The 118683-nt window shown below is 39.2% G+C and overlaps 12 protein-coding genes, 3 long non-coding RNA genes and 1 pseudogene across 36 annotated transcripts in view; 7 read left to right on the top strand and 9 right to left on the bottom strand.

Moving 5' to 3' along the window:
• LOC116213119 (uncharacterized membrane protein At1g16860-like) overlaps nt 1-3170 on the top strand; it is a 4781-nt gene extending 1611 nt beyond the window's left edge. For 3 of the 4 annotated variants that reach the window (XM_031547944.1, XM_031547953.1, XM_031547961.1), the window contains exons 2-5: nt 210-1167; nt 1253-1408; nt 1777-1988; nt 2294-3170. In XM_031547944.1, coding sequence (XP_031403804.1) covers nt 283-1167; nt 1253-1408; nt 1777-1988; nt 2294-2486 — 1446 coding nt within the window. In that variant the 5' untranslated portion in view covers nt 210-282 and the 3' untranslated portion in view covers nt 2487-3170. The remainder of the gene's footprint in view (nt 1-209; nt 1168-1252; nt 1409-1776; nt 1989-2293) is intronic. The other variant, XM_031547969.1, reaches the window with a different exon arrangement.
• Nucleotides 3171-4969: 1799 nt separating this feature from the next.
• Nucleotides 4970-8648, top strand: LOC116193015 (kelch repeat-containing protein At3g27220-like). The gene is made up of 7 exons (XM_031521740.1): nt 4970-5500; nt 5890-6072; nt 6358-6587; nt 7007-7177; nt 7288-7393; nt 7683-7889; nt 8388-8648. Exons 1-7 carry the CDS (start codon nt 5318-5320, stop codon nt 8550-8552), a joined length of 1245 nt encoding a protein of 414 aa, XP_031377600.1. The 5' UTR covers nt 4970-5317; the 3' UTR covers nt 8553-8648.
• A 273-nt stretch (nt 8649-8921) lies between these two features.
• On the bottom strand, nt 8922-12228 carry LOC116193014 (F-box/kelch-repeat protein At1g51550). The gene is made up of 2 exons (XM_031521739.1): nt 11389-12228; nt 8922-10208 (listed from the first exon to the last, which is right to left on the bottom strand). The coding sequence occupies exons 1-2, from the start codon at nt 11930-11932 to the stop codon at nt 9229-9231; spliced, it is 1524 nt and encodes a 507-aa protein (XP_031377599.1). The 5' UTR covers nt 11933-12228; the 3' UTR covers nt 8922-9228.
• A 1788-nt stretch (nt 12229-14016) lies between these two features.
• LOC116193016 lies at nt 14017-14705 on the bottom strand. 2 transcript variants are annotated; one of them, XR_004154183.1, is made up of 2 exons: nt 14568-14705; nt 14017-14458 (listed from the first exon to the last, which is right to left on the bottom strand). It is a non-coding gene; the product is annotated as an uncharacterized LOC116193016 (long non-coding RNA). The 2 variants fall into 2 exon arrangements; XR_004154184.1 differs by having other exon boundaries at nt 14550-14705.
• A 29-nt stretch (nt 14706-14734) lies between these two features.
• LOC116192958 lies at nt 14735-17854 on the bottom strand (annotated as a pseudogene).
• A 10556-nt stretch (nt 17855-28410) lies between these two features.
• LOC116207421 (calcium-transporting ATPase 9, plasma membrane-type-like) lies at nt 28411-39138 on the top strand. 8 transcript variants are annotated; one of them, XM_031540382.1, is made up of 34 exons: nt 28411-28569; nt 28917-29167; nt 30357-30473; nt 30572-30611; nt 31080-31189; nt 31275-31406; nt 31508-31597; nt 31715-31784; nt 32290-32360; nt 32448-32531; nt 32618-32695; nt 32768-32839; nt 33305-33388; nt 33470-33552; nt 33637-33745; nt 33819-33874; nt 34003-34045; nt 34148-34231; nt 34384-34521; nt 34613-34678; nt 34799-34897; nt 35066-35176; nt 35306-35473; nt 35634-35693; nt 35890-36054; nt 36124-36240; nt 36449-36547; nt 36849-36986; nt 37336-37436; nt 37816-37861; nt 37965-38099; nt 38203-38310; nt 38403-38494; nt 38693-39138. In XM_031540382.1, exons 2-34 carry the CDS (start codon nt 28994-28996, stop codon nt 38796-38798), a joined length of 3246 nt encoding a protein of 1081 aa, XP_031396242.1. In that variant the 5' UTR covers nt 28411-28569; nt 28917-28993; the 3' UTR covers nt 38799-39138. The 8 variants fall into 8 exon arrangements, with proteins under 8 accessions (XP_031396242.1, XP_031396249.1, XP_031396209.1 ...); XM_031540389.1 differs by having other exon boundaries at nt 35069-35176; XM_031540349.1 differs by having other exon boundaries at nt 34003-34231.
• A 9634-nt stretch (nt 39139-48772) lies between these two features.
• Nucleotides 48773-52809, bottom strand: LOC116192571 (protein MANNAN SYNTHESIS-RELATED 2-like). 2 transcript variants are annotated; one of them, XM_031521152.1, is made up of 6 exons: nt 52319-52809; nt 51382-51514; nt 51092-51165; nt 50750-50835; nt 49843-50410; nt 48773-49350 (listed from the first exon to the last, which is right to left on the bottom strand). In XM_031521152.1, exons 1-6 carry the CDS (start codon nt 52418-52420, stop codon nt 49072-49074), a joined length of 1242 nt encoding a protein of 413 aa, XP_031377012.1. In that variant the 5' UTR covers nt 52421-52809; the 3' UTR covers nt 48773-49071. The 2 variants fall into 2 exon arrangements, with proteins under 2 accessions (XP_031377012.1, XP_031377014.1); XM_031521154.1 differs by having other exon boundaries at nt 51092-51162; nt 52319-52807.
• Nucleotides 52810-62114: 9305 nt separating this feature from the next.
• Nucleotides 62115-64140, bottom strand: LOC116194161. 2 transcript variants are annotated; one of them, XR_004154364.1, is made up of 3 exons: nt 63670-64139; nt 63164-63331; nt 62115-63076 (listed from the first exon to the last, which is right to left on the bottom strand). It is a non-coding gene; the product is annotated as an uncharacterized LOC116194161 (long non-coding RNA). The 2 variants fall into 2 exon arrangements; XR_004154359.1 differs by having other exon boundaries at nt 62115-63331; nt 63670-64140.
• A 5418-nt stretch (nt 64141-69558) lies between these two features.
• Nucleotides 69559-71670, bottom strand: LOC116201008. Of its 2 annotated transcripts, none has more exons than XM_031532065.1 (2): nt 70699-71665; nt 69559-70012 (listed from the first exon to the last, which is right to left on the bottom strand). In XM_031532065.1, exons 1-2 carry the CDS (start codon nt 71476-71478, stop codon nt 69752-69754), a joined length of 1041 nt encoding a protein of 346 aa, XP_031387925.1. In that variant the 5' UTR covers nt 71479-71665; the 3' UTR covers nt 69559-69751. The 2 variants fall into 2 exon arrangements, with proteins under 2 accessions (XP_031387925.1, XP_031387934.1); XM_031532074.1 differs by having other exon boundaries at nt 69858-70029; nt 70699-71670.
• Nucleotides 71671-71926: 256 nt separating this feature from the next.
• On the bottom strand, nt 71927-77873 carry LOC116200995 (far upstream element-binding protein 2-like). 2 transcript variants are annotated; one of them, XM_031532055.1, is made up of 7 exons: nt 77369-77873; nt 76581-76933; nt 76117-76302; nt 75916-76017; nt 75760-75831; nt 75503-75619; nt 71927-73343 (listed from the first exon to the last, which is right to left on the bottom strand). In XM_031532055.1, the coding sequence occupies exons 1-7, from the start codon at nt 77562-77564 to the stop codon at nt 72201-72203; spliced, it is 2169 nt and encodes a 722-aa protein (XP_031387915.1). In that variant the 5' UTR covers nt 77565-77873; the 3' UTR covers nt 71927-72200. The 2 variants fall into 2 exon arrangements, with proteins under 2 accessions (XP_031387915.1, XP_031387907.1); XM_031532047.1 differs by having other exon boundaries at nt 77363-77873.
• A 4678-nt stretch (nt 77874-82551) lies between these two features.
• Nucleotides 82552-84666, top strand: LOC116187100. 2 transcript variants are annotated; one of them, XR_004151975.1, is made up of 2 exons: nt 82552-84109; nt 84294-84666. It is a non-coding gene; the product is annotated as an uncharacterized LOC116187100 (long non-coding RNA). The 2 variants fall into 2 exon arrangements; XR_004151984.1 differs by having other exon boundaries at nt 82553-84109; nt 84318-84666.
• Nucleotides 84667-85700: 1034 nt separating this feature from the next.
• LOC116187090 (probable WRKY transcription factor 39) lies at nt 85701-88431 on the bottom strand. The gene is made up of 4 exons (XM_031515688.1): nt 88213-88431; nt 87233-88110; nt 87027-87152; nt 85701-86225 (listed from the first exon to the last, which is right to left on the bottom strand). Exons 2-4 carry the CDS (start codon nt 88006-88008, stop codon nt 86081-86083), a joined length of 1047 nt encoding a protein of 348 aa, XP_031371548.1. The 5' UTR covers nt 88009-88110; nt 88213-88431; the 3' UTR covers nt 85701-86080.
• Nucleotides 88432-91675: 3244 nt separating this feature from the next.
• On the top strand, nt 91676-93383 carry LOC116200031 (coatomer subunit beta-1-like). Its single transcript, XM_031530691.1, has 3 exons — nt 91676-92296; nt 92519-92604; nt 92886-93383. Exons 1-3 carry the CDS (start codon nt 91787-91789, stop codon nt 93091-93093), a joined length of 804 nt encoding a protein of 267 aa, XP_031386551.1. The 5' UTR covers nt 91676-91786; the 3' UTR covers nt 93094-93383.
• A 1586-nt stretch (nt 93384-94969) lies between these two features.
• On the top strand, nt 94970-98955 carry LOC116192069 (glutamate receptor 2.8-like). The gene is made up of 5 exons (XM_031520485.1): nt 94970-95359; nt 95636-96972; nt 97084-97396; nt 97492-97883; nt 98014-98955. Exons 1-5 carry the CDS (start codon nt 95098-95100, stop codon nt 98575-98577), a joined length of 2868 nt encoding a protein of 955 aa, XP_031376345.1. The 5' UTR covers nt 94970-95097; the 3' UTR covers nt 98578-98955.
• Nucleotides 98956-98992: 37 nt separating this feature from the next.
• On the bottom strand, nt 98993-108547 carry LOC116192070 (cell wall integrity protein scw1-like). 6 transcript variants are annotated; one of them, XM_031520490.1, is made up of 10 exons: nt 108406-108547; nt 107966-108145; nt 107794-107863; nt 107293-107423; nt 106205-106249; nt 101636-101686; nt 101371-101488; nt 101043-101134; nt 100829-100898; nt 100618-100706 (listed from the first exon to the last, which is right to left on the bottom strand). In XM_031520490.1, exons 2-7 carry the CDS (start codon nt 108023-108025, stop codon nt 101456-101458), a joined length of 390 nt encoding a protein of 129 aa, XP_031376350.1. In that variant the 5' UTR covers nt 108026-108145; nt 108406-108547; the 3' UTR covers nt 100618-100706; nt 100829-100898; nt 101043-101134; nt 101371-101455. The 6 variants fall into 6 exon arrangements, with proteins under 6 accessions (XP_031376348.1, XP_031376346.1, XP_031376347.1 ...); XM_031520491.1 differs by having other exon boundaries at nt 107966-108111; nt 108402-108542; XM_031520489.1 differs by having other exon boundaries at nt 108402-108539.
• Nucleotides 108548-110066: 1519 nt separating this feature from the next.
• On the top strand, nt 110067-115547 carry LOC116212875 (U1 small nuclear ribonucleoprotein A). The gene is made up of 9 exons (XM_031547604.1): nt 110067-110491; nt 111384-111563; nt 111678-111753; nt 112173-112302; nt 112433-112556; nt 112782-112873; nt 113020-113089; nt 113212-113294; nt 114053-115547. The coding sequence occupies exons 1-9, from the start codon at nt 110327-110329 to the stop codon at nt 114147-114149; spliced, it is 1017 nt and encodes a 338-aa protein (XP_031403464.1). The 5' UTR covers nt 110067-110326; the 3' UTR covers nt 114150-115547.
• Nucleotides 115548-118683: the final 3136 nt, after the last annotated feature.

Genomic DNA, 118683 nt, shown 5'->3' on the forward strand with positions numbered 1-118683 from the left:
CTTCATCAAACTCTCTTGCCTGTTCTCAAATTGCTGTGTAATTTTGTTTGCAATTTGAGATTCCAGCTTCTCGTCGGTGTCCTGGTGAGGTATCAAGTTCAAGTTTTGTCTAATATGTATAAATAGTGTGCCTGAATGGCTGCTAGATATTGTGCTTACTTTGACGTCTAAGCATGCCTATTGACATGTTCAATTTCTTTCGGTTTCAGTATTAAGGTGACCCGCCACTTTTCCATCAGTAGTTGTGTTCTGGTTTCTCTTTGAGCTCTTTGAGTAGGCGTGATGGGTTCGAGATTCCCATCCCATCAGCTAAGCAATGGGCTGTACGTATCTGGTCGGCCTGAGCAGCCAAAAGAAAGGACTCCAACCATGAGCTCTGTTGCAATGCCCTACACAGGTGGTGACATCAAGAAGTCTGGAGAATTGGGTAAAATGTTCGACATTCCAATGGATGGTTCTAAATCCCGGAAATCTGGGCCTATTGCTGGTGCTCCTACGAGGACTGGCTCTTTTGGAGGCGCTGCTTCTCATTCTGGGCCAATCATGCCAAATGCTGCAGCTCGCTCAAGTTATACCACATCAGGTCCTGTGAGTTCTGGTGGGATGTCTGGTTCTGCTTCAATGAAAAAGACAAATTCTGGCCCGCTGAGTAAACATGGAGAACCAGTAAAGAAGTCATCGGGTCCTCAATCTGGTGGAGTGACACGCCAAAATTCTGGCCCAATCCCAGTTCTTCCTACCACTGGTCTTATAACATCGGGGCCTATTTCTTCAGGTCCGCTTAATTCATCTGGAGCTCCAAGAAAGGTGTCCGGTCCACTAGAGTCTATGGGATCTATGAAAATCCCTAGCTCTATGGCAAACAATCAGGCAGTAACTACTCTTAGCCATGATGATGATTATTCATTCAAGCGGAACCTCCCAAAGTCAATATTATGGTCAGTGATACTCATATTTGTGATGGGGTTCATCGCTGGTGGGTTCATTCTGGGTGCTGTCCACAATGCCATTCTTCTCATTGTTGTGGTGATTCTCTTTGGCTTGGTGGCTGCATTGTTCACCTGGAATACTTGCTGGGGTCGAAAAGCTATCACAGGCTACATCGCTCGATATCCTGATACTGATTTGAGAACTGCGAAAAATGGGCAGTATGTGAAAGTTTCCGGGGTATGTAATTTCTATAACGCTTTGCAGAAAATTTTGTGCTCATCTACTTCTTATTGCTGATAGTTGTTGAGATCCTTTGTTACAGGTGATCACATGCGGTAACGTGCCCCTTGAATCATCATTCCGCAAGATACCCAGATGTGTCTACACATCAACGAGTCTATATGAATATCGAGGATGGGATTCCAAAGCAGCCAATCCCACACATCGCCGTTTTACATGGGGCCTTAGGTCATCGGAGGTAGTTGAATGTCAACTTATTTGTCCTTAGTAGGCATTCTTACCTGTCGATTTTGCCCGACAGTAGATAGTAAAGTTTTTTTTTTTCCTTTTCTTTTTTTTTTTTGGGTTAAATGGTGATAACTTCATTGATACCAAACCATATATACATCAGATGTCCACTTACCCAAGTACAAACCAGCTAAAACTGAAAACAGTGTATAGTAAAGTTAGTTCTACTTGATCCAGGGTTCTCTATCGTTCTCTGTAGCATGTTAGGAAGCATGCCATATGGTGTTCGATGTTTACAATCATTATGCTGCGTATTTCTGTTTAGTGTTTAAACCTTCATATCATTTACCATCTATCTTGTATTTCTGTTTAAAACAGAGGCATGTTGTCGACTTCTACATCTCTGATTTTCAGTCTGGGTTGAGGGCCTTGGTCAAGACTGGCTATGTTGCTAGGGTGACTCCTTATGTTGATGACTCCATTGTCATAGATGTTAATCCTGCAAACAAGGACATGTCTCCTGAGTTCGTCAGATGGTTGGGGGAGAGGAATCTTTCAATCGATGATCGTGTCATGCGACTTAAAGAAGGGTAATTTGAATGGCTTAGTTCGTTGACCTCAAACTAAAATTGGTTAGGTGCACATTTTGAGGCATCCTTACTGGTTAAATTTGATTCGCATCTCATATGCTGTTATACATGGTCACTATTGACTTTTTGAAATTCTTAAAGAATGAATTTGTGTCTGTAAATATACAGCTATGCTTTGCCCCTTAAAATGCCCTCCTTGTTTGTAGATTGATCTCTCCTGAGCCGATACTGTCATTTTAAAGAGTTAATGGCTCGTGATAAGTGGGCACTTATCAAGTACTAAGCTTGTGTCGGTGTCTAAACAGGTATATCAAGGAAGGTAGCACGGTGAGTGTGATGGGTGTTGTCCAGAGGAACGACAATGTGCTTATGATTGTTCCACCGCCCGAGCCATTGACTACAGGCTGCCAGTGGGGTCAGTGCATCTTCCCAGTAAGTCTGGATGGAATTGTCTTGAGATGTGAAGATACCTCAAAAATTGACGTAATACCCGTGTGACCTGTGTCTTGTCTTGAGCAAGGACTTTGTTTGTCTTAAGCCTCTTTTCCGTCAGGCAAAAGTTATTTTGTTGGCGCTATTGGTATTCAATGGTGGTGGTGGTGTTTGTCAAGTGATATGTTGAATGAGTCTGTGGGATGGTTTTTTTTTTTTTTTTTTTTTGTGAATAGCTTTCAAGAGATTCTTTCTTTGCTATCAAACCTTATTTTTACTAGGGGAGTCTTAAAACTTTTGTAGTGGGAGGCGGGGTTGGGTGGGCTTTTCCATGTAATTTGGGAGAATTTGAAGGATGGGTCCGGGGGGTAAATTTTTATGTGGTTTGGAGGCAACAGCACTTTGTGTTTTATGTTATTAAGGTCGGGGTTGGGGTTGGGGGTGGGGGAACGGAGTGGAAAGTTATGGAGAAACCTGTCATTGAGCTTTAATATCAGGAAGTATATCCTTTTTGGTGTTTTCGGTTTGTTCATCTTTCCAGAGTTTTGCACCTATCTCGGTTCTGAATGTTTTATTTTGATGCTAAGGTCCCTTCGATTCACATACAATACAAAGTTGTAGTAGCACGAAGATCCCAGTGGTTTTGTTTTGGCACTGTGTAATATATCATTTGGCCTTTTTTCTCTTTTTCTTTTTTTCCTGGTCATCAGTATGTAGCCTGTATATTCACTTTCTGCAAATTTAGTTCTATCTGTTGGAAGCAACTAAACTGATCTCTCTGCCTCCCTCGACCTCGATTGAATGTGAAAAATGCACTTAACCATGTGAAACCTTGTGAAGGAAGAGAGAATGGCGAATGAATTCTGGAAGTGAACATTACTGGCTGAAACTTGAAAGCCGTCATGAATAATTTCTCTAGATAATAGATTCAATGGTATATGCACGGCAGTTGGTGTTAAATGTGGCTGCACAATGCAGAAGGAAAAGAAGACTGAAATAACCAACTAAAACAATCAACTTCCTGGAATACATATATACACCATATAAAAATGAAATATTAATGCATACATAATATATATTTGGTAAAGAAATAATTTATTTATTTTTCTTTTGCTTTTTTTGGCAATATTAATAATTTAGACCAATATTCTAACCCGTGTATTGGACGGATTTGTTTTTAATAATAATAATTCATAATTTTCAATAATAATTGTAATACTAATAGTGGCAATTTTTTTTTACTAATTCTCTTATTTAAAGTGCATTAATTTTAGTTATTTAATTATTTCACATTATCAGATTTACAACAGGTATTAATTTCAAGTGTAGAAACTTCATTTTGTTTTTTTAAATAATAATAATATTTCGTTATATCCTTATTTTCATTTATTAATATTTTTCACTTTTTATGTGGTCTTAATTCATTGAATTAGAGTCTTATGCTCTCTTTTCTTTAAAAAAAAATCCCGTACATAGGTAACCAATTATTTTGCTCTTTTTTTTAAACAGCGCTTTGCAAAATCCTTGTTTTCACACTTGAATTCTATTTTTTTAATATGTTCGTAAATCTATATAATCAGTGGATTGTGATAGTTTATATGTGGTTAATTAATTATTTTAGAGCATAGATTATTTTAATATGCATTTTCATATTTGTTTAATAAATTATCCGTTGTTTTTGAAAAAAAAACTTTTAAGTATAAGCGCTACATACATTGATAGCATTTAATTCAAAAGGTAGTGGATGTGTATTATTTACCAGCTTGTTGTTTATAACAAGTGAAAATCATCAACTAATCTAATCTTATTGAAATGAATTATTATGTATCACCATATATAAAGATAATCATAAGATTATAAAATTTGAAAATCTATATTGCTGTGCATTGATACGTTTAGCAATTAAAGAAATTGAAGGAACATATAATATTAAGAAATAAAAAAAAATCATGAATTTTGAGTATTTCAAGGTCCTCCATGTCATACTTTGTTAGTTGTTACTTTCATTTTTCTTTTCAAATCCATAATAATTTCTTGTCATTTTATAACATTTTCAACCCGGATGCAACTAATTATATGAACCCGATTTTATTTAACTTTTTAAGTATATCTAATAATCATTTTTTGTAATTATTTTTCCTTTTAATATTTTATTTCAATTATAATTTAAAGTATCCAATTGTAAAAAATTTAATAACAGCCGTCATTAATTTTGGGAACCAATTCTTATTCATTTTGCCAGATTACAATACTTTTAAATTATCCTTTATTTGATTTGAATTTCCTTTTAATTACAATTATTAAGAAATATAGCTATATTTAATTACATTTACTTCATTCAACTTTATTTTATTATATATAGATATAAATATAAATACCTAATCCAATAAGATTGATCTGACGGTTAAAAGGGTGTGACGATCAATGAAAAGTTTCAAATTTAAATCACGTCCCGAACGTCATACAAGAAAATACTTCATATTGAACCACATCCGTAATAGGACTTATCTGTCACGTTGGCTTGCAGGTTGCAGTGTCCGCCTGGACTAGACTGGATCTAGAGGGGGAACTTGGGAAGGGGAAAGGAGAGTGGGGAGAGAGAGAGAGAGGAGCTGGAAGAAAAAGAAAAAAGAAAACAAATAAATTGGCTTTCGGCACCCTCACATCATCACTGCTTTCTCCCATCCCCTCATCGTTACCATTAGATCTCACCGTCACCGTCGCCGGGGACTCGAATCGTCGATCTCTTGCGGTCGCTGTTAAAAATCCGTAAAATTTCAGATGTCGGCGTAGCATCCATCCATCCATCATCTCTTCCACTCCTTCAAAGGGAATTGAAGGCTGAAGGCTCGTATATTATATTATATATGTGTGTGTATCTTATGTATGTATGAAGGATGGTGAGGCCAGTTGGGAAGCACAAATCTGCGAAATTTGTGCTAATGCTAGTTTTCCTGCTCGGATTCGTCCTCTTCTATAACTTCTTCTGGGCTTCTTCTCCTTACTTGGCATATGTTCGTCCCAAGACCGCTGCCAACGTAATCGTCCCCATCAACCCCGAAACCAACAAGTCTCAAAAGGTACCAGTAAAACCAGCTCTTTGTCTTTGGTTGGTCGGTCGCTCTGTCTGTCGGAGTTTATGTACATATATATATATATATATATTGGTGACAGCCATCGACAAAGAGTAGACTAACAAAGTAATTGCAGCTTTCCCTAGTGTAGCTAGCTTTCCCATCACTTCTTTTTGGTTTCTTTTTGTTGGTGGTGTTGTTGTTGCTGCTGCTGCTGCTTCCAATCCAATCGTCTCGGTGAAATGTTGGGTAGGTTCGGTTCCAGCTGCAGGTTAACTTCATGAATGACCGAAAACAAACGATGTTCTTTTATTTATTTTTCTTTGCGGCCTGCCTCTCCAGTCTAGTCTGACCTCATGCTTCATCTGTTGATTATTATTGTCGCTAACCTGTAGGGAGAAACCACCAAGAAAGGTAATCTTCACGAGAGAGTCTTGGCAGCAACTTTTGCTGATTTGCCTGCCCCCGAACTGAAATGGGAGAAGATGGCATCTGCACCCGTGCCTAGACTAGATGGGGCCGCCATTCAGATAAAGAATCTTCTGTATGTGTTTGCTGGATATGGCACCATCGATTATGTGAGAACCTTGGCCTCATATCCCACTATATGCTTTGCTTGAAGCTAGATTTTTATTGTCTTAGAGGGTTATGATGATGAGTTTTCTGACCACCCACTGGAGATGAACACTTCTCATGACATACTACTGCTGATGCTTAACCGAACCGAAGAAGTCTTTTGGCATTGCTGTCTCATATTCAAAAAGTTGGTTTGCGCGGCAGAATAGCTGATTATTTTGCTTTTCATGTCTGAGTAGATCACATATTCCATTCTCATTCTAAAATTTTGATTTTCTGTTCTGCAGGTGCATTCTCATGTCGATATATATAACTTTACAGACAATACTTGGGGAGGAAGATTCAACATGCCAAAAGAGATGGCCCATTCGCATTTAGGAATGGTAACTGATGGAAGATATATATACATAGTTACCGGGCAATACGGGCCCCAGTGCAGGGGGCCAACTGCCCATACTTTTGTGTTGGACACCGAGACAAAGCAGTGGCATGATATGCCTCCCTTACCTGTACCAAGGTATGTCAGTCATTTTTATTTTTATTTTTATTTTTGTGGTCCGCAGCCCCATTCTAACCTTTTGTTTTAATATAGAGTGTCAACTGTAATTAATATCATACTTCTGATGAGAAATATCTGGTCCTTTCATAACTGAAGTCCATCATAGCTGGTGCTTGATGATGATGTGCTCTTAGTTGTCATATTCTACTATGGCTAGTTCTTGGAAGTAATTTTGGTAGTTTATCGAATTTGATTTACATGGAATTTCGTGCAACTTTTTATGCTGGATGTTTTGACTTTTAGAGGATCATGTTTTGGTGTTGCTTTAATGCTACGATGGCATAATCTTCTGGCACTTTCTTCTCTATGTTGATATTGGTTTTGTTTCTTGATTATTAAACTTATGTCCCTATCGGCATTCTGGGGTATAATTCCAGATATGCACCAGCAACCCAATTTTGGAGAGGCCGACTTCACGTGATGGGAGGCAGCAAGGAGAATAGGCATACTCCTGGGCTAGAACACTGGAGTATTGCTGTAAAGGATGGCAAAGTATTAGAGAAGGAGTGGAGACCAGAAATACCCATACCTCGCGGAGGACCTCATAGGTCAGTGACCCGTGTCTGGACTAATATTCTTTAAAATTTGCGTTTTTTATATCCTTCTGTGAAATTTAGTCATCAAAAATTAATTTGATGTCTTTATTACTTTCATGCAGGGCTTGTGTTGTTGTCAATGATTGTCTAATTGTTATTGGTGGTCAAGAAGGTGATTTTATGGCTAAGCCTGGATCACCTATATTCAAATGCTCCCGTAGAAATGAGGTAGCAATATAAGCATCCTCATGTTAATCACATCCTTGTGAACTAATGAAATTTCTACTTTGAAATTGAAGAAAATGCTATGAGCCACGGTGCTTTATTGTGGATCGCTTCTACGAATATGAAATAATTTGAGGGAAGACCCAAACTTATTTTTCCCCTTATGAAAATATTATCCTGACAATAAAATGTTGAATTTTTATTACTATCGAGCATGTTTAGATAATATGATATTCTGTGCCTCGGATATTAGTTGTCATTCATTATGGAATTTACTTCTTGGTTGTTTCAGGTTGTTTATGGTGATGTTTATATGCTAGATGATGATATGAAGTGGAAAGTATTGCCTTCAATGCCAAAACCAGATTCTCATATTGAGTTTGCCTGGGCCATTGTCAACAATTCAATTGTCATTGCTGGAGGCACGACAGAGAAGCATCCAGAGACCAAAAAGATGGTGCTAAATGGAGAATTGTTCCAGTTCAATTTAGATACAATGGTAATAATCTTTTCCTTTGACATAGATATTTAGATTTTTTTTTTCTTGACACTTTTATTTTTTTATCTTTGAGGATTCCAAAATACGCTCTACCGCATGCATATATGGTTTTATCTCTGCATTCATATGGAATTTCAAGAAGAGATATGGTCTTGGTTTAAGCCATTAAAAATTCTATCCATGGAAGTTGGCAAATCTCTCGTTAGTGTTCACTTTAAATGAGCTGGAAATGTCGAGTAATCGTCAGAGAAATTAGCAAATCTCTCGGAGGGGGTTGGCAATTTCTAGATGGATTTGAGGCAGATGGAAATGAATATACAGAAACCATGACTGGTTCTTGGTATCCCTATCTGGACTCCGAAATCCAAGAAACCATGATTGATCTGTTTTCTCTGAGTTTGCTTCATGGGCTACTTTTATCAGTTTGTCCGTATGATACCCTGCATTGCTTTTATCCCATTGACTTATTTCGGTTATTGAATTTTGAATTGTTGGCAGAAATGGTCAATCATTGGAAAACTTCCATTCAGGGTGAAGACTACCCTGGTCGGGTTGTGGGATGGATATATATACTTTACATCTGGACAGCGAGACAAAGGGCCAGAGGATCCATCTCCAAAGAAGGTTATTGGAGACATGTGGAGGACTAAATTGAAGTTGTAAATTTTGTTTGCTTTAACCAAAATGCCAATTCTTTGCCTCGATAGTGTTTCACGGAACTTTGAGTTGCCAAATATATGCAACAGCTTAACAGTGAAAGAGTAGTCCTAATGGGGAGGGGAGGGGAGGGAAGGGAAGGGAAGGGAAGGGGAGGGGTGGTTCAATAGTGAAAAGATAATGTTAAACTGATGAGATCGTGTTCCAATTCAATGATATGCCACTCGTTACGAACATTGCATCTCAAGGATTTGGGCAATCAATTTACTCATTCTTTCCGGGGAAGTTTTTTCATAATTGTGTCATCCACAGCTTATCCTTAACTTAATGGATCTCCTCACTCTGTATATCCCAGCGCGTACTTTGGAAGCAGAGTGACTGCAAATACCCCAAAAGCATGGCCACATTTGAGCTCTATCTGGGTGCTTCATTTATTCAAATGCCATACTACCGGCAGCAAGCAGCTGATCCCAGTCATTTCCATCCAAGAAAACATGGAGAAACTGTTCTCTCTCAGCAGCACAGAAACATATATAGTCATTATGATTCCTTCCTCATCACTACTGCAAAGGATACTTACAGGCCATACGCATTTTAATACAATACAGCACAGGAATACCCAACTGGACTCCTAAGAAACTACAATACGGAATCTAGGTTTTCCGTAGATTCACTCTCATCTTTACAACTGAGAATGCAGTAATTCCACAAGAAAGAGCTCCCCATCGAACCTCAGCCCAGAGGAGGCAGCAGGATGTAGCAGACCATCTACCATCCCACCGAACACATACACATACCTCCCCAGGTGATCTGCACATGCCCGATGGAAGGATCTACAGCTTGGCTTATACCCTTTTGAGTTCAGCCTTCTCCACGAACTTGCCAGAAGACCCTTGGTGTTGGAGTTCACTTTATTCCCTTGCATTCCCTGCGACCTAATCCCTTTAGTATCCAACACCCAAAAGTCGTCTTTACGGTGCCTGAGTGAATCCTCGCCCCCGTATATTAGCAGCCGACCTCCCAGAATGAGTGTAGCAGAGTGACCCACGCGAGGAAGAGAAACTCCTTCTGGAATATCACGTATCTCATACAATAGTTGCACCCACTTCGTGTTACCTCCAGAAATATCTAAAAGCCATACATCGTTGAGCACTTCATAGCCCAGACCCCTTCCTCCAAATAATATCGTCTGAGTCCCCCCAATACAAGTCAAGGAGTGGCCCGAACGAGCTGGAGGAGAAGGGTTAGTCATGATCTCGTGCCACATCCCGAAACACAAGTTCTCGGACAGTTCCAGGACCCAAGTGTCACCCAACCGAAGGCCATATAACCCAATTCCTCCGTGGACAACCATCTTTCTATTGTCGATGCAACAAGCTGCATGGGCTCCTCGGGCAGGGGGGACAATCGACCCAACTTCGAGTAACCTCCACACTAAACTGATACCTAAGGTCTCATGGAATCCTACTTGCCCGACCCAGGTATCATTTTGACGATTGCCGTGGTCATTGATTCCACCAAACAGGATAAGGAAATCGCCTACTGCAACACAGGTGTGCCCGAATCTCCCGCTTGGGAATCCTGAATTCACCCTCTGCCACAATAGCTTCCTCCTAAACTCTCTACCAATGTAGGCCACCCACGTATCATCGAGATGTCGCCCTGGAGAAGGAAAGAAAATGATTGGATAACAAAAGGATGCCGTTCCTGCTAACAGTCTGGGGTGACAACTCATTCAATTCTATAAGCCGACCAAGACAAATTTGTTTAAGGTAAGCTGTAAAATACTTGGAACATAAAGCAGGCCATGTGGTGAAAGAACACATTTGTGAGACACAGTAGGTAGTTATTTGGGATGAGCTGAAACCAATTAGACAGATCACTGTCTCACAACTGCTTCAGAGAGAGATCTGAGCGAGTTTCATGGTAGAAGTTAGACAATACAATAGGGAACAAATTGGAGCTAACAAATTCTGTATTTAAGAACCCCGGATTCTCAAGCTGACAACACATGGAATAATATAATAGAAGATGCTGCAGTGAAAGCAAACTTTAAATCCAACCCAACCCCTTTCCTAAGTAGGAAAGCTGTCAGTGATAGATAAATCTGCCTCCCTTATTGTTCACCTATGCTAACTTCCATCATGATAACAGACAGACAGACAGACAGATAGACACAGTGAGACAGCACTGGCTTAAATTGAAAAATTGGATTATTAAATTAATTACGAAACGTAATTTTTGTTTGAATTGAATCAATACTTCCACTTCCAATTAAATAAGTATGAATAAAAAATCCATGGATAAAGATAGAAAAGTTTATTTCTAATCGTAACTAACAATCCGTTTGGTTTCGCAATTGAATTTTAAGATTTTAATTCTAACTTTTAACTCTACCCACTGTACAACAAAAACCAACTCTTCAAAATAAAAAAGGTGGACCACGTACATAAATCTACATGCATTTTCATTATACTCAATTTAATTTTTAATATTAAATTCTCTCAATTATTCATTACTTTACACATTTTCTCATAATTCAACGACACAATCATTACAACCCAATTAAAATTAAAACTCGACTCAACTTTAAAACCAAACACTATAAATCTTCAATTTTTGGTTTATATAGTAAAGATTGATGCAAAATAGCTATTAAAGGACGTCTTTAGTCTGATCCAAATCCAAATCCAAATCCAAATCCAATCCAAAAGGTGGCAGGGCAGAAGTAAAAGGGGGCAGGCAAAGCAGTTTTCAACAAGCAAAAAGAAGTACGGTGTCAAGCTCAAACTACAAGAAAGACCAAAGCCAACGGAAGCAAGCAAAAAGGAAAGAATTTTACCTCCCTCGCAACCACCACCAAACAAGACCAAGCAATCAGAGACAAAGTTGAGGGAGTGAGATGCCCTCGGGGCGGGGACTGGAAGCGCAGCAGCCTCTTCTTCTTCTTCTTCTTCTTCTTCACCGAGATCAGACAGATTGTAGCAAGTGACGGAGTCCAGGCGAGAGACTTGACGGTATATGTTAATCCAATTGGAAGGGGAAGTTCTATGATGGCCCTGAGACTGGCCGGGGTGATGATGATGGGAGAAAGATGATCTGAGGGCATCAACAGAGGTGAGACCCCACTCTCTCCGACATATGGACTCCCAGAGGGAGTCGGAGCAAGCCAAGGACCTGAATTTCTTGCAGGTGGAGGAGAAAGAAAGGACGGATTCAACAGGCAAGAGGAGCAAGATTGTGAACAGATGGTCCTGGGCGATTCTGCTTATTGGGGATCCATCGCTGATGCTGATGCTGATGCTGCTGGTGCTGCTACAACTAGTACTAGTAGTAGTACTAGTACCACTACCACCCGTACAAGCCTCAGCCCGTGCTTCTGCCATGGAATAACAAGATGATTGTGCAGTGTAGCGGATCCTCTTCTGCTAGTGCTAAGTAAGTTTTTGTATGGGGTTACAGGTGAGGAAGGGGAAGGGGGGGGGGAATGGACGAACTGGGGACGGATTGGAGTGTGAGTGTGTGTGCGTGTGCGTGTGTGCGTGTGCGCGCGTGTGTACGCAATCAACGATCTTGAGGAGGTAATGCTCTTTCTTTACTTTACTTTTACTTTGGCTCTGTCTGTATGAGTAATTGACTCCTCTAATCCGTGACTCTGGGAAAAAAACCACCTGTAACCATTGTTATCAGAACCGGACCGGACCGGCCGGTTCGACCGGTCGGACCGGGAACCGGCACCAAGTCCGGTCCGGTTCGCCTAAAAACCGAAATGGCAGCTTTGAACCGCCGGACCCATTGAACCGGCCGATTTTAAGTAAAATTTCATTAAACCGGCCGGTTCTATGGGTTTTTATGGGTTTCCTATTTAATGTAAAAATTGGTTGGTTGTGTAAGGATTTGAACTCATGACCTCTTGCTTTTCATATTAGCATACTACCAACCAAGCCACCACCACTCTTTTGTTCTTTTAACTCTACTTTTAAGTACTTATTAAATAAAATATTTATTTTGAAGTAAGAAATATTAAATATAGATACTTTCTTATACTATTGTTATATTTCTTTAAAATCATCATACTTTTATCTTAATTATCATAATTTTTTTAATAATATGAATATTTATTTTATTTTAAATAAACGAGCGGTCCGATCCATCGAACCCCGGTTGGACCCATAAACCCATGACCCCGTACCCCTTCCGGTTCATCATCCGGTCCGGTTCTGATAACACTGCCTGTAACTGTAAGTAGGCTTGGGTTGGAATTTCGTTCATTTTAGTTCTAAATTTAATTTTTCTTTTATTATTCTGCTAGTTCTCAATCTATCTATCTATCTATCTTTCTTTCTTTCTTTCTTTCTTTTTATTTTTTCCCCCTGTCATTGAAGTCCCGTCTCCACTTTTTCCATTAAAATTCTTTTTTCTTATATATTTAATTATAATTTTTCAAAATTTAAAAATAAAAATACAAATGGACAGAAAAGTTTAAAATAAATAAATAAACTTGAGATGGATGGATGGTGAGGAGTGAGGAGTGAGCAGTGGTGTGTGGGGAAATGGAAGGTTGTAGTTCCCTCCCCTCCCCTCCCCTCTGCAGTGTCTTCTCTGTTTCTGTCCGTTTGTTTGTTTCCGTTCTTTCTCGTCTTTTTGTGATTCATAATATAATATAATATAATATAATATACGGAACTGCCACTGAGTTTTGCTTTATCCTTTTTTAACTTACCACTACTATTTAAAAAGATTCTACTAATCATCCACTTCACAATGGCATTGTGTCAACTGCAATGAACATACATTTTAATTTTATTAATGAGCCTCCATAACATTTATCAATGTTGTCGGTTATTCTTCTTCTCTTTCATTTATCACACATTCCCCGAAGGGAACATCCTTATTAATTTATGTCATGTCCAAACCAAACCGGGTGGGTGGGTGGGTGTGTATCTAATCAAATAGAATTAGCAAGTCTCTTCCTCAAATTCCAAGGCTAAGCCGCCGCTGACTAGATAAACCGAAGCAAAATCCACATTAATAAATATAATGCTTGATCGTCCCGCTCCAGAAGAATAGAATAGAATGGCATGGCATGGCATGGAACGCAAGACCATTTTACAAAAAGGAAAGAAAGAAGGGAAAGGCGGCACTGAAATTAATTTAAGTTTTGAAAGAGGTGAAAAAGCTCTCGCCAGCTTCAACAACATCATAAGACTATGCTCAGCACGCATCTCCCAGCCAAGGGAGAGACGCCTCTGCCGAGAGACGGAGTCAACTAGGTCTCTCGGAGAGACCCAACAACAATGAGCTCTACACGACTTCAGCTTTGCTCTTTTCAGCTTTACTCCTGGCCATTGGGGGTTGTTAGATTTGTGGCTGTGAGATCCACAGCCTTTTTTTTTTCTTTTTTAATATGTATGTGAGCTCCAATGAAGACATTTAAAATAGAGATGATTATTAGGATGGTGAGTCTCTCTTTTTGTTGAATGTATCTTGAAATGATGTGACAATTATGTAACAGTGATGGATGGGCCCACTTCAAAGACTCGAATTAGAGACGGTGGATGGATAGTCTAATTTAAATGTATTTATCTTCTAACTACCTACCTACCTCTGATGCAGCAGCAGCATCATCATCCTACGCACTTTCTTCAGGACACCACCCTGATACTTCCATCATCCTAATGTTACATCCCTAGCACTCTGTTGACTCTCCTCGGTGTCATCTGCCAAGAGGAGAGGGGATCCAAGAGACCCCAACAAAACATAGCAATTATCACTATGGACTCCAAAACTCCACTACTGCGAATTTTGTGCCCAAGCTTTACCAATTAACTTTGAAATCCCAGCTTTAGCATCCTCTAATGTTTCAACTGAATGCCCCGCCCTTCATCAAAAGATATCCTCTGAATATTGAACTGCATATTTATCAAAATGAAAATATAGTTAGCATATTTTAGAGTAGCATAAGACCAAGAATGACCTTCGTATTGTCGTTTAACATTGTACTTGTGCACCCTGACGGACCCGAATATCAGTTCCCTTGCTATCTATTGATATAAAAGCAGCATCATCCACCTCGCTTTCTCTGGATAGGAGCTCTTTCAGGGGCTTCGAGAACATTGCATTCAGCTCCTGCTGAGAGAATAAAAGGTAATAATACCCCCCCCCCCCCCCCCCCCCCCCCCCCCCCTCATAGATACAAGTAGAGTGCCATTCTTTAGTATTGCCAGTTAGTAAACTCGAGATGAGTGATGCATGCATGGAGAGACATGTACTCAACTGCTAACAAATCAAGTAAGCACGACAATGATTAAAATTAAATTAATAAGAGACAACCTTTAAATTTTGGTCGCCTCCATCGATTGCGATCTTATCAGGTTCCAGGGCCTCATACTCTTTCACATCAATCCAAGCAACAGTCCCCCAAGCCTCCAATGAAGTATATGTCACTAGGACAAAAAGCATCCAAGTCATGATAAGAACTCGTTCCCTAAAAGATATTTCAATATGTGGCGACAGCAACACACGAATAAATCACCTGCAACTCATGATTCCCGATTTCTGCACTACATAAACACATTAACCTATAGTATTAGTAGCCACACTGGAGGAAATAAGAAGGCTTTCTCTCAGGTTCATGGAAACTCTCCTACATTTTTTATTTGCATCCTCTTGGTGCTTCACTGAAAATGAGAGCTTCTTATTTACCATTCAAAAAGAATAAAAAAGAAAGCAACGCTCTTCTAGCTGATCTACTTGGCAGATTTGGACTCCATACATGTCAATTGAGAGGCTATTCCCACTCTTATTTATGTATGAACTTCTCAATATCAATAAGAGCATCCTCAGGGTCTTCCTTCACGTCCAATTACGTGACACACTAACACCTCAAACCATTAGTGCTGTGGAATGACTTTCACCCAAAAGACAACAACATATAAAACTCTAGCAGCTTCACGAACTAGGTTAGAAATGGCACGCCTTAATAGGGTACTTCAATCCAACAATAATTGTTTTCTTAAATTGAAAGACAGATACAAACCTTATATTCATCATTCTGAAGTAATAGAAGTTCCCCCACTGTTGTGAAGGCCCTTGTTGATGTTTCGCTATATATTGCTTATGAGCCCATTCCTGGCAAACAGAATAAAGGTAAAGTCACAAGAAACTGCACAACCGCTGGAAACAGATTATAGAACTAAAAGAAGATAAACTAAAGTGGAATGCATCTGGAATACTTTTTTTCCCCTCAGAAGAAAAGAAAGATACATGAGAAGATCCGAAAGAAATTGAAATGGATACCACATCGAGCTGAGGACTGATGCTGATACCTAACGAACACATATTTATACATGTGGGACAAGGAAGTTACCTGTTGGGATTCTGGGAGCGGATAGACATCACCAAAAATAGTCACCCTTGCATTCCATAAACCACTCCATCCAGGAATCTATCGATTCTGACGGTCAGTAAACCATGAAGAAGGTACAAAAACAAAACCAGGTAACCAGGTATATGCGATCAAATAAAAGAGATGGAGGGTACACTACATAAAAGCAAACTTACCTGCAGGACTAAGGTACATCTTGGATCAGCCAACAAATTTCGCGTGTGGATTGCCAAAGGTGAAAATGAAAATACAGGATCTAGACATCACGGCCAACAACACAGCCAAATTATTATTGTTTTGACAACAGATGATGAATTTACGCAATGCTAAAACAAAATGTGTGTCGAAGCTTCTTATACATATTTCACTCATATGACTCCACAAAACCTGGTAAGACACAAATCATTGGCGTCCCTTGCCTACCAGATACACAAATGGGTACCCCTCTCTGCGATGGTGTATTTGTGACATCACAGTGCAAAGATGAGCAAATCTGGCCTAATCACAGAGGAAAAAGGAGAACATTAGAGGATTTCAGTAACAAAAATGGAAGACATCGGAAGGGCATATCTTTTTAAGAAAACCAACACTTACCTGTTCCATCAAATTGCGGACGGCCAATGCTGGTGGAGGTAGACCATGAGCAGGGGTTGCACTCTGGACCCCGCCAGAAATTGGTGTTCTAAACAGCCCAGCCCTCGTTCCCCCAGCTGCTCCACTTCCATATGGTACTGAAAGAGGCCTTCCCCTTTCAAATCTGTCATTGACGCTCCTGACAATGCTCTGTTGATGGTCCAAGTCATCCTTTAGACAAGAAAAACACTTTGGTCATGGTTTGAAGGGCCCTTAAGAACATAACGAAGGCTTAGCAGAAGTAGCGACTTGATACATCCGGCCAGGCTCTATAACGTAGAAGTGAACGTCTAGACTTTCATCAGAATATGCAGAAATCTACTAAAACTTCAGCTTGCATTTTACACATTGCTGAAGTATTGGAAGCTAGAAATATTCAATACAACAAAGAAGGTTTGGGATCCTGCATAATAATTATATATGATCCTGAAAGGTTCCGCTTCTCTTGTTGATGCTGGGCACTTCAAAGCTTCCTTTTTTCTTCTTCTTTTTTTCCGCTTTTTTATCCAGATCTTTCCCATAGTACAGAACAGAGTTCAAGTTGTGATTCATTTTTTTCCTTAAATAAATAAATAAATAATAACCTACGAATGCCAACAACATCACAAACTCAAAGGGCAAAAATTTGCGGATCAAACAATTCAGTGAGAATGAGTAGGTACAACCTACATGCCAGTCACCTATTGCGAGAGGGTGCAAACACCGTACAGATATTTGAGCGGAGCGCAACAAGTCTAAACTTCCGGTGCATAGCTACCGTAGGTATCTATTTTCAAACAAGAACGCCCTTTGCACAGAACAACAGCCATAAGAAAAGGAAGGAAAAACAACCTGAAGCAGGTATCTATTATCAAGCATTTCAAATCGAGAAAGCTACCCGCTCGCCAAGGAGCCTTTTCTGTCCCTCGAAAGAAGAAGAAGAAGGCAGGGACAAAAAAAAAAGATTTTCAATGCAATAGGACGCGTAAAAAATGTGATTATTTGAGCAAAGAGATGTAAAAAGATTACAAACCTGCGAAGAGGAAAAGGAATTTTCGGGGACTGCACCGAGACCGAACCCATTAGGAGGAGGAAGACCATCTGCGGGCGGCCTCTTCTCCTCATCTGGGGCGCCACCCCCGGTATAATCGCGCTTTGAGGCGAGAGTGCGGAGACAAATAGTGGGGGAGGATTTCGGCACTTTGAGGGAAGAGAGCTTATGGAGACTGGATGCGCTTATTGAAGGAATCGGGGTATGCTTCTTCTCGGGAAAGTTGGACGCGGAGACGGAGCACGACAGGGTTCCCATGGAAAGCTAAGCTGCAGTTTCAGTTCAGTTATTGAGGAGGGATTGGACGAGGAGGAGGAGAAGGCATGATTTTGGCCTAGGAGGAGGCAACGGCACGATTGATTGACTTGAGGTGAGCGTTTTAAAGGTTTTTATATATAATTATATTCCAATAGATAGAGAAAGCACGTGGGGAAAGTAGCAGCATAATTTTTCGGTACTGTTAGGCTATCTTCAGCCTTTATGGGAGGCCCCCTCCATTGCGTGGCAATGGGGAGACGCGCGCGCCCATCTCTATCGGTCGCGGACATCTCTGTGCAGAGGTATGTGGCAGCCCGGCTGCTGCTGCAGCAAAGCAGGTTTTTTTTTTTTTGCCCTTTTAAAAGAATGGTGTTTTTAATTAGGGATAATTCAACTGATGATCCAAAAAATTTTATAAATATTATAATATGGTACAAAAAGTTTTTTTTACTACTTAATAGTACACAATCTTTTAAAATTATTTCAGTATAATACATACCATCATCTCTCGATTGACACCATTAAGCCGACGCTGACGTGGCTCGCTACATGTCAGCACCTTTCTAACGTGGCCGAAACAATAAACTATCGTTCCTCTCTCTCTCTCTCTCTCTCTCATACTTCTCCCCCTCTCTCTCTTCTCTCTCTCCCCTCTCTCTCATTGGAGATCTTGATTCATCGAAGCTATCTCTCAATCTCCATCTCTGCTGTTGATTTTTGTGCAAATGATGATGGTCTGTGATGGTTAGCTATTCATAGAGGGAGGAAAAGAGAAGAAAAAAAGATCAAGATTGTGCAGATCAAAAGGAGGGAATGGCTGTGATGAGAGGATGGCAGAGTGGTAATGAGGATCCGCAGATGATCCGGCTGCTTGTTAAGGTCATGGAGCAGGAGATGGTGTCACGGAGGAGAAAGAGTTGTAGGGTATGGTCGAAGGATGGGATGAATGGATGTTGCGGGAGCTACAGTTTGTAAGAAGCAGAGAAGGAATGGAAGCAGCGGGATGGGTGCAGCAGAAGCTTCATTCGTGTACTTAAAAAACTTTTTGAACCAAGCAATAACATTTTTAAAACTTTTTAGACTATAGGTATAATTAATCCTTAAAAAAATACATTCTCTAATCTATCTCTCACTTTTTCTTTTCTCTCTTGCTTCCCTTGCTGAATCCCCGCACTGTGATTGACCCCAAGGTCCGTCAGGTCAGTTTCTTCGCCCCGTCCAACCGCTCCCAGTCTGGCCCCCTGCCCGACCCTATCTCCGCTGCTTCTGTCGTCCACGCCTCCTCCTTCTCTTCCTCTGGCAACTCCCTTTCCCTGGTGGTCATGATCTACCCTCACCCTCCCCTCGCCCGATCTCTCACCCTGTCGTTCCCTTTAGCTACACCGCCACTTCGTAATGGGGGACATCGAATGGGCTTCTCGTCGTCAGTTTCATTCTCTCGTTTCCGTTTTCAAAGCAAGGTCTACAGATCAATCACTACCCTCTCTCTCCCTTTCTCAGTTATTTTTTTTAAGTTGGGAATTCGAAATTAAATAGGATAAATGTGCATTATATCAGTTTCAATCCTTTCCATTTTCCTTGTGAGTGATCGAATGAATCTAGCGCTGATATGATTGAATTCGAGTATTTAATGTTTAGAATTTGAAAATTCAGCTTGGAGAAAAAGAAGAAGAATCGAAGAAGAGGAGATCTTGATTCACCGGAGCTATCTCTTGATCTCCATCTCCGCTGTTGATTTTTGTTGCGTTTTATTGGGTCTTATTGTTTCTTACTTTAAGTAAAGATTGAGACGAGAGACAGAGAGAGGGGAGGGAGAGACGAAAGAGAGATATAGGAGAAGGGGGAGAAGTATGAGAGAGAGATAGTTTATTGTTTCGACCACGTTAGAAAGGTGCTGACACGTAGTAAGCCACGTCGGCGTCGGCTTGATGGCGTCAATCATGAGAAGACGGTATGTACTACACTGAAATAACTTTGAAATATTGTGTACCATTAAGTAGCAAAAAAAATATTTATACCATATTGTAACATTTGTAAAACTTTTTGGACCACCAGTGTAATTACCCTTTTTAATTACTAAAAAAAAGGTGTGGATCCACAATAGAGACTCAATAAAGAGACGATTATTGGAGTTTGGAATCTCATTTTTTTTTTCAGGGATGTCTTTCATCTATGCGACAACATAGGACTAGTTCAGAGACACTATTAAGAGAGACTCATTAAAGATAGTCTTAGACTATGTTCAATAGGGGTGGGGAGACTGTCTCCCAAACCCATGTGGCAGGTAGCGCGCGTAAGCGATGACGCGTCCGTCTGGTTGTAGAGACGCTGAAGCCTTTATACCCAAACCAATGATAGGCTGCTGCATGGCAACTATGGCCCACGGCAGCCCAACAACCCATTAATTCTTTTTTTTTTAAGAAATTGTTGGTGACAACGGTCAATAATTGTTAGACCAACTAATGACCTAGAGGGCATCGACCTCAACGAAGACGACGTTCAAGCTCAAGACCCTGTGGGTCGCACTAAATGACAATGGGCAGAGGATAATCTATTTATCAGTGGGTGGCTACTACATGTGAAGATTCCGTGGTCGGCGACGATCAAATCAGTAATCAATTATGGGACAAAATCCACGAGTTTCTCTACGAACACAACACTACAGTCTTCAGGAAGAAAACCGTAAAATCCTTGAAGCAACATTGGTATAAGATTAACAAGGACGTCGCGAACTTCAACTGTTTTTACGAGTCTGTTGATCGCCAATATCAAAGCGAAGCAAATCAAGACATCGTAATGGAGATGGTGTATACACTATATAAAGATAAGCACAGTTCTAAATTCACTATAGAGTTGGCATGGAATATACTCCGGAATGAACTAAAATGGAGAACACTTCATTATATGGAAAAAAAAGCTCATCGAAGTGCACGAAGACAAATGCTTTCAAGGGTACTCGACATCATCCAACCCCGATGAGGATATACGGGACCCTCTACCTCGTCCAAAAGGTAGAGGTGCTGCCAAGAGAAGAAGAAATCCTCATTAAAAGGTAAAGAGGTTCTTGCTCCCGAGCTCGATGAGGCGGCGGCAAATCTCACAACCCGATGTGATTCGAGAGCGTCTAGGTATGAGGAAATGAGGAGTATGAAGGCATGGGAGTTTGAAATGAGGAAGGAGGAGTTGAAAAGCCAAGAAAGAGTGTCTATTGCAGTAAAGCAAAGGCTAATCAAAGTGGAGGATGGGAAATTGTTGATGCAACTTCTTAGCACGTACACGCCTACCATAACTGAGACCGCACGTGAGAGATTAGGAGTTTAGTTTCGGATATTTGTACTACTCTTGAACTCCTTTTGGATTGATTATATTTATAGATCCCTAGGTTGAATAACTCCCTAGCTCATGATTTAGGTCAATATGGCTCGTTGTCAAATTTTCAATCGTTATGCACTTTTGAGGGATATCCTGACTTTAATCTAGGAATCGATGTAAACACTATCGCTTATTAATAAATTATATTATTTAGCAAAAAAAAAAAAAGACTGAGGCCGCACGTGCCATTCATGAGTCGTTGGTATAAGACGTTGTGGCAAAGTTGTTTCCATCTAGTCAACTCTGTTTTTTTTTTAACGTCATGTATTTTTCTTTTAATGCCATGTAATTTGATTTTATTGTAATGTTTAAATTAATTTTCTATTATCGATTTAAATAATTTAAATAAATAAATAATTATGTTTATTCATTTAATTAATTAAAACTATTATTAATATATAGTAATTGCATATCATAGTAGTTATATCAATTTCATTAATATAAGAGACTTTGGATAAGAGATTTGTATTGGAGCGAGGTGTCTCCTTTTTAATTAAGTTTGTCTCTGTCTAACGTAGTGCTTATGTGGTAGTGTAGAATCCAATTTAGAGACTTAAGCAAATAGCCACCATTGCACACAGTCTTAGGCCCGTTTGGTGTGGAACCCATAATCGAAAAGGAAAAAGGAAACCACAATCCAAATGAGACGGAATGATGTAGAATTGGAAATGGAGTGACTATTGAGAATTTTTATTTAGTTTAGCACGGAATTGAAGTTTGATCCTTTGTTGGTGTTTGGTTTGATATTTATCTGGAATGAACTTCCATATTAGGTTATTATTCATAATAATCTCTCTGTCGATGAATAACCACCAGCAAAGTAGGGCAGGTGAAGCTTGGTACTGATGAGGCATAAAATGACAATTGGGTGAGACAAATTTAGAAGTCTTGACAATATTATGCATAAAATGTTCTTAAAAAATTGTTTTTTTAATTTCGATGTAATTTTGCTTATACATAGTACATATTTATATATAGTATTTATAAGTATATATATTACTATATATGATATATATGTTTGTAATATGGAATTTATGATGAACCGATTGGGCAAAACGAAAAAGGAAAATAAAAATACACGAGACTCTTTAGGGGAGTCGTTTTCAGAATTTAAGGAAATCGAATTCTGCTTCCTTCGAAACAAATAGTCACAATCTAAAAGAGGCATGCCAATTCCAATGCTTTTTTTTTTTTTTAATAACCAAATCGGCCCTCAGTGCAAGTAAATTTCTCTTTTCTTTATTATTTTCATTTCAAGGAAAAGGAATTAAGACAGAGGGGGAGGTTGCAAAAGCAGCGTGCGTGGTAAGCCCAAAGAGAAAGCCCATGGGGTTCGCTCATGAATGTCAAAATGATGCATTCGGAAGACCAGCTCCTCAAGTTCTTTTTTTTTTTCTTCGGTGAACATCCGTTAAACGCGGCCTTAGTTGCAGCCATTTGGCTTCTTTGATCAGATCTACGAGCCATCGAGCCATTGCTGATCCCTTCTCTCTCTCAAGTCTCCACCATCTTCATACTTATGAAATTCTATCCTATTCTATTTCATGTTAGTCCTCACTAAACATTTTAACTAAAAAAACAACCACCGTGTTTTTTTTTCCTCAACCATTAAATCCCATTAGATAAGATTCGGACCGTACGCATGTCTAGAATCATTTTACCCGAAAATTCACCAATCACTACACATCTTCTCAACAACGCTCGGTCGCATTCGGGAACGAGTCGAATCCGGTTCGATATTAAACTTAATCAAATCGACTGGTTCAATAATTAAATAATAATTTTGAAATTATCAGGCAAAAATAAAAGAAAAAATAAATAAATAACCAACCACCCATTGTCTTTGCTCGACTCTTCCCTCCCGGGAGTTCTCCATGCAAATTTGCAATTGAAATCAACCCTAGCCCCAGAAGACTGCTCACAACAATTGGAATGGAGAGAGCAATGACTGCATCTCTTCATCGCCTATAACAAATTAATTATATTTCTTGATTTGATTGACAGGTCTTATGTGTTCTTGGGTTAGAGTTGATTCCAGTTGTAATTTTGCAAAGGAGAACTCCAGAGAGTGTAACTTGCAAAGGAAGTATTGTTGTTGGCAACGGGGAGTCTTTAGCTGTTTCTCATATTGGAACCGGGGTTATTGGAGATAAATCGTGCCCTTTACCACTCAACAACGTTCTTGTAATACCCGGTATCATAATGAATCTTTTATCTGTGGCCCGGCTTACAGAAGATTATCCATGTTATTTCATATTTTACCCGTTCTGGCTTTTGTATAAAGGACTCGAGGACCCACAAGGTGCTGATGATAGGGCCAATTGATCGGGGACTCTACCCTGTTGGCAACCAGCCGGATCAAGTTCTATTTTCCTCGAGACAGACTACAGTGGACAGTATAATCTGGCATCATCGGCTTGGTCATCCGAATGGGTGCCTTCTCCAGTATCTCCGAAGAAGAAATTTAATTTCAGTAAATTAAGGCAACATATGATATGTGTGGCAGTTGCCATATGAGCAAGAGCGCCAAACTTCCCTATCAATTATCAGAAACTCGGTCTATGTTTCCTCTTGATAAGATCCACTGCGTTTTGTGGGGACCTGCTCCAATTCAAACTATGCAGCATTTTTGGTATTATGCGATTCTTGTTGATGATTATTTGCATTATTCGTGGCTCTGTCCTTTACAAAATAAGTAAGATTTTCTGCTATATTTCTTTTTTCGGTTACAATAGAAGCTCATGACCTATTACAAGGAAATGGAAAGGAAATCTAAATAAAGAGGTACGGGTAGTCCCACTAATACTCCATTTCTCATTTTCTGCTATATTTTTATCATTCCAAAAATTGGTAGAAAATCAAAGTATTCCACTCTGATGGAGGGGGCGAATTTGTCAACATAAGTCTCACTGATCATTTCATTAATTGCGAGATACATCACCAAATTTCTTGTCCTGGAACACCGGAGCAGAAAGGAATAGCAGAGCGAAAACATCACTAAATCGTTGAGTTTGGGTTAGCATCTCTCTTCGAAGCATCCATGCCACTTTCCTATTGGGTTGAAGCCTTCACTACGGTTAATTATTCGGTGAATCAGCTTCCCTCTAGTGTGCTTAATGTGAAAAGTCCTTATTCGGTTCTTTACAAAAGGCAGCCACAATATTCTTCAGTGCGGGTATTCGGTTGTCTATGCTACCCCTATCTTCTGCAATCATATGGCACAAAAGTTCGATAAAAGATCTTTGCCCTGTGTCTTCTTGGGGCATAGCGATAAGCGCAAAGGCTACCGGTGCCTTCATCGACCAACTGGACATGTTTTCATCTCGAGGCATGTTGTTTTTGCTGAGGATATGTTTCCGTTCTCTCAGGATAAAACCCGCACATCTGGTTCATCTGCAGGAGCTGATTGGATGCATCCTCTCTCAGGACAAGAAGGTGCTCGACTATTCTATGAGCCAGGTCCAGTCGAGGCTCAAGCAACTGCACCTCCTCAGGACCATACGCCCACCTCAGAGTCTTGCTCAGATGCTGCATCTCCTCAATACGAGAAAATTTTAAATGATCATACTTTATACTAACGTGACGAGGAAGAACCAATAAGAATTTTTTAACGAAAAATAATTGTGGCAATTATCCGTGTGATTAGCACAAATTCCTTTATTTCATGCAATTTAATTGGTGCTTCCTCACGTCACGTGACGAGGTAGGATCATTCGATAACTTCTCCCTCAATACACAGAACAGCTTCAGAATCTGATCCAGCTGAGAATGATATGGGCGGTCTTCTTGGTGCCGATGGGCCTCAACAGATCAATGAGCCCGCCATTACTACTCTTGAGGGGGACAATAGAATTCAACCCTCAGCACCGAGACATAGCTCTGCATCGAGCATTCTGCCGCCTCCACTGGACACTGCAGTTTCGGCTCCAATTGCACCGGATGAACCTGCAAGCCGACCGGTTAATCGCCATCCAATGATAACACGGTCCAAGTCTGGTGTCCGCATGCCAAATCCCAAATATGCTTATATCGCAGTAGACTCAATTCCTGGAGAGCCCCACAACGCTAATTCTGCACTTGCACACCCAGGTTGGAAGAAAGCAATGGATGAAGAGATGAATGCTCTGGCTGCAAACAATACTTGGCAGCTTGTCCCATGAGAACCTGACATGAATGTCGTTGGGTCGAAGTGGGTCTTCAAAACATAGCTATGATCGGATGGGACTCTTGACACCCTTAAAGCCCGTCTTGTGGCGAAGGGTTTTCATCAGGTAGAAGGCGTGGATTTTATAGAAACATTTAGTCCGTTAGTGAAACCGGGAACAACACGAGCTGTGCTAAACGTGGTTGTGGTTCAGAATTGGGGAATTCGGCAACTTGATGTAAAAAAAGCATTTCTTAATGGAGACTTGGACGTCCCTGTCTATATGGAGCAACCACTGGGGTTCCGTGATAGTGACCATCCCGATCATGTATGCCTTCTTCGGAGAGCATTATACGGCTTGAAGCAAGCCCCATGAGTATGGTTTGACGAGTTCTCTGAATTCCTCACAGCATTTGGGTTTTTCTGAAGCACGGTCAATCCCTCATTTGTCTATCGACCTCATACATAAGCTTGGCACGGCTTTCTCTATAAGGATCTAGGCATATTGCATTATTTTCTTGGAATTGAAGTTACAAAGATAAGTGATGGTCTTCTACTGTCACAGAGAAAGTATGCAGCAAAGCTACTAGATCGGGCTATGATGAGCAACTGTAAGCCAATTGCCACGCCCATGGCTGTCAAGTCTCCATGCATAAAAAATGGAGATGAACTGTTTAGCGACCCATCTTTCTTTCGGAGCGTGGTTGGTGCTCTATAGGACCTAACGCTTCCACGGCTGGATATATCCTTTGCTGTGAATTCTGTGTGCCAGCGGATGCAACTCCCTACTAATATTGACTTATATGCATTCACCGACGCTGATTGGGCTGGTTGCAAGCTTACGAGACGATCAACTTCGGGTTTCTGTACATTCCTTGGGGCTAATTGTGTCTCTTGGAGTGCGAAAAAGCAGTCTACAGTTGATCGCTCAACTGCTGAGCCCGAATGTTGAGCTTTAGCATTGACGGCAGCTGAGTTAACGGGGATTTCTTTTATTCTTCAGGATATTGGCATTAAACAACCGAAGCCTTCTTTGTTATTTTCAGATAACATGTCGGTTCTTCATCCAACCCGGTATTCCATTCCATGCTCGGACAAAACATATTGAAATTGACTATCATTTTATACGGGAAAAGGTCGCCCTTTGTTCAATTATCACATGATATGTTCCCTCGTGCTCTCAGCTTACTGAAGCGCTACCCAGGGATGTGTTCGTGGCATTTCGCTGCAAACTCGGTCTCTGACAACTGCCTCAGACCGGTTTGAGGGGGGACTATTAAGGAAATAAATGAGGACAATCCAGCCATGGTTAAGGAGATAAAGTCCAGGTATTGATCAGGAGGAAAATCCAGTACTGATTCACTCGGATTCCTCGACACTGGATGTTAACAAGGAAAGCACGTGAAGGAAATAAGTGCTATCCATATTTGTAGGGATATTAGATTATATGTCCATTATTGATTTCCTTCTACTGATTCACCCAGTCCTATTCATTGTATATAAATGTAAATATATATATATATATATATATTAGTTGTAATCAGATCATTTTGAAGTCAAGGAAATATTCACTCTCTCCCTCTGTCGTTCAATTTCTATTCTTCTAGTGAAACACCTCGCTTCTTCCTTGTCTTGCTAGAACCTCGAGGTCCTCAACCTCTCGCACAACAACTTCTCCGAAAGCTTCTCGAGGTTCGATTTCACGGTTAATCAATTTTGGTGACTGAAGGCGTATTCTCATTCTCACCATATCATGTGTACAGGGGTAGGTATATATATCCGCAGGAAAAAAAGAAAAATGAAAGTAATAAATTGGTAATATGGAACGTATATGCACTGTCATTAATGAAGATTACGTGGAGGAGTTTGCGGTGATGATGCTCGACAAATCAGGAGTTCCTTGGCTAATACGGGATTTGAGAACCTCACCGCACCTGAACTCGAGGTCGTCGGCGACCTTGCCGGAGTGGTGGGTCGTCGGCAGGTCCGCCCCTGCCACCCTGCTTCCCTGATGTTTGCTTTGATTTATTCTTCTTTTTTACTTTTTTCATTATTATTATTATTATTATTTATTTTTTTAAAACATTTTTTTATTACAAACCGTCAGTTTTGGATTAAAAAAAGAAACAGTAGGACCAAGCAGAATAAAAAGCATACCGTTCAGGACGAAATTGAACACAAAAAAAAAAAAGAGTTACGGCGAAAATGAAAAAGTAATGGAAGGTTAGGGAGCAAAAATGACTTTTTGCCAAAACCAAAAGAAATGGCATTTCCTAAAAAAAAAAAGAGCATTCATCTGACTCTGACAAGTGACAAGTGAGGAGAACATTATTTTAGAGTGAATTGGCAAATTGGTTCTTTAAATATGCATGTTACATCAAATTCGACTTCAAGAAATTTTTATATTAAATTGAACCTTGAGAGATCAAGTGTACATCAAATCTAACCTCAAGAATTTTTTTACATCAAATTGAACATTGAGAGATTAAAATGTATACCAAATCCGACCTAAAGAAATTTTTTAATCAAATTGGTTATTGAGAGATTAAGTATACATCAAATTGAATCTTGAGAGATTAAGTGTATATCAAATCCACTTCCGATTGAAAAATGAAGGATCTGTAAGAAATACTTTTTAAAACCAGACATAAATGTGGAATAATAAAAAAAATAGAAGAAAACAATCACGTCAGCTGTTGAATGTCAAATTAGATTTTTTCTTTCATTTTCGATGGTATTATGACGGAAGGTCGGATTTGATGTATACTTAATCTCTCAAGGTTCAATTTGATGTATACTTAATCTCTCAAGATTCAATTTGATATAAAATTTTTTTTGAGATTTAATTTGATGTATACTTAATCTCTCAAGTTTCAATTTGATATAAAAAAAATTTTAAGGTCGGATTTGATGTAACATGCATCTATTGAGGATCAATTTGTCAATTTACCCTTACTTTACTTTGACAAAGAAAAAGAAAAAAGAATAGAAGATGGAACTTTGTGGCGCGAAGCTTCCGCGAAGTTTCTCTTTGATTGGATTCCCCCTATCAATGGCTGCCTCCTCGGTTGTTGCTCTCTGTCCTCATCATGGAGTAGGAGTAGGAGATGGTGGTGATGATAGATCTGCCACTGCGCCATCTCTTTTCCCTCGCCGCCGCTTGACGGGGTGTTCGCGGTTTTTTTCGCCTCCATTTCAGGTGATCTCCCGTCTCTCTCTCTCTCTCTCACACACTGTCTTACTCGGAGCTGTGGCTGTAACGGACTGTTCTGAACCTCCTGCAATCCAAATCCAAACGCCACTTGTAAGCCTGTTTCGAAATCCTCAGCGATTCCTGCTCCTGAAGCTCCGCTAGTGTCAGCGACCGAAACGAAAGTTCTCCGATGTCTTTAGATTTGCCATGTTTAGATATCCATTCAGTTGGGAGGAGAGGGGCTTGATCGCTCGCTCGCTCTGTGCATTTTGCTGTTCCTTCCTTCTCACATTTCTCTAGTTGTTCTTCAACTGATTCTAAAGTTTCCTTTCTCTCCTTTTTCTCTGAACGAGGTGCTGGTGGTACTCCCGTATGAGGTGATTACTGGGATTTGTTTCGTGCGGGCTTGCCATCTCCCCTCGCGACATTCATGAGCAGCTCATCATCCAACGCGCTGTTGCCACCGGCCTCGATGGCCAGCCGTACCCTCAATATCGAGGCGGGCCCTGCCTTAGACAACAAGGAGGAGGAGCTCGAGGAGGACGACCCGTTCGATATCACCAATACCAAGAATGCGTCGGTCGAGACCCTTAAAAGATGGAGAGTATGTACTACAGTTTATGCCTGCTGCCACTTATACTTGTGTGTGTTCGTGTGCTTTTCTAATTTATTTAGATTAGATTAGATTATATATACCTTGTATCCCTGCCTCTTTTTCTGTATGCTTTTATTATTGAATGAATTTGAATTTCAATGTGGGCTTTCGCTGTTTTTGGTTGATTATGAGCCACTGGTTGGTGCTGAATCTATGAAGTAGAAATGCCCGTGTCATTCTTTTGGCAATGCGTGTCGCTGTGGTGGCCATATGACTTGCAATTCCAAATGAGTGAGCACACTGGATTTATTGTGTGGATTACCCTCTGCTGTGGCGGAATAAGTTTCCTGCACTCGAGCTCCGTGAGATGATAATCTTCCTTGATCTCTGATGAACCTGTATTGTCATTCCTCTTTTGCTCCAAGTGATGCTGAGGAGAATGGATGGTTATCTTTGCTGCGAGGTGGTCTTAGATTCACCAAGAATAAGCGACTAGTCCACAAGTTGGAAGAAGCAATCATTTGTGCTGAGAAAAAGTTCTTCCCATTGTGAAATCTTTTGATAGAAACATTTGACAGAAACTAGGCAATAGGAAGATTCCAACTATAGATAATAGAAGGTGACTGGCAGCTTCAATAAAAGGAAGTAATTGGACCAGATACTTGAAGAGACTGGAATATTCTGCGGATTATCAACAGACAAGTTTTGCTGAGTTTGAGAGGGTGTACTTTTTGACAGCAATTCGGGCATGCTTTCAACGTGTTATTATGGTTTTCTGGATTAACAGGATGGCGATGGATTACAAAATCCAGCAATACAAGATAATCTTAAGAATATTGATCATTGGAATATCACCAACGTGTGTGATCATTTGATAGGTCAGTGCACAGATACTGAAGAGCGTAGAAGCGGCATATAGTGACCAGTTCTCTCCTAAAATCAAAAGATTTCATGTATTATTAGAAGGAACTTGAGAATTATTATCTCCATGATTTTCCACAGTATGAGGTGTCCCTGATTCTTTAAGTTCATGACATGAGCACTGCTGAGGTTTTATTTTTGACTTGATACCAAATACATTAATTCAACATATCTTGTCAGTAGCTCCCTTTACTGCATGGTAGCTGCCACTTTCATGTTTGAAAGAGTACAGCAAATATGAGTGACTTCGGACTAAAAAACTTTTTTTCCTTCACAGCAAGCAGCCCTTGTGCTGAATGCTTCACGACGCTTTCGATATACATTGGATTTGAAAAAGGAAGAAGAGAAAGAACAAAGGAGAAGGATGATTAGAGCCCACGCGCAAGTCATAAGAGTACTTTTTTTTTGCTTTGTCATTTTCTTTTTCTTCTGTCATAACATTCTCAATCCAAAGAAGGTTCTCTAACTTTACTCCCTGCACATTGGCATTAGGCAGCATTGCTTTTCAAATTGGCGGGCAAAAAACAAATAGGTAAATAATGTCTTGTTCATGAATTTGGTCATTGCTTTTCTGTTCTTACTAGATCAAATACAAAGTGGATAAGGCCTCAATCTGCACAATTTTAGTTAAAGTGAGATTGTGATCCTAAGAAGGTCCAGCAATATGATGTTTGGGATCACAAAGCGAGTGATATTTTTGTTTAGATCATACTTTATTGTATGCATCATGAGTTTATCTTCAGATTTTGGTTATGATCCTATCTTGATTTAAAATTCTAGCAAGATCATGTAAAAGCCTTTATCTGAAAGAATGATATAAATTTTAGTAAGGTTGCGATCCTGAGGAGGGAACTCAGCAGTCCAGGAGATCATCTGATCCCATTTCCAACATTGTGATGTTTTGATCATATTTCGTAATTTGTATATGAGCTTCTTTTCCTTCAATGAGTTCTGTTTTGACCTTGTTTTGATTTAAAATTCATGGCTTAAATTGGGTCAGGGGCAACAGTCAAACCTCCTACTCCAACCGGCGAGTATGCAATTGGTCTGGAGCAGCTTGTTTCCATGTCCAGGGATCATAATAGTTCTGCTCTACAACAATATGGAGGGGCGAGTTGACTATGTCCTTGTTTCTCCTTCACTATAGGAGGTTGTAGTTTCACTTCATTGACACAATTCAGTAACCACTTGATAGGTCAAAGGTCTATCAGATATGTTGAGAACAAACTTGGAAAAAGGCATACTTGGAGATGAGGATGATATACTCAAGCGTAGGAATGCCTTTGGATCGAATACATATCCTAGAAAGAAAGCAAGGAGCTTCCTGGTACCTTTTGATATCTCTGCCCTAAAGTTTTTTGACTTATGTCATTTTAAAGATGTGCACACAGCTTAAATATGACATTTTATCTTTGCTTTATCATTTAGCGGTTTCTCTGGGAAGCCTGGCAAGATTTAACTCTCATTATCCTAATAATAGCTGCCGCAGCATCATTGGCACTTGGAATGAAGACTGAGGTGAGATTAAGTGTTCCAATTAGCTCATTTTCTTTACCATTTGGTGATCTGTCAATATTTATGGCTTTCTGACGGTTAGTTCATATTTTTTATTGTCGTGTTATACATAATGGACAGGGCATAAAAGAAGGCTGGTACGATGGAGGAAGCATAGCTTTTGCTGTTTTTCTTGTTATTATTGTGACAGGTACTGGATCTTGTTGTTTAGATATTTGTTTCTTGCTTATGATTATTCATCTGAGGGAAACTCCATTTGCTGGTGAGAAGACAGGAATTTCTGGTTTATTATTTCACTTCGATTTCTCAATTCTTTTGGTATTTGGTTGAATCAAGTTTCTTTAGATTTGGTAGATTGGTCTCTGTTTCTGTCTTACCTCTTGGATTACTGTTGTGACAAATTTCAAGATTGCCGTGAATTGTGGCTTTTGTATGTCTTGAGCACGGACATGTATCTCATAGAGGTTTGATCAACATTGGTCCGGGTTTACTCTGCCAAAACAGGCTTTCATCTTATAGAAGAATTATGTGGGAACAAAATTAAGCAACAATTCAGTGCCATATATTATCACATGTTATAACACAACTTATATTCTAGAAAATGCTCCCCCTGAATTCTCTACTGGACATGTTGATTGAGATGAGATTGTTTTCGAGATGGTTCAACTTTGACGGTTTTTTCTGTATCTTATCAGCCATTAGTGATTATCGGCAGTCACTACAGTTTCAAAATTTAAACGAGGAAAAACGGAATATTCAGATAGAGGTATGCGTTGGTGGCTTGTGACCTTCATTATCATGTTCTTTGCTTTCACCTTTTGTTGATAACTTTATCTTTTTAAAAAATATTCAGGTCATGAGAGGGGGTAGAATGGTGAAGATTTCAATATTTGACATTGTTGTTGGTGATGTGGTACCTCTCAGAATAGGTGATCAGGTTAGCTAAAAAATGTGCATCTATTCTCTTTTGCATTTAAAAGGTTGCCAAAGAAGTGCAATTCACGTCACTCCTGGTTTCTTTAGGTCCCTGCTGATGGAATCTTAATTAGCGGCCATTCCCTTGCAACAGATGAATCCAGCATGACTGGTGAAAGCAAGATTGTGAGCTTCTATACCTTCATGGAGTTACTATGTCCATTTGGGATCCATTTTCTAAATTTGATGCTTTTGCAGGTTCATAAAGATCAAAAAGCACCTTTTTTGATGTCGGGTTGCAAAGTTGCTGATGGTGTTGGTACTATGCTGGTAAAGTAATTATGTTTATGATCTCCTTCCAATGTGAATGTGCTTTCATGTGCCGCAGCTACTTCATGCAGTGTTTTATTTCCATGTATATGTATTTGATATATATAGTCTGGAGGCAACTGTAAACTGCCAATGATTCTGGTTGCATTTCAGATTATCTGTCCATTTTAACATGGTATAGCAAATTGGACAGCCTCCCTAAAAAGAGAAAAAAAGATATTATCTATTTGAATTGTTTTTGCTACCGATTTAGATCAAATTCAAAAGAAGAGGTGGTTCATGTGTGCTGAAAAGATGAGGCATGCCGTATGCTTGAGTCTTCTGTATTTTGCTTTTTCAATCTTCAGTTAGATTTTACACTAAGGTTGACAATCTAACTTGTTGGGCTTTACAATCTCTTTCTGTGGAATAGCTTAATGCATATCTCCTTCCAACCTTTCATATATTACTCGAACATGTTTTCAGGTGACTGGTGTTGGCATTAACACTGAATGGGGCTTATTAATGGCAAGCATCTCTGAGGATACTGGCGAAGAGACCCCATTGCAGGTACTTAGAAATCCTCCTATTTAACATTTCCTCATTTCTGGGAACCTCATGCTTATATTTTCTTTCTACGCATTGCAACAGGTTCGCCTGAATGGTGTTGCAACATTTATAGGTATTGTAGGTCTTGTAGTAGCATTTTCAGTACTAGCTGTCCTTTTGGCGAGGTTAGTTATTATTCATCCAGTCTGTATCCTCTCAAGGTAATTTATACTGTCATTACCAAGTTGAAATGTCATTTTATACCCTAGGTACTTTACTGGAAATACACGAAATTCAAATGGAACAGTCCAATTTCATAAGGGCGAGACTAGCATTAGTCAAATTGTAGACGATATTATAAAAATCGTGACGATTGCGGTAAGTTTATCATCATTTTCTTTGGTTCAGTCGGGCATTCAGTGCTTAGTTGATTGAATAATTAATTATTCAGGTCACAATTGTTGTTGTTGCCGTGCCTGAAGGACTTCCCTTGGCTGTTACCTTGACGTAAGTGCGCCTTGTTGCTTGTGTAATGGACAGACAATGAGGCAGTTATTAATTATTGACAAATATTCTTGTTGCTTTTCTTCTTTTTGTTGGCTAATCCTATACCTCTTTTATAAATAACATCGCAGACTGGCTTATTCAATGAGGAAAATGATGGCAGACAAAGCCCTGGCAAGTCCTGCTTATTCTCTGAAAAGCCTACTATACTTTTGCAATTATATCAGATATAAAGTGTTGCTTTCTAAGAACAAATCCATCAAAACATTTGATCAGGTTCGAAGGCTTTCGGCTTGTGAAACTATGGGCTCTGCAACTACAATTTGCAGTGATAAGACTGGAACTCTGACGTTAAATCAGGTCATATATATATATATATGTATATTCCTTCCTCTACCGGCTATTTTTATCTTATTTTGTTTTATTTTTAAAGGTTTGTCAGCTGTGATTTTGTTTCCCAGTTCACTAGTAACTGAGATCATGTGGCTGATGGATAAATATCTGGATGGCAGATGACTGTCGTTGAGGCTTACATTGGTCGACAGAGACTGGATCCACCAGATGACTCCTCCAAATTGCACACCAGGATCTCTTCTCTTCTCTTTACTGGCATTGCACAGAATACACAAGGCAATGTCTTTGAGCCCAAGGTAGGTCTTTCTTGAATCGGTTGATCATCTTAGTTTTCGTAGCTATCCATTATATTGAGTTGTTTAATTTCTGTTTTCTTTGGTTTCATAGGATGGTGGAGCTGTTGAGATTTCTGGTTCACCAACTGAAAAGGCCATCCTTTCATGGGCAGTCAAGGTACCAACAATTATTGTTCACTCTCTTTCAGTAAATGCTTTTTCCTTCATACCAAACCACAGCCTGCCAACCACCCCCCCAGTTTTTGGGCTTTGTTCTTCATATATATCATTGGTGCAGTTGGGAATGAAGTTTGAGGCTATGAAATCAGAGTCCACAGTGCTTCAGGTTTTCCCATTTAATTCAGAGAAAAAACGGGGTGGTGTTGCTTTGAAAGTGGTAATTATTTAATTGACCTTTCTTTTAGAGGTTCATGTTTCGTAGTATTTTTCATCTGTCTTTCCAAATGCATGATTGTCTTATTCATATCTGGTCTTTTATTTGGAGGTCATCAAATGTTTTGTTCTATTCTAGTTATTCTCCTCAGATGGATCCTACTTTCTCTAGCAGGACTCAGAAGCTTATATACACTGGAAGGGAGCAGCAGAGATACTATTAGCATCATGCACCAAATATATGGACTTGAATGGTCAATTGCAATCCATTGATGGAGAAAAGGTAGATACATCTTTTGCAGTATATTTTAAGTGATTAAGATGTCTGCTTCTGAACAGGGAACTAAAATTCTTGTATGATTTTGTTATTATTGAGGGTTAAAGAACTTTCATATCTTCTGGTGTAAACTAGGAATTCTGTAAGGAAGCCATTGATGACATGGCTGCGAGAAGCTTGAGGTGTGTAGCCATTGCTTATAGACCATTTGATGTCGAAAAGATTCCTGCTGACACTGAAAGTCTTGACAAGTGGGTGCTACCTGAAGATGACCTTGTTTTGATTGGTATTGTTGGTATCAAGGTATATATAAACAGCCTCCCTCTTTTAGACGAAAATGCCCTTTTACTTTTGTTGTTTGTTAAAAAGCAGTAACAACTGTAAGGAATATAAATATATTGCATGAATTGCTGTAATTAAGTTTCACGAGTTCATACTTGGGCTAATAATAGTATATTTTCAGGATCCTTGCCGTCCAGGTGTCAAAGATGCTGTAAAAGTATGCATAGAAGCTGGGGTGAAGGTTAGTATCTTATTATTGTTCGTTGCACTCGTAATAAATTTCCGTGATGGATTGCTTGTTGGTTGTTGAAATACTGTAGAACAGATGTGCACACATATCTCCCTGTTTTATGTACAAAGTATATGCTATTGCTTGTATTCATAGTGAACTAGTGGAGTCAAAAAGCAATTCTAACTCAACGCCTGTAATTTGATAGGTACGAATGGTCACTGGAGATAATATTCAGACAGCGAAGGCTATAGCTCTTGAGTGCGGAATACTCAGCTCCGATGCAGATGCTTCTGAGTCCAATATTATCGAAGGGAAGGTGTTCCGTGCACTATCTGAGGGAGAGCGGGAACAAGTAGCAAAGAGAATTACAGTGAGTGTCATCATATTTCAAGTTCCTATTCCAAAGAAACGCATTCTTGCCTGACATGGTCCTGCACAGGTGATGGGGAGGTCTTCACCAAGTGACAAATTGTTACTTGTGCAAGCATTGCGCAAAGGCGGGGATGTTGTTGCTGTGACAGGCGATGGAACCAATGATGCTCCTGCACTCCATGAGGTTTGATATTGTAATCATCAGTACTATCGAAATAAACATAATAAATGAATCTCTGAAGCTGCATGTATATATCCTGTAGAACCGGTGTTAAGAAGTCACATTTTTCCTGTTGACTCATCATATTTTAATCAGAGTAACGTTTCCACATGTTTCTATGGGGCTTAGCATTATCTTAGTTGATTCCAGTTTTATTGTTTTTATTTTTTAGGCAGATATAGGTCTTGCTATGGGCATTCAAGGCACAGAAGTTGCTAAAGAGAGCTCTGATATAATTATTTTGGATGATAACTTCGCCTCTGTTGTAAAGGTTAGCTGTTGCCTCATTCTTTTTGCATAACATTCACAAAGTAGTTGTCCATTCAGCAGAACAGTTCAGCATATTCTGTTGTTAGGGAGATTTTCGCCCCTTACGCTTCCAATTAAATGATGCATTTGAATATTGTCACTGTCGATCTGAGAGGCTAATTTCATTTAGCTGAAAGGATTAGATTTCCATATTTAGAATTGATGATTTCCTAATTCATCTGCCTCGGGTACAGTGCTACTCAAGTTTGTAGCGGCTGTTTTAAGTAAAGTGCATAAATCTTGCCTTCATCTCCTTCACGCAGGTTGTAAGATGGGGCCGTTCTGTCTATGCAAACATTCAGAAATTCATCCAATTCCAGCTTACAGTTAATGTGGCAGCCCTCATAATCAATGTTGTGGCAGCAGTATCTTCTGGCGATGTTCCCCTAAATGCAGTGCAGGTTTGTGGTTTTCTTTGCCTTTAGTAGCATCCCGCCCCCTGGCCCACCCATCCGCCCTGCCCTGGGATAGCTGCTGTAATGCCTTCACCTCACCCAACCCAACCACAACCCCACCCCCCCCCCCCCCCCCCCCCCCCCCCCCCCCCCCCCCCCCCCCCCCCTGCCTGGGTTTGTCATGGTTGGTTTATAGTCTTTGCTTAACAAAGTGCAATATGCCAGTGCACATATATGGGAAACTAATCTCTGTTAATTACTTTAACGATCCAAGTAGATTATGTCTCTTACTACTAATCTGCGATTACCAAACACTTTTTCAACCTCTATTGACGGTTGGTTCTTCTAAGTGCAGCTCCTGTGGGTTAACCTTATTATGGATACACTTGGCGCGCTTGCATTGGCTACTGAACCACCAACAGATCATCTTATGCATAGAACTCCGGTTGGCCGAAGGTTTGCATTCTGTGGCCTGTCATGCTAAAAAAATTCATTATCTATTTGTCTTTATGCCACTTAGGACATCAGGAAAGACTGTTATCATTGCTAAGGGTACGCGTCTTGACTTCAATTTTCTTGTAATAAGTTACCTGTGCCCTTATGGTTTGTCCTCATCCATCCGCTGTTCTCGTGAAACCTGGAACTCTTTACTGAAGCAGTTGATGATGCTTTGGTTTTTCCTTGTATTACCTTTACCTAGGAAAGGTTATCATTTATCTGCATTAATCAGGATAACTTCAATGTCGCAGTTAGATGTCTCCCTTATTGGAGTCTTTCGTGGGAATTGCTGCTTTATTTATACTCTTGCATATTGATTTCTACTTTTCCTTCTCAGGGAACCTCTTATAACTAATATTATGTGGAGGAACTTAATTGTGCAGGTACTTTTCATATCTGTTGATTACTCTTGTTTGGATGCAGCTGTGCATCTGATAATGGTCTTCTTCAAAATTTATCCAATTTACTAAATCCAATAAATTTCAGGCTTTATATCAAGTGGGTGTCCTTCTGGTGCTCAATTTCGCGGGCCGAACTATTCTTGGGTTGAATGACGAAACGAGGGAACGTGCTAATGAAGTGAAGAATACCGTGATATTCAACACATTTGTGTTTTGCCAGGTCAGAATACAGCACTCAATCAGATGATGGAGGAATGGAATCTCATCCTTGCTTCCAAGTCCTTTAGAATTCATCATTCAACCAATTATTAATCAACATGCAGATCTTCAATGAGTTCAACGCCCGGAAGCCTGATGAAATGAATGTCTTCACTGGAGTGACCAAAAACTACCTGTTTATGGGTATCATTGGAATAACCCTGGTTCTTCAGGTGAGTTTCCAGAATATTAATCGCTTCAACTTCATTAGTTGACCAAGGTAGGCCATGCATTGACCCAGCGTCCTCATTAAAATTCATCTCAGGTAATAATCATTCAGTTCCTCGGGAAGTTCACTTCGACGGTGAGGTTGAGTTGGGAGCTATGGCTCGTATCTATTGCAATAGGCCTCATCAGGTCAGTTTCGTAAAAAAGTCTATATGATGGTTAGAACTTCAGTTTCCTGTTTAGTTAGATGAAGCACACTGGGACAGGTTAACTTGGTTAGTGTCTGATTGAGAATCAGTTGCTGTGAGAATATTTATAGTGCACCGTCTTCTGAAACTCGATTTAACAAGCACTCATGCATTTGTATTGCTGTTGTCGAAATTGCAGCTGGCCTCTTGCAGTGGTAGGAAAGCTGATTCCAGTTCCGGAGACTCCACTTGCCAAGTATTTCATTAGGCCATTTCAGCGCCTGAGAACTGCTCGAAGCGCATAAAACCTGTCTAGCACTTAGAATGCAGGCGTGGTTTCGGTCCAGTGAAGGTTTTTCCTTTATAGAAAGGACAAAGCTGGTTATATTGTCAGCCTCGTAGCCCATAGACCTCTCACCTACTCTTCAGTTTCTACATACAGCTGGGATATTAGAAACCAATAATTTTTCAAAAAGTTGTGTACATTAACTCTTCAACTGGCTTGGCTTAGCTTAGCTTAGCTTAGCTTAGCTTAGCTGAACGCTCGGTGGCTTTTTATCCATAACGGGAGTTGACCACCTCAATTATTCTGCCTATTCATATTTTTGTTGTTGGTTGGTTGCCCTACGGCACTGCTTGCAGAGAGTTCCATTATTTTCGATCGAAGATCAGTAGATGCTCTTCTTATTCAAACTCTTTGCAACTTTAGTACAAGAATCCACATCTGCTAGGCTTAACAGACTGGGAAAACAAGCCCAAATAAAATGAGCTCGAAGGCCCTGGCATGGCACACAGGCCCAATTAAAGCAGGCACACATGCCCTAGAGAAGTTGAAGCCCAAGCAGATTAGCAGATCGAAAAAGACACAGAAGGATTAGAAACTCTCGTATGCACATCCTTAACACCAAGATTCCTTCCCCTAACAGAGCTCAAAATCTCATTCGACACTCTATACTTCCAAACAAAATACAAAAAAAGAGCATGCCATGAAAGCTCAAGAATAAGAGTTTCCATAGCTTTTACCTTTTCGAATGATTTGAAGCCCAGCTCAACTCAAAATTCCAATCTCCAATACTTCTATTGATCCCATAATTTTTTAAGAATTGTGCTCCAGATATGCTTGCACAAAATGACAGAGGAAGAAAAGATGATTTCGGGATTCCAACAAAGTTGACAGGTTGTGTTCACTGTTGTATTCCACCTCTCAACCTTATCCATAGCAGCAAGCCTATCATTAAATAATAATAATAATAATCCAGCTGATAAAACTGGGTCTAGGTATTCATCAAGTGAACCAGACAAGCTTATACCAACCAACTTTCTCCCTCTTCGTTCTAAAGCACATTCCAAGCACCAGAAATAGTGAACCTGTTGGGCTATCCCTCCAATTTGGAGAAAGTTGGGCTCAAATTGTATTGGGCTTTTATCGGGCTTTAATAGGCCCAAGAACCCAGTTTTGTTAGGGTTTATATTTCAGCATATATATATATATATGGCAGCAGAGAACAGCAGAAGAACGGAGCTGCAGATTTGAAGAGGCGGCAGAACAGCAGCAACAAAGGCGGCAGCACAGCAGCAGCAAAGGGGCAGCGCGCAGCTGGAGATCAAACCTCGATCGGTATATCAAACGAACTCCGATTGGGACAAAATTTTGACAGCAGCTTCACAACACGTGGGGCTAACTTCTGAACGGTCAGAATTTCTATTCGAGCTCTGTAGGTGCTGTTTCAGCTGATTTTGTGAACCACCCGGTGTGGGTGACGAATTTAGTATTTGGGTGATCCAAGAGAGTGTTTCTCTTGAGTTTGGTGATCCAAGGGTTTACCCTTGATGAAAGACATTGTATAACCTTCATAGTGGATCGTTGATTCGGAGTTGGTCCCGTGGTTTTTCCCCACATTGGGGTTTTCCACGTAAAATTCTTGGTGTTGTTTTACTTTACTGCTTGTTGGTTGATTTGATTAGTTCCTATCTCGATTACACTAGAAGGGGAGGAAGATTAATCGCTGCGTTATTGTTTGGTTGAGTACATCCCTATTCCCAACAAGTGGTATCAGAGCTTCGGGTTAGAGAAGTTTGAGTTTTTTTTCGGTGTTTTCGAGATGGAGGAGTCTACAGGATCCATGTTCAAGTTGAATGCAACCAACTACTCTATATGGAAGTCTCGGATGGAGGATCTTCTATTTTGCAGGGATTTGTACGATCCCATTGAAGGGGATTCCGCGAAACCCAAAGATAAGGATGACAAGGCTTGGGAACGCACAAATCGGAAGACTATTGGTTTGATTCGGCAGTGGATAGACAATAGTATTTATCATCATGTTGCTCAGGAGACAAATGCAAAAGCTTTGTGGGATAAATTGACAAATCTCTATGCGAGGAAGACACCACAAAATAAGGCATTCCTCGTGAAGAAGCTGGTTCATCTTCGTTTCCAGGATGGAGGTGATATGGCTGCGCACATGAGTAATTTCCAGGATATTATTAACCAGTTGACGAACCTGGAGATAATATTACCCGATGAGTTGCAGGCCTGTCTACTTTTAGGGACTCTACCGGATAATTGGGACACACTTGTGGTTGCATTAAGCAATTCTGCGCCAAACGGGAAGCTATCGTTGGCTACGGTGACAGACAGTTTATTTAATGAGGAGACTAGAAGGAAAGGCACGGGAATTTCCATTCAGTCTGAAGCTTTGGTTACTGAACAACGGGGGAGAAGTCAAAGCAGAAATTTCTCTTCCAAGCATAGTAACTCACGTGGCAAATCGAGGGGCAGATCAAAGTCGAAGACGAGGAAAGTGGTCACTTGCTATCACTGTGGAAAAGAGGGACACTACAAAAGGGAGTGTAGAGCTCTGAAGAAAAATCAGAATGGCAACGGTGAGAGCAAGAAGGAAGAAGGCACTACAGCAGTGGCATGTGATGGAGAGACCTACATCATTTGTGATGAAGCTTATGTGAATTTCACATGTCAGGACTCTACCTGGGTTGCAGATACAGGTGCCTCGTTTCATGTCACTCCTCATCGGGATTTCTTTTCATCTTACACTACCGGGGACTATGGTTATGTGAGAATGGGGAATGGACAATCATGCAAGATTGTCGGTATTGGTGATGTCTGTCTAGAGACCGAGCTTGGCTGCAAGTTGTTTTTGAAGAAGGTGAGGCATGTTCCAGAAATTCGCCTTAACCTAATCTCGACGGGTCAACTTGATGATGAAGGCTACAGTAATGAATTCAGCAATGGGAGATGGAAGCTCTCCAAGGGTTCGTTGATTGTGACACGGGGTCAGAAGACCGACACTCTCTACAGGCTGCGTGCCAAACACAATTCCGGTCAGGTTAATGTTGCTGAGGATTATCCTATCGAGCTATGGCACAGGAGACTCGGACATATCAGCGAGAAAGGTATTCAAATTCTTGCTAGAAAGCAGTCTTTGCCCGTTAAAGGTATGCACTTGAGCACTTGTGATCACTGTTTAGCTGGTAAGCAGAGGAGAGTTTCTTTTGTTAGAAGTCGTCCCTCTAGATGCCATCATATACTTGATCTTGTGCATACAGATGTTTGCTTTATGTCGGATAGATCTCTTGGTGGTGCTCTCTATTTTGTGACATTTATAGATGATCACACCAGGAAAGTTTGGGCTTACCCTATGAGAACTAAAGATCAGGTGACTGAGATTTTCAAGAACTTCCATGTAGCAGTGGAAAGAGAAACAGGCATGAAGCTGAAATGTGTCAGAGCTGATAATGGTGGTGAGTATAGAGGTCCTTTCGAGAACTATTGCAGGACTCACGGTATCAAACTTGAGAAGACGGTACCGAAGACACCACAACAGAACGGGCTTGCAGAGAGGATGAACCGCACAATTGTTGAGAGAGTTCGTTGTATGCTTTCTCAAGCGAAACTGTCTAAGCCTTTCTGGGGCGAGGCAATGAGGTCAGCGGTTGATCTTATTAATCTTACACCGTCAGTTGCACTTGATGGAGATGTACCCCAGCAGGTGTGGACCGGCAAGAAAGTATCATACAAGCATCTCAGAGTATTCGGGTGCAGGGCATCTGTTCACATTCCTCGAGATGAAAGATCAAAACTTGATGCTAAGGCAAAACAGTGCATCTTCTTGGGTTATGCACATGAAGAGTTCGGGTACAGGCTTTGGGACCCTGATAGCAAGAAGATCATCAGGAGCAGGGATGTTGTCTTCTTTGAGGACCAGACAATCGAGGATTTGCAAAAGTTAGAGAAGGCCAGTGTAGGCAATCCTCACGAGATCTCTATTCCTGTACCGGTTGATGTAGAGCATCCAATGGAAGAGGTACCTGGTGAATATGAAGAAACCACGACTGGGGGTGAGATTCCTCAGGTAGATGATGATGTGACTACAGATGATACAGGCTCGCAGTTACAGTTAGAGCCTGCAGATCTACCTAGACAATCTGATAGAATAAAACGATCATCTACAAGATATCCGCCTCATGAATATGTGCTACTGACTGACGGGGGAGAACCTGAGTGCTATGATGAAGCTGTGGCACATGAGTACAAGGAGCACTGGTTGAAGGCGATGAATGAGGAAATGAACTCCTTGTCTGAAAATCACACGTATGACCTAGTGAAGCTACCGCAAGGTAAGAGAGCATTGAAGAACAAATGGGTCTACAGGTTGAAGACAGAGAACTCACGACCTCGATACAAAGCTCGACTGGTAGTGAAAGGTTTCAACCAGAAGAAAGGAGTTGACTTCGAGGAGATCTTCTCGCCTGTTGTCAAGATGTCATCGATCCGAGTTGTTCTCGCACTGGCAGCTAGTCTAAATTTGGAGATCGAGCAGCTCGATGTAAAAACAGCTTTCCTACATGGTGACTTGGAGGAAGAAATATATATGGAGCAGCCTGAAGGATTCCGAGTTAAAGGTAAGGAGCATTTGGTGTGCAGGCTGAGGAAGAGCTTGTATGGGCTTAAGCAAGCACCTCGGCAGTGGTATAAAAAGTTTGACTCTTTCATGTTGAGCCATGGCTACACACGGACAACTTCAGATCATTGTGTGTTCGTGAAACAATTCTCGAATGGTGATTTTATCATTTTACTGTTATATGTGGATGATATGCTACTTGTTGGTCATGATATGAGCAAGATTACAGAGTTGAAGAAGGAGCTCAACAAGTCCTTTGCCATGAAGGATTTGGGACCGGCAAAGCAGATTCTTGGGATGCATATTTCTCGTGACAGATCAAGTGGAAAACTTTGGCTTTCTCAAGAGAAGTACATCGAGAAGATTTTGGATCGGTTCAACATGGGTAATGCTAAACCAGTTTCATCACCACTTGCTTCTCATTTCAAACTTAGCTCGAAGCAATGTCCTACAAGTGAGAAGGAGAAAGAAGAGATGAAGAAAGTTCCTTACTCATCAGCTGTAGGAAGTTTGATGTATGCCATGGTCTGTACAAGACCAGATATCGCTCATTCTGTTGGTGTGGTTAGTCGTTTTCTCTCCAATCCGGGGAAAGAGCATTGGAATGCAGTTAAGTGGATTCTGAGGTATCTCAGAGGAACATCCAAGGTGTGTTTACACTTTGGCACTGGTAAGCCGGAGTTAGTGGGCTATACGGATGCGGATATGGCAGGAGATATTGATTCCCGGAAATCCACTTCGGGATACTTGATGACTTTTGCAGGGGGAGCTATCTCATGGCAGTCAAGACTTCAAAAGTGCATCGCTTTGTCTACAACGGAAGCCGAATACATTGCGGTGACCGAAGGTTGCAAGGAGATGTTGTGGTTGCAAAAGTTTTTGCAGGAGTTGAGCTTGAAACAAGAAAGGTATGTTCTACACTGTGATAGTCAAAGCGCCATTCATCTTTGCAAGAATCCCACTTTCCATTCGAGGTCGAAGCATATCGATATCAAGTTTCATTGGATTAGAGATGTGTTGGAGTCCAAGCTGGTGAAGCTAGACAAAGTGCACACTGATGAGAATGGAGCTGATATGATGACAAAACCTCTCGCTAGGGAGAAACTTCATGTTTGCCGAAGTATAGCCGGTATGCTTGAAGCCTCCAAATAGTCGGGAGGGGGAGTTTGTTGGGCTATCCCTCCAATTTGGAGAAAGTTGGGCTCAAATTGTATTGGGCTTTTATCGGGCTTTAATAGGCCCAAGAACCCAGTTTTGTTAGGGTTTATATTTCAGCATATATATATATATATGGCAGCAGAGAACAGCAGAAGAACGGAGCTGCAGATTTGAAGAGGCGGCAGAACAGCAGCAGCAAAGGCGGCAGCACAGCAGCAGCAAAGGGGCAGCGCGCAGCTGGAGATCAAACCTCGATCGGTATATCAAACGAACTCCGATTGGGACGAAATTTTGACAGCAGCTTCACAACACGTGGGGCTAACTTCTGAACGGTCAGAATTTCTATTCGAGCTCTGTAGGTGCTGTTTCAGCTGATTTTGTGAACCACCCGGTGTGGGTGACGAATTTAGTATTTGGGTGATCCAAGAGAGTGTTTCTCTTGAGTTTGGTGATCCAAGGGTTTACCCTTGATGAAAGACATTGTATAACCTTCATAGTGGATCGTTGATTCGGAGTTGGTCCCGTGGTTTTTCCCCACATTGGGGTTTTCCACGTAAAATTCTTGGTGTTGTTTTACTTTACTGCTTGTTGGTTGATTTGATTAGTTCCTATCTCGATTACACTAGAAGGGGAGGAAGATTAATCGCTGCGTTATTGTTTGGTTGAGTACATCCCTATCCCCAACAGAACCTCCTTTTCTTACCAGCCTCCCAGATGATAACATCTTCCTTGCAAGGATCCGGATAGACATAAGACACAAGCCGTTGCAACTCTACTTCCTGCCCCTCTACAAATTCTAGAGATCCAGGTAACATTGAGTACAACGGCTACATAGGCTTGAGAAGGAACGCCATATAAGCAGCCATTTCCAATCAGAGGACTCATACTACTCCGGTCATCATACCATTTCTGGACTGTCCATTACCAAGTTTGTGCCTTATAAACGGGTAATTTCCTCCAAGCATAGGAACAACAGTTAGGGGTAGTAAGGCTCCAGAAACTCCTGGCTTTTATAAGATGACCATTCACCTAGGCGATCCGCACGGAACCAGCTTTTTGAAGGAGCAACCAAATCAGCTTTAAGTTGCAACCAGAATCTCATATCTGAATATCCTTCACACCCAAACCTCCTTCCTTTCTAGGCCTACACACCATTTCCCCATTTAACCTTCGCGCCTCTTCCATCCCCATCTCGACCTTTCCAAGGAAAAGCCTTACTTTTTTGCTCCACAGACTTCTGCACCTTCTTCGGTAAAAATAAAAGCACTGCACCAAAAATTTACAAGTGAATGAGTGACAGAGTTAACAAGCTGCAACCTGCCGGCATAAGATAATTTTTGGCAGCCTAACCTTCAATTCTACTTGTAATTTTATTAATGCGCGGCTTGTAGTCCCTATCAGTCAATCTACCAGCTACCAAAGGCACCCCCAAGTAACGAACATGAAGATTGCCTCTCTTAAAGCCACTTAAACTCAACATCTCCTTAACAGTAGCCTCATCCATTCCGGCACAGAAAACTTCATTTTTTGCAGGATTCAGCTTCATACCGGACATTACATAGAAGCTATCAAAAATGTACAAGAGAGCTTTAAGAGAATTGACATCACCTCTAAGGAATATCATAAGATCGTCAGCAAAACCCAGATGGGTAAAGCTTGGTTTTCTTGCAACATGGGTGATACAGAATGTGCCCGTCCTCAGCTGATTTGTCAAGTAAATTGGAAAGCACTTCTATGGCCATAACAAAAAGATATGAGATTAAGGGGTCCCCTGTCTCATCCCCTTAAGTCCCTTGAAGTAACCCTCCATGCCTCCATTAATGGAAACTGAAAAACGAGGTCCTGTAATGCACTCAAATATCCACCAAGTGAAAGTTTCAGGAGCACCTATGGCTTTGTAAATATTCCTCAAAAACAACCAATTAACAGAATCAAATGCTTTCATCACATCGCCTTAATAGTACATCGGGGACTCACATCTCATGAGCTAGAAGAATATTATCCCCTATATTCCTTCCATTAACAAAAGCACACTGATTTGGGGAGATAAAACTAGGAAGGACCCCTTTCAACCTATTAGCAAGAATTTTTGTAATATAGTTATAGGTAACATTACAACAGGAAATAGGTCTATACTCAGTCATCGTCGAAGGATTAGGCACTTTGGGTACACGAGTAATGCATGTTACTATTGACTTCTTTCAATAATCTACCACTAGAGAAAAAATTCATAATGGCAGAAGTAAACTCCTTACCCACAGTATCCCTTGAAGTTTTGAAGAAGTGTGCACTATATCCATCAGACCCAGGAGCTCGATCTCTATCCATATTCCAAAGTGCTTCTTTTATTTCTTCCATATTGACAGGCTGAGAAAGACAAAGGCTCTGTCCATCAAAGAATCTGAAATGAAGAATAACCTGAAGAGTATAGACATCACCACCAGTTACAAGAGGGTCTTCAGTACCCAAGAGTTCCATTATTATTTAACACGTATCCTCAAATTTACATTTCGTTTCATTCATTTATCGTATGAGAACTGATAAGCAACTTACTCTCTTTCAATAAGGTGATACATTCGTGATAGGTTTTATGGGAAATTTCGATAGCGGATATTTTCATGTGTTGATCAGTCGAACATATTATGGAGAAATTCATTCAAGCACTTAATGAGGAAATAGATTCTTTCTAATAATTTCCAAATGCAGTGAGGGAGGCTGGATGATGATGATGAGTTGGGGCATGGATCAAGAAGGAAGATGAAATTCTGCGGGTGGTTTTGTTTACTTCTTAATCATTTCTTATCTTCTTATATTACTGAATGTGAATAGATGGGGGGATCAATTGGAGTTTTATGGATGCTCGAGTCGTGTTGATGAGAAGTGCATGAAGAACAATAATATGAAAGGCGAACTTGCAAACTTCTATGCATAGGAGTTGGGCTGGTGGTTTTGGTTTGACCATGAGCTCGGGGCAGCTTGCAGGTGTGGTTAGAGGGGTGATGTATAGAGGGCAATCAGTCCCTTAATCTTCACCAGCTCACTCTGAGTCTGATTAATCTCCTGCTGGAGTTGATGGATTAAACCGACATATCCATAGACTACTGGGTCTTGAACCCGAGAGAATGCCTCATATGACATGCATTCTGCCGCGTCTCCCTGTAAATTCTCGGGCAGTTGCTGTGCATCCCAAAACAGGGTGGAATTAGGGTAGGGCCCCGAGATTAATCGAAACACAATAATAAGTTTTTATGGCATTGAAAAAACTATGTATACCACAGGTATCAGTAACAATTAATTACTCAATTAATTCATGGAGTTAGTGTATATATATGCATACAAACTAGTAGGCGGAGCTATTAGTTCAAATCCTATATGTATGTGTACGTACGTACATACACATACATACGTACGTACGCTAGGGAAAAAAAAGTGAAAATAAAAATTGTGGCTAAGTCTAACCCTAGCTAAGTAGCTGGGTGGGAAGGGAACCTGAAGCATTTTGGTAAGATTGCTGGCTCCAAAGATCTTTGTGGATATGACAGATGCGAATCACTGCAGATTTGTGGAAGGGAAATGTGGAGCCAAAATGCAATCTTCGGGGCATTTTCTGCGCAAAGATTTGCAAGCAGCACATCTCCCGCCACTACTTGCAGTAGTATTACATGTTATAGAACAAGAAGAAAAAAGGAAGACGACGACGAAAACGTCATTTTATTCGATTCGATTCTCTCTCTGCTTGGGTAGCTGTTCTGTTCTTAGATATTATATATATCTCCTCCTCTTCTGTTAGGATCTAGAGAAGAGATGTATTTAGGAAGGCAAGCAGCAATCCGAGGTTCCATTGCAGGAAACTGTCAACTGCTAGTTTTTGAACATTTCCCTCGTTACATTTACATATATTTGTAAGGGAAGAACTCTGCTCAATGAAAAAGGAAAAAATATATATATAAATAAATAAAACAGTGAAGCAAAAGCAAAGTTTTCATTCCCGTTCCTCCTTCCTAGTTCCTTCCTGCTTATCTAATTAATGGCCGTTCTGCCTTCGTATTCCACGCCGACCATTTTTAATGGCCTAACTCCAAACTTCTCCATTTCGTGATGCACCAACTGATAATCATTATTGCCCTTCTCGTAATGAATGAAGCTTAAAGTTTAATATGTCCAGGAGAAATATGAAAGCAGAGGTATTCTTTAGAGCTCACTAGATATAATGCAGAACTATCTCAGAGCAACTTTTTAAAATTATAATCTTTGATACAAAGAATCAAGATCATGACAAGTCGAGCACAGTGTAGTTTCTTTTGTCGCAAAATAACAGCTTGCACACTTTTCCCAATGCTAATAATTAATGGAGAACGTAGCGTATCGGACAAATTCACCTTGTGAATGAGAGAGAGAACAAGTCCATGATTCCAAGCTTCCCTTTCACCTGTGGCCTTTGATCAAAGATGAATGAAATTCAAGAAAACCAGCCTTGTAGGGTCTTCGCACAGCCTTTGATTTAGCAAAAGCATGAGTGGGCAAGATGGTTCTTCTTTACCACATATGAGGACAGATGGTCAGTAGGTGATGCGGAGGGACTTTCTATAATGGCTGGAACCAGTATTTGGGTTCTCCCAGAAGCTATTCTTTTGCCTGCAACATTGGAGTAGAAAAGACCAGAGATGGCCGGGACAAAAACGTCACTCTCCGAACATATGTAGTAGTCAATAACCTTTTCAAACTCCGAATCTTCTGCATTGAGGAACTTCGCCTTCTTAACGACTGGCATTATGCTTTCCTGCAAAAAATTTCTTAAGGTAAGGGTGTTTTCACTTCTCAGAACCCATGGCTGGATCATAAAGGAAAAAAATGGAGAAGGAAGAGGTAGTCGTTAACTCATGGAATATTCTTTAATTTTTCAGTCAAAACTCTGCTTCTTTTTAGTGTTTACTGAATCGAGAGACATGAATTATGGATAAAGGAGTCATGGAACTATTTAAGTTGCCAAAAAGACGGCATGGAAAATGATGCACCAAGCTTCTCTAACATGGACAATTGGAAATCAATTTCAGATATTATAACACTAAGGAAAATGAGAACTCTTTAGCAGTCCATAAGCAAATGCGTTCACTGCCGGCACCATCCGAAAGTGTTAAAGAGAAGTTTCAGCCTGAAGCTGATATTAACTAAGAACTAACCAAAGAATGCTTTTAGGTACATATAACGAGGTAAGCACTTGCTTTATTAGACAAATCCGAGTATCCCCAAGAACAGGATGGAAGATTCTGACCTTGGTGTAAGTTTTAGGGAAGACCTCCTTCAGAGCATCAAGGCTGCTATCCCACCTTGACTGGGTCAAGTAGATAGTGGTATCTTTTTTGTAACCAATCTTCTGCAGAAACTCTGCAATTTCCTGGGCATTGAAACATTTCTTTGACCCTTGACAGTTCTTCCTCTCCAGCATGCCCACCCTCAGATCTACTGCTAGAAATCGTCCATCGGACTTCCTACTCAATGTCCTCAGCCTCTCAACCATCGAGTCAACAACTTCACGAACCTCAGGCTGCAGTTCCAAGGTCCCAAACATTGCCAAACACATCACTGCATCCAGCTCACTTTTTTGAGTCTTCTTCTTCCTCATATTGACGGATGGGAAATATGTAGCAAGCCTTATGTTGCTCTTGGTCCGAAATACTGGTTCCACATGGTCAGCAATATAGTCTTCCGTGATTTTACTTGGGACCTTGACTACGGCAACATCTTGTGCTGATATTTCAGAGGGTTGCTCTTTCATAACATTGACAACTCCATCTAGGCTTTGCATGAACTTATCGACATCATATATATCTTCAAAACTCCTGAAGAATATAAATTCATAAGTTACAAGTTGAACCAATATTCTTTCCTTTTTGTTTATCAAGCTTTACCGAACAGGGCATTCAATATTGTTGCTCACCATTCAACGAGTATCAACAGGAGACTGATTCTTTTATCCATGACATAGTGCAGTATTGGCTTGCGAGTTTTTAGGACTCAATATCAACCACAGGTGGAAAATAATGTTTCAATAGGAATAACAGTGCCTTGATTTGATCCTTTTTTTTTTTGGCTGAAAGACTTGATTTGATTTAAATAATGAAAAATTCACCAGATCTGGAAGGGATTATATACACACTAAGGATCCTTTCATCACAAACCTCTTGTCACCAGGGGTGGTTCCTCTGATATCAGGGATTACAAGTGTGGCACCCAAATATTTTGCAACAACCACTGCAGCTGAAATCTGCAATTTTCACACATATCAGACAGAGTAACTGAAAATAACATAATATATACATATTTTGTATTTCGACTTGTTGAACAAAATACCTATCCAAAAAGTATTTGTTGAACCGTAACTCAACAGAAAAGCCACATTATAGCAAAACCCAATGTTTGGTGCTGCTTTAAAGTGTAAAATGAGTTGATGGGTTAAGTCATGGAAGTTGGTCAGACAATAAATAGTCATCTCAAGTCCAAAGTGAGAATGAGTAAGCTACCTGAGAGACATGGTATTCAGGACCATTGATCAATGAAAATGTAATGGAGCCTTTTGGATCGCCTAGAGCTTCTGCTGGCCAAATGAGTGAAGTAAGCAAAACAAAACAAGAATCAGTCACAGTACTCATAATATGTTTCATATGTATTTGCAGAAGGTTATCGAGTATGTCAAGTTGTTTCTGACTGGTTCCTGTTTTTGTAACTAAAACAGTTACTTGTAGCCGAGACTACTGGGAACCTGGGGATGAAGCTGTGGTAAGGCCAAGCAGTGCAGGGCGAATCAAAATACCTGACTCAGGCTTCTCCCAACATGGTTTAAGCTCTCCACCAGAGTCCTCCTTCCGAGGACCACTCGTTTTAGACACTGAGACGATCCCTTGTTCCGAATAATGGGCATCTTCTGTCACTCCAGGGAGTTTTTCCTTTTAACAGAATGTTAAATAAATTAGTAAACAAGCATGTTTATCTGTAGATCAAGATATTGTTGTACTCAAAGAGAAATCAAAGCCACTAGCTTGTGACAGAAATATGTCCTGGGGTATCAAAATATCAGCAATTCTGTAAAGCTGAGGATAAAAAAAATAAATAGAAGAAAAGAAAGACTTGAAAAAAACTCTGGTTCGTTATCTTCCGTTGCAGCTGACTGGACTGGAACTAGCTTTTCATTTATTTATTTTTTTGTTCCCTTCTTTTTCCTGAAGAAAGGAGGACAGACTTTTTGGGTGTTATGTTATCCTTCATATCCTTCATTATAATTTCCGAGCTCGAATTTTCCCTTGTAGGACTAGTAGGACCCTGAACACAGCCACCCAATATACACACTAAACTCGGCCAAGAAATCAAATCAAATCAAGAGAACTCCATACGCAGACCAGAGGTTATACATCATCCCAGTTTTTTTTTTTTTTTTTTTTAAAAAAAAGGAAGAAAAAGATAGCTTCTTGAAATAGATCAAACAGAATGCGGGTAAAATGGAGATTAGGCTCAATTCAATGGGCTTCTTTGAAACAAAACAGAGAAAATGGATCAAGACGAGTGTGATTGGAAACTCAAGAAGGGAGGGTAGCGGGATATGAAATGGAGACCTGACCACCAAATGCAATGCAGCAGAAAGAAAGAAAGAGAGTGCATGAGGAGGTTGAGCAGAAACACAAGTAAAGTGGATAAAGATTGAAGTTAAAAACAGGAAAATGCGAGTGAGAGAGGTTCATTAGTTAGGGACTTACATGAACAGAATCGAAGTGCTCTCTCTTGATCATATTACCAAGCATCACAAACATTGTTATGGTCAAAATGCCGGCCACCACTTGTCTCAAATCCACACCCATCTCTGCTTCTGCTTCTATTCTCCTCCTCTCTGTCTCTCGAGATCTAGCCTCTCTCTCTCTCTCTCTCTCTCTCTCTCTCTCTCGCTCTGTGTCTAGTCCAGATTACAATAGTATTACGGAGGCTCGGTCTCTCTCAAAACCACTCACCGGCTCTTTCAAATCCAGGTGTGAAAAGCTAATGGGGATGAGCTCTAGAGTGGGGTCGGGGCAATGACTGACTCAATGGAGTATGAAAGAAGAGGAAGGAGAAGAAGCGGAGAAGTCAGTCAGCTGAAGAGCAGTTGAGCGACAGAGAGAGAGAGAGAGAGAGAGAGAGAGAGAGAGAGACGGAAAGTTCAAATCAAACGACAGACAGTGATTAGTAAACTACACTCACAGTCACGGTCAGAGTCACAGCCGCAGACAGGGAAACGCCTCCTCTCAATTGCTTTTCAATTTTCCGTCAATTAATAATAATTATGGGGTTGGGTTGAGTTTCTTCCCCCACCGACACTCTCCTCAGAATCAGAAAATGATGCTTTCTTTCTTTGCCTGCTCCTTTCGTTTCCCTCTTCAGATAATGGCACTTTGCACCCTCTACTTTAGGGCACTTTTGGTTTCGTACCCTACCTTTTCAAAAATTTACTCATTGCCCCCTCGATCTATTTGAAGAATAAGCATTTCGCCCCCATCCAATCACTTCATTTTTTCCCGCTAAAATGAGTCACCTACGTATAACTAGTCATTAACTAAAGATGTCATTAAATTAGAAATTTAAGGGGGAAAATACCACAAACCCCCGTCACTTGCCAAGGGTAGGTTATCCCTGACAATGTTAACCTCACCTGCACCTGCCACAGTGAGGATGAGGCCGTCGACACCACCTTAAATGACTAGCAGTTATCTTGAACAGTGGTGGCTTCGCTGACGACCACTACCCATGAGATAGCAGAGAAAACCTCATTTGTTTAATCTTTAAACACACACACACACAAACATATTGTTCTCTTCGAGAATGGTGGACGAGAGAAAGATCACAATTTGACAATTGTTCCTTAGTGGGCTGACCACTCAAATTTGGATTTGTTATGCCAATTGGACAAAGGCTTCATTTGGTTCGAAAATAATAATTCTACTCTATTTCACTCTATTATATTCATCCCTCAATTCAACAATATAATTATTATATTTTATCGTTTTCTTCAATTTAATAATAAATTATATCACATATTTTTTCTAATCATTGTTACAAGTAATTTTTAATATTAGATTCTCCAAACTATTTTTTTTTCTTTTTTAAAAAAATTTATAATAAATTCTCTCACATATTTTTTCTTGACCAATAATATAACTATTTTTTAATAATAAATTTCCCCAAACTATTTTGTCTCTATTTGATGGAGTGGTGTAGATTTATAACTCTACTCCGAAACCAAACGCACACTTAATGATTCATACTCGGAAGAAGGAAAAAGAAAAAAAAATGTCTCTAGCACCCTTTTTCTTTTATTTGTTCTCAATGGCCTCATCAAGTGTTGAAGAATTCAAAGTAACCATTTCTCACGTCGACTCGACTCGACTCGACTCAATTTGACTCAACTATGTATCTATAAGACAAGACTTGCATTCTTTTATATATATTGTCAGTTCTATTTTGATCACAACAATCGAACTCTTAGGGCCAACGAGCCTTAGGTAGAAACTCAAATAGAAAGATATATGAAAAAGTTTACTTCAAAATCTAATGTAGTACTCTGATTGATTATCCAATTGAGCCTTGTTGCATTAATTTGTACCGTTCAATTTTAACCATCAGCCAGATTGAGCATTTCTACCCATTCATAAGCTTTTTTTGGCTGGCTGTCTTAACGGAATCTCGGGTCACTAGTCCCAGCTAACTATCAATTGATCCCATGGACTCAAAACTGAAAATATAAAGATTAAGAGGGGCAAGTTACTAATCTTACAATTATGATGTAATTAAGTCGAGGCCAAGTTGATCTAAGGAAGATTGCAATGATTAGGTGGCGGGGTGTTTTACTTAGTTACTAGTATTCTATTCCGTGCGTTGTACGGATTCATTATCGTATACCTATTAATATTTTTTATGAGAACTATTCACATTTTTAGCAATAACTTTTCTTATTAGTAAAAATAAATGATTAATTTGAAATTCAAAACAATAATATTCAAAATATTAGACTAAATATAAATGATTAAATAAAAAAATTTATAACTAAATTTCTTGTACTATATGAATTATATATCGATTAATTATCAATATATTGATTTATCACAAATATTCAATTCATATTTTTACTAAGTCACAAATTTATTTTTGTTCTAAAAAAATATTGTTTTGTGAGATTCTAATTTTCAAACGTTAGTTTTTTTAATGAATCATTAATTTATAGAATTTGTGATAAACTTTAATTTTTCAAATAACCTTAATTCCATTAATTAGTGGTTTGTGATAATCTTTATATTTTTTGAAAATTACATAAATAAAAATTAATTGTTTCTTTTAGTGTCCTATCTTTGTTATCATAAAGTTATATGATTTATTTAGATTTTTTAAAATAAAAACTTTCTTTAAAGTCATTTATTTAATTAATTAAATATCCCGTTGATAATCTGAACGATTTAAATTTGAATTTATATATATATATATATGAAATTATTTATTTGTCATTTATACTGACCATTTCTAATGAATATATATATATATAATCTACATAGATTTTTACATTTATTATTATTGCTTGTAAAATAATTTTCTAAATTATACTACTCCGAGGAACTTTCTCATATGTATTCTACTATATAGATAAATTGATATATGAGTACTATAATTGAATATTTTATAATTACATAAATAATATCAAATTATATCGTATCTTCTACCATAATCGAAAAAAAGTAAAATGTCTAAAACAATGGAAATATATATATATTTGTATTTATTTTTCAAATTTAATAAGAATAAAAGAATTCTATAAAAATTAATTGATAAATAAAGCAAATTGATATTGCTAACCTAAATATAGTCTTATTAATTGCTTATAGGAGTCAATTTTACTATATATATAGATAGTGAAAAGAAAAAAAAAAGAACGGAAGAAGAGAAAAACAGAGAAAGAGAATAGTCTTAAAAAGCAAAAAAGTAATTGAGTAAATTTATTATTATTATTATTATTATTATTTGGTTCTTTATGGTGGGTGGAGCGGGTGGAGAAAAAGATGATGTAGTGAATAAGAGCACGTCCTCGCTTGTTGACATAGAGATAGTATGTTTGATATTTAGAGAAACTACTTCTACTCATTTATTAGCTATTTAAGATTTTTCTTTTATTGTACTAGATTTTGGGTCTCATTTGTAATAAAAAAGAGCTTAAGCCAAAGCAAGGCAAACGTTAATAATGAACCGTACTCATAATCAATCATAAAGGAATCATCATAATCATTAGAAAACTAAACTCAAAACTCAAAGTTAGCGAGATGATGGACTCAGCTTAGCTAATATTATATACAAGAAGTGATCCTTGTTCCCATTCTGCGACCAGGGCCAAGTAGGGAGGATTTCCCCACTTGCCACTTCTTCTTTTTACAAAAACAAATCAATTCATTTTTTAATTTTTTTTCCTTCTATTTTCTTATTTCGATGTTGTTTAGACTCGATTGACAAGATATCTGATAATCCGATTAACCTCTCGGTCCAAATAACTATTATGATTGGACAATTTATTTCAAGGAACATTTAATTCTACCTTTTATTAAAAAAAAAATTCCTCTTTTCCACAGTATTTGTATATCTAACTTGGACAATATAGCTAATAACCTGATTAACCTCTCACCTAAATGAATGTTCGTTGTGGTCAGACCGGTATATTTTTTTCTTGAACTTTTAGGTAAAAAAATTTTATAAAAAATTCGAAAATGTTATGTATACAAATTAGCTTAAATATAATATATTTTCCTTTTCAAAATTTAGATCTATATTTAAACTCGCATGTCCTTTTTTTAATTCAATTAGAACGATTAATTTTGAATTTTTTTAGTGTATTTCTGAAATCCTAATGCATAAGGCAATATAGCTCTACTATTTTCAAACTCAGGTCAAATCACTAAATGGTAAATCTCTAAAGATAGTAGACTTTTTCTATATATTCACATGACTAAAATTTGAGATCTTACTTAAAGAAAAGAGATATCGAATATCAATTTTAAAATTTATATAAGAAGAAACTCTTGATCTCCAACTTTCTTTTCCTTCCACGGTTTCATTTTTTTATTTGGCCAGAACCTAGGCTCACCAACAACCTATTTAATAAATTCTTTTGGACGTTCTTTATTCACATGACTAAAGCTTGAGACTTACTTAAGGATAAGAGACGTTGAATATTAATTTTGAAATTTATATAAGAAAAACTCTTGGCTCCCCTTTCCCTTTTTCTTTCACGATTTCTTTTTTTTTTGGGCGGTGGGGTGCCGAAGGCCACCACCGTTTTCATAGGGTCGGCAACAACCTATTTAAAAGAATCTTTTGAGCTCACTTAGGTTAGCTTCGGTGAACCACGTGGAACCGTTATATGCCACATTGGCAAACCACTGGAATTAAAAGTGAAATTGATTTCATGCTCAACACGATACAAAATCAAAAGTTCGCATATTCCAAATTAATATAAAATTTGACGCCGTGCTAAAATTGTTATCAAATAGAAAGTTTGTACATTTTTAGGTTAAGAAAAAAAGTTCGTACTACAATTGTTGAAGTGTAAGAAGTTTGTGATTTTTTATTATTAACTCGTAATATTATATTATATTGTTTTAATGTCCAATTAATTCCACATCTGATGATCTCATTGATCCCAAAATTTCCATCCATGTCTTCCTTCCAATCCGCACAAACCATGCGATGCGATGCGATCCATTTATGTCTAATAGAATGCACCTCAAACCATGCGATGCTAATCTACACAAAATAATTATTATTTCACACCAATCCTATCAATTGGTGACTGTGAATTCATCGGCATGCAGTGATCTATGATATTCTGCGCTGGTTTGGTGGGCCTGCCTTTACCTATTCCTTTAATATTGCTTAGCTCTGACGGGATTAGTCTAGATTCGACCCTATCATTTTTGCGGCACGTGCGCTCTCTCTCTTTCTCTTTCTCGCCGATATTCATCTATCTAGTATAGTACATCAAATGATATTATTATATATTTGGAAAAAAAAAGTATAATGCCTATAAAAATAATAATTATATATACTGAAAAAATAATAATAAAAGATAATTAATTATACTTTGTCTCCGTGGCTCTCTTCGGATCTGGGGCAGAAGAGAGGAGACGACCAAATTGCCTTCTGTCCTGTCTACTTTTGATCTAGTCGAGAGCCAATTGCCAGTCGGCCTAGTCCCACTATATTATCAATAAAAAAATATTTATCATTAAAAAATGTTAACTGCTTGGGGGCACGAGGGAGCTTGGTTGTGTTTGATTTTAGAGTTGAGTTGAGTTGAGTTGAATTTTGATTTTAATTGATTTACAATAATTGTGTTGTTGAATTATGAGAAAAAAGTGTGAAAATAGATAGTTGAGAGAGAGTAATGATTGTGTTGTTGAATTGTGTAAAAAGTAATGAATAGTTGATAGAATTTAATATTAAAACTTGAATTGAATGGTTAAAAGATTGAAAAAAAATGGAAAAGTAATAATTACGTAATTGAATATAAATGAAGTTAAAGTGGAGTAGAGTTAAAAAAATTTCTTTAACCAAACATGCCCACGTATCCCTATTTCAAGTTCAAAACCTCTTGAAACTGCCTTCCATGGTTTTCGCCCGGTTTACCTTATCCTATGCTCTTATGGTGGATGGGCGCAGGTCCGTGAGGATTAGTTGGGCTGCGTCATAAAAAAATATTAAATCCTCCTAAGTTGTATATTTAAAAATTCTCCCAATTCAAATTTTCACTCACATTTACTGGATAATCCTTTATTATATAAATTATAATTTAAGTCATTGTATGTGAAATTTCAAATTAAAAATACTTTTAATCTGATTATTAAAATTTAAATGATATAATAAAACTCATTATTAATATACCTCCCCTGCCATGGAATCATCAAGTTTGACTTGGGTACTCCTCAATTGGACCTAATCTATCACGGCCTTCTATAATTGTCCCTTTTTCTTCTTATTAATAGAAGAGCGACATGCGTTGCAAGTGCTATGCATATCTTGAGTTCTCTATGTGCGTCCTATGTCTTATATTTATTATATTATTAGGGTGACAACAATATGTATGCCATTAACCACCATAAATAGAATTCATAAGTCGAAAACCGGGAAACGGAAAATATATTGACCAAAAGAAGCTATAATACAAAAGTTTTATAAAATTGAAACCATAGAGTGCAAAAATAATGACTAAAGCTAATAGATTGAAAATTGAGACATAGAATTGAAAAAAAGGGGGAAATGACCGATATTTAAACGTAGAAAGCGATACTCTCAAACTGTATAAATGAATTTGGAGGAAGCTACAGATTGAAAATTGAAACCATAGGGTGCAGACTTCAAAAGTAAGTTCACAATATGTTGAGAGGCGAACACTTGGAGAAGTAGTGTCTAAAAGGACTATAGCTCAAGCACACCTATTGTTTATGACCCCAATACTTGTAATAAGATAATTCTAACCAACAAGTGGGAAAAAATAGTATTACAAGCCTAAGAATAGTATTAAATGGATGTATATTTATGCAAATTCGAGGTCTTCATTGTCGCATTAATTGTTACTTACATGGACCTTCATTGAACATAACGGAAATTTGAACTGGTTGGCCGACAGAGATCGAGAAAGTAATGAATAAGTGCGTACTTTTGGATTAGTTGATAAACCTAACACGACTCCCTAACTCAACCTAATTAAATCAATAAAAGGGAAGGGAAAAAAAGAAGTGATAGAACATTAAAAAAAGTAATATGATCTAATGTGATTTAGTTCAAGTGATTCGGTATTTGTCTTCCTCAAATAAAGTCTCGGATAAACTCTTCTAAATAGATAAAATTCATGATAAAGAGAGTTTTAGGACATGTTTACTTTTAGAGAATTGATTCTTCATTTTTATCTTTATTTTCCTGCTCCATTTTCTCCATCGAAAAGTATAAAAACATATTTACTAATATTAAATTAAAAAATTCTTTGCTTTGAGATAATCTTAACGGTGCGTTTGGTTTCAGAGTTAAAGTAATTTTGATTTTGATTGTGGAAAAGGACAAATGTTATGTAGTATGTTGAGTTAAAGTTAAAGTTAAAATATTTGACTTGGGAAATGTGTATTTTTATTGTGTAATGGGTTGAGTTAAAGTTAAAAGTAAAAGTAAAATTTTTGTGATTTTAACCCTGAAAACAAACGGGCCATCATTATTCATGAAAATTTTGAATTAAATTTATAAATAAATAAAAAATAAAAAAATTCCTAAATTAGAAGATAGAAATGGAAACAATTAGTTAAAGGAAGAGTGACGAATTCATAAACAATTTGAATTGTGAAAAAGAAAATCTTCCTAGAATTTTTTTAAATTTCTACATAAGTAAACATATTTTTTACTATTCTCAACTTTTTAAAAAAATTTCTAACAAAAATGAACAATTCTCCGGAAGTAAATATGCCCATATTTCTTATTAGTCGACCATGCCTAAATTAAATTAGTCAGGGCTTATTGGATTTCCGGATATTAGTGTGGACCCAAAAAAATGATATAACAAGTCTCTACTGATTGGAACACATTTTAACAACATAAATATTTTAAAAGGATCAGAAGCAGTCTACCAGGAAAAAATAAAAGATCACAAGCAAATTCCAGTGCACAACTTTCTTTTTTCAAAAGTCCATATATAGAACTTTCAGTTCATGTGAACAACATTTATGTAAGATTGATAGTAGTCCTTTGATAGTGTTTGCAACACACACTTTGAATTCTTGAAGAACGGCTTGAAAACATCTATATTATAGAGGGGAAAATAAACTCCACGTGCTTTCTTATGTAAATAAGAGAAGAACCTTAAAAATTAACTTAAAACCTTTACCTTTTTTTTGTAGAGGTTAGGATGCGTTTGGCAACGGAATTGAATTGAGTTGAGTTATGTTTCTTATTTTAATGTTTTTATAAAAGGACCCTAGTTTTATTTCTTTTTTGCACAATTGCCCAACTCTGTCTCTCCCCCCTTCTCCATTGTCTCTCTCTAGGGCAACTCTCTCCCCCTCCCAATCAACCTCTCTTTCTCTTCATCTCAATGCCTCAACCGAGCCTGAAATCATCATCAAGGGTGAAGCTCAACTTCACGACTCCCTCGGAGCCTAGATTGAGGCCCTGCATGCTCCACTTCATGTGCGACTCCTACTTTGGCTGCGACTAGGAGTACAAGTTCTCTCTCGATGTTGGGGAGACCATAGACGTCGATGATGCCAACAACGATGATAGTGGACGGGAGGATGGCCTAGGTTGCCGCTCCCAATGAGGTTGTCCCAGTGATTGAGGGTCCAATAGAGGAGGGGAAAGGAGATCTTGGCTCTCTCCTGATTTTAGGGTTTCGTCAAAGTGAAATATGAGGTAAATTTTGGTTTGATTTCTTGGTGCGGGTTCGTCAAATTGAAATCTTAAAGTCATCGTGGCTTGAGAACTATTGCCATGAGTTGTAATTGGCTTGTCGTGGGTGGGACAACCATGGAAGTGAAGTAATCAATTAGAGAAGGGAGAAGAAGGGCATGAAGATGAAGAAGACGATGAACAGTGCTCGGTGGGGCAAAATTGAAAAAATTTCAAATTTTTGGGTCATTTTGAATTTTTGAAAAGTTTGTAGTAGAGTGAAGTGGGGTTGAGTCAAAACATAATTCTAAAACCAAACAGTCTCGTACTATTGCTTTGATCAAGAAATATCAATATATCCTTGAGCAAAGATGCTCGCAATGATTCATCTCACAATCTACAATGTCACAGTCGATGGGAGACAACATAGGGATGATATCTCGCTCGAAAAACTTAAGAACTAGTTTCTACATGGAGAAATGCGATAATTTCAATCAAATGATGATATGCAGAAAGAAAGTAAATACATAATTGATAAGTTCGAAGATTGTTCCAACAGAGAATTATATTGAAAAATCTAGTTTTATAGGATCAAAAAATCGAGTTCCACACTTTTTTTTTCAAATAAATAAAAGTTGTCGTCACACATCACATCATATAAAGATATTTTTAGAAGGTTTTTTTTTGCTGAATTATCTTTAGAAGGTTAGTTTATAGGTATTCACTAAAAATTTAGTCCTACCAAGTTGACGGCTAAAGCAAATGCATACATTTTTTTATTTCGAGTTCTTTCTTTTCATTTTCTTTTAATTTACAACGTGATTCCTAAAAATTTCAAAACATATAGAAGTCCTCTTGAAGTATTAGGTACAATAGAAATCATCCACCATTCTAACCTCTGACCACCGATACAATGAAGTTACACAACACATTATGTGTAGTGACTAATACAAGGTCATTGTAACCCTGAATTACAGAAAAATGCCACTTGCAAGAAAAGTGGTAACCTGAAGTACGATTCCTAGGGGTAATGTTGTATTTGGAAGTCCATTCGGGGCCGCGCAATCTGTATGGACCATAACAAATGAAGTTCACTTGAAAAGGAAATGCTAATTTGAGTTCTAGGGAACAGACATGTTGATTGATTGCTTCCAATTTCTCAAAGAACACTGCAAACAATTTGATTACATCTAAGTGAAAAAAATCTATAGTAAATTTTTCTCAGCCAAAACCAGCATTTAGGCTTATATTATATATAGCTAAAGCATCAAAGGTTCCAACGTTTCTATGATGAGAACATAATTGTTCTTGTCTTGAGAATGTGAGGAGAACATAAATGTTCTTGTCTTGAGGATATATATCAAGTGAGATACCGCTCTGCCGTTTGGAATTGATCACAAGGTGAGTCAAGGTATCAGTCCATCTATGAAAACTATAGCCATAACTTGACTACATCGTAGGCTGTAAATTCAACGACCGCCAAAGAAACAACCTACACAATAAAAATTATCAAGAAATCAACTTGTACAGCTCCTTGTATGCAACATATGTTCCCTGATATAATTGATGGTCAAGCCCACGTAGAGTTGCCTCCATCCTTGGTCACGAGCGATAGAAGTTAATTAGCGCCTACATGGTGCTGTTATACCAAAATTCTCATGCACCTTATTCTTGACCCAGATAAATCAAACATAAGATGGTAAGACCGTAGATCAGCTCGAATTTCACATTAGTTTTTCATGCAAAGTATATTTGATATCCTGTAGCGTCCAGCTTATTTTCTAGGCAGTGGGCTCACCAGCTAATATAAGCACGCTTTTCTTCAATTGGGTGAATCGCTAGGTCCAAGGATGAGATGAACCAAAGATTGAGAAAATTAGGTTGAGATTAATATCATGATGACTTGTAGCATGCATCCGCATCTCTCTTCGGATCACATCCAAGGAGGACGTGAAGGTTTGCCCGACAACCCGGCCACATCTCCAATCCTTCTAGTCCTTGGAGACCTGTTGCTTGAGCTTTTCATGCACATATTATTTCTGGCCAGTTACATATTGGGAGGATCCCGACAAACGTGGGACCTGAATATAGTATTAAATAGAAAATTGCACCAAATTTGCAAAAACCAAAAGAAGGATGAAGCAAAAAAATCCTCAAACTAAACATACCTTATTATGCGCCAAAGCCTGGATAAAAAGCATGTATTCCGCCTTTTTCTGTGAATTTAGTCGAACACATCTAGTAGCCTCTAATGCCGAGATTGAGAATGCCGCTTTCATACGGCGTAACGGCAGCTATGCTGTTGAGCCCCAACTTGTAATGCACAATTGATCAGTCTATCATAGAAATAAGATTAGCCTAGAGAAGCGAATGTCCTTATGGCTTCTTGGAAATTATAGTTCCACCTAAATTTTTTCCGAATCCCCATATAAATATTAGCCCTAATACAAGACAGTGATTTTGATGAAAACCAAAGTAATGTTCAAGTGTATTGGAAAAGACTCAGCCAATTTCAATCATGTGCGATAACTGGGCCATTCCATCAAACATGCAGTATGCACAACGATAATTGACAATTTGCAAATACATTATCCAAAAAGAATAAAGGCTAGGTTTGACAACAAGCCATTAGAAAAAAAAAATTATAAATTCAAAAGGAAGAAGAAAGAATTACTTGACCGGGGGTGTGTGGACGCAAATCAATAAAATATCGAGGCTGGAGCAAACTCTAAATTCATCTTGTGAGAAGACGTTGAACTGATGAGTGGAGGAAGAGGAGCTAGGTCGGACAATGTGCGGATCGGCAAAGGAGGAAAGTAGAGGCAAGATTAAGCCTGTGGCGTCCGACTGTGTATGGGATCAGAAGATATTGTACTGTTGCCAAAGGCTAGGCAGCGTCCGATAGCGTTTATTACGGTGAAGAAGAGCATCAGTTTATTGTGGAAGCACCATTTGGCATCCTACCCGTAGAAAGAAACAGCCAATACTTTATGGATCTGCCAGAGCGATAGAGTAAACAGATTTTTTTTTTTTGTGAGAGTCTACAAGTAGCCTATGGGAGAGGCAAACTGGTGATATTTGAGAGAAAAACAGTTATACGTTCCCTAAGAAGACGTGGCTGGACTAGAGTCCCTAAAGTGAAAAGCGGTTACAAGGTATATATAGAATTTCAAAAAATCATAGGGGCATTTTAGGAAGTGAGATATGGAGAAATAAAATTGAGGCCCGTACTTTCCCGGTCGATTCGGGGTCGGGGCCGGTAATCGGCGACCCTGACCCCTCTACCGAGGGCGTCGGCACCCACAGAGGACGCCGGCGCCCTCGGTGAATCGGCGACCCCGACCCCCTCCCCCTTCGATTTTTCTTTATAGGACTAAAATGAAACAAAATAGAAAGTTGAAGATATGAATGATAAAAGAAAAAGATTTATGATCAAAATTATTAAAAGGCTAAAGATTGAGGACTGAAAATAAAAAAAATTAATGTTGTAACCCCCTATGTCTAACGGAACAAATGTCTAATTATCCCAAACAAAAAAACAAAGTGCGATTTGTCTCGATCCCAAATCACAATGGGATTTTTGTCTTTTTCCCATAAATTTTTTCTTTCCTCTTTTTCTTTTTTTTTTCAATGTAAAAACATCATATGGCATTTCAATTGAGTATTATTATTATTATTATTAATTCAGGGATGAAGCCAGGTTTCAAACTACCGTCATCAAAATTTTAAAAGCCTTCTCATGTCGCCATGTCAATATTTTAAATTTTTTAAATTTTTTAAAAAACTTTTATAATATAATTTCAATATATAGTTTCTTATTAAATAGAGTTTCTATTATCATTATATGTGATATATTTTTTACACTATATAAAATGTGCTATATATATATATATAAATATATAATATCTAACCGATAAATACTCATATACGTAAACCCATTTATGAATATGAATATTAATATATAGCTGCTTACATGAACCCAATTCACGAAATCCAAATTGTCTTCAACATAAATAAAAAAAATTACAAACTCTAAGACGGTTAAGAGAAAAATCACCTCGCGAGAAATCAAGATTGAAATCCAAGCAAAACCCAGCTTAATGACAGACGAACTGGGAAGGAAACCCCTGAATGTCGTAATTCGTCAAACTGGAATCACATCACATCCCTAGCCCCAAAAAAAAAAAATGGTATCACATCAAAACCCAACTCATAGACAGACGAACAGGGCAATATAAACCCTAAATTTGTTGTTTAATTGCGTCTCCCTCCCACTTAAAACGGGCTTTAATGAAGAATCTCAGGGGCTAACAAGAACGAAATTTACCAAAATTTCTCCAGCAGAAGAAAAAAATCCTAACTTTATCAGTGCTAAAAGAAGTCGTGGTCGCCGGCCTGGGCGCCCCTTTCCCCAATTTAGTCGAGTTATTAATTAAAAAGAAAATTACAAGGAGAAGAAGAAGGAGAGAGAGCGCTCTGATGAGCTTCTGACAGGAGCTTCCGATGATGACCGAAGACACCCACGACCAATCACGGGGATAGTAGGGGTAAGAGGAGAGGGAAGAGAGGAATTTTTTTTAATAATTTAATTTATTTTAATTAAAAGATAAAATTTCTGTTATAGTATATGAGCCACATCAGATGTCCTTTGCCACGTCAAGCGACACATAATGAAAAACTCATGACATCAATGAAAATTATGGGAATGCAGTTAATTGTAACATTTAAAAAAATTTTGTACCAAATTATTATAAAAAAAAAATTTTGTACCAAATTATTATAAAAAAAAAATTTTGTACCAACCGTGTAACTTTTTACAAGGTTAGTTTTTAAAAATATATAGATACGATTTGTGGAATTATCTTTTATTTTCTCGATAATTTTAGCTTTCTATAAAAAAATATTTTTTAATATTTTAATTCTTTAAAAGATATAAATATATATTTGTGAGACCGATCATCATTTTCTAGGATTTTTTAAGTTTTTTTTAAAGGAATTTTTAAAAATGTGCCTATCTTGTTGCATGTTCCGCCTGGCATTAGGTACTTCCCTCGATAATAGAAGAATATGAGAAAGGATCAAAATCAAGAGGTATATCTACTGTTGATGTTGTGCTTGGGAATCTGAACACGAAGATACAGGAAAATAGTTTGGGAGGAGGATCGGCCGAAGCATGAATTGAATTGAGTGATTGCCCGGATAAAACAGCTAGAGGAACTTTGTGCGCTGTATGTTGCATGGAACGCCGGTAATTAATTAAGGCGCTAAACTTGAAGTTGAAGGAGGGAAAGGAGGAGGAGTAGGAGCAGGAGGGGAGCTACCGTAGGAAGGCCCCGAGCTAAGCTAGAGGCTGTTCGAGTTTTATCTCGATTGGGGTGTGCGTCATTGTCTCGGACCTACATCCACGCTGCTCAAAACCCTAAAAGGTGCACCAGCAGCTAGCCCAAGGTCTTGTTAATTGATTTTACGATAAGTAAAATATGAGATCGTTGGCAGCATATATATATATGTGTGTGTATGTAAATGTTTATAAGCCGAATATGAGATCGTCGGCAGACAATTCCTCTGTAAGCTGTATCTATATGATCTATTTCTCCTATCTGATTCTGATCCGATCCTATACGAATTACGAAGCCAAAAAACCAGGTGTGGTATTAATTTGCGGATCATATAGATGAAGTAGATTCATAAAGTAATTCAATTTCAGCCTTGCAATTGCAGAGATTAAAATTTAGAAAAATAAAAATAAAAAAGATATTCTCCATGAAATAACAAAGCAAATTGAGGGTGCTCTATGCTATTTGCTGATCGATATAAAATATATTCGCGTTTCTTCCTTCCTTCCTTCCTTCCTTCCTACTGGATTAAAAATGTCTAGCTTAGTATCCCCGAGCTAGCTAGCACCCCTTGGCCAGGGGAGAACTCGATCCGTCTGGAGGGGAGAGGAATAGGATGGAGGTCCGACACCATATCGACGAGCACCCCTTGACTCAGTATGATCTGGATTAGGAGAGACTCACCTGCTGCGATTGTGACACTCCCTTCCAACTCCCCGAATATTATTGCCCCAATTGCAAGTACTGGCACGCAGTTTACTGCCCCGGATGTGGAGAAATCATCCAAGGCGAAACTTGTGTCTACCCTGAATCGATCCGAATGCTGCTTCTTCGTCCGCAGATCTTGCACTGATAAATGGTCGCAGCAGATAAAAGCATCCCTTTCACCCACTCCACCCTCTGAACATTTACTATAGGAGAACGGATTCGGAGTATATACGAAAATATACCTGCAGCGCTTGCCATAAAGTCACCTGGTGCTCCGTGTATCATTGTGGAGAGTGCTCGTTCAGCCTCTGCCTTGAATTAATGTGTTTCGATGAATCCCGCCACAAAGATCGAAGATGGAAACTAAATCCTCTATCCTTACGAGAACACGACCTTTAGACAGCGCTGTAGCGTGCGTCTGCAATGAGAAGGACCGGCAAACTTTCGTCTTCTTCTGCATGGTTCCCACGAGTGGTTACGCTGTTCATGTCCATTTTGCATGCGCTCCGCTTTCTTTTCCTGAAACTGTGAAGCATCTATACCATCATCACAGGCTTGTTCTCATTAAGCCCAAGGCTGATCGAGACGACAGAGAAGACAACCCCGAGCCCGAATTTGAAGGAGAATATGACTCTGATGAGTACTACTACTGTGGTGTGCGAGCTGAGAAGGAGCTGAGAAGGAACGCAGGAAATCCAGTTTACTACTGCAAAGAATGCGAGTTTTCTGCTCATGTTGGGTGCAGCATCGCCAAGGTACGTAGAGCTTTCGTTTTAGGAATATGATGATTCTCTTCCTTTTTAATTACCTCATTTCATGAATTATATTCCTACTTAAGTGATCGAATATGTAATGCAATTGTTCATACTCCTCTGACCTATTAGATTTCTGGAAATCTTTTAGCGGTTATATATATATATATGTTTCCTTCTCAAGGCACCAAGAAAGTGCCAGTGAGCAAAGACGAACCCCATAAAAACACGAGAGTGAGTTTAGGAAATAACAAGAGTCGGTTCTTTGTCCTGAAACCTTTTTTTTTTTCCTCTCTTTTTTTTTGAAATGTAGTTCGAGGGGGCGAGAAAGTTTATATGTAATGCATCGTGCATGATGATTTTTTTTTTATCTCTCTTTCTCTAAAACTAAGTGATGAGAAGCTGACATATGTTTTTTGGAGCTAGCAAAAGAGTGACTGAAGGTTTGCCGGAAATATCTCGCGAGTACCGCTCCCTGTTCTTAAGTTTATGAGTTCAATGAATGTCATATATATGTTCACAGAATTTGTTGAGACATGTTGTCTCACGTGGAAAAATTGAGAAATAAACCACAAGCTTATATGAGATTTGGGTCCAGCAACCTATTAACTTAAGCTTTTGGGTTGCAGATAGACTCAAGTTTGTATAGGTTCAAGTATGAATTTTTACATAATTGAAGGTTTTGATGGGACATCCTTGAATGAATATTGTTATATTGTATCATGTGTTACCTTCTCTAGTTGCCAAATACGAGAGCCACTTGAGGTCCAAGGGACGTGACATTTCAGACCCTTATCTTGAAAAGATAGATAGCGAGCTCTCGGTCAGAATTTCGTAGAAAGTAGGAGGACGAAGTAAGAGCAAAACTCGAGGCCTTGTCACCAAAACTGAAGGAACTTGACAATGAGCGTTCTTGATATCTCGCATCTGCAGTGCTGAGCGTGGAGAAGCCACAAGCTGCCTGAATTTACATTCTTCTCTCTCTCTCTCTCTCTGGTTTGTTGCTTTAGTCGATATGCAGATGAGATGAACAGCTCAGCTTCTCAAAGTTAACTGAACTGATATATCCTGCAATTGAAAATCAGTGGGTGTACCTGCTGGAGGCCTGGACTTGAAACTCCGTTCTCTTGATTGATGTTACTTAAGATATTGTCTGGCTTGGCTTGGAAATGTTTATGGCGAAACCCTTGCTCTTCCATTTTTGTTATCGAAATGAAATGGAAACAATCAAATGTATTCCCCATTCACGCATGATAAGAGGAACAGTTAATAAGATGAAGTGGCTTAGAATATGCTGCTTTTATGGAAACAGAGACACCATGCTATGCTATTGCTACATGTTTATTAACAGACATGAGAATTAATGGATATTGTTCACTCATTATAATTAAAAAACACACGGCATGCAGTAGCACTTTTAGTTCCGGAGAGGAAAGGAAATGCCTCCAGCTAGTGCTACACTGGTAATCCTACATTGTTTTCTACTGATCAATCGGCCAGCCGGCCGCAAGTGCAACTGGTAGAGCTGTACGTTGTTCAGTCAGCCATTTCTTAATGTAATACAACCACTTGTACCTATTCATAATTAGCCAGCATCTGCCATCCCAACTGAACTGTCTAAATTAATTGCTGCTTTAGGGCTGGGGACTATGCAGGGAAAATTTTTTCTCATGAGCTGAGGGCCGATAGAGAACTTTCTCATGTAAAGCGAAGGTCGAAATTCTCTTCAGATCTCGAAGGGGAGATCACCTCCTATACGATATAATGGAAGGTCAAGACTGAGCCAGCTGCTGATGGCCAGGTTAAGATAAAGGAAGAACTTTTAAGTCTGTTTCACTTTGCACAAATTATTATATTGCCTGGAAGGATAAAACATAAAGATGAAAAATAAGATCCCCATCCCCGAGAAGATCACAACTCCAACTCATACTACACTTGCAATGTAATTTTTGAGCTCAGGTCAAATAGTAACTTGTTGCAGGCCTAGCGGATCAAATGAGTACTTGTTTTCAAACCTATGCCTTGAACATGATATATATTCGGACCGTTCACTCTCGAGTGTCCCCAAATTCGACCTCACCGCTCCTAATTTTGATCTTAGCTCAGCTTCTTTTCCTGACAGCATTTCAATCTCTTCGTCAAGCTTCGCTAGCCATGGATATACAAATACACCTTTGGCCTTGGCCTCAGTCTCATACTCCTCGATCAGAGTGGGCAGCACCTGAACGAGAAACATTCCTGACATAAACTTCAATTACTTTGAAAGTGATGGAATGTTTGTGCATTAATTTATTAGTACTTGCTCATCATGTAAAACAGTAAGTATAGTAACACTAAATCTCTCTCTTATGGGATGGAACCAAAACGTTATTTTATTTTATTTTAATGATGGTGGACAACAGTAATGGCAACATTGTTGCTCCCCACTACGCAATGTTCGAGCTCTCGTGTTTAACCGCAAACATATCAAACGAACTGAACAACCAGCACAAGCACTGGTCCTTCAGTGTAGCACACCCAGAGACCTAGTATAGTTCACAAAAATCGGAGATGAACTTGGACCCAAGCCAAAGAGCCCACCCCTACATATTGTCCTCGGGAATTTGAACTCTACGCCTGGGATCTTCAACTCACATGAGAGTGAGCTTAAAATCACTAGGCCTTCACCCCCGATAGTGAACCAAAATGTAATTTGTGTGGGAAATGAAAAGACAATAAACGGCAAAGATCGAGATAAAAGATTGCAAAATCTTCTCCATGTTTGTTACCAAGTAATCTCAGCATATAAGCACTATGTAACCGGAATTCCGGTGCACGGACATCACACACACACATAAACACGCACTAGATATATACATATATATATGTGTCTAAATGGATGGAAACTCGGTTTTTTTTTTTTTTTACCTCGGAGAGGACGCAGCCAACGTGAGCAGCAAAGTGACAGTCTGCACAGTGATACACGGGATGTGCTGGATCTCTCGTCTGCTCGCAGGCATCGCAGTAATACGCAGTCCAACCCTCTTCCTTCACAAACTCGGTCAGGGTAACGGCATGAAAGTGGCTGTCGTTCTTGATCTTTTCGGGGAAACGACTGCAAAGGTTGCTGCAGGTCAAATGAACCGCGTAGCCGCATTTCGGGACGGTACAGATAAAGATGGAGGTGTGGCGGTCTGTCCGGTCGCAAACTGTACATTTCTTCTCGAAGGTGGTGTTCTCGAAGAGGAACAGCTGGTGCTTTCCATCAGTGAGGGTTAATGGGGGGTCCTGGTTCAACGGGGCACAGCGGAGGCAGATCCTGAAGTCGCAGCCGCGGGAGCACTGGTACACGAAGCGGCGGGTCCACCGGCTGCAGCAGTCACACTTGAACTCACTGACGTCCTTGTGGGTGCTCTTGAGGTGGCGGGAGAGAGGGTGGATCGGGTGCAGGGGGTGGCGGATCTCCGCGGGCCACTTGTCGAGACAGGATTGGTGGAGGAAGAAGTGGCACTCCCTGCTGCAGGTGTAGATGGGCCCCGCTATTGGCTCGTCGCAGCCGAGGCAGAAGGTGATTAAGGTGTACCTACAGCTGCTGCACCGGAGGTCGGGAAGCTCCAGAGGGTTCCTGCAGTGGCAGCAGGGGAGGACGCCGGTGTTCAAATCATACAGAACGATGGAGTGCTTGTGGATGGGATGTTGAAGTTCCATTATTATCTCTCGATCTGACTACAAATCTATCTATCTATCTATCTATCTATCAATCTATCTGAACAAGACCAAGACCAACCTTTTTATGAGCAAAAAAAAAAAAAAAAGAGGACCAAGACCAAGAACCGAAGGGAGGGTGGAGGTGAGCGAGTTTATGTTTATGCTTTGGTTGGAGATTCTTTTATTGTCAATCGAAAGAAATTATGGGAATTGATAATGCTCGTAGTTTGTTTCAGTCAGCTAAAACGGCGAGGACAGAATGAGGAGTTGACTTTTTTCCATTTGTCTTTTCGTCAAATTCCAGCGTTCCACTTCCCATTATTGGGCATTAACTGTTATAGTTGACGTTGAAGCCCACAGCCACAGAACAGGATTGGATTGGAGTAAATTGCGAACGAAGCAAAGCCCACCAAGCCCCTCCCTCACCTCATCTCAAATAATTAGTTAATTAATGCCAACAAAAAAGAAACAAGTTTTGATTACCAAAGAGTTGTAATAGGAATAGCAACAGAGAAATCGAAATTGGCTGGGGTAAAGAGATAAAGATGAGATCCCAAAATCACCAACATTCTAGCCTTCCAAGAAAGAAAGAAAGGAAAAAAAAAAATTTGCTTGCTATGTAAGGATTTTTTGATACATTGGACTAACAGATATAACTAATACCAACTTTCTTTTTAAGTAGAGACTAGAGATTCCACAATTTCCATCTGATCACTCACTCCTCAACGGGCAGCAGGCGGCCCACCATAAGCCTGTTGGGTGGTGGAGTCATACTGAGAAGGATAGGAGGTGGCCTGTGCTGCTGGTGGAGGCTGTTGAGTGAATCCCGCCTGCTGTTGTTGATGCTGCTGCTGCTGCGGCAGCTGCGTATAGGATGCTGCTGCGGCGGCTACAGCACCTGGATCTTGAGGAGTTGCTGCTGCTTGATGATGATACGCCGTTGCTTGCTGCTCAGTAGTAGGATATCCTGCTGCTTGTTGCACGGACGAAGGGTACGAGCCATAGCCAGCAGCCCCACCTTGCCCTTGCCCGTCAGTTGGATACATAGGATAACTAGTCTGCTGCTGCTGCTGTTGCATTGGAGGCTGCTCAGTCACTGCAGGGTACGATGATGGGTAAACCTGTTGTTGGGATCCATATAACTGATTCGAGGAGCCCAGATGATAGCCTGTCATTGCATCTCCTCCTGGTTGATTGCCCCTAGGGTTTCCATACGACTGAGGAGGATGATTGGGATTCATACCATAAGATGCTGCTACTGGTGGTTTACCATACTGTTGTTGAGTGTAATACCCAGATTGTGGGGCAGCCTGTGAGTAAACTGGTTGAGAGCTTCCATAACTATGTGATGGGGGAGCACTCTCATACTTGGCTTCATATCCCGAATGCCCATAACTCTGGTGAGTCGGTACAGGCTGTGATGAATATGGGGCTGAATGCCCATACTCTGGTGGACCTTGGGTCGATGGTCCATAATTGTAATTCGCCTGTGGTTGCGGTGGGCCTGCAGCATGCCCATGAATTGGAGGACCAGAATGAGAGCCAAGCGCCTGAGCATTTGGCCCATGCCCTCCATAGAAATCATAGTTATTCCCACCATGAGGAGGTGGCCTTTGGTCCCAGCCAAAGCCAAAGCCACTCTGTCGAGGACCCAATTGTGGGGGTGCTGGGGGGTTATAGGATGGAGGATACTGTGGATTCTGAGAGGGATATGGCCCTCCTCGCTGCTGCTGATAATCATATCCCATCATCGGCTGAGAGGGATAAGGAGGACCACGTGGTGGACCCCACTGCGCTGGCGGTCCGCCACGTGATTGATAAGCCTGTTGACGATAACTGCCAGAGAGATGCGACGGTTTTGGAAGCTACAATTATGCGGAACAATCAGAAAACATGTAGTCAGCGTATATAAGCAGAGAGGGCAAAAACAGCAAAGGCATGAGTCACAAGGAAATTAATGATATAATCAGTCGTAGACATATATGTACATCCCAATCGTTAAAAGCGCATACATAAGAGCATTGCAAGTGAAGAGATATGTAAGAGTTATCAGATAAAAAAGCTCATAACAAAAACACCAGACAGTCAGGTAGCTTGCACACAACACAAACTACCACAAGGAAAACCATAAGATAAACGTCAGAAAATAAGGGAAACAAAAACGTAATTTACTTGAGATGATGCTCGAAAAAAATATGCGCAGGCACAGAATTATAGAAAGTAGGAGCTAAAACACCAAAAACATGATGGTAATTCTATCACTATCAATCACTTCACTCGGACAAGACAGTATTCATTTCAAGTCAATCCAAGTGCAGAAACGCATGGTCTTATGAAACAATTCGAGTTCCTAAACGGCATCTTCAGTTTTACTACATGATGCACAGACATGAGAATCTTAACTCTAGAAACTTCTTGCAATTCTATGGCTCAAGCAAGTGAGTAGTTTTGTAGGCAGGGAGCAGCAGAAGCACTCAAATTTATGATTCTTCAGGAGTCCTTTTCTTGTAAAAGGAGGAACAATTTCTTTCCCTAATCATTACCAATAAAAGAGAAGCAGAGCGTACATCTCAATCTTCCCCCTAATTTACCAATCAGAGAGAAACAAGAGAGTTGTAAACACATATCAAGAGAAACAATCCTTACTCGACATATTAATTTAACCCAAATCACCAATTTTCAACCACATAAGAATCCACACATCTTGACATTATCTAATGATCATTATGCTACTAGCATATTTGCTGAACTTCAACCACAAGGGCATAAACCACTTCTGCCATTATAACAGATAACATCGTGGAGGAGTTCACAAAGTAATGGGCCATCAAATTAAAAAAAAAACCACATTCATCAGGTCATAACTTTCCACATGCCGCATGTAGAGAATCCAAGAGTCACTAAGGAGGACTAGGGCTATGCAATGTAGCCTTACTGCATGATCTTTATTTTTAAGTCTCGAAGCAATCTTACCAACTATTAACATCCTGCCATTGCGAGGTTTAATGCTTGATACCTCTCTGCTGTGGTGAGAGAATAGGGTGGTTGTCTATTGCTACACCAACAACCAATGCGGACACCACGGGGGTAGGAATAGCCAAATCTGCATTTTATAAGCCAACCAGTTCTAAATCGGCACTTTCAACAAAGGAAAATTATGGCATGTGGCAACCGAGAGAGATCTTGGACTGTATGTATCATCTTTCTTATAATCATGAAGTTGCCTCGACATTGATTATCAATCACCCAGAAACATGACAGGCCTCCTAGTTTCATAGCAAGACCACACAACTCCATTTGCTTAGTGTTCTCTCTCACCCCCTCCGCCCCCCCCCCCAAAAAAAAAAAAAAAGATGTCTCTCAGAAGTCAACAAAGGTAGCCACATGACAGACAACAGCAGTTGCTCTATGAATCTTTTCAGAGTTGTAGATAGGTTCATATGCAGCAAGCAGTTGGGAGGTACATATCAACACTTCACTGTCAGAGAAGCACAAATTCATGCAGAGCCAAAGAAAAATCACATCAACTAGCACTTTACACTTCAATTATGCACTTGGTCTAACCTGCAAGTAACTGAAAGAACTTTCAACCTAAAAAAAGCAATTATAATTAGTACTACTCAAGTGAATGGCCATAAGCAAAGTAAATGGTCATAGGCAAAGTAACATGTGCTACCCCAAGCACCAACGAAAAGTATATAGTAAATCAGATCCAACGCGCAAAGAATAAGGTATAATTGTCATGTCATCCCATAATTGTGAGGAAGCACAGCAAAAACATAAACCCCCAAACAGCAGAAAATTTTGATCAATAGCACTTGAATCCTTATATGAACAAAAATTTTCGAAGTGAAACCCTTATAAAAACCATGATTTCCAAAAGACCAAATTGAACAAAATCACAAAAGCCAGATATATAGTTACACAAAATACCAATAGGAAATACAAAGCAAGCACAAAACAAAGAATGGATAGTGGAATCAAATAATAATTTACTTCAACGATGCAAGGTCAGCTTACAAACCTGTTTCATAACATCCTTTATCATCTCTATAGCAATATCAATTTGCCTCTTATAGCCCGTCACCCTTACGGTTCTTTCCTTGGATTCATCTCCTCCAGTAGGTTGTTGAGGTATCAACTAGAAAAGAGAGGAAGAAAATGAGCAAGTTAGAATGGAGCAATACCTAAAATCTTCAAATAAATAATACATATATCATTTGCCCCTTAAAAAAAAAATCCACTACTTCTTCGACAGAAAGTACATATCATTTCAACTACCTGGATGCGGGCCCCAGATTTGGTCTGCAGACCTTTGATTGTATCACCGCCTCGCCCAATGATTAAACCAACCTGAAGTGGGACAGTTTCAGCTCAGAATTCTTAGAACATTGTGCATTCAACGGTCCATGTGTGCATGGTTTTTGAGCGTATAACCTTTTCATTTGGCACTTTCATCTCGAATTGCTCAGCAGCACCTGCATTCTGTCCGCTGCCAAAGCCTCTGGCTACCAGAGAAGGGGAACCACCAGCATCTGCCTGCAGTGAGCTCAGACGGAATATGTGTCAAGCGTGATAGTGGAGAAAATAGAGGTGCAGAAAAAGAGACACAAGAGAGACATAGGAGAGAGTGAAGACCTCAGCTATGACATCTCTTATGAGTTTCTCAGCTTTGCTAATACTTTCCAAACTTCCAATCAGTTCAACAGGCCTCATCGAGCATGCCATATCAGCATCTGCATCCCTCACTATCTGAATTTTTGCCCCTGAATTAGACTGCAGCGAGCGCACAGTCTCTCCACCCTTGCCGATAAGAACCCCAACCTGCATCACAAGAAGCACTCAGTCAACAATCAACTTATTGTGTCCCGACCAAATAATGCAAACAATGAGCTCCCTCACCAGATAAAGTCAAACATCAATACCACTGATATTTTAATCTTAAAACAACAAACGTACAAGCACTCAAAGAGGAATTTGCAATTAGATTTGAAGAGTTGCTCATTTTGGATAACGACTCATATGCTCCTTGCCATGGAAAAAAAGCAATGTAGATCGATTTAAAACAACCTTTTGAAAGGAAATATGTGCATGAGACAGACCTTATCATTTGGGACTTCAATTTTACGTGAAATTGTTCCAGAATCGGTGATAGGTTCATGGTCCTGCTGCTGAAGCATAGAAGCATTAGCTTGTTGCAAAACATTATCAGAAGCAGGTTCCGCTTCTTCCAGGGGAGGTTCTTCAGTGTTGTCCGTTTGGGAACCTATAATGGCAGAAGGTTCAAAGTCACCAACATCATTATTGTCGGCAGCTGGCACTCCATCATCTGAAGCATCTTTACTATCTCTGGGATTTGAATCAGCATCCTCAGCCCCGCTGTTTTCTACATTTTCTTGCTCGCCGTTAGAAGACTCGTCCGCCTTCTTATCTTGATGTCCGTTCTCACTAGCCACTGCCCTCAAAAGGAATCAGGAAGCAAGTCAAGGGAGATTTTGATAATTCTCTTAGACAACAATAACGACAGACCACATTTCAAAGGGCATTTTTCGAGAGAGGAAGAGAGAGAGAAGACCCCGCCAACAGAAGCGCACATCACGAATAACGGTCGCAAAGAAGACCCGGTTAAACAAATGGCAGTATCATTTTGTTTATCAAGATTCAAGACAAGACTAGACTAGATGAAGTCAAAAGGCATCTCCTTTCCTTCTTCCCGCATACAAAAGTAAGTTTATAAGGAGGGGGAGGAGTAGTAGTAGTAGTAGTAGTTGCAGCTTAAATCCATGGTGGTGGCACTGAAAAATGCAGCTTTGAAGAGAATTGACGGTGTTCGACGTGGTTTATATATATATATATATATATAAATCTCAGTGAAAAAGATTACCATTACCTGAAGCATCGTCAAGGCGAGGCCGCTTCACATCGGGAGAAGATGGAGGCTCCGCCACCAATGCAGTGTCTTGGTGGGCATCACTAGGTTCCTCGGGCATCGGAGAGGTGGGTGGCTGGGGAGCTTCGGGCTCGAGATCTTCAAGCTTCCGCTTGTGGTCGGAATGTGGAGGCGCCACAATATCTTCCTCCGCCATTGGGTTGAATCAGATTTGGCACTTGAGAAGCGGAGAGGATCGAAAGATGAGTAAAAGGTTACTAGAGGGGAAGAACAGACATCACTAATCGGCCGTGTTAAGAAAGCTTCCCATTGGCTGGCGTTGTGAATGAAGGCTTTGTACCGTCCAGAGGAGCTGCAACTGCACCTGCACCCGCACCCCAGCAATCGAGAGAGAAACCCTAATAAAAGCTCCAACTCCACTCGTCTATAGGTTGTGCGTTGTGTTGTATTGCATCGTCTGTAGAGAGAGAGAGAGAGAGGACTTGGACTTGGACTTGGACTTGGACAGCAGAGGTAACAAAGGGCAGCCAGCCCAGGCCCCTTTTATCGTCTCGTCGAGGTTTTGGCCCTCCCCCCTTAACTTTACTTTCTTTTCAGTTTCATCCATTGAACTTTTTTCCTTTTTTTTCTTTAAGCAAAACCGGCCACTTCACCCGCGCATTGCACATAAATGTCAAGAATATTTACAACTTATAGAATCTTTAAAAATATTGATTAGTTTATAATTATACAATTAACTCTTTGATAATCTTCAAAATAATGATGAATAAAGAATGTTAAAATCATCGTATTGCATTTGCTCTATTAAATACTTTATTTAGATTAAAAACATTTATGGTTCTCACTTAAACAGCCTTAATTTATATATTTTATAAATCAGATTAGTAAATCACATGAATAAAATTATTTAATTAGAGTAATTAATTAATCCCTTTTAGTTAAAAAAACCCTTAATTTTCACTATCATAATTGTATTTAAGTAAATTTAATAAAAATAGAGACTAAATTTATTCCATTTATTTAATGAAATTTTTAAATAAATAAATTCTTTTAGCAACATTTTAAATTTCGAAGTATATGTAATATTAACATAGTACTTGTAATAGTTTTTTAATATTCCAAACCTCCATACAATTTCAATTATGTAAGTAATTACTTATGTGATAAATTTTAAAAAACTTTCCCTATACTTTTTTTAACTGAAAAACCCTATTATAGTTTCAAGAATATAAATCAGCATTTGTAGAATTGGAAAATAAAATAATTTTAATTAGTCAAATTTTTCAAAATATATATTTATTACTAAATTGTACGAACTTTTAGATCTATGCACTTGTATTATTTTTTTTATATTTAATATTGGTATATAAAAGTACATAGATATTCTAATAAACATAATTTTACATGTTAAATCAAGAATTAACAAATGGAAATAATTTTAGTAATTTGAATTGATATAAATATATTATCCTATAAAACAATTTATTTACTTGTGCATTAATTACTAATGCATTAAATAGAACATAGAAGATTAATGAAATTTGAGTAAATAGAAAGCTGAAAGCTTGACACATAGTATCACCTTGTTAATCCTAGAATGACACATGACACAATCTCGTTAAACATGCTTTTTCGTTTCGCTATTATATATTATATAAGTCGTGAAGTCCATGCGTTGCTTGAGATAGTTTTATCAATTTTAAAAAGTTATAATAAAATATTAAAAGAAAATTTTCTTGGAGAATAAAAAATGAAACAAAAATAATAAAATAAATAAATAACATTCGCATTTAATAGTAGAAGAACTTAATTTCTGAGAGCTTATGTATAGGGGTAGCAAGCTATATATTATATAGTAGAATAACATGCTTTTTCACATTTAATATAGTAGAAGAACTTACTTTGTGAGAACTTGTGTATAGAGGTAGCAACCTTTCAAGAGATAAAATTCACATCACTAATCTTGAAAAAGAATGTAAAAAAAACAAAAAATTAGAGAAAAATAAAACAATGAAAAATTTCGGTAAAGATAAGAGAAAAATCAAAGCATAAATTTAATAAACTCACTTGCATCTAGAGAGAGACATGATTTTGAGAGCTCGCGTCTAGTTGCAGACGTATTCTTTGTGAGCTAAATAGACTCTTATTTATGTATGCGATAATTCAGATTTATAATAATCATACAAAATATGGATAAAATATAATATGATTTGTTTTCTCTTTTCGGTGAACAAATATGATTTATTTTTTGAAACGAAAAATATAATTTTTATATATCTATAAATATTATCTAATTTATTTTTAAAAATAGATATCTGCAAAAACATATAATTTATATACACTTTTTCTCTCTATATATACTAAAGGTTGTCCACATAACCATATATTAATATATTTTATATTATTTATGAATATATATATACTTATTTTGAAGTTAATATTTATTTATGAAATATGAATTTTTATTTTTTAAAAATTGAGATTATTAAATAACATCTATAAATATAATAAAATATTCTCATTTATTTCAAATACATTACGTTATCTAGGATACAAAAATTAAAGAAATCAAGAATCAGATTTTATGATGAAATATCTTTAATAAATAAATTTTTTATTAAAAATAATTCCGAAAATAAAAAATTCAACAAATCTAGAAAATTCCATATATATTTATAAAATGTTATCTAATCTATTTTTTTTAAAAAAATAGATATCTATAAAATGATGTAATTCATATATACTTTTTCTTATTATATATATTAAAATTTGCCCACATAACCATATAATAATATGTACTTATTTTTATGTTAATATTTATGCAATGAAATATTATTTTTATTTTAAAAAAATCAAGATTATTAAATAATATATAGACTATAAAAAATAAAAAAATCAAGAAATTGTATTTTATGATGAGATATCATTTAAAAAATAATTTTTATTAAAAATAATTTCCAAAATTTAAAAAATTTTGGAAAACCTAGAAAGTTCCATTTAAAAAATTCATATTGTATTCAACGGAGATCATAGTATTATCCAAAAGATTCTATAGTATTTTCGATTTTATTAAATGCAATATTATTTTAGAAGATTTGTTGCTAATTTTATAATTGAGTATAATTTAAAATTTTCAAAAACTCAAAAAATCAAAAGAATTCATTTTAGAAATGGAGCATTCTAAGATAATCTGGGACGAAATATTAACTTTCATATTAAATAATTCAAGATTATTAAAATATATAAAAATTATAAAAATTAAAGAAATCAAGAAAATGAATTTTATGATGAGGTTTTTTTTAAAAAAATATTTTTATTAAAATTAATTCCGAAAATGAAAATACCTAGAAAGTCCATTTAGAAAATACACATTGCATTTAATTGGAGATCATCATAGTATCCCAAAAATTTTATGATATTTTCAATTTTTTTAAATGAAATATTATTTTAGAAGATTTTGTTGCTAATTTTATAATCAAATATAATTTAAAATTTTAAAAACTCAAATTATTGAGAAAATTTCATTCAAAGACGGAGCGTTATGAGATCATCTGGCCAGTTCACTCGTCCCTTGCTTATATATATATAGATTGCTTTGTTTCCCTTCCTCTTATTGATGTTTTCTGAAATATCTGATGATTGAGGATTTCAACAAGGAGAAGGAAATGGAGAATGACTACGCGATTCCTATGGCGGAACCTAGACTCCACAACAACGAGTGGTTCTTGCAGCAGTGGTAGAAACAATTGTGCCTAAGTACATTTAATTGTTAAATTTCAATTTCGCAATGCAATTTCAAATTTTATACTGTAATGTTGTTGTTAATCAATTAATATAATATTTTAATTCAAATCAAATTAGTTACAAATTTTTTAATTTAACTTTTTTTTAAACCTGATTTTTTCAAAAAATAATTTTTGGGAAAAATAAGTCCAAAAAATAAAAAAAATTTCTTATCCAAAATTAAATTGCATAATTAAAAATAATTAAAAATTTTATTTAATAAATATGTAAATAATTTTTTTTGAAATAAATAAACATGTGGGGTCACAAAATGGGCCTTCCCTTATGAAAGAGAGGAACAACTTTTTCTTCAATCCATTTTGAGTGACGTGATGCCATGTGGGGCCCTCGAAATGGAAAATGAATCACTTAAACGAGTCTCTCATTCCAAGTGCTTCTAGACTTCATGGGGAAATATTTTGATGCAACATCAAGGACTGCTGTCTTCTTGTTCCATTTGGGCCGAATGGTGAGTTCATTTGCATCACGTTGAGTGAAGAATAAGGGTTAAAAGAACAAACTTAATTATTGAGATCGAGGACGCACATACACATACTTTGAAGGTTTCAAAGCATATCCCATGCCTCTTACAAATAGGCCATTTTTGTCTCTTAGACAGACTAATCAAGAAACAAATTATAGTCCAAAGACAGAGCGATGGTGGAGTTGACATGTTGAGCAGCGTTGTTGTGATGCGTGGCCGCTAGAGAAGAAGGTAGTGCATGATAGAGTTCAAACAAAGTAAGAATCAACCTTACATTCGACTGTGAAAATAGAAGAACAGCGGCGGCAGGTGAGTTCCGATCATAATGGCTAATGTGTGCCATGCCGTGCCGGTGGGTACAGGGTTGGATGGATCTCTAAAGTTTTGGCCCAAGTTGCCTGGAAGAGATTTAGGCTTTCGGTAGGTAGGAAAATCATCTACATCAGCGAGTGTAAATCTTTCGTTTCCCCCGTGGAAAGCTCTGCCATTTTTATTTTTAGTGCAAGCTGTCCGGTTTGTTTTGGGATCTCTTATTTACAATACAGACAGTCAAGGGTCCGGTTCGGCTAATTCCTTTTTTTTTTATATTATTATTATATTTATTCGTCCTCATCATAACTGTCGAGCAGATCTATGAGAAAAGGAAAATGCAAGATGCGTCATCTTACAAATAATAATATGCGTGATTTGCTACCTAAGGAGAAGGATAAGTCCCTTTTAGACAGACATCCATTCGGATGTTTTATTTTATGAGATATGCTTCCATAAGCTCCGAACAGTTAGATGATTGTTTGACTTCCTTGGATGACAATTTTGCAGATCGAGTCGTTATTTTGCTTACATTTGGCTTGGCTTGGCTTGGCTTGGGATAAATAAAAAAAATAGAAAGGTTATTGGAAAAGACAGAGATGAACATCCTTCACTCCTTTCACCCATGGCATGATATTTCCCCATCTTCGCACTCCGATAGAATCTGCAACTATTGTTTATTACTAACACCAGGAAACAGACATTTCAATTTTCAGCCCACCACTTTATAAGGGCCTCAGCAGCATCAGGGGTATGAGAAAGCAGACGGATAGGAGAAATGGTATTGATCTAATTGATCAATCTGTTACTTCTGCAGCTTGATCAAGAGCTCCTTCATCTTCAAATACTTGTTGGATTGGCTGTCTTTCTCTCTCTCTCTCTCTCTCTCTCTCTCTCTCTCTAGTTCTGCCTCTCCTTCTCTGCACCTAGACTAGAGTGAAGATCTGACACATCCTGGTCTTTGAATTTATTGAAAAAGGTGTCTATAAAAAAAAAAAAAAAGAATCATCTTGCTAAAATCCTTTCATTAGCGAAGGCAACACCTGAAATCCAATAAAAGAACCTCATAGATGCCAAGTCTATTCCCATAAACATAGCAGGAAATTGAAGTAGGATCAATTAACCTTAACACTTCTCTCTCTCTCTCTCTCTCTCTCTCTCTCTCTCTGTTTTCTAAAAAAATTTATTTTTGTTGGTATACCGGCGGATGAACTATTTATTACCCCTGAGATGCCACAACTAACATGAGCAGCAAAATTGCATTCCTCGCAGTAATCTATAAACAGGAAAGTTGGGGTTTCATGGTTCCTCACACGCATAGCAGCAGTACCCATCTGGATACCCTCCCTCAAGCACTACCTTTGTGTAGACAAGATCATGATAGTTATGGTTCTCATGCCTGAGTTTTTTTCTGGTAAAAGTGAGTGGATCAGAGCACAGTGCAAATGGAGAGCATGGAGACATCCAGGAATTCAAGCACAGATAAAAAGTTCAGTGAGTAGCTCTCAGTGCCACCAAAATCGTCCGCGCCAGACGCTTGGTAAATTCTGAGAATTCCACCTTCTCCAGGAGAAAGAGGAGATAATCGGGATCCGGAGGAATGCACAATCTAAATTGAGGATAAGATCACACTCCTCACATCGGTATAGGGGCTGTCGAGACATCTTCTGACAGCAGGAGCAATGGTATTCTATCCTCAAACTCACCCCACGGAAACGCTCTTTGAAGTCAAATATTAAAGGGTGAGGAGGGTGGAGGCGGCTTTGGATTTCTAGGGGTTCTAGGGGTAGCATAACTCGGCTCATGATTTGGGGAGGTTGCTGCAATCGCTGCAGGCATAGATCGGGCCCCCACGGGACTGGAGGCACCCTTGGCAAGTGAACTTTTCAGGACAAACATATGATTGGACTAATGGGTGCTTGGGAGTGAGACCTTCAAATGCATGTTACCTGCCTACACTCAATATTTTACCATATCAATTGTGTTCAAATTTGATTTGCGCCAAACTGACGAACATTTATATAACCACCGTCCCCTTACATTCATGGCAAGGTAGTACGTTACTGCGACACCTGAGAAACAGGGTTGGATCCCGGGTTTCCTATATATGCTGTACTGGATCTGAAAGTGAGTTCACTTCTCATCTGGCTTGTGCGCTATCTGAGGTAGGCATCTGATCCAAGCAGAGCCGCATAGCCGCCACAGTTTATTATTCCAAGTCTTATTACTGTTTTGTGTATTTTTGAGGAAGAAATGGATTGGTTCGTGGGCTGTATGTCAGCTTGATTTTGCAATCTCATGAAAGTGCTTTTTGATGTTTTTCTAATGCTGGTGTTGTGTTGGGCTCAGTTACTACCTTACTTGATTGAGTAGGGGGAGACTAATTCCAAAGCACAAAGTGGAACTGGAGATCGATGTTGTCAACACGGACCTCGAGCCCAATCAATCAATCAAACAAAGAGATACGAATAGAGGAGCTGCGTCAAAAGTAAAAAGATCTGAGCTTACGGCTGGAAGTTATAATAGATGCATTGAACAAAGCGGAGGACAAGTACGCCCAGGTATGCTGCATCTGCAATGGAAAGTGCAAGGAATTGAGTTCCCAATTACCAAGTGATGGAGTGGTAGTAGACAATCTAGAGATTGTGTTCTCTTCTCGTGTTTGTTGATGAGTTTCAGTGACTAAACTATGTCAATGTAAACATGGTATAAGTTCGCTACTCGATCTCATGTAGCATGCCGGTGATCACAGCAGGCCCCTACTTTAAATTTTTGGGGACGACCCATAATTGATTTCATCAAAATATTGATTATTACAACAATATATAAATTTCATTAAAGTGTCCAAATTTTTTGGGGGGTCGATCCATCACTACTTGGCAGTTGGCCCCTGTAAGAAGTTACTCTTTTATGCACGGCTTCATCAGGTGAAGGTAACACTAGGGATCCCAGTCAAAGAGACGATTATATAAGATAGCCAAGTCAAACCCTCTTGAAAATGGCTCGCTCCATCCACGACGACCCAAGCTGAGACCTTGTTGAGGCAGGCGAATGTCAAGTCAAAATCCTCCGAGTCGCCCTTCCCCTGCTGACTCGAGAATCTCCGCAAAAGCACGTAGAAGAGTCCCTCAACTTTCCAAGAAACTGAACTGGAGAAAATCTCAAAATCCAAGCTCAATAATAAGGGACACGAGATTGTACTAGGGAATCCAGTAATGGAGATCAATGCTTTCTTCCTAACGTCCATCGCATGTTGATCCCAGCTCTCACATGAGTGCCCGTGTAGACCAGTAATTAGGGCTGCCTGGCTTGTGGATGATGGGGAAAAGGAGAGATGGAATTCTCTCACCCTACCAAAAGAGAAATCTAATCCGGTTTTCCTAGCTAGAGATGAAACTACTCGGACTAAAATTTTGACACACTTTTCCTCCATATAATCGAGAAGGAAAATATTCAATGAGTATTAATGAATGAGTAAAAACCAATCAAAATATTTGTAAATGAAAATTTGTGAGTCCATAATGGGTACTCTTGTGAAACTATGTCAGGATTTTGGAATCTGATCCACTACTAAATAAATCAGAAGGGAGCGTCCGTCATCTCCTATGTGGAAAGCTCCAAGAATTCCATGGCCTTTTCAACTTTCACTTGTAATTTTACTGGAAGGGGAAATATACACCGACTTGTGTGAAGAAGGGCGTGCGGACGGCCATCCGGCATTTTGAGACGAAGGGTCCTAGAAAAACACTCCTCACAGGAAGCAAAAAGAACTAACCAGACCCTTCAACTGACTATAGCATTTGATAATTTAGTTTTACACAAAACAGGGGCTCCATATAAAACAAAAGATTAGATAGCTTTTACAACATTAGAACAAAAGTAACCCCTGACTCCTATTTCGAGTACTGTGAAGTCAGGCCGCAGCGTTAAGCTAACCCGACCGATGGTAAAGTCGGCCCCGCGCCATTTCTTGGGGCCTGTGAACTATTCAATGCTCTATCATTGACATGCCATGGCTGAAATCACAACAAAATAAAATATGTACAGGAGCAATTGCAAACGGATCACCACCATCATCACGATGATTTACAGGTAAAGCTCTTTTCCTTTCTTCCTCGTTACCATTCCTTTCTGGCTCAGTTATCAACAGATTGGGAAAGCACTCGCAGGTGGTTATGTTCACCTTCGTAAGTGACTATGAGCATTGAAGGGTCTTCCAAGCACCTCTCGACATGCTTCCTCGCAGGACATCCTCTCATGCTGCTACATTTGTAGTATCCCCTGCATCAAGTAGTTCAAAGAGAGTATGACACCCATTATTCAAGCTTTTACAGATGATAGTTGCTGTCTTCACATTATGATGGAGATATTTAGGGCATGTCTGGCATAAAACTTGTACGTGGAACATTAGTCGAGTATTTAAAAGCCTCAAGAATCTTGTAAAATGAATTGAAAAAAGGGAAAAGGAAAAGCTATATATGTCTGAACATTATCATCTTTTTCTTTTTACTTTAACCCCCTCTCTTTTCTTTTTCTTTTTTCTTTTTTCATCATTTTTTGAGAATTAAAGCCTTTTACTTTAACCCCTTTTTCTAGGCCAAAAAGTGTAAGTTGTCAATTGATGAAAAAGAAACCAAGACTTAGTACAGGCTGGACCAAAATGAAATATTAGTCCATAATAGCGACGGAAGCAAGTTCTGGAATTTCGAAGCAGGAATTTATCAAGGCATAGCTGGTTAAATCTAGACTATGACCTCCAAAAAATGGCTCAGTCTTCATAGCTAATGTACAAATCAAAACTGACACTAGTTCATTTGTATGATGTTCAGACTAAACCTGGTAAGAAAGAACAGAAAGCACTTAGAAAGGAATACGAAGATGATTTCTCATTTGATATGTCAGCGCATCGGCATTTAGAGAAATCAACTAAATGGCAAGAACAAGATAAATCGCATGGCATGGCACACAAAAGTTATGAAACAGTAATTTTCCAGTATGCAGCTGGAAAAATTTAGGCTCCACCATCCATCAAACTGGCTACATATACAGCCTAAGCAGAAAGAAAATATGAAACTAGAATACCTAGGGTGAGGAGAGCCCTTAATGGGCTTTTGCCCGTATTTCCTCCATGAATAATCATCGGGGGGGATATCAGCGAGCTTGTTGCTAACAGCAGGCACCTTAATTGATCTCTTCACCCTATGTTTCCTATCCATAAGACAAGAACCCGGCTGAGGAACAATCAAACCAAGCTATTCTAGGTATAGCATTATAACAACAAAACCAACCTTTTCTTGGAGCAATGGCACCTACTGTTGCTGCTGCACTTAACACTCCCGTCCTCTCCCCTGCCAGAACACTTCCTCTTGTGGTGCGAGTTCTGGTCAGAGGTTCGAGCAGCCCCAATCAAATGGAAGGAACTCGCGTCCATATTAGCAACACTTGCATCCATACTGAGGGACGAGATGAAGGATCTGGTGGAGGACATGGGGGGGGTGGGGGTGGGGGTGGGAGTACAGCTAGAGCTGTCGAAATTCAAGCTTATGCCGCTGTTGCTGCTTCCGTACATGTGCTGAAGTTTCTGCTGCTGGAGGAAGTGGAGTTGTGCCGGTGATGGTCCTGGGTGCAGCTGGCCAAACTGGAGAGGGCTTTTCCCACCTGGGCCGTTGGAGCTCAACTCCAGAGTCGGGAAAAACGACCCTTTGGGGTGGGAACGGAGTTCTTGGAGTGAGCTTCCAGCGGGGTAGCTCACGGGGTAAGTGGAAGAAGGTAATAAGAAATGGAGATTATTCAATCGCGAAGGGTCAGTGCTTGTAAGAGAGCTGTCTAACAGGATGCTTAGGGGCAACGGGGGGTGGTGAAGTCTGTTCAACTTCCTAATTCTGGGATGACCGAGGCCTTTGTTGAGAAGGGAGATCACTCTCTTGAACCTAAACACACCTTCTCCAGTCTCCACCATCAAGTTTCTCCACTGAGACTGAGACTGAGTCTGATCGGACAGGAGGTTGAGCACTCTGTGGCAGCTCTTCACAGCTGCCCTGTTCGCTTCTTCAACCTCCTCCATCTTAGGCACAACCTCCCAAAACCAAAGAAGGAAGCCCCAATCCCCTAGACCCAGAAGTAAACATACCAGATGTTCTTCGCAGCTGTAAGACTCTCCTGCGATCTTTAAGATGAGAAGCAAGACAAACCATCAGCTCAAGATTCCAGACCAAAATTTGATATGAACTTAAAACAGAAATTCAGAAAGCCCGTGTCAGATACATGCCTAGCTGCGGATCGTAGAGGCTATTAAGAGTGGAGAAGAGAGAATCAAAGAAAGCACCGAAACCCTAGATTCTTGCAGCAGCAGCGGCGGCGGCGGCGGCGGCAGCATAGTTTCGGAAGAATTGGAGGGAGGGAAAGGTGCGGAAGGGGAAGACTTTCTCTCCCTCACAACAATCGAATTCACGCACTTACCCCCACCCCTACCCCCATCCTCATAAGAATACAAAGCTTCCTTCCCCTTTTCAACGTTCTTTTTTTTTTTTAACAATTTTAAAAAAATTGATTTTTAGTTTTTATTGAGAATAAGGAAATGGCTTTACCAATTGTTACAACCACAAACCACCAAGGTGAAAGCTCCGCTGGTAACGAATTTTGTCTTCTAAAGGGGAAATCAATGGGTTAAAACTCGACTCAAACATGAAAGAGTTTGCGTTGATAGATCATTGTCTTCCCTATGGAAACTGTTTCGGTTCACTGTGCTCTTTGGTGTGGTCATTGTGACTTAGGTGGGTTATGTCTAATCGAGCTCTTTACTCATTTGACGACTGTGAAGCCCCTCTGATCTCTAGAGGGGTTGCTACACTGATTTCACTCTCCCGACCTATTGAGCAAAAAAAATTTGTTACAACCACAACAGCATCAACAAACGGTAAGTAAGACTAGAGGAGGAAGGATGAATACAGTTAGTTTCTTTCTTTCTTTCTTTCTTTCTTTATTATTATTTTTCTCCTTTTCTGTCGAATACAAAAAGAGAGAGAGAGAGAGAGAGAGAGAGAGATCGCACTAAAGCTCAAGTATAGTATGGGACTTGAACTGGAGGCTGGACTGGAGATTAATAAGGAAGGAGATTAGGTTGGGGGTGGGGGTGAGGAGAAACCAAAACCGGGTAGGGGAGGAGTTCATGGGCTGGTAACTTTTGTTTGGTTTCTGAACTAACCGGAACCAAATCAAAGTTTGATTTTTTTTTTTCAAACGGCTTTTACGGAACTGAGACGGGTCACTTTTGTTTGGTTTCTGAACTAACCGGAACCAAATCAAAGTTTGATTTTTTTTTTTCAAACGGCTTTTACGGAACTGAGACGGGTCGCTTGTAGCAAGGGAAAGGGAAATAGAATGAGATAGATAGATAGATGCCTTGGAACCCGGTTCAGTTCGGTTCACCGCAGGTTTTAGTTTTATTAGGATTTATAAAATAAAATAAAAAAGTTGGGATCAGAAGTGAACAGGACCAAATGGTATTAATTAGAAGACCGAGTGAGTTACCAAACCAGTTTATTCATTCAGAAACCAAAACAAGAAACTATATTCATTTGGTTTTGAGACGGTTCACCATGGGATCAATCATTGGGATGCGAAGAAGTGGGGGCCGGAGTGAAGAAGACCATTGCTTTGCTGTGCCCTTTTTTTTATTTTTCATTTTCCTCTCTTTTTTGTTATTCATGTTACTACTTTTTCTTTTCCCTTTACATTTTTTTTTTCTTTCGTTATTACTAGTCATTCGGCCTGCGTGCCTTACTTATCACTTTTCATATGTTCCTTCGCAATGTAATGGATCTCCTCTTCGGACTTTTAACCGATTCCGTCCATCGGTGAGATTAAGGGAAAAATAATAATAATAATAATAATAATAATAAAATAGAAGGGGAAGAGAAGAGAATGGGCCAAGAAACACTTGCAGAGGACATGGCATGGCTTGCTTGAAATTCAATTCAATTCAAGAAAATTATTACTCACTCCATCATCTTTGCCATATTTCGTTGGATCGTTTGTTGCTCAGCTTCTCTTGGCCCCATACAACATTCATACATTAGCAAGGGTAATATACGAGTCACATTTTGAGTCTCATCGCCTCTTTTCCTTGACCAAACAAACCATTCATTTCATTGCCACAGCAGCCAGTAATAATTAACTAAGTGGAAATCGTGTTGTGCCGGATGTCTTCCAGTTCATTATCCATTACAAAGACCAAATCCAATCGATAATCTTGCGGTCATTCCTGTTGAGGTTTGAGCAAGAAATTGGATTACAAGACAAGCAATGAAAATCTGATCAAACACAGTTTCTTTCTTTCTTTCTTTCTTTCTTTCTAATTTATATATGTGCGCGTGTGTGTGGTGATGCGATCAACAATTTCACTGAGCCTGCTGACAAAGATGACACTCAAAGATCACTTAGATTGGGAAGGGAAGCATGAGTTTTAACCTAAGGCAAATAGACAGGATGTTTGGAACCAGCTTGCAGATGAGCTGAAAATACAAGCGAGCTCGTAAGGAAAGAAAGAAGCTTGCCTTGCGCCCATTCAGATAAATTGGGCCAGGGACATTTCAACCATCGTCAATCAGCCAACAACTTAGATACTTCATAGAGAACTCTCGTTCTTCTTCAATTGCCTTGATTTTCTGCCGTATCTCCTTTAATTCGGTTTCTCTTCTCTCCTTCTCCCACTGCAACCTTGGCAACTTGTCTTGATAATAGTGAAGCAATGCATCTAATGGAGGCACCTCTCTGTAAACACTCGCTCTCAAATGCTTCAATTAGAGAAGGTAACTCCTGAAACCCATTCAAAGAAACATCAACTCGTGACATGTTAGTCAATTTCCCTCCAGGCACACCTGCCAAAGTCATGAAACGTAACCGGGAAACAGAAATCATAACGGCTCCACTGATCACCAGCGTTTTCGTCTGTGTTCATATCTGCATATATATGTAGGTGAGTGAACTCGAATTTGAAAAGAAAGAGAGCAATGAATATGTATATATATGATGAACTGACTGATAGTCATCACGACAAGGTTCGTTCATCGTGTAAGCAGCTAGTGAGGAGCCGGGAATCAGGGCTGACCTTGGAAATGCCACAGAAGACGTTAGAAGCAAAAATGCATTCCTTGCAGTAATAGACCGGAAACTTAGGATTTCTTTTTCCCTCACAGGCATCACAGTAGTAACCATCCCAATGCCCTCCTTCATCCACTGATTTCGCATACACGAGGTCGTGGAAATTGTGATTCTCGTACCTGACTGTGTCTGGTAAAGTGATCAGGGCACAGTGCAAATGAAGAGCATGAACACAATGAAGGGATCGCGCAAACAGAAATGGGTGAATTGATCTAGGAATCAGTGCCACCAAAATCATCGCCGTAGACACTGCACCTAGAATCTCCGGAGAATCCTACCTTGTCAAAGAGGAAAAGGAGGTGGCTGGGATCCCGAGGCTTCAAGGTTGGAACAAGGACTGGGCATTCTAGATCCAGGTCGTAGTCGCACTCGCTGCAATGGTACGAGAAGTGCGTGTACTCCTGTTGACAGCAAGAATAATGGTATTATTAGAATATATTTTGGCATTCATTGTTTTCCATGGATAATATTCTTACCATGTGTATACACTATGTATTGGGACACCTCCATGTATCAATGTGAGAATATATATACAGGATACTGACTCAAATTGGGTCAAGGCTTTCAATATTCAATATATACATGATACTGACCCAAATTGCCACTAAATTATTATTATTATTTTTTGAGTCTGTTTATGTAACATAGATGTTCATTATGAAATGCCTTTTCACTAGGGTATGAGCCAGCTTGAATTAGAAGATGAGATCCAGGGTGATCTGAAACGAACCACAGGAGAGTTCACAAAGGATGGAGACGATGCGAATAAACTCAATCGCATTCTTCAGCTGACTGGATTCAGCAATCCTGTGTATGCCGAAGCATATGTGACTGTTCACCACCATGATGTCGTGTTAGATGTCACCATCATTAATCGCACAATGCACACACTCCAGAATTTGTGCTTGGAGCTCGCAACCATGGGTGATCTCAAGCTTGTGGAACGCCCACAAAATTATACTCTTGCTCCGGAGTCGAGCAAGCAGATAAAAGCAAATATTAAGGTTTCGTCCACTGAGACAGGAGTTATATTTGGCAATATTGTGTATGAGACTTCTTCCAATGCAGTTGAGAAGGCAGTTGTCGTTCTCAATGAAATCCATATTGACATAATGGATTACATTTCTCCAGCATCATCTGCTGACATTGCTTTCAGAACCATGTGGGCTGAGATTGAGTGGGAAAATGAGGTACATCTCTCCAGCAACCTCCCTTAGCACCCTGTTGCTCATCCCTGAGTATGTTGGATCCAAATAATTTAATTCAAATTCATCCATATAACGTTGTGCCCTTCATTTTTCTTGGGGGCTATTTGGTTTATGGTTTTGTAATAGTATCCAGCAAATGCTTGTGAAAATACGTGATTCGTGGGGGCTGGGTGATATTTGCGGACCCTTTGCTGTTTGTTGTAGGTTGCTGTCAATACTAATATCCAAGACGAGAAGGAATTTTTGAATCATATCATGAAGTCAACCAATATGAAATGCCTGACGCCACCGTAAGTTTCCAACTCTATTCAATAAAGATATTATTTTCTATAGACTATGAGTGAAGGTATATATGGAGTTGAAACTGGGGTAGATATGGACGTTGAAGTGCCACGAGAGATTCATCCTTTTTTTTTTTTTTTTTTTAATGTCTCGTCTTTGGTGGCATGACCTTGTTTCTGTCTATGACTGCTGATTCCTGCTGGCTTTTTTGCTTGCTGATATTGTTGGATGATTTTCTTCCTGCTGGTTTTGAACCTTTTTTTTTTTCCCTTTTTTCCCTTTTTTCCAGTTCTGCTCTAGAAGGGGAGTGTGGATTCCTTGCCGCTAATTTGTACGCAAAGTCCATCTTTGAAGAGGAAGCTTTGGTGAATGTGAGTATTGAGAAACAAACCGATGGTAAGCTTAGTGGTTACATCAGGATAAGAAGCAAAACACAAGGGATGGCCCTCAGTCTCACGGACAAGATCACGCTGAAGCAGAAAGGAGGCTCTTCTTGACTCACTCAGTGCCTCGGCTCTATGTAGGAGATCCTGAGCTGAGCGAGCCAAGCTCCTTAATCTTCCTTCGCCTTTCCTTTTCTTGTTATTATATCTATATTGTCATCGAATTCTTTTTGTTTGTTTGTTTGTTTATAATTTTTTTTTTAAAGTTAAATTCTTTGGTGGTGTTGAAAAGAAGCTGCTGGCCTCGATGTTTCCAACATATTATATCGGTGGATATTGTTTGCTACATTGCGCAAACAAAGAGGGATGCCTATAGTTAGTATTATATTTGTTGATGAGCAACGGACACGAAAAGCTTTGTCGACCAATTCCTTCTACTAATAGAAACATTTCAGAGTTTCAATTTGATTGATTGGATTGCATTTAGCATGTTTTTTTGATGTTATTATTAGTCGATCAGATACCTCAGCAATTTGCAGCATGGAGCTCTTAATTGATTTCTTTGCTTCCTACTAAAAACTTGTTGGGGTTTATGTTCATCCGCAAGAAAAGAAGGGGCTGCTGGCGGTCGGAGAGACTTGTCAGGAAAGTGAATAAGAAGAGGTCTGTCCATGGAAGTTTAGATTGATCGGTTCGGTTCGGTTCGGATCGGATCGGATGGGGTTCTGTCTGACATTCTCTTCTTCTCGAGACATTGGACTTTGGACTTGGCCAACCCCAAATAATAATAATAATAATAATCAAAAATCAAAATTTAAGAAGCGGTGTCGTGTCCACCTTCCCTTCCCCTGTATATTCCCACAGCCGCTGCCCAGTCCACCACCACGCGGTATATGGGGCAGTCAAACTCAGACGGACACCTTTCTTTGATCATAAAATGGGGTGTTAATCAACCCGTAAATAGGGTGTTAATTGTCATAATCGTCCGTAATTGCAGCCACATCATATTGGAGTGGGATCATTTAAGGATTTTCTTGAATAGTACATATTAATTGATTGATGATTTAGCACATCCTTCCTTCAAAAACCACAAGAAAAATAAATAGATAAACAAATAAAAAAAAAACTTTTAGGAATTATTGCAAATTGACAGGAATGCAGGCTTTTATCACGCGGATCCTTTATTTGACCCGTCCTGTGAATTTCAAATCGGTATTTTCACTTGTTTGTCGTCCTATTTTTTTTTGGGTCCCCTTAAAAACGATATCTTTTAAATTAAAATTCTTCTATTAAGTATCATATGGCACAAATTAGTCTTTGGTAATCCCACATGTCCTCTCTCTCTCACGTCTATTTCTAGAGCGCCAAAATGATAATAACGAAGAATTAATACCCAAGTGTGAGTCAGCGCGATACCCAAAATAGCCATATTAATCATCTGTCCTTACGTGCTATTTGATAAATTAAGTATTTAATTAGTTAAAGAAAAAAATGTACGGGAAGAACGAATAGATAATAAGGATGTGAAAAATATCTTGTGAGGAGAAATGAGCACGAATAAGTAAAAAATAATTTATTTCATTAAGTGATTTTTTATTAAATGATTAAATAGATGGGATCATTATTTTTCATTTTTCTCTTTCTCTCATGTTCATTTTCTCATGTAACTAATTTATAATTAATTTTTAAGCATCTATGTAACTAATTTGTAAAAAAACACAACCTTACTCTTGGACTAGTCTTCATCCCATTCTATTGGGAAACTATTGACCTTGACTTTTACGCGTTAATAAGATATTATATATATGTACATACATACATATATATATATATATATATATGGATGTTTTTAATGGGAGAAGTCAACCATTCCCAAACAGCCAAAAGACATGAATCATCCGAGAAACAAACAATTTCGACATCCCTTTTTTTAAATATATATATATATATATATATATATATATTTGTTTGAAATTTCAAGAGGCCTACCTTCTCATCCACGGAAAAATATATCTCCTCCCCTTATGTGCGCGCGCGTATATATATTCTCCAAGATTATTACATTATTGTTACAATACAAGAGCTACTACAACTAGCTCTCAAATTACAAACCTTGAAATGCATTCAGGAACCCCCCTTCAGCTCTCTGTTCTGCTCCTGTTGGTAATGCAATGCTCTTCTCAACCAAGTGGTCAGAATGGACTGGGAAATGTTGATATCGGAGTAATTCTCGATCTCGACTCCTATGTGGGGAGGATGAGCAAGACAAGCCTTGAGATGGCGGTCAAGGATTTCTATGGAACTCACCAGAACTATACCACAAGGTTGGTGCTTCACTCCAGAGATTCTGGGAGCGGTGTCGTGGAGGCTGCCTCTGCAGGTAATTAGTCAAGCCCATACCCCATAATATATACGGGGAATGCATGCTTTTTGTTTATACTAGCTATGTCATGACGAGAACGACTAAACATGTTTTTTATTCCGCCACTATCATCTGTTCCATCAAATTATGTTTTTATCTTGGCTTTCCTTCAACTTACAATTGGTAGAATTGAAGTATGCATGAGCCGATCGCCGAGTCTATGCGGTCAATTCTTATGCATGCATCGTGTCCGAGATTCTATTTGTTCCTAAATTTATTTATATATATGTGCAGCCATAGAACTTCTAAAGAACAAGAAGGTTAAAGCAATCCTAGGTCCTCAAAAATCAAGCCAGGCAGACTTCATCTCCGAAATTGGGAACAAGACCCAGGTCCCTATAATCTCTTTCACCGCCACGCTGCCTTTAGTTTCACACATCGAAACGCCCTACTTCATTCGAGTGGCTCGATCAGACACCTATCAGCTACAAGCCATCACTTCCATTGTGAAATCGTTCCATTGGCATCAAGTGGTACCCATCTATGATGCGACCAATTACGGCAGTGGAGTCATTACTTATCTTTCCGATGCCTTGCAAAAGGTTGGCGTGACCGTCCCCCACGGGTGTGGGATCTCTCCTTCAGCCACTGATGATCAGATCCTTAAGGAGCTGTATAAATTGATGACGATGCAGACTCGGGTTTTTGTGGTTCACATGCTTCCTTCTCTCGCTTCCCGAGTCTTCTTGAAGGCGAATGAAGCAGGCATGATGAGCAAAGGATATGCATGGATTGTTACGGACGGGATCACAAGCCTCTTGGAGACTATGGACAACCCTGTGATCGATTCCATGCAAGGAGTGATCGGGTTGAAGCCATATATTGAGAATTCTACAGAGTTGGTGCAGTTCACTGAGAGATGGAAGCAAAAGTTTTCACAGCAGAATCCCAACATCGATCGGATTCAATTAAGTGCTTTTGGTTTGTGGGCGTATGATACTATTTATGCTCTAGCACGGGCTGTGGAAAGTGTTAACAATATAGCAGATTCGAGATTTACACAATCGGTTGCAGAAAATAATCTTACTGACCTTGCCTCAATCGGGATCTTTCAATCAGGACCCAAACTGCTTTGGTCTATGCTGAACACAGAATTCAAGGGGTTGAGCGGTGAGTTTCGCCTGATAAACGGGCAGTTACCTGTTTCTTCCTTTCAGATAGTCAATTCGGTAGGAAATACATCAAAAGAAATCGGGTTCTGGACAGAAAATGGCGGCATCACAAAGCAGCTTAACCCAGACACTCGGACTTCAGATAACAGTGGTCTTAGGACAGTTATCTGGTCAGGGGGATCGGTCGAGATACCTAAGGGCTGGGAGATTCCAACGAATGGGAGAAAGTTAAAGGTTGGACTGCCAGTGAAGAGCGGGTTTTACCAGTTCATCAATGTGGAGAGAGATAACTTCACGAATGCTCCCATAGTTACGGGGTACTGCAGGGACATCTTCGAAGCGGTGATGAAAGCCCTGCCCTTCGGGGTCCCATTTGAGTATGTTCCATTCGAGACCTCCGAAGGAAGTGGTGAGAGTAAAGGAAACTATGATGATCTCGTCCATGAAGTCTCTAGAGAGGTAACTAACGGTTCCATGGTTTGATGGAAAACTTTAGTATTTTAGGCATTTTTTTTATTCATCGTGATAGAAGCTCACAGAACTTAAGGATCTCCCAATATATTCTTTCAGGCGTATGACATTGTCGTGGGGGACATTACTATCTTGTTGAATAGGTCGCTCTATGCAGAATTCACGCTCCCTTATACAGAGTCGGGTGTTTCGATGATTGTCCGGGTCAAAGGGGATGCTAAGAAAAATGCATGGATCTTCACCAAGCCTCTGAAGATGGAGCTCTGGATAACTATTGGGGCGTTCTTCGTGTACACAGGAATCATTATTTGGGTTCTCGAGCACCGTGTGAACACGGAGTTCCGAGGGACCCCAGGGAAGCAGATTGGGATGATTCTCTGGTTCTCCTTCTCCACGCTGGTCTTCGCACACAGTAAGTTTCCTGAAAAGTTCGATGTTGCTCAAAGTAAAAGAACAAACACGCACATTTACGGGAACACAGCTAAGTAGCTATCTTTTTGCCTGCAGGAGAAAGGGTGATGAGCAACCTGACGAGATTCGTCCTGATAGTATGGGTCTTTGTGGTTCTTGTGTTGAGCTCAAGTTACACAGCAAGTTTAACCTCGCTCCTAACGGTACAGCAGCTCCAACCCACATTCACGGACATTGACAATCTCATAAGGAATGGTGGGTCCATAGGATACCAGGAAGGCTCTTTTCTCTACGGGGTTCTCAAGGAATCCATCGACGAATCTAAGCTCCAAGTCTTGAGGACTGCGGAGGATTATAACGAGGCTCTATCTAATGGATCAGTGTCTGCCATTGTGGATGAGCTCCCTTATCTTAGGTTCGTCCTATCACAGTACTGTTCCAAGTTCAGGATGGTCGGTCCAACCAACAGGACTGCCGGTTTTGGATTCGTAAGTCCTCCTGTCCTTCTCCATTGTATCTAATTCTCTAAACCCAGCAGAGCCGCCAAGAGGAATCTCGCATTAGATTCACCTGACGTTGATTTCCTCATTCTGTTCTTTTCATCGTTATTACTCACAGGCATTTCCTAAGGGCTCTCCACTAGTTCCTGAGATCTCAAGGGCGATCCTGAAGGTGACCGAGTCGAAGGAAATGAATGACATCACGGCATTTTGGTTCAAGAGCAAGTCAGAATGCTCGGAGCAAGATGAGACAACCGTTGTGTCAAACAGCCTGAGCCTAAACAGTTTTAAAGGCCTGTTCTTAATTGCCTGGGTCTCATCAACCACGGCCCTGGCGATTTTCTTGGTGAATTTCTTGTACGAGAACAGGGAGATCCTAACCTCGCGAGCCCCCATACCACAGAAACTCACAGCCATAGCAAAGACCTTCAATGAGAAGAAGGAAGATGCAGAAGAGGCCAAGAAGAAGGAGAAAGAACAGCAGGAAACCGAGATGAGCGACATCAATGATGTTCCTCAAGGTTTCATGTATGATCCTACTAGTCTGAGCCCCCGGGCTATCAGCCTAGCCCAGCACGAAGAAGGAATGTTTTCACCAGATGAAGGTCTGTCGTCCACGGAACCAGGGACTCCATACCATGAAATAGCCGTTACAAGGGCTTCCGAAGAAGATAGACAGTAACTGACTGAAGTTGAGCTCTCACACTCGCCCACTGATAATGCTTTGCACGGGGCGGTTCGGTGCAAGTAGGGAAAATATTTTCGGGGATCCGAAGTGGTCGGGTTTTTCATTTTAAAAACATCCCCAAGAACCGAATCCGAAATCAAGACGGGAACCGACCCTCCATGGTCAGGTTTTTCGGGGTTGATTCTCGGATAACTCGAATGCAACAAATATTTAAAGGGAATATTTGGCACCCGGTTCGGTTCTAGGGTCGAACAACCCGGTCGGTTCAAGGTTCAACATTTGTTCACTCAACTAACAATTTATGGTACATTCCTACTATTCATTAAAAAAAATTGTATATTCCTACTACACGAATTCAGATAGATTTGGCTAGTTTTCCTTGTAAGTTGTAGACTATGTCAATAATAACTTCTTCATACAAATTATATTTATACATATTTTATTATCTGAGTGAAGCCAGGCCAACCAAAATGTTCATTCTTGTTGCAGTCAACGGCGGTAATATTAACCGCAAAAATGGCGCAATATAATTTTTTTCCCCTCTCCCAAACAACATCAGTAAAATGAATGAAAAAAAAAAAAAAGCATTCCAGACCAGAAATAGAAAAATTACGCATCCACTGAAGCACCTGCAATTTTTATTCGTCCAAAGTTCATCACGGGAGCCAGCCCATCATCGAATTATCCCACACCGCAAAAGCTGGACTTGTAACACACTCTTTCGGACCCATAACGTTGCCAATCACAAAAATCAAGGCATTCTCGAAACTGGATGAATGTGAAAAATTCCCACCAATCACCGGGAAAACAGTAGTCCAGCATACTTTTCTTCCTCGACATATGAAAGCTTTTCCTGTTTCTCACAGAGAAAACTCCGGCACACAATCAGGCAAGCAAGAGCAACACACAATACCCCAACATTCGTTGTAAATGTCATGCTTCCAACACCCTATATAGTAAAGCAGCATGATGGCAGTAACTTCTATGCTTCATCTAATTGATCCGATCCCATGAAGATACCCACAAGGCCGAAAAACTAGCCCTCATAATGCCAAAAAAAATATGGTAAACCATCAGTTCCATGCAATGTAATCTTCAGCACATACTGCCTCAGCATGACATGTTCAACTATTAGAGTCTGGCATAAAAATAATCCATGGGACAATGATATGTCCCTTCATGTAATGCCATCTGTTATGCAGACAAAGATCGTGATCAATTAATCCCTCCAACATCAACAAGACACGGCATCAATTGAAATCTTCGAAGTCCGCAACCTCACCGCATGGAAATGGCATGCTCAGTCACTAGAACCCCATAGCAAAAAATAAGAAGCCATGGGAGATATCAGCTCAATGCATTTCCTTATGTCAACAAACTATGGGACTATTTAGTAGGTAAAGCACTGATGTGAGTCGTGACAGCGAGCAAAATAACCACCACGAGACAACCTTCAAACCCAACCTATTTTTCACCATAAGCTGAGCAAAATAAAAGCTGACAGAGAACAGATGCCAAATAACGATGAAACATTAATCATGGATAGCATGATCAGCAAAAAAAGGCATGTTACCAGATCAAACACAAAGTGTAGGCACGTGATTCAATTTGACAGCCATATACGATCTCAGAGAAACTCGTCTATGCCTCCTCACAAATGCACATTCTCCATCTGGATAACATGTTTCACGTCCCATGCTAGGTTCACTCATCCAAGTGCAGAATCCTTTTTCTTCCCATATGGGTTCTTTGAGTATGTAATCACAAGTCAAGGAATGCAAGAACAAATTATTCGTCACCATATAGGCCAAAGGTCACAATTAAGCATATAGTACTGTGATCACTCACACTGATACATCAACTTCCACTACAATTGCTTCTTGATCTCCACCAAAACAAGCCAAACAAAATTAGCTCAAAATACGAGATTGTCAAAAAGCATCTAAAGTTGAAGAGAGAAGCAGGAATATAATATGGAAGAAAGCATAAAGGCCTGAAGCCACAGAATTATAGCATGGAGAAAAATGAAGAAAAGGATATTGTATTCGCATCCCAAGAGAACCAGAACAGGGAATGACGGTTCCCTGTAAACTATGGTGCACATTGGTAGCACTATTCACATCCTGTTATATCAATAGAGTTGTTAATCAAATAGAGTCCCATTAAATATTAAGATTAATGAAGTTTCTATTCATCATAAATTCAAAAACAAGAACTTAACATCAAGCACCAGTGGCATACTTACGTCAAATTCAATAAGGCAAACAGTATGTTTTTCCTGTCTCAAAATCTTCATTTGCTTGAAACCAGGTTCTCTACAAAACCATCTCAAATAGGTAAATAGAATTCCTACGCTGCAGACATTATCAGTAGAGAGAGAGAGAGGCATATTGAACAAGTGGCAGTGTTTACCAGCACAAAAGAAGAAAACATAGCAAAAAGGTCTTGAGGATTCTTACATGCTGAAAAGGCCCCTCAGTTCTTCCTCATTAATGTTCTCTCCCAATTTCCCAATGAACAATGTATTACAAGGAGGGTTATCTTTTGTGTTCTGCCATTAAATATAAATTTAGAAAAATGAATCACATTCTTCACTGAATGCCAAATTATGACCCGGCTGAAAATGTTGCAAGAAAAGTACGGCCTAGAAAGTAATGAGACAGACATAATAAACAAGACACCGAAAAAGAAATAAACCATGACCTTATATCTATAATAAAACAAACTAATAGCAGCATTTAAAGATCTAGTAATGTCAGCATGCCAAACCAAGATTGCTAGTTTTACCTGTACGGGCAGGTAACTAACTGGTGCAGGTACGGGAGAAGGTGCAGGCATTGGTATAGGAGGTATATGATTTCCTCCATATGGATCATATGGACAAGGGGGAGGCAGAGCCATTTTCCTACATCACGTGGAGATCATGACAGAAGAAAAGTAAGATTCTATTAAATCAAGCAGATTGTCTTTAAATAAGAACTTCCCTTCCATTCTTGATATATCATATCTATAACACAACAGAATAATTAAATTAAGAATGGTATTTACTAACCTGTGTGGTCCCCAAACAGGAGGTGGGGAAGGCGGAGCAAAGAATGAAATTCTGCCAAATCAAGTGGATGCCGTTTAAACAATGACATCCCCTCCGTTCTTGTCATATCTTTTCAATAATAAAATGAAATAATGAAATTAATTCCTGTGATGTTGGAGGACGGATTAAAGATGGAGATAGGCGTGGAATACCCATGGAAGAATAATTCTCAGAAGGACTTGATGGTCGCAACTAAAAAATGGGTGGTGAAGGAAAAGCCTAATTTTGGAAGTGCGATACAAAATTTGAAAGCAGAACAAGAGAAAGTGGATGCTGCTATAGGGATTAGTATTAGTCAGCCTTTGGCTAATATTGCAGCTGAGCCGATGAAAGTAATTGAGGCTGCTGTTTCACCTTCATCTAAGGAGAAGTCCCCTTTACAACAGAAGCACAGGAGCTGTATTGAGAAGAGGGGAGGCGCAATGGGACAAGCATCAGATTCAGAAGCAACAGGCCATTCAGCCTCTGTTACTAAAAGTCTGCATTCGTCAAACAGAAAAGTTAGTACTTCAGCTAAGGAGGGGATTGTAACTGGTAATATGTTCTCTCTATTGGACGATGTTGCTAGGAAAAGCTCTGCTTGTAATATTCATGTCTCACCAAGAAAGCCCAGGATAGCTTCTCAGGGAGTTAATGTGCTTCTTCAGAACCTTAAACAGCAGAAAGGCAAGAAAGGAAGTAGGAACAAGCTATGGAGGTGGCAGAGGCTGCTATAGTATTAGATCGTCCACCTTCTCATGATTAACATCATAACCTGGAATGTGAGAGGTTTCAATAGACCTCTCACGCACCATGAAGTAAAGAAGATGGTAGCCAAACTTAAGGTGAATGTGGTTAGTATCCTGGAAACTAGAGTCCAGGAAAGTAAAGTGAAAGATATTATGGGTAGAATGTTTGCTCACTGGACCTTATTGCACAATTTTCACTATTCTCACTTGGGTAGGATCTGGATTCTTCATGATAATAGTGTTACTGTCTCTGTTTTGGAAAGGAATAAGCAATATATTCACTGTGAGGTCAAGCATAAGGATGACTCTATGGTAGGGGGCAAGCCCTGGGTGAACTCTGGGGACTTTGATGTGGTTAAGGAAGAGGCTGAAGCAAGCAATGCTGAGGATAGTAACCTGATCGGAGTTTCTGACTTTAGAAGGATGCTGGAAGAGGTTGAGTTGCAAGACCACCCTTGGGTGGGTAATTTCTTTACTTGGTCTAATAAAAGGACTGAGGGGTTCATTGCTAGGAAGCTGGACAGGGGTCTAGTGAATGGATATTGGGCTGATTTTTTTCCTGGTTCTGTAGTAGAGTTTCTTAATCCAGGGATATCTGATCATTGTCCTAGTTTCACTTCTATTGCTCCTGGACAGTCCCCTAGAAGGTGCTCATTTAGATTTTATAATTTTTGGACTAGTCAAGCTGATTATATGAAGGTGGTTGAGTCAGTTTGGTCCATGAAAGTTGAAGGTACTCCCATGTTTAAACTATACTGCAAGTTGAAGAAGCTTAAAGGAGTTCTCAGGGATTTCAACAAGGCATTTTTATGATATCAGTTTGAAGGTTAAAAAGGCTCAGCAGGACTTAGATGAAGTTCAAAAGCAGTTAATGAAAGGCAATTCTATTTCTGATCTTACTGCTGAAGAACAGAGGTTGAGTAAAGAATATGTGCAATTGAGAGCTGCTGAAGAAGCTTTTTACAAACAAAAATTGAGGGTGATGTGGCTATCTCTTGGTGATCAAAATACAGGATATTTTCATAGATATGTGAAAGTGAGGAAATCCAGGAACAACATTAAGCTTCTGATATCTAAAGAGGGTGAAAGGCTGGAAGGTCATGAGCTTATTGCTAAGGAAGCTGTTGGATTTTACACTAAGCTTTTGGGTACTGCTGATTCTCATGTATCTGGTGGAGAGGTTGGGGAATTTCAATCTTTGTTGGAATATAGAGTTTCTGAAGAACACAAACTCTCTCTTACAAAGGCAGTTACGAGTGAAGAGGTGAAAAGAACCTTGTGGGCCATGGATAGTGATAAAGCTCCTGGTCCAGACGGTTTTAATGTTCATTTTTACAAGTCTGCTTGGCACCAAGTTGGAGAAGATTTCACTAATGCAGTTTTGAGTTCCTTCAGCAGTTCAAAGCTTATGGGTGGTGTTAATAGGACATGTATCTCCCTTGTCCCAAAGGTTCCTAATCCTACCAAGATGTCTGATTTTAGACCTATATCTTGTTGTAATATCATATATAAATGCATCACCAAGATCATTGCAAATAGGTTGAAGATTATTCTGCCTAGCTTCATCTCCCCTACCCAATGTGCATTTGTAGAAGGAAGGGATATTGGTGATAATTTTCAGTTGGCACATGAGATAGTGAAGGGTTATATAAGGCGAAGAATCAACCCTAGATGTACAGTCAAGGCCGATATAATGAAAGCATTTGATTCGGTTGATTGGAGGTTTATACTTAATATGCTTAGGGCTATTGATGTTCCTCACGTTTTTCTCTCTTGGATAGAAATATGCATCACTGGAGCCAAATATTTTCTCTGTAAATGGCCGTCTTGAAGGTTACTTTAAGGGGCAGAAGGGAGTGAGACAAGGCGACCCTTTGTCCCCATATCTCTTTGTTATCGCCATTGAAGTTCTCTCTCAACTTCTAAGAAAAACTGTGGCTAAGGGAGACATTCTATATCATCCTCGATGTTCTAAGGTGAATCTTACTCATTTAGGTTTTGTCGATGATCTTCTTACCTTCTTGAATGGTGAGTTCAAATCTGTTCGTGCTTGCTCAGAATTTTTTATGAGTTTTACAAGCTTTCTGGACTTAAACTCAATCCGAATAAGACTGAGCTTTATGCAGCAGGTGTTGAGAGGAGTCTGATTGATAAAATGATTGAGGTAAGTGGTTTTAAGCTCGGAGAATTACCTGTGAGGTATCTTGGAGTTCCCCTCATACCTGGTAGACTATCGGACAAGGATTGTAAATCTCTTGTTGATAGGATATCTAGTAGAATGGTTAGTTGGGCTTCAAAGAAGCTTTCTTATGCAGGGAGGCTTCAACTTATTCAGTCAATCCTTTACTCTATGGTTAATTTTTGGTGTAGAGCTTTTGTACTTCCTAAGAAGGTTATAAAGTGCAAAGCTTTCTTGTGAAGGGTAAGGATAGTAATGCTCGAGGTGCAAAAGTGGATTAGGGCTCTGTTTGTGTTCCTAAAAAAGGAGGGCTAGGTCTTAAGCTCTTACTGGATTGGAATAAAGCAAATATTATGAGATTCATTTGGTTATTAATTAGTGGGGCTGGATCATTTTGCGTAGCATGCATAAAGGCCTACTTAATCAAAGGAAGCAACTTTTGGCTTCTTCAACCTCCGAGCTACTGTTCATAGGCTTGGAGGAAGATGTTAAAATTGAGGAATCTTGTATATCCGTTGATCAAACATTCAATTGGAGATGGGAGGAGTACTTGGTTTTGGCTGGATAATTGGCATCCTTTGAGCCCTCTTTACCCTGTTCTGCAAGGTAGAGGAGTGGGTGGGACTGGTCTGGCTTTTCAAGCAAGGGTGTCAGATGTCATTGAAGGTAGGAGTTGGAAATGGAAGGATAGCAGAACTGACCTTATGCTTATTATTCAGAATGGTTTTCAACATATCTCCCCTGATGATAGCCGAGGGGATAGGATTGTCTGGTCTGGGAACTCCAGAGGCATCTATACAGTAGCTAGTGTGTGGGATCAAATTCGAAGGAAGGGACCATCTGCTAATTGGTGTAAGCTGCTCTGGACTCAGCCTACTATTCCCAGACATTGTTTTGTTGCGTGGTTGGCAGTTAAAAACAGGCTTGCTACCTATGATAGAATTCTGAAATGGAATAGGGGGATGGACTCTACATGTTTGCTCTGTGGTTCTATGGAAGAAAGGAGGGATCACCTCTTTTTTGAATCCTCATTTTCTGTGAGAATCTGGAGTTACTGCTTGCAGATAAATGGAGAAACAAGAAGTTGCAGTATGTGGTCAAATGAACTTGATTGGGCTATCAGGAATTACAAAGGCAGGTCACTTTCAAGCATGGTGGCAAGATTAGCTTGGAGAGCTCATATCTATTTTATTTGGAAGGCCAGGAATGACAGGATTTTTGCAGGCTTGGCTCCATCTGAAGAGATGGTCAAGGCTTGTATAAGGATGGCTGTCAAGTGCAGATTGCTTGGAATACAAAATCTGCAGAGTAAGGTGGTTAGTTCTCAGCAAATCAAGTTGCTTGAATCCTGGGGCATAACTCAGTAAGTTTTTTCAGTTTTGATCCTGTTGTTCTCATTGGTTTAGGTCTTCGGCATCTGTTGATTTTTAGGGTCTGTGTGCCTTCTCTTATTTTGGTCAGTGTACCAATTTTATGGGCCTGCGTGCCTGTTTCGGTTGGGTCTGCGTGCCCTTTGAGCCTAGTGACCAATCTTTGATGGACTCGAGTTATCTGAGTTAAATAAAGAGCAGCGCTAATTGGATCGAAAAAGAAACAATGAAATTGAGGAGATTTTTTACTTACCAGTGTGGTCCCCAAATAGGAGGTGGGGAAAGAGGAGTCATATACCTACATCATATCGAGATCATGTGTGAACAAAAGTAAGATTCTACTAAATCAAACGGATTGTCTTTTAAACAATAATAACTAGATGACTACCGAGATGTGCAGGATTGGAAAAGAAAATGAATTAATTTTTTTGTAATATTTTAGAATTACTAAACAAAGATGATGATGGCGATGGTTATTATTAACGTCAAACAGGTTATCCCTATATTTGAATTTCAAAAACATGATATATATATATATATATATATATTAATAACTTAACAAGACTTCAATCAACAACAGAAAAGTTATAATGAAAATGAAGAATTGATACTAATAGAAGTCACATAGCTTAACTTACATATTTTATAGTTGGATTATCTCCAACAACAAATTGTTCCTCAAACAATATAAATCTAACTACATGAATTTAGATATAAAATAATTAAAACTATTAAACCATTTTTTAATGTAAACATGCAATTATTCATCAAAATAAAATGACCAGTTGCATGTAAATAGCATGGAATCAAAAGACAATAATAGACTTCGAAGGGAGAAGGACCTAACAAGGAGCTCGGAAGGGGAGGAAACGGATTACGGAATTTGTAGTATATATCAACAATTAATAGGATTTTATACTATGAGTTAAGAAAACGTAGTAGGAAATACCATATATGAATATTTCGTTCTTACACTCAAACTAGTAAATATTATTATATCGTGCAAATTTCGAATTTTTCTTATAATAATTATTTCCTTCCTATCCATTAAAATATTCCACATATATATATATATATAAGAAATATTATGAATATATTCAGTTAGGACAATCTATGAGAATATTTCCTTAATAGATATATAAAAATTTCCTTAGTAAAAATGATGATATGACAATGCAAGAGAGCGTGGTTTAGATATTTAAACACGTGACGGTGTAAGAGGCCAGTTCCGGGCTATGTTATTACACATATATATATATATAGATATACATATAGATTTCCCTTCCGTTCTTATCATATCTCATCAATAATAAAAAAGAAATTAAGAAGATTTTTACTTACATGTGCGGTCCCCAAAACAGGAGGTGGAGGATGATTAGAAGGCGATAGGCTCACATAACTGGTACGAGCATAATCACCACCTGTCCGCATACGCTTGATTTGATCGTATGCACTTGAATCCACAACTATTCCTGTATATGTATTGAGGATAAGCTTTCTACCAGAAGTGTTCTTAGTAAGTATCAATGCAAAAGACAGAGCAATTCACTAATTATTACTGTAGATTTCTGGCACTAGCAGAGATCTAAATAGAATTTATAAGTATCAATCATTAAGCAAGAGGTTATCAAACTGATATTCAAATATAAATATATATATATATGTGTGGTTTTTTTACACATAGCGGGAAGACAATTTTATGCACCAATATCCACGAGGCAAATCACCCACTGAGTGCTAGCCAGAACAAAGAGGCTGCCAAGAAGAAATTGAGATATCTTGCTCATGTCACCTAATACCAACGGAATAATATACCCAACATATTCCATGAAGAAAAAGTACCTCGTTTAACAAAAAGGTTTTTTTTCGCCGTCTCTGTGTGCAAAAGACATTCCGTATCAAAGACCATTTCCTAAAACCAAAAAACACAGAGAATGAGAAACGATAGAAACGGCGCAGAAACAACACAAATCATAGGATGCCAGGTGTATTTGAGCGATCAACATATAAAAACCTGCGAGGTATCTTCGGCGGCAATCGCGAGCTGAGGAGTCGAAAAAAGAGCAAAACCCATAGGTTTCTCATCCTTGTAGTTAACCTGAGATGCCTCGTAGCCTGGCAGCCATCTCAGTAAATTCTGCAGTTCCCTTTCTTTTACATCTTCAGGAAGACCAGTGATGAAGATTGTGCGCACCTGTAACTGGAAAATTAATAGGTACACGCAAGCAGATATCGTGTGCATAATGTTAGGTGACTGGTGCATAGATAAAGGTGAAGTAACTCCAGATACCCAACCCGAAGCAGTTCGCACTATTCCATTCCAGGTTGTTATCGAGCAGAGAGAATTCAAGATGACAATGCAGTGCAAGTCTATAATCTGCTAAGCATGTAGAGCATATATATGTGTGTGGGTGTAATATATATGAAGAAAAAGAAGAGATGAAATTCACCAACTCTGCACAGTCTCCAGCTCTTCTGTTTTCTTCTCGAGCTTGGAATTATGCTTCTCGACAGCGGTACTGAGATCGCCAGAGGGTTGCCTGATTTCTTTTGACGAGAGAAGCAAGGAGTCCTTTATTCAATTCGATTTCTTCCGAGTACCGTCTCGCGAGCTTCTCAAGCTTAGCGAGCTCCACTTTCTTTTCATCGATTTCTACCGAGTAACGCTCCGAACACCTTGCAAGAGACTCGAGTGATCTCACCTCCGCTGAGAGATCTTCCACGGAAATCCCGAGCTGTGCAAGTTCCCTCCTTTTCAAGTCAAGCTCCTTGGTGCACTCGCCTATTGCGCTCATAACCACCTGCATGACTTGCTCAAAAGCTCCGCGCAACCTCTCTTTCTTGCAGCGGACGAACCTCACGTCCTCCGTGATTCTGCCAATTGCGAGCCTCTCGTCCATGGACTTGGCAATGGAGTCGAAATGCTCCTCCAGTTCCTCCCATTGGATACCAAACAGCATGACTTGCTCAAAAGCTCCGCGTAAGCTCTCTTTCTTGCAGCAGACTAACCTCAGGTCCTCCACAATTCTGTCCATTGCAGTGCAGGCAGGGGAGGAGGGGGAAGAGTCTCAGTGACGACTGACGACAAAGGAGAAGGAGGGGGAGGAGGAGGAGGAGAAGAAAATAAAATAAAAACAAGATAAAATATGGACACGAACGAGCAATGAAATCTTTGATTTTCAACTAAAAGGGCTTTACTGTGCGATCACTATAAATAAATAAAATAACCCCCACTTGCTTACTTCTCGTATAAGGGTGATTACAAAAACAAGGAGAGAGTTAGGGGACTTCTTTTCTAAACAATCCAAATTGTTATTAGATGGAAAATTGCTGTTAGAAGGGACGATGCTTGGGCCCCGTGATTGAATTTTCAATCACAGTTCAAATAAAAAACACTTATTTTAATTGTAGAAGAATTTTCAATTTTATAATAAGAACTGTACAAAATATTTTTATATAAAACCGGGCCATGTTTGGCTTCAAAAAAAATTTTATTTTTGCTCCACTTATCTTCAATTCAACAATAAAATTATCACTTTTATATTTTTTTAAAAAAAATTTAATCATTCAATTTAATTTTTAATATTAAATTTTCTTAATTATTCATTACTTTTTTCACAATTCAACAACACAATCATTATTTTCCATCAACTATTCATTACATTTTCACTTTTTTTTATAATTTAATAACATAATCATTACAAATTAATTAAAACAAAAATTCAACTTTACTCAACTTTAAAACCAAACACAATTTAATTCTATTTTTAACTCACTCCACTTATGTTCAATCTAATAACACAATTATTACTTTTTTTCTTTTTTAACCATTCAATTCGATTTTTAATACTAAATTCTCTTAATTATCCATTATTTTTTTTACAATTCAATAATATAATCATTACTTTCTCTCAATTATTCGTCACTTTTTTCACAATTTAATAATCCATTCATTATTTTCTTTCAACTATTTATTATTTTTTCACTTTTTTTCATAATTTAATAATATAATTATTTGATTAAAATTAAAATTCATTTCTAGTCGGTTCTAAAATCAAACACATCGTAGTTTTGATTTTGTATTTGCCAAGTGACTGAAAATTCAGGGACGGACCCAAGAATTTCCCTGTTAGAAGAGTCTCTCTCTCTCTCTCTCTCTCTCTCTCTCTCTCTTCCCCCTTTTCGTCCTCCTCCTCCTCGCACGAGCTGTCCCCTTTCCTTCCTTTCTCTACTGTTCTCTTCTCTTCACTGTCGGAAGAATCTCGCTTCTCGTCTAGGGTTTCTCTTCTTATCAGAATCCAAAGCCAACACCTTCTGGGAGCGCGCCCAGCTGGATTAAGCATTTTGACATTATAATTGCTCACTTGGATTGTGTATGGCCGGTGCAGGAATGCACCCCTTTCACCAGCAATGGGCTCCGGCGCCGACAGCAGCTCCGCCTCCCCCTGCGCCTCAGGCGCCGGGTGTCGCTCCTCCTCCTCCACCGCATCCGCACCCTCACCCTCTCCCCCACGCCTCTCCCGTCCCCTCTCACGATGAGGTTGGTTGGTTCCCCTTCCTTTCACCTTCTTTGTTGTTCGTCTTTTTTTTTTCTTCCAGTTTTTGTATGTATCTTGCTTGCTCAGCGACTTGAAGCTGCTGAAACGTGAACCTACAGTTGACAGATCAGTCAAATTTTATGTTTTTAACCTCAAACAAAATGATGAATTTCAAATTACTGAATGGGTTGAACGCTTTCCCGATGACGGCTAAGGAGAAATATTGCAGCGCTATGGGCAGGCAGCTGGATGGATATTACTTCTTTTTTGGAAAACCTAGTCTTACAGTGATCTCTCTTTTTTTTTCCCTCTTTAATTAAACATATTTATGTGCATGAAGGTTGTTAGAGTTCAGATGCCCATCCATCATAATAGCGCCGTGTGCAGTACCTGAAGATGAAACCTTTTCTTTTATCCCATTTTGGCACTTAACTTCCTTGGGACAGTGATACGCATCATTTACATGAAATTTTTGTAATTATATATGCATTGCAAATCACAAATGTCAATTCAGCTTTTTTACTTTGTTCGGTGTGGGCAAGGGAGCTCGCAACTCGATTTCTTTTGAAATGTGATTTCCAAGCCTGGTACATTGTATAGAATTGCTGTGTATTTCGTTAATTACTATATGTCTTGCGATAAAAGCAGTAGTTGCTAATTAATACACAGTGCAGAAAGAAGGATTCTCTCTGGACTGGAGGGTGGTAACTTAGCAAAAGCGGATTTAGGGAATATGTTACTGATGTGGTACCTTGTTAAACCTGAAAATTGTTAACATGGTATATATAATGAAATGAGACAAACATGGCTTGACATGCGTTAAGAGCTCATCAGTCACCTACCTTTATGCCTATAATATCTGCTTGCATATACCTATGAGTTTTCCTGTTTCAGGTGCGCACAATCTTCATCACTGGTCTTCCTGAAGATGTAAAAGAGAGAGAACTGCAGAATTTACTGAGATGGTTACCAGGCTATGAGGCATCTCAAGTGAACTACAAGGGCGAAAAACCTATGGGTTTTGCTCTTTTTTCGACTGCTCAGCTTGCAATTGCTGCCAAGGATACTTTGCAGGTTTGTATATGTTGTTTACTGAACTCTACCTGGCTTCCTATGCTCTTTTTTTTTTTTCCTTGTACATTTTCTATTTCGCACATTAGTTTCTCATTGAATGTATTTGCCGGTTAGGAAATGGTGTTTGATGCAGAGACAAAGTCTGTTTTGCACACAGAGATGGCAAAGAAAAACCTTTTTGTTAAACGAGGTACTTTTTCTTCATGAAATATGCTTGATGTATTATTTCTTTGGTATTAAATGAGATGGTCAAGATTTGTCCATTTTTCCTTGGCAGCCTCTTTCTCTGTTCATATTAATGAAAATGGCTAGCTCTAAAAGAGTACATTGTCAGTGAATGATTCATCTTGGGGCTATTGGTGCATAAAATTGTGTTCCTGCTATGTGTTAAAAGCATATTTTTGATACATGATTATCAGTTTGATTTGGCCAAAAGAGCAAAAGAATATCGGTTTGATAACCCTTTGCTTAATGATTAATGCTAAATTTCTATTTAGATCTGTGGTTGTGTCAGAAATCTACAGCAATTACTAGTGAATTGCTCTGTCTTTTGCATTGAAACTTATTAAGAACGCTTTTGTTGAGTGCTTATTCTCAGTACATATACAGGAATAGTAGCGGATTCAAGTGCATATGATCAAAGTAAGCGTATGCGGACAGGTGGTGATTATACTCATACAGGTTATGCGAGTCCATCACCTTTTCATCCTCCCCCACCTCCTGTTTGGGGGCCACACGGGTAAGTAACACCGTTCTTAATTTAATTATTCCTTTGTGTTCTTATGGAAGGGAAGTTATTGTTTTAAAGGCAATCTACTCGATTTAGTAGAATCTTACTTTTCGTCGCTCTTGATCTCCTCGGGATGTAGGTATATGGCTCCGCCTCCCCCACCTCCATATGATCCTTACGGAGGATATCATGTACCTCCTATGCCAATGCCTGCACCTTCTCCTGTACCTGTACCTGCACCTGGTAGTTACCTGCCTGTACAGGTAAAACTGGCAATCTTGGTTTAGAATGCTAAGTTACTATATCTTTATCTTCTGTTATTAGTTTGTTCTTCTATTAAAATAATGTCATGAATTATTTATTATTCAATATTTTGTTTATTATGTCCGTCTTTCTAGGTTGTATTTTTCTTGCAACATTTTCACATTGGTCATAATTTGGGAACATAGTGCAAAATTTGATTTTCTTTTTTTAATTTTAAATGGCAGAACACAAAAGATAACCCTCCTTGTAATACATTGTTCATTGGCAATTTGGGAGAGAATATTAATGAGGAAGAATTGAGGGGCCTTTTCAGCGCGTAAGAATCCTCAAGTTCTTTTTTTGCTATTCTTTAATCTGTTATGCCTGTCAAACACTAGCAGTTGTTCAATATGTCTCTCACTCGCTACTGATAATGTCTAGCAGCTTCGGAAGTCTATTTACCTATTTAAAATGGTTTTGTAGACAACCTGGTTTCAAGCAGATGAAGATTTTGAGACAGGAAAGACATACTGTTTGCTTTATTGAGTTTGAAGTAAGTATGCCAGTGGTGCTTGATATGAAGTTCGTATTTTAAAATTTATGATGAATAGCAGCTTCCTTAATCTTAATATTTAATGGGACTATATTTTATTAACAACTCTATTGATATGACAGGACGTCAATAGCGCTACCAATGTGCACCATAGTTTACAGGGAGCCGTCATCCCCAGTTCTGGTTCTGTTGGGATGCGAATACAATATCCTTTTTCTTCATTTTGCTCCATGCTATATTTCTCTGGCCTCAGACCTTTATAGTGTGTTTGGTTTTAGAGTTGAGTTTTGATTTTAATTGGGTTGTAATGATTGTATTGTTGAATTATGAGAAAAAGTGTGAAAAAGTAATGAATAGTTGAGAGAATTTAGTATTAAAAATTGAATTGAATATAATAGAGTTGTATGTGGGTTTATGTATGGGCTCACATTTTTATTTTGAAGAGTTAATTTTTGTTGTGTAGTGAGTAGAGTTAAAGTGTTAGAGTTAAAATTTTAAAATTTAATTACGAAACCAAACAGAGTGTATTATATTTTCTGCCTGTACTTTTACTTCAACAATAGAGTTGTATGTGGGTTTATGTATGGGGCTCACTTTGAAGAGTTAATTTTTGTAGTTAAAGTTAGAAAATTTAATTACGAAACCAAACGGAGTGTTATACTTTCATCAATATTATATTTTCTGCCTGTTACTTCTATATGCTCTACTTCTTCACAATCCCCCCCCCCCCCCCGGGGGGGCTACCGCCCCGCAAAACCCAAAAAAAAAAAAAAAAAAAAAACTGTATGCTCTTTTGTCAAAATACAGTGTTATAGTTTGGCTTGCTTCCATAGAGATCAAGAAGCAATTGTAGCTGAAATTGAATGGTATCAGTGGGAGCGATCACTATCCCATACTTGATTATGACTGTTTGCCTATATTTTGATGAATAATTTGTCCATGCATTCCTTGACTTGTGATTACATATTCAAAAAACCCATTTGGGAAAAGAAAGGATTCCAGCCACCCTTTTGCAGCTCCTGGTGCCAATGGGGCCCCATCAACAATGACCTACCAGTAGATTGAAGAGAAGGGGTTGTACTCTGTTATTTAATGCTTGGGTAAATTCATTGTAGGGTGCATGTTGGTGCCTTTGCATGCATCCATCTCATCATCAGCTCATGAGCATTAGCATCTTCTGCACGTGGTTGAATGAGCCTAGTATGGGACACGAAACATGTCATCCCCATGGAGAATGTGCATTTGTGAGGAGGCTTTGATGAATTTCACAAACATTGTATTTAGTTGTCATTTTGAATCATGGGTCTGCACTTTCTGTTTGATTTGGTACCTCATCTTTTTTCGCTGATCATGTTGTCCATAATTAATGTTTCATCTTTATTTGGCATCTTTTCTACATCAGCTTTTATTTTGCCCAGCCTATCATGAAAAATAGGTTGGGTTTGAGCGTTGTCTCATGGTGGTTAGCTTGCTCACTGTCACAACTCCCATCAGTGCTTCACCTACTTGTTGGTCCCATAGTTCATTGACACAAGGAAATGCACTGAGCAGACGTCTCCCATGGTTTGTTATTTTTGCTTTATGGGGTTCTGGTGACTGAGCACGCCATTTCCATGTGCTGAGGTTGTGGACTTTGAAGATTTCGATTGATGCCATGTCTTGCTGATGTTGAAGGGATTAATTGATCGCAGTCGTTGTCCGCATAACAGATGTGTTACATGAGGGGACATACTTTTGTCCCGTAGATTATTCTTATGCCAGATTCTAGTAGTTGAACATGTCATGCTGAGGTAGTATATGCTGAAGATTTTATTGCATGGCACTGATGGCTTACCATCTTTGTTGGCATTATGAGGCCTAGACCACCTTTTTCGGCTTTGTGGATTTTTCATGGGATCAGATCAATTAGGTCAAGCAAAGAAGTTACTGCAACCATGCTGCTTTACCATATAGGGTCTTGGAAGCATGACATTTCAAAAGAATGTTGGGGCATGATGTGTTGCTCTTGCTCACTTGATTGTGTGCAGGAGTTTAAGAAACAGGGAATGCGTTCATATATGTCAAGTGATGCAGTTTCCCGTTGCAGTGGCAGCAGGTAGCGTATTATTACTTCTGGGCAGGACTGGACTACTATTTTCCGGATTCCCCGTGTTTGGCAGGAATTTTTACATCAGGTTTCAAGAATGCCTACATTTTGTGATTGGCTATAGTATTGATCAGAAAGACAGTGTACAAGTCCAGTTTTGCAGAGTGGGATGATTTGTTGAGGGGCTGGCTCCGAGTGCAACGATAAGTTCGCGAATGTCGAGAAGGGAACCTCTCGATTTCCATTAGCATTAGCTCTATTCATTTATAAAGTTAGGAGAAGATGAACTCTTATCTCTGCAGGAATTGTGGATGAATTGAGGAGAATTCTGCCCGTGAACTTTGGACGAATAAAATAGCAAGTTTTTTTTTAGCGAATGTGTAATTCTCTGTTTTGAGTCTTTTCTTTCCCTTTTTGTGTGTGTGTGTTTTTTTGGGGAGGGGGGATGTTTGTGTTTGGGTTAGGGGAAAAAAATATCATTTTCCGCCGTTGATGCATATATATTAATGTCAGTGACTACAAAAATGAACATTATGGCTGGCCGGGCCTTCACTTTAATAACAATAGATAGATAGATAGATAGATAGATAGATAGATAGATAGATAGATGTATAAATATATTTGTATGATGAAGTAGTTATTGACGCCATAGTCTACAATTTACAAGAGAAACTAAGCATATCAATTTGAATTCGTACTGTAGGAATATACAACAATTTGTTAGTTGAGTGAACAATGCTTGATCTCGTCCCTTATCCCTTTTTCTCTGTGTCAGGGAGGGAAAGAGCTCAACTTTTTTAGTCAGTTACTGTCTATCTTCGTAAGCCCTCAAATCATGATATGGCATGGCGAACCCGGTTGGTTTCTGTGGAAGACAAGACCTGCATCCAGATGGAAACATGCCTTTCTGTTGCAGTATGGCAATTTTGTGTTGGTTGGTGGAAGTTCGAAGAGAGAAAAGTCCAGCAAGGAGGGAGCAGAACAGAAGGTAAGAAAGAAAGTCGGACGCCCGAAAATTTTTGAGAAGAAAAGAGTCCAGTCCTACCGGAGCGGAGGAAGATACTGCTGATGCAAGTTCCAATGTGTCGGAATCAGATAGCACTCAGCTGCTGTTAGTTCTGATAAATCTGATCATTTTTTGGAGCTTGTTGCTATCGTTGGCGTCAATATTTTCTGTTGATGAAGCAGCGAAGAATGAGAAGTGATGAACCAGCGAAGAATGAGAATGGCTCCAAAAGAGGAGCGTGAAGTGGGACTAGTTTACCTCTAGGGATGATGATAGTCTAAAGTAATCAGGGAAGGCGAATCATCGTACTTGTCGTTGACCCGTCAAGAAAAACCGCGAAAGACTGTTCAGATAAACAAATGGGAGCCCTAATGCTCTCTCCCTTGCATTGCATTGCACCAGTTAGATTTTTGGGGTAAATGGTGCAACTTTATTGATTGCCAAAAGATATTTACATGATAATCCACCCACTCAAATGCAGCCTAAATATAAACAGAAAACCAACTCAAGGACTGGAGCAGAAAGGCCCTGCACAAGGAAGGCACCATTCCAACGACTCAAACCAAACAATACCTAAGAGCTATTTGCTTGCTTGCTACGACAGAATGATCAACCTTAAAAGCTCCTCCAGGGAGGGTAGACGCTTTCATCTTTCACTTCAACCAAAATTTTCTCCACCAAAGTTCTTGGCGATGCTTCTTGAAGATCCGAGGATTCCACTCTCTCCAAATCCAATATAATAATAATAATAGTAATTAAGTCCAAAAGAGCTTTTAAGCATATGGTGTCGAGTTTTCTTCCCTCAACACGGCTCGGAGTTCCAGTCATTTGAAGTCCAACTTCCTGCCATCAGACTCCTCCAAATACTTTGGGCCGGTGAGAGGGCACGGAAAGAAAAGAACAAGTGCTCACGGGGTTTCCAACTGGATATTGCAAAACTCGTATTCCTCAGCTGTAATCTGGACTTTCCACTTCACTACTAATGAAAGATGATGTTGGCAAATGCCCCTTAACCCACGCAGCACTCCTCCATTCCACTTTTGGCCCACGAGGTCTAAAGTGGTCCAAAGCGCACTATAGGTAGTGAACCATTCCAGTTTTATGGAGTGCCCAAACTATTCTATCTTTCTTTGCTCAGCAATAGAAAGAGTAGCAACTGGTGCTCGAATAAGAGGGGGCTTGTGGATCAGAACTTCTTGGCCAGCTACAGTTACCATTAGCTAACACAACATTGAGTATTGCTTGCTCCCCGTAGGATCAGAATTTCTTGAGTTCTTTGCTCAAATATCTACTGTCACTGTTTTCTTTATTTTATTTTATTTTCGGTTACAAACGAGGCCCAAGACCTAATACAGTGAAAGAGAAATCATAAATAACTAATAAAGTGGCACGGGTAGTCCCATTAGGTATCGAACCTATGACCTCTAGGTCAACAGGTGAAGGCGTGTGTCACATTTTAATTATTCACATTTTGCATTTTGACCAATTTCCTTATTAATTAAGAATAATGTTCAGACGATAATGTTCTATAAACAAACTAGAGTAACTTTTGGTTAGCTTACAGATTAAATTACGTGTATTATTTTGTAATTTGTCATCTGCCTTGTAGAAATCTACCTATCTAGGCACGAAATATGGTGGCCTGGCCTGACTATTCTCTGTCAGCTTAAAACGAATATCCAACTAGCTCTTCCTGTTAATATACCCATATTGACGAGCTGATCGATCATCTTCCTCTCTCATTGTGGTTCCCAATCCCAACCCTTCTTCTTGGTTCTCTGCTTGCTGATCATTGCCAGGAAAGTAGAGAAAAGGTTATCTAACAGCAGATACAGCCACATAACGTAGATATACATAGAACAGGGGGTCCGATAAGACATCACAACCAACCTTTATCTCATTTGCTGTTTCAGGAGGTAGATTTACTTGCTGGTTTATCCCAGAGTGAACTGCAATCATTGTAGATATGGTAAAGAGTGTAATTGCTTCCAGCACATTCTCCTCAGTAGCAACAAGTTCTAACTGCTTTACCGCGGTTGAGTCTTCTAGCTATATATGCTTTGGCAAGTAATAAGGAGTTTTCTAGCTATATATGCTTAGCACGTCCGAAGGTATACTAAAACAATCAGTTCCTTGCAGCAACACAAATCAACAGCACTTGTGACCATTCATTTCCTGTTAGATTTGCTCACTTGTATGTTTGCAAGATCTTCCAATTTATATTTTCAGTGTCTTTACAGCTAATTAGCGGACAATGGCATGATATCACTAGTCCATTTGCACTAAACGAATAAATGTACCTGTCTAATTGTCACATAACTATTCTGCAGCAATGTAGATGCAGATTCTGAAACACGGGGATGACACTCAGTTTGACAATATCGAATATACCTTTAAAGATTCTACCATGAAAGTAAGTTGACCTACCAATAATTTGACAGCAGAATTACATGAATTTCTTCACAGTCGAGTAACTTTTTAGCCAATTTTCTTCCTTGGAAG

This window comes from Punica granatum, chromosome 1, assembly GCF_007655135.1.
Source record: "Punica granatum isolate Tunisia-2019 chromosome 1, ASM765513v2, whole genome shotgun sequence".
In the NCBI taxonomy this organism is placed as follows: domain Eukaryota; kingdom Viridiplantae; phylum Streptophyta; class Magnoliopsida; order Myrtales; family Lythraceae; genus Punica; species Punica granatum.

Coding starts and splice junctions, on each gene's coding strand:
- LOC116193015 (XM_031521740.1), top strand. CDS start 5,318: ATGGTGAGGCCAGTTGGGAAGCACAAATCTGCGAAATTTGTGCTAATG. Junction 5,501..5,889: donor AAACCAACAAGTCTCAAAAG/GTACCAGTAAAA, acceptor GCTAACCTGTAG/GGAGAAACCACCAAGAAAGG. Junction 7,178..7,287: donor CCTCGCGGAGGACCTCATAG/GTCAGTGACCCG, acceptor ACTTTCATGCAG/GGCTTGTGTTGTTGTCAATG.
- LOC116193014 (XM_031521739.1), bottom strand. CDS start 11,932: ATGGCAGAAGCACGGGCTGAGGCTTGTACGGGTGGTAGTGGTACTAGT. Junction 10,209..11,388: donor TGGTGGTGGTTGCGAGGGAG/GTAAAATTCTTT, acceptor TTCCTTCTCCAG/GGCGACATCTCGATGATACG.
- LOC116207421 (XM_031540349.1), top strand. CDS start 28,994: ATGAGCAGCTCATCATCCAACGCGCTGTTGCCACCGGCCTCGATGGCC. Junction 32,361..32,447: donor AACGGAATATTCAGATAGAG/GTATGCGTTGGT, acceptor AAAAATATTCAG/GTCATGAGAGGGGGTAGAAT. Junction 37,862..37,964: donor GGAGGAACTTAATTGTGCAG/GTACTTTTCATA, acceptor AATAAATTTCAG/GCTTTATATCAAGTGGGTGT.
- LOC116192571 (XM_031521152.1), bottom strand. CDS start 52,420: ATGGGTGTGGATTTGAGACAAGTGGTGGCCGGCATTTTGACCATAACA. Junction 50,836..51,091: donor CTGAATACCATGTCTCTCAG/GTAGCTTACTCA, acceptor TGAAAATTGCAG/ATTTCAGCTGCAGTGGTTGT. Junction 49,351..49,842: donor TCCCTAAAACTTACACCAAG/GTCAGAATCTTC, acceptor AATTTTTTGCAG/GAAAGCATAATGCCAGTCGT.
- LOC116201008 (XM_031532065.1), bottom strand. CDS start 71,478: ATGGAACTTCAACATCCCATCCACAAGCACTCCATCGTTCTGTATGAT. Junction 70,013..70,698: donor TTGGCTGCGTCCTCTCCGAG/GTAAAAAAAAAA, acceptor TTTCTCGTTCAG/GTGCTGCCCACTCTGATCGA.
- LOC116200995 (XM_031532047.1), bottom strand. CDS start 77,564: ATGGCGGAGGAAGATATTGTGGCGCCTCCACATTCCGACCACAAGCGG. Junction 76,934..77,362: donor TGACGATGCTTCAGGTAATG/GTAATCTTTTTC, acceptor TTTTGAGGGCAG/TGGCTAGTGAGAACGGACAT. Junction 75,832..75,915: donor TGAAAGTGCCAAATGAAAAG/GTTATACGCTCA, acceptor GTCCCACTTCAG/GTTGGTTTAATCATTGGGCG.
- LOC116187090 (XM_031515688.1), bottom strand. CDS start 88,008: ATGGAGGAGGTTGAAGAAGCGAACAGGGCAGCTGTGAAGAGCTGCCAC. Junction 87,153..87,232: donor TGCCATTGCTCCAAGAAAAG/GTTGGTTTTGTT, acceptor TCTTATGGATAG/GAAACATAGGGTGAAGAGAT. Junction 86,226..87,026: donor AAGGGCTCTCCTCACCCTAG/GTATTCTAGTTT, acceptor TACTTGATGCAG/GGGATACTACAAATGTAGCA.
- LOC116200031 (XM_031530691.1), top strand. CDS start 91,787: ATGAGCCAGCTTGAATTAGAAGATGAGATCCAGGGTGATCTGAAACGA. Junction 92,297..92,518: donor AGATTGAGTGGGAAAATGAG/GTACATCTCTCC, acceptor TGTTTGTTGTAG/GTTGCTGTCAATACTAATAT. Junction 92,605..92,885: donor ATGAAATGCCTGACGCCACC/GTAAGTTTCCAA, acceptor CCTTTTTTCCAG/TTCTGCTCTAGAAGGGGAGT.
- LOC116192069 (XM_031520485.1), top strand. CDS start 95,098: ATGCATTCAGGAACCCCCCTTCAGCTCTCTGTTCTGCTCCTGTTGGTA. Junction 96,973..97,083: donor TCCATGAAGTCTCTAGAGAG/GTAACTAACGGT, acceptor ATATTCTTTCAG/GCGTATGACATTGTCGTGGG. Junction 97,397..97,491: donor CACGCTGGTCTTCGCACACA/GTAAGTTTCCTG, acceptor TTTTGCCTGCAG/GAGAAAGGGTGATGAGCAAC.
- LOC116192070 (XM_031520488.1), bottom strand. CDS start 101,484: ATGGCTCTGCCTCCCCCTTGTCCATATGATCCATATGGAGGAAATCAT. Junction 101,135..101,370: donor TTAGTTACCTGCCCGTACAG/GTAAAACTAGCA, acceptor ATTTAATGGCAG/AACACAAAAGATAACCCTCC. Junction 100,707..100,828: donor TTTGCCTTATTGAATTTGAC/GTAAGTATGCCA, acceptor TTGATATAACAG/GATGTGAATAGTGCTACCAA.
- LOC116212875 (XM_031547604.1), top strand. CDS start 110,327: ATGGCCGGTGCAGGAATGCACCCCTTTCACCAGCAATGGGCTCCGGCG. Junction 110,492..111,383: donor CCGTCCCCTCTCACGATGAG/GTTGGTTGGTTC, acceptor TTCCTGTTTCAG/GTGCGCACAATCTTCATCAC. Junction 111,754..112,172: donor AAACCTTTTTGTTAAACGAG/GTACTTTTTCTT, acceptor GTACATATACAG/GAATAGTAGCGGATTCAAGT.